We start from the raw sequence: 142,039 nt of genomic DNA on the forward strand, positions 1-142,039 counted from the left end.
ACGCTGTATATAGTAATCCATCCCCAAATTTGGGTGTGTGATAGACTAGAGGTTTGCGACATTGACAATGACTTACGAGTCAGGAAGAGCAAGGCGCCAAGGTCACTACCGAATGAAAGTGAATATGAAGTTTGCCAAGAAAAATGCGTCTTCCAATTATGTCTTGATCTGTGGCATAATATTCACTTTTTACAATAGCATAAATCTTCTCTCTGTCTCTGTCTCTCTCTCTCTCTCTCTCTCTCTCTCTCTCTCTCTCTCTCTCTCTCTCTCTCTCTCTCTCTCTCTCTCTCTCTCTCTCTCTCTCTCTCTCTCTCTCTCTCTCTCTCTCTCTCTCTCTCTCTCTCTCTCTCTCTCTCTCTCTCTCTCTCTCTCTCTCTCTCTCTCTCCTCTCTCTCTCTCTCTCTCTCTCTCTCTCTCTCTCTCTCTCTCTCTCTCTCTCTCTCTCTCTCTCTCTCTCTCTCTCTCTCTCTCTCTCTCTCTCTCTCTCCTCTCTCTCTCTCTCTCTCTCTCTCTCTCTCTCTCTCTCTCTCTCTCTCTCTCTCTCTCTCTCTCTCTCTCTCTCTCTCTCTCTCTCTCTCTCTCTCTCCCTCTCTCTCTCTCTCTCTCTCTCTCTCTCTCTCTCTCTCTCTCTCTCTCTCTCTCTCTGTCTCTCTCTGTCTCTCTCTGTCTCTCTCTCTCTCTCTCTCTCTCTCTGTCTCTCTCTGTCTCTCTCTGTCTCTCCCTCTCTCTCTCTCTCTCTGTCTCTCTCTCTCTCTCTCTCTCTCTCTCTCTCTCTCTCTCTCTCTCTCTCTCTCTCTCTCTCTCTCTCTCTCTCTCTCTCTCTCTCTCTCTCTCTCTCTCTCTCTCTCTCTCTCTCTCCTCTCTCTCTCTCTCTCTCTCTCTCTCTCTCTCTCTCTCTCTCTCTCTCTCTCTCTCTCTCTCTCTCTCTCTCTCTCTCTCTCTCTCTCTCTCTCTCTCTCTCCCTCTCTCTCTCTCTCTCTCTCTCTCTGTCTCTCTCTGTCTCTCTCTGTCTCTCTCTCTCTCTCTCTCTCTCTCTCTCTCTGTCTCTCTCTGTCTCTCTCTGTCTCTCCCTCTCTCTCTCTCTCTCTGTCTCTCTCTCTCTCTCTCTCTCTCTCTCTCTCTCTCTCTCTCTCTCTCTCTCTCTCTCTCTCTCTCTCTCTCTCTCTCTCTCTCTCTCTCTCTCTCTCTCTCTCTGTCTCTCTCTGTCTCTCTCTGTCTCTCTCTGTCTCTCTCTCTCTCTCTGTCTCTCTCTCTCTCTCTCTCTCTCTCTCTCTCTCTCTCTCTCTCTCTCTCTCTCTCTCTCTCTCTCTCTCTCTCTCTCTCTCTCTCTCTCTCTCTCTCTCTCTCTCTCTCTCTCTCTCTCTCTCTCTCTCTCTCTCTCTCTCTCTCTCTCTCTCTCTCTCTCTCTCTCTCTCTCTCTCTCTCTCTCTCTCTCTCTCTCTCTCTCTCTCTCTCTCTCTCTCTCTCTCTCTCTCTCTCTCTCTCTCTCTCTCTCTCTCTCTCTCTCTCTCTCTCTCTCTTCTCTCTCTCTCTCTCTCTCTCTCTCTCTCTCTCTCTCTCTCTCTCTCTCTCTCTCTCTCTCTCTCTCTCTCTCCATCTCTCCCTCTATCCATCTCTCTCTCTCTCTCCATTTCTCTCTCTCTCTCTCTCTCTCTCTCTCTCTCTCTCTCTCTCTCTCTCTCTCTCTCTCTCTCTCTCTCTCTCTCTCTCTCTCTCTCTCTCTCTCTCTCTCTCTCTCTCTCTCTCTCTTTCTTTTTTTTTTTTTTTTTTTTTAAACTAAGACTAGGATTTATAAGGGATGCCTAATAACATACCTAGTGAAACTGCAAGCAAGAGCTGTTATCCTACCTCAGCTCATCTGAAGCCTACACCTAGAAACTCATTTATTTCATAAGAGTATACTTTGAAACTAACACATTGGGAACTATCATATATTTATCTTATGTAAGCTAAGTTGAAACCTACTCCTAGATGCCCATTTATTTCATGAGCCTGGTATTATTTGCTTTAGAAGGAATAGCCTTTATTCATTAAAAAATATTAAGTAACAATCATATAAGGAACAGGATGAGCTTGTAGCCAGCTGTGTGCCAGAGTCTTCATGTGAACAGTTGACCTGATCTCCCGTGTATCAATCTGTTGAGCGAACAAGTTCCAGATGCGAGTAAGTCTCGGAAGGAATGAACGCTGATGGAGTGATGTTCTTGAGAATGGCACTTCCAGCATGAGACTGTTGAAGGTTGAGAGCCTAGTGTTACGAGTGGGAACTACTGATACTCCACGGAGTTGGGCCAAGTGCGGAACTTTGAGGATGTTGGCCTTGTACATAACAGTAAGACCAACAACGTCCCGACAGTGTTGCAGGCTCTGATGTTCAGACCGTTTCCACCAGACTTGGTCAAGACTAGAGATAAGCCTTCTAGCCTGTCTCTCCACTTTGTCCAACAGTCTGACGAAAGATGGGGGGCAGGCAATCCAGGAAAGGAGTGCATACTCAAGATGGGAGCGAACTTGAGCTTCATATAAGGTTTTGCATCCCTTGCTGTCAAGAAGATATGAGATGCGCCGTAGTGCTGTAAGTTTCCTGGCTGCCTTTTTAGCTAGGTTTATCACATGGCTCTTCATTGTCACTGAAGAGTCGAACTTCATTCCCAAGATGTCAAATTCTTCTGTGAACTCTAGGGATTTGCCACCCATTTGCAGTTCTGTCCGATTCGCCATGTGCAGTCTAGTTATCATCATCGCTTGAGTCTTCTCAGCCGCAAATGTGACCTGCCATCTCCTACCCCAGGTAGAAATTGCTGAAAGTTTGTGATTAATGATTCTTGCAGCAGTTAGCATTTCCTCCTTTCTGTATGTAAAGGTTAGAGTACAGTCATCAGCATAGGCTTGAGCTTCAGGAATGAGACGAAGAAGATCGTTGAAATAAACATTCCACAGCAGAGGGCCAAGCACACTACCCTGTGGAACGCTGGCACCAATTGAGTGGCTATCGGATTCTGCTCCATTGAGGACCACCCTTAGAGTCCGTTCTTGAAGGTAGTCTTTTAATAACACTAAGATGGAGCCTGCAATGCCTAAAGCTTGAAGCTTCACTGCTAGTTCAGAGTGCCAGACCCGGTCAAAGGCTCCTGCTATATCTAGAGCAACAACACAGCTTATCTTGGACTCATCCAGTGACTGATGCCACTTAGAGGAGAGATTTAGCAAAAGATCAGCTGCAGATCGGCCTTTTCTAAAACCATACTGTCGATCACAAATTAGCCGATGACGGTCAAAAAATGATGTCATTTGCTGAGCAATTAATGATTCTAGGATCTTGCCAGTAATGGAAAGCAGTGACACAGGTCTGTAGTTACCAACTACTGAGCGGCTCTTCTTTTTGTGCACTGGAACAACGTCTGCCTTCTTCCATAAGGAGGGCCAAATTCCTTGAACTAGGCTCAGTTGGAAGAGGCGCGTGAGAGGTGGAGCCAACAGGTCAGCGCAGCAGCGTAGTAGTCTTGGACTGACCTTATCTGGCCCCACAGCTTTGCTTGTGTCTAGCGTGTTAAGTAGATGGAGAACTTCAGCCTGATTTATAACCACTTCAGTCAACCTAGACACAGTGCATGGGGCAAGATGTGGAGGCTGACGTTCAGGATCAGGGACCTACATCTTGGAAGCAAAGTGGTTTGCCAGTAAATCAGCCTTCTCCTGATTGCTGGTTGCCACAGTACCATCTTCTCTGTTTAGAGGTGGGATTGTGTCCTCAGATGAGTACCCCTGCCGATCCTTCACCAGGGACCACCAGACCTTGGATCCAACCCTTCCAGATGTAAGTTTTCTTCGAGTTTCGGATTCCCATCTGGATATAGCCCACTTTTGAACTTCTTTCATTATTCGACAAGATTGTCTATGAATGTTTCTGTTATGAGCCGAGGGATGCCGTTTAAATCTCCTCCAGGCCTTGTTTTTGGCTTCAGCTGCCATCCGGCACCGATATCCAAACCAAGGCTGATCAGTGGGCTTGGTCACATACTGCCGGTGAGGGATATGCCTATACTGGAGGTCCAGTATATGACTGGTGAAAGCGTTTACTTGGCTGTTCACGTCCCCCTGGAGCAAGGCATGCCAATCAGTTACTTCAAGCTCTGAACGTAGGGCTGGCCAGTCCCCTCTGTCCCATAGCCAGGTAGTACGAACAGATTCTTCACCTCGATCTGTCGGGATAGCCAGTGTAGTAAAGACAGCCTGGTGGTCTGAAGAACCAACATATCCCAGAGGTCTGCAATTAACAATATTTGCAGGAAGGTCAGTTACGACAGGATCAAGGGACAAGCCTGATATGTGGGTAGGAAAGATCACAAAATTTTCAAGGTTAAAAACTGCTAAGAGTTCATCAAAATCCCTCTGTATAAGATACTGGTTGAGGTCACTTACAATTATAATGTGCTGACAGTTGTGCTGCATTAGCAGGGAAGGAGTGATACTCTTTCCCTCCCATTCTCTGTCTCACCCTTCTCCATCCTCCTCTCACAATATCCACATTGTTTAACTCTGAATTAATATTACTGTTGCGTGTTGTGCCGACTGGGTACTGCGCACAGGGCACTGGGTACATATGGCACTGGGCACTGGGTACATATGGCACTGGGCACTGGGCATTGGGCACTGAGACGTGTCCACTGGGCTCTGGTCAAAGCGCACTGAACACCCGGCAAAACATATTGAAATGAAGATTCAATCAACGTTATCAACCTTGATTCATCGACGTTATAGGCGCTGAATCACCGTAATCCACCTTGAATCAACGTTATCTACATTGCCTCAATGTTATCGACATTGTATCCACGTAATCCACGTCAAATCCATGTCGAATCTACGTTAACGACGTTGAATCAACGTAATCCACCTTGAATCAACGTTAATGACATTGAAAAAAAACATTATCGACGTTGAAGCAACATTATCCACGTTGAATCAATGTAATCGACTTTGAATCAACGTTATCCACATTGAATCAAGGTAATCAACTGATTCAAACTCGGTAACAGTCGAATTAATTAGTAAAAGGCCGAGATATCAGTTGAAATACTCTATGGTCAATCAAACCCGCATTTCATTTCCATTGGAGTCAGTGTTTGATGTAATATGATCCAAACCTACCTACAGGGAAGCATGGGCTGCGATCCCTCCTGTGACACTCGCCATAGTCACAATTCACCATAGAAAGTTACATGAGGCTTACTGCAACCGTCTGGCCTACAACTTTGGGACAGGTAGAGAGAGCACGTCAGACGGACAGACAGAGATATAGATAGATAGATGCTGGTTAAGGGAAATACTCGTGCAGTGTCCTCAATAGTCGTGTGAACGAGGAAGCAACGAAAGAGGCACTTGGCTGGTGACGAAGGGCGAGCTATTTTGGTCAGCCTCGAGACGCACCCCCCAGGTGTCCACACCACACTTTCCTCTCTCTCTCTCACTCTCAACCTCTCTCACTCCCTCCCTCCTTCCCTCCCACCAATCAAAGACCTCCCTCCTCTCTCCCTCCAACTTTTACTTTCACTTTTCTCTCCATCATCTTTTTTTTTCCTTTATTTGTGTATGTTTATTTTAGAGGATAGAGGAGCACAACCTTCTTGTATGCAGGCCAAGAGCTCTCCTCCACAGGTCAGTGTATGCAGGCCAAGAGCTCTCCTCCACAGGTCAGTGTATGCAGGCCAAGAGCTCTCCTCCACAGGTCAGTGTATGCAGGCCAAGATCTCTCCTACACAGGTCAGTGTATGCAGGCCAAGATCTCTCCTACATAGGTCAGTGTATGCAGGCCAAGATCTCTCCTCCACAGGTCAGTGTATGCAGGCCAAGATCTCTCCTCCACAGGTCAGTGTATGCAGGCCAAGATCTCTCCTACATAGGTCAGTGTATGCAGGCCAAGATCTCTCCTCCACAGGTCAGTGTATGCAGGCCAAGATCTCTCCTCCACAGGTCAGTGTATGCAGGCCAAGAGCTCTCCTACACAGGTCAGTGTATGCAGGCCAAGATCTCTCCTCCACAGGTCAGTGTATGCAGGCCAAGATCTCTCCTCCACAGGTCAGTGTATGCAGGCCAAGAGCTCTCCTACACAGGTCAGTGTATGCAGGCCAAGATCTCTCCTCCACAGGTCAGTGTATGCAGGCCAAGAGCTCTCCTCCACAGGTCAGTGTATGCAGGCCAAGATCTCTCCTCCATAGGTCAGTGTATGCAGGCCAAGATCTCTCCTCCACAGGTCAGTGTATGCAGGCCAAGATCTCTCCTCCACAGGTCAGTGTATGCAGGCCAAGAGCTCTCCTACACAGGTCAGTGTATGCAGGCCAAGATCTCTCCTCCACAGGTCAGTGTATGCAGGCCAAGATCTCTCCTCCACAGGTCAGTGTATGCAGGCCAAGATCTCTCCTACATAGGTCAGTGTATGCAGGCCAAGATCTCTCCTCCACAGGTCAGTGTATGCAGGCCAAGATCTCTCCTCCACAGGTCAGTGTATGCAGGCCAAGAGCTCTCCTACACAGGTCAGTGTATGCAGGCCAAGATCTCTCCTCCACAGGTCAGTGTATGCAGGCCAAGATCTCTCCTCCACAGGTCAGTGTATGCAGGCCAAGAGCTCTCCTACACAGGTCAGTGTATGCAGGCCAAGATCTCTCCTCCACAGGTCAGTGTATGCAGGCCAAGAGCTCTCCTCCACAGGTCAGTGTATGCAGGCCAAGATCTCTCCTCCATAGGTCAGTGTATGCAGGCCAAGATCTCTCCTCCACAGGTCAGTGTATGCAGGCCAAGATCTCTCCTCCACAGGTCAGTGTATGCAGGCCAAGAGCTCTCCTACACAGGTCAGTGTATGCAGGCCAAGATCTCTCCTTCACAGGTCAGTGTATGCAGGCCAAGAGCTCTCCTCCACAGGTCAGTGTATGCAGGCCAAGAGTTCTCCTCCACAGGTCAGTGTATGCAGGCCAAGAGCTCTCCTACACAGGTCAGTGTATGCAGGCCAAGATCTCTCCTCCATAGGTCAGTGTATGCAGGCCAAGAGCTCTCCTCCACAGGTCAGTGTATGCAGGCCAAGAGCTCTCCTCCACAGGTCAGTGTATGCAGGCCAAGAGTTCTCCTCCACAGGTCAGTGTATGCAGGCCAAGAGTTCTCCTCCACAGGTCAGTGTATGCAGGCCAAGATCTCTCCTCCACAGGTCAGTGTATGCAGGCCAAGAGCTCTCCTCCACAGGTCAGTGTATGCAGGCCAAGAGTTCTCCTCCACAGGTCAGTGTATGCAGGCCAAGAGTTCTCCTCCACAGGTCAGTGTATGCAGGCCAAGAGTTCTCCTCCACAGGTCAGTGTATGCAGGCCAAGAGCTCTCCTCCACAGGTCAGTGTATGCAGGCCAAGAGCTCTCCTCCATAGGTCAGTGTATGCAGGCCAAGAGCTCTCCTCCATAGGTCAGTGTATGCAGGCCAAGAGCTCTCTTCCACAGGTCAGTGTATGCAGGCCAAGAGCTCTCCTCCACAGGTCAGTGTATGCAGGCCAAGAGTTCTCCTCCACAGGTCAGTGTATGCAGGCCAAGAGCTCTCCTCCACAGGTCAGTGTATGCAGGCGAAGAGCTTTTCTCCATAGGTCAGTGTATGCAGGCCAAGAGCTCTCCTACACAGGCCAGTGTATGCAGGCCAAGAGCTCTCCTACACAGGCCAGTGTATGCAGGCCAAGAGCTCTCCTACACAGGCCAGTGTATGCAGGCCAAGAGCTCTCCTACACAGGCCAGTGTATGCAGGCCAAGAGCTCTCCTACACAGGCCAGTGTATGCAGGCCAAGAGCTCTCCTACACAGGCCAGTGTATGCAGGCTAAGAACTCTGTCTAACACATCTCAGAGTCTAAAGACTAAGAAATCTCCTCTTCCCCTTAGTATTTGTAGGCTGAGCTGTGCTTCCCCTCAGCTTAATGTCTGCAGGCCCTGGGCTCTGCTTGCCCCCACTGATCTGTGTATTGCAGACTAATATGTCTGCTTCCCATAGATTAAAGGCTCTCCACCCCACAGCTCAGTGTTTGCTAGGAAAGACGTTTTCCTTCCACAGTTTTCAAAACCATCTTTTATTTGTTGCATCTAGATTCTAGAAGACAATCCCGTTACCGCCTGTGGACGAGGTCAAGTTTTGTGGATTTGTACTCACTGGATTTGTGCGCCCTCTTGAGGGACTTGAAGTAGAGGAGGGTAGAAATAGCTAAGCTGCTGAATCCCTTTGAGATGTGTTTTATTGTCTCAATAAACGTGCTCGAACTTGAAGTTGACGAGGTGGACTGTACCCTGCTGAGCGGCGGTACAGTGGCCGCCTGAGAGGTGTCAACTGTCACCTGGCAGATGACACAGATATCTAGTTGCCTGTCATGCCGGAGGGAGCTGTTCAGTTGCTCGTCCGGGCGTTAGTGTGCGCTTCTTCTTTGGCAGGATGCCCACCTGCTCCCGGCCGGGAAGTGTCAGAATTCCATATTTGGCCACCTTTCTGTACCGTCGTACGACACTCCCTCTCTACTGATGCGGCTCATTTTATACGTTCTAGTCTCCAACGTACTAACTACAAGGTACTATGAAACGTCGATGCTCACAAAAATCCACATTTTCTATGTAGCTGCACCATAAGTTAAGTGGGCTGCTTAACCTACATCTCCCGTTAGGTTATCACATCATATTTTGCACGTTGTGACGAATAAAGAAAACGGGCTGTATTTCAATGTATTGAGGGCATCGGAGGTCGACTTCATATCATATATTCGCTCTTATAATTCTTGTTTCGATTCTCGATTTACATTTGAGTCGTATATTGTGGTATTTTGTTGTTGTTTGTGGCCGTCACCGCCAGGGTGTGGTGTGGCACTGTGTACCTCTCCCGCCTGTGTTGGTACCAGCCGCCCCCCCGGGTGGTGGTGGTGGTGGTGGTGGTGGTGGTGGTGGTCACCAGCCCCCGGGTGGTGGTGGTGGTGGTGGTGGTGGTGGTGGTCACCAGCCCCCGGGTGGTGGTGGTGGTGGTGGTGGTGGTGGTGGTGGTGGTCACCAGCCCCCGGGTGGTGGTGGTGGTGGTGGTGGTGGTCACCAGCCCCCCCCCGGGTGGTGGTGGTGGTGGTGGTCACCAGCCCCCGGGTGGTGGTGGTGGTGGTGGTGGTCACCAGCCCCCGGGTGGTGGTGGTGGTGGTCACCAGCCCCCGGGTGGTGGTGGTGGTGGTCACCAGCCCCCGGGTGGTGGTGGTGGTGGTCACCAGCCCCCCCCCCCGGGTGGTGGTGGTGGTGGTCACTAGCCCCCCCCCCCCCCCGGGTGGTGGTGGTGGTGGTGGTGGTGGTCACCAGCCCACCACCCGGGGGATGGTGGCAACCGGCCACCTGATATATATATATACATATATATATATATACATTTATATATATATATATATATATATATATATATATATATATATATATATATATAGAGAGAGAGAGAGAGAGAGAGAGAGAGAGAGAGAGAGAGAGAGAGAGAGAGAGAGAGAGAGAGAGAGAGAGAGAGAGAGAGAGAGAGAGAGAGAGAGAGAGAGAGAGAGAGAGAGAGAGAGAGAGAGAGAGAGAGAGAGAGAGAGAGAGAGAGAGAGAGAGAGAGAGAGAGAGAGAGAGAGAGAGAGAGAGAGAGAGAGAGAGAGAGAGAGAGAGAGAGAGAGAGAGAGAGAGAGAGAGAGAGAGAGAGAGAGAGAGAGAGAGAGAGAGAGAGAGAGAGAGAGAGAGAGAGAGAGAGAGAGAGAGAGAGAGAGAGAGAGAGAGAGAGAGAGAGAGAGAGAGAGAGAGAGAGAGAGAGAGAGAGAGAGAGAGAGAGAGAGAGAGAGAGAGAGAGAGAGAGAGAGAGAGAGAGAGAGAGAGAGAGAGAGAGAGAGAGAGAGAGAGAGAGAGAGAGAGAGAGAGAGAGAGAGAGAGAGAGAGAGAGAGAGAGAGAGAGAGAGAGAGAGAGAGAGAGAGAGAGAGAGAGAGAGAGAGAGAGAGAGAGAGAGAGAGAGAGAGAGAGAGAGAGAGAGAGAGAGAGAGAGAGAGAGAGAGAGAGAGAGAGAGAGAGAGAGAGAGAGAGAGAGAGAGAGAGAGAGAGAGAGAGAGAGAGAGAGAGAGAGAGAGAGAGAGAGAGAGAGAGAGAGAGAGAGAGAGAGAGAGAGAGAGAGAGAGAGAGAGAGAGAGAGAGAGAGAGAGAGAGAGAGAGAGAGAGAGAGAGAGAGAGAGAGAGAGAGAGAGAGAGAGAGAGAGAGAGAGAGAGAGAGAGAGAGAGAGAGAGAGAGAGAGAGAGAGAGAGAGAGAGAGAGAGAGAGAGAGAGAGAGAGAGAGAGAGAGAGAGAGAGAGAGAGAGAGAGAGAGAGAGAGAGAGAGAGAGAGAGAGAGAGAGAGAGAGAGAGAGAGAGAGAGAGAGAGAGAGAGAGAGAGAGAGAGAGAGAGAGAGAGAGAGAGAGAGAGAGAGAGAGAGAGAGAGAGAGAGAGAGAGAGAGAGAGAGAGAGAGAGAGAGAGAGAGAGAGAGAGAGAGAGAGAGAGAGAGAGAGAGAGAGAGAGAGAGAGAGAGAGAGAGAGAGAGAGAGAGAGAGAGAGAGAGAGAGAGAGAGAGAGAGAGAGAGAGAGAGAGAGAGAGAGAGAGAGAGAGAGAGAGAGAGAGAGAGAGAGAGAGAGAGAGAGAGAGAGAGAGAGAGAGAGAGAGAGAGAGAGAGAGAGAGAGAGGAGAGAGAGAGAGAGAGAGAGAGAGAGAGAGAGAGAGAGAGAGAGAGAGAGAGAGAGAGAGAGAGAGAGAGAGAGAGAGAGAGAGAGAGAGAGAGAGAGAGAGAGAGAGAGAGAGAGAGAGAGAGAGAGAGAGAGAGAGAGAGAGAGAGAGAGAGAGAGAGAGAGAGAGAGAGAGAGAGAGAGAGAGAGAGAGAGAGAGAGAGAGAGAGAGAGAGAGAGAGAGAGAGAGAGAGAGAGAGAGAGAGAGAGAGAGAGAGAGAGAGAGAGAGAGAGAGAGAGAGAGAGAGAGAGAGAGAGAGAGAGAGAGAGAGAGAGAGAGAGAGAGAGAGAGAGAGAGAGAGAGAGAGAGAGAGAGAGAGAGAGAGAGAGAGAGAGAGAGAGAGAGAGAGAGAGAGAGAGAGAGAGAGAGAGAGAGAGAGAGAGAGAGAGAGAGAGAGAGAGAGAGAGAGAGAGAGAGAGAGAGAGAGAGAGAGAGAGAGAGAGAGAGAGAGAGAGAGAGAGAGAGAGAGAGAGAGAGAGAGAGAGAGAGAGAGAGAGAGAGAGAGAGAGAGAGAGAGAGAGAGAGAGAGAGAGAGAGAGAGAGAGAGAGAGAGAGAGAGAGAGAGAGAGAGAGAGAGAGAGAGAGAGAGAGAGAGAGAGAGGAGAGAGAGAGAGAGAGAGAGAGAGAGAGAGAGAGAGAGAGAGAGAGAGAGAGATATGACATATATAAGCATAAATATGACATAAAATGTGGGTGGAGCCATTGCAATAGAAAGGAGCCCGTGAGCTGAAGTTCACAAGTTCACAAAAGTTAAGCATATATTTAGTTTAGTTCATTTATTATGCACCCCATACCCATCTTGTGGGCGGTAGTAGAAAGGGTTACAGAGGCACATAATGGGCTCAGGGAAGGGAACTATCAGGAGAGAGCGCCAAGCCATTACGACTATATAGCACTTGGAAGGGGGTCAGGATAAGGATTTTAGATGGGACGGGGGAAAGGAATAGTTCCCAACCATTTGGACGGTCTGGGATTGAACGCCGACTTGCATGAAGCGAGACCGTCGCTCTACCGTCCAACCTAAGTGGTTGGCATGGGCTCAGGGACTGAACCCCTCTATTCATTTAGGTAAGCAAGTTACATTCTTGATGAGCTAGATACAAAATTCAATACACATCGTCACAACATCAATGGGCTCGAGACCGACCACAAATACAGGTTCTAAATTAAGCAACTGACATATGTGGAGAGCTAGTGTCACAATTGATAAGTTTGTCCTGCACACCGCCCCCCCCCCATCCAGTGGGCAGAAGTGGATAGGTTACAATCACTCAGTACTACCTACAATTATCAAAATCACATAGCGACGGAGGGTGTGCGAATTATTTAGTTGACACAGTTTACATTTGGTCAGGTCTACATCAGCAGATAATGAGAATTCCCAGAGATACTTGTAACCGAGTCTAAGTCGAGCAGTAGCAACATCTAGAAGTCTGCTGATTTTATTGGATGAACCATAGATGTGTGGCTCCTCTTGCATGATAGTATGACGATAGATGGAATTAATGGTGTCGATTTCACTTTGCCTCATATCTGCAAGATTTTGTTGAAGTTCTTGGTGTACTGCTGCTCTCAGACTGCATATTGACAATCCAAAGTTATACTCAATTTCTCCTTTAAAGGCAGATTCTTTGGCTAACTCATCAGCTCTATCATGCATTCGGAGGCCAACATGAGATGGAGTCCACGTGAAATGGGCTCTGATACCATCATTAATAATTTTGTTGTATTTGTGTCTAGCGTCAGATAAGAATGTTACAGTTATGTCTTAAAAGAGTTGGGAGCAATTAAGGGTGATAAAGAATCACTTACAATTAATAGCGTTACAATAGTGTTACAATAGTTACAATTAACTAATGTTTTACTAAAAAACAGGCTGCAACAAATATCGCAGTTTCCCCTGACACGTGCTCTCTGGTGAACACTAAAGAGAGAGAGTGCAGACACAGAGGCATAACTTAGTGTTTATGCGTACTTGAGGGAGCAGAGCTGTGTTTTGGCAAGGAATCCTCTGAGAGTGACAGTACGCGTAGCGTTAATGGCTCACGCTTAATTTACTCACCTAGTCGCGCTTGCGGGTGTTGAGCTTCGGCTCTTTGGTCCCGCCTCTCAACTGTCAATTAACGCTTAATGAGGAGCAAAGGTCGTGACACTGCTCTGCCGAGGACCGCTGTGCTTACCACATACTCCTTCGTTTGGCATTCCTCTCCATTGGCACAGATGAAAACGACGCCTGGCCTATCTATCCCCTGGGGTCACAGGGAAGCTGATAATTTTCTGTTAACTTTCCGGTTGGATTTTCGGCGGAGTGAGGCTGCCAGGCACCAGTTTGGCCCAGAGTTGGCGCGTTCTTGTTGGCTCCTGTTATACTCTCGAGGCACTGTGGCAGTCTGGCTCCTGTGCCAGGAATAATAAAGCATTTAAGTGTCCTCTTACGAAACCCGTACATCTTCCCACTATCAAGGCAGCTTAGTTTACATTTATTAAATGCTTTATGAGCACCAAAGCGCCATGAGGTTGTTTACAACAATAATTACCTTTGGGTGGCGTAATTTAGAAGCTTATTAACTGTTTAATAAATGAAGACTAAACCGTCATGATCGAACATCCAGGTGTCTAAACATCCCGTTATCTCAACATCCAGGTGTCTAAACATCCCGTTATCTCAACATCCAGGTGTCTAAACATCCCTCCGTCTCAACATCCAGGTGTCTAAACATCCCGTTATCTCAACATCCAGATGTCTAAACATCCCTCCGTCTCAACATCCAGGTGTCTAAACATCCCGTTATCTCAACATCCAGGTGTCTAAACATCCCGCCGTCTCAACATCCAGGTGTCTAAACATCCCGTTATCTCAACATCCAGGTGTCTAAACATCCCTCCGTCTCAACATCCAGGTGTCTAAACATCCCGTTATCTCAGCATCCAGGGGTCTAAACATCCCGCCGTCTCAACATCCAGGGGTCTAAACATCCCGTTATCTCAACATCCAGGTGTCTAAACATCCCGTTCTCTCAACATCCAGGTGTCTAAACATCCCTCCGTCTCAACATCCAGGTGTCTAAACATCCCGCCGTCTCAACATCCAGGTGTCTAAACATCCCTCCGTCTCAACATCCAGGTGTCTAAACATCCCGCCGTCTCAACATCCAGGTGTCTAAACATCCCGTTCTCTCAACATCCAGGGGTGTCTAAACATCCCGCCGGCTCAACATCCAGGTGTCTAAACATCCCTCCGTCTCAACATCCAGGTGTCTAAACATCCCGCCGTCTCAACATCCAGGTGTGTAAACATCCCGTTATCTCAACATCCAGGTGTCTAAACATCCCGTTATCTCAACATCCAGGTGTCTAAACATCCCTCCGTCTCAACATCCAGGTGTCTAAACATCCCTCCGTCTCAACATCCAGGTGTGTAAACATCCCGCCGTCTCAACATCCAGGTGTCTAAACATCCCGTTCTCTCAACATCCAGGTGTCTAAACATCCCACCGTCTCAACATCCAGGTGTCTAAACATCCCTCCGTCTCAACATCCAGGTGTCTAAACATCCCGCCGTCTCAACATCCAGGTGTCTAAACATCCCGTTCTCTCAACATCCAGGTGTCTAAACATCCCACCGTCTCAACATCCAGGTGTCTAAACATCCCGTTCTCTCAACATCCAGGTGTCTAAACATCCCACCGTCTCAACATCCAGGTGTCTAAACATCCCTCCGTCTCAACATCCAGGTGTCTAAACATCCCTCCGTCTCAACATCCAGGTGTCTAATCATCCCGCCGGCTCAACATCCAGGTGTCTAATCATCCCGCCGGCTCAACATCCAGGTGTCTAAACATCCCGCCGTCTCAACATCCAGGTGTCTAAACATCCCGCCGTCTCAACATCCAGGTGTGTAAACATCCCGTTATCTCAACATCCAGGTGTCTAAACATCCCGTTATCTCAACATCCAGGTGTCTAAACATCCCTCCGTCTCAACATCCAGGTGTCTAAACATCCCGCCGTCTCAACATCCAGGTGTCTAATCATCCCGCCGGCTCAACATCCAGGTGTCTAAACATCCCGCCGGCTCAACATCCAGGTGTCTAAACATCCCTCCGTCTCAACATCCAGGTGTCTAATCATCCCGCCGGCTCAACATCCAGGTGTCTAAACATCCCTCCGTCTCAACATCCAGGTGTCTAAACATCCTGCCGGTTCAACATCCAGGCGTCTAAACATCCCTCCGTCTCAACATCCAGGTGTCTAATCATCCCGCCGGCTCAACATCCAGGTGTCTAAACATCCCTCCGTCTCAACATCCAGGTGTCTAAACATCCTGCCGGTTCAACATCCAGGCGTCTAAGCATCCAGGTGTCTAAACATCCAGGTGTCTCAACATCCAGGTGTCTAAACATCCCTCCGTCTCAACATCCAGGTGTCTAAACATCCCGCCGTCTCAACATCCAGGTATCTAAACATCCCGCCGTCTCAACATCCAGGTGTCTAAACATCCCGCCGTCTCAACATCCAGGTGTCTAAAGATCCCAGCGACTCAACATCTTTGCATTTCAACATTGCCGTGTTTAAACATCCCAGCATCTAAACATCTCGATGTCTCACCATCTTGGAATCTCATCATGTCAAAGTCTCAACATCTTGGAATCTCATCATGTCAAAGTCTCAACATACCTTTGTCTCAACATCCAGTATCCCAATATTACTGTCCAGTACAGTAATAAGTACAATATTACATCCTGGCGTTTCAACATCCCGCCATCTAAACATCCGAGCGTCCCAACCATAACATCACAATTACACGATCGTGACTAAGCTGCTTAGCACGGGCTACGGTGAGCCCGTAGTGGACTTACCTGGCACAGGCGCAGCGCTGTAACTGAGGATAAAAACGATGAATATCAGCCCAATGTATATCTAAGATGTATGTCAGTAATCTGCATCATCTTATAGCGCGAAATGTGTCAGGTGAAGGTTCATTAGAAGGGCTTAAAGCCCTTGAGACAGTGAGGAGAGCTGGGATGTGGGGAGGGTGTTGGGGTTGGCAGCTGGTGGACGAGTCATTGGAGGGGGAATAAACATGTGTGAGACCACATGCCTGGCGAAGGTGCCAGGTTGAGTCATCCGGAATGGCAGCCTCGTGCAGTCACATAACCCACCCACACCGTCACTCTCTGCACCATTCCCCCCTTAGAACCCACCCACCTGGCAGCCTTCCACCTGGCAGCCTCCCATCCAACACACTCCCACCCAACATATTTCCACCTAACACCCTCCCACCCAACATTCTCCCACTCAACACCCTCCCACCCAACATTCTCCCAATCAACACCCTCCCAGATATGTTTGTCTTCCATGTCTACCATGGAAGACAAACATACTCTCTATTATTATCATACTATTATTATTATTATTATTATTATTATCATACTATTATACTCTCCTTGTGTCATCACCTCACATGATCCTTACTTATCTAGTCCTTATCTATTATCATACTATTATACTCTCCTTGTGTCATCACCTCACATGATCCTTACTTATCTAGTCTTTTTCCCTGTGGTTGAAGTCCCCCAATATTAGGATTTTAGCCTTCGTTCCTCTTTTTCCATTACTCTTAGGCAATTCTCACTGCATCTGCGATATTCTTCCTAAGCTTTTTATTGTTAGGTTGAGGGTTATAAATCACTGTTGCCACTATCTCCAAGCCTTCCACTGTTGCTATTACTGGTATATACTCCTGCTGGTCAGCTCCCTCTGTTAAGTTGGTTGTTCTTCACAGTTCCAGTGTAGCTGTACCAACAGAGCTACACCATCTGCCCCTCTGTGTATCGTATCACTCCTTATTACTTGATACCCTTGTGGAAAGATTGTATTTTTATGACACTTGTTAGTTTCGTTTCTGATATTGCAATCATGTGAGGTTGCACTTCTGCCACTTTTTCCCTGTAATTATCTTCCATTATTGTGATTCCATCTGCATTTGTGTACATTACTTTTATGCTGCTCACGGTAATTGGCCTGCTTATGTGTATGTATGCTGTGTATTTACTATTTGTATCTGAAGAATTGAGCTAGTAGCTCTTAGCCTTTCTTACCAATTAATTTTTTTCTTTATTATGTCTACTACATATATTTCTGTCTACCACACACACACCCACGAAGCAGCTGTCTAACTCCCAGGTACCTATTTACTACTAGGTGAACAAACGCACCAGGGTGAAAGAAACTCTGCCCATTTGTTTCTGCCTCTGCCGGGAATCGGACCTGGGTCTTTAGGACTACGACCCCAGAGCGCTATCCACCCAGCCGCGACGTCCCTGTAATGTTTGTGTGTGTGTGTGTGTGTGTGTGTGTGTGTGTGTGTGTGTGTGTGTGTGTGTGTGTGTGTGTGTGTGTGTGTGTGTTTGTGTGTGTGTGTGTGTGTGTGTGTGTGTGTGTGTGTGTGTGTGTGTGTGTGTTTATGTACTCATCTAGATGTACTCACCTGGATGTGCCTGCATGTTGAAGAATTATCTCCTGGCTCTGCCTTTAGAATGTTATTAAGTTCCATGTTTTTCTTAACGTATTTGCATTTCAAGTTTTAAATTGAATTGGCTACAACAATTATTTTGTATAGCTCATTCCCCTTATTTACACCTAACTTACAGCTCTGTTGCTCATTTGTGTTTCAAAGTTTATATCTAAGTCTCAACGTTTTGCTGTTCCTATCTTCAAGCTTTATTTATGTATAATCTTTATAACTTAGAATCTTGTACGTTGTTATCATGTTCCCTAAATACCTCATCTCCTCCAGTGTCGTGAGGTCCAGTTCGTTCTGTATTTCTTTTCTGGTTTTTATCTTGTACTTTTCAGGGAAATGAGGAGAGGGAATTTCCTTCCAGTTTGACAGATGTTGTAGGCAATATCGTGCTATTGTGGGATTCTGGTATTAGATTAGAGTTATGAACCATCATAACATCATATTAACATCCTCTCCTGATGTGAGAGTTATTCCTCCTTCAAGTGTACTCTTAATTGATGCTAGAGGTGCAGCAAAGTTTACATGGTAAAGGAGAGTGTGTCTGAAGAAGTGGTCACATGGTTTGAGGCTTTATTTGATGGACGGGAACTATCAGAGGGGAAGCGCCAAGCCATTACGACTATATAGCACTTGGAAGAGGTCAGGATAAGGATTTGGGATGGGACGGGGGAAAGGAATTGTCGGAAATTCCGACACCATTTAATAATCATACAGATAATAACTGTATTACCAACAAGTTACCCATAGAAAACGTAACTTGTAGTGGAATTACCGTCTATAGAAAACGGGATATCATCACCACATACTATTATAATTCACCAGCTATTCTGCTGGGAATTGTTCTTAAATACATTAGTCTTTGGACTTTACCATCATAAAAACATCTTATATAAATTAACTTAATTATCAATATTAAAGTAGAGTAAATGTGACCCTTCTATCACGTTCTGAAATCTGGACAAAGTAGGCCAGGCGTCAGAGGGAGGAAGGAGGGCAGCCATTGTTGTGTCACCTCCGAGACGTGTGGAGTAAATTTGGCTCCTATCATATCTGGACAATGTCGGCCAGACGTCAATAGAATGGAGTGTTAGATGCAGCCATTGTTGTTTATATTGAGACCAGAGGCTCACACGGGAACAAATTCGGCTCCTGTTAAATTTACTTGGACGTAGTGTTATGGAAGCCAAAGGTGTACCATTGTCAACACGCTGTCTACAAATTCAAGTTAAGTCTATCCGAAACCCGTTTATCATTCATTTATGGCCATTAATGTCAGGATATAGGGTGATCCGGTTAGATCGCGAAATCGCCTCAAACTAAAGGTAATTAAGCCAGGTCTTATGTTCCATGTACAGTTTCTCTGAAATACTTGTCATATATAGGATTCTGGCTTCACAGCTAGCGCACTTTTGACAGGTCAAGACGAGGATGCAAGATTTGTGCACCAGTTACTGGGTGATATGGAAGCTACCTCAAAGAGGATAATTTGGTGTCTACACCCTAGTTATACCTGGTGGACTAACCTGCTGTACTATAAGATAAGGAACCTTTTCAATGTATGTAGTTACTGTAGTTTGATTGGCTGCATATATATAATCTCAATAACCCCCCCTAATGTGTAGAGGATCGATTTGTGAGATTGAGATTATTGCAGAAATACAGTCCACTTATCATTATACAAATTGCTATCGAAGTATACAAATTAACGTAAATATAAATTCATATAAATTAAATAAATATAAATCTCACAGGTCGGTTCCCACATTATTTGGTCCTTCGAACCGGATTCGAACCAGTGACCTATGGATTCATTAAATATACTAGTGCAGTGTTATTTAAACAAAGGCCAGCCAGTCAAAGACGGAAGCGTAGCCTCGAGGGAGCACAGGAGCCTCCCTCAGCCCAGTTCAGCTTCGTCAGCGGTTTCATGCACACCCACAGATATTTGGTGGCGTGTTATTTCGTGAAATGACAGCGCTAATATAGAAGCCAGCCTAATTAGTGACTGTGTCTTCGCGAGATTGTTCACGGATTTCGTGGTGTTACATTTCGCGAGAGATTATCTACGAATTTTGTGGACTTTATTTCGCGAGGTCACTAATAATATTTAATACTTCTTGATAATATTAGAAGTTTCATAGAGGCTAATTAAGAGGCTATTATCAATAATTGTGTATATTATTTCTCCAAAATAGAGAATTATTTAATATATACTGCACTAGTGTTCACAGTATAATATTTACTAATTGCCAACCCACAACAGGGTAGGATATTAACCATTGACTAGTTGAACTATTTTCGTTCATCCTAGTCCCATTATTACCATAGTCAGTTGTACTATATTCAACAACCTAACACCATTAATGAATGGTCCAGACCCTATTTTGGGTGTAATTTTTATCAACTCGAATTGAGTTGTATATATAATAATTTACTTATGATCATTACACCTTTGAGTGATTAATTAGTGTCTCTACCATCCTAGGGTGATATAGAAGAGCTAACCTAAAGGTACTTCCAGTGACACTGGTTTATCACTCAAATCATTAGTGTGGATGATTGTATATATATATAATGTGTATTAATTTTAAGTGCTAACCTCTAGTAGAGGTAGGATTATTGCCTAGTGAGTTCAGAATTTACCCTAGGCTACCATTAGAGCTTGTTCAGTATTATGAGCAGCCCAAGTACAAGCCCCACAAGGCTTCACCAACGAGCCAGTATGGATAATGCAGGGAGAATGAAAAGAACCCTTGCAGGTCTTAAAGGCCACTTAACAAGACAGATCAAGAAATGTGAAGATTTGTCACAACAATCTCAAGTTGATTATGCTGACCTGGAAAGCTATTATCAAGCAGCTGCAGGTAAATTTGAGCAAATCAAATGCCAAATGGCTGTCCTTGTGGGGGCAGACTACTACCATCGATTCATCGGTAGCCCTACTAAATATCAGGGCATAACCATGTTAAACTCTGCAGGAGGTAAATTACTCTCAGGCCCAGTATCAAGCCTGAGGAGACCTATGCCTGCAGATAAACAATACTAGTAGAAACCTAAATTTGTCAGCTGATTATATTTCTCCAGTAGCATTATACTAAGGAGATTACAGCTGACTATAGTAACAGAGGTTGATGTTAGTATCATCATTTAAAGCTGGAGATGAGTTCATGAGGCTTCAGTGGCAAATCAGTGAACAGTAGCCTAAAACAGCTACAAGTCACTGCGACCAATGTCACTGAACCCACTGCAGTCTCAGAACCATACTTTACTCTAATGATGAGCTATTCAATCCTCTGAATCAATTAACTAAATTAAACCCCAATAAATCTGATGACTGATTTGATACATTTATTATTTAATCAAGATGTATTCCATGGGCCTCAGTGTTTATATATCAGTGACCAGTTACCTGAAGAAACTTCAAGTTATATCCAATGTCACTGATCTCACTGCAGTCCCTGAATCATAATTGACTGTAGTACTTGATCACATTCAGTCTTCTGGGTTAAATAATATGTATTAAGGCTTGAATATTAGCCTTTCAAGAGTTGACAGGGAAATGAAATCGCATTAGACTTCTAACCCCTGCAACTCTAGTACGGGACATCCGTCCTGTACGAACAGACGCACAAATGTGTGATTACTAACTACTAACATCAAATTAATCTAATAATTCGAAGGAGGAGTATCGGTGTTCGTCTGTTCTAAAGAGGACTTCGACCCGTGAGCAGCCCCCTGGGGAATTATGTCGGAAATTCCGACACCATTTAATAATCATACAGATAATAACTGTATTACCAACAAGTTACCCATAGAAAACGTAACTTGTAGTGGAATTACCGTCTATAGAAAACGGGATATCATCACCACATACTATTATAATTCACCAGCTATTCTGCTGGGAATTGTTCTTAAATACATTAGTCTTTGGACTTTACCATCATAAAAACATCTTATATAAATTAACTTAATTATCAATATTAAAGTAGAGTAAATGTGACCCTTCTATCACGTTCTGAAATCTGGACAAAGTAGGCCAGGCGTCAGAGGGAGGAAGGAGGGCAGCCATTGTTGTGTCACCTCCGAGACGTGTGGAGTAAATTTGGCTCCTATCATATCTGGACAATGTCGGCCAGACGTCAATAGAATGGAGTGTTAGATGCAGCCATTGTTGTTTATATTGAGACCAGAGGCTCACACGGGAACAAATTCGGCTCCTGTTAAATTTACTTGGACGTAGTGTTATGGAAGCCAAAGGTGTACCATTGTCAACACGCTGTCTACAAATTCAAGTTAAGTCTATCCGAAACCCGTTTATCATTCATTTATGGCCATTAATGTCAGGATATAGGGTGATCCGGTTAGATCGCGAAATCGCCTCAAACTAAAGGTAATTAAGCCAGGTCTTATGTTCCATGTACAGTTTCTCTGAAATACTTGTCATATATAGGATTCTGGCTTCACAGCTAGCACACTTTTGACAGGTCAAGACGAGGATGCAAGATTTGTGCACCAGTTACTGGGTGATATGGAAGCTACCTCAAAGAGGATAATTTGGTGTCTACACCCTAGTTATACCTGGTGGACTAACCTGCTGTACTATAAGATAAGGAACCTTTTCAATGTATGTAGTTACTGTAGTTTGATTGGCTGCATATATATAATCTCAATAACCCCCCCTAATGTGTAGAGGATCGATTTGTGAGATTGAGATTATTGCAGAAATACAGTCCACTTATCATTATACAAATTGCTATCGAAGTATACAAATTAACGTAAATATAAATTCATATAAATTAAATAAATATAAATCTCACAGGTCGGTTCCCACAGGAATGGTGTCCAACCATTTGGACGGTCTGGGATTGAACACGGACTTGCATGAAGCGAGACCGTCGCTCTACCGTCCAGCCCAAGTGATTGGCTATTTTATTTGATGGAGTAACATCTGGATTTAAGAAAAGATGGCGATATCGGACGGCAGGTCTGAAGGAGTAGATAGATGATGTCATCATTGGCCAATAGGAGCGAGGCAAGGCTGTGACGTGGCCAGAGTCGGGAGTTAAAGATTGGCCAGAGCTCACTTGTCTGTAGAGGGTCAAGGAGGAAGCACACTTTTCGGCACCCAGTAGTTGTACGATGGATTTTCTACTAGTGTCGGCCATGAACTAGTGTTAAGGGACAGCCGTAGAAGAAAAGGGGACAAGTGTAGTGCCTACCTCCCGTTAGTGTACCTAGGAGCGAGGTTCTGAAGCCAAAAATGATAAGAGTGCCTAGAGTTATTATAGCCTACAAGAGGTTTTGCTGTTCGTCCAACGAGTGGACAGAGGTCAGGTGCACTAAGAAGACTGGGTGCCTGTGTTTGACCCCACATGCAAGTTGCAAGTCAGAGAGAAGATCGACATTAGCAGCCAACAAGAGGTTGACGCCAACCTTCTGGAGAGGGCAGACTCCCTGGGCGCCATTTTGATTCTGCTGACGGTCGTCGATACATAGGAAAGGCACTTTACTTTGCTGTAATTTGAAGCGGAGTATTCAGTGATTTGCATTGATACACAGTGACCTTTATCATCAATATAAATGGCGAGGAAAAGTTGCTATAGAATAGACACATTAAAATGTCATCGCTAGAGAGGGCAGCTGCAGATCCACCTCGTTGGGCAGTCGTGGACCAACTGAAGTTTGAAATAGCTCAAGAGTTAGCTGGGTGAGGGGTTGCCAAACGCCACCAGAGGCGGTGTAGAGAGTCAAGTATTTGAGGCGCGATATAATTATTTATTTCGTTTCATTGTTTCTGGCGGATTATTATTTGACGTATGGACAATTACAAGATTGTGAGTAGTTACTGGGAACGTTTGGGAGCCTCCAACGACGACCCAAATGAGGTACAACACTCTTATATGGTCCTCACCAATGAGTAAATTGCACTCCAACGACGGATGAATCCACCTATATCAGACCAATTAGTTTCATTTGGTTGCTTGAGCTACACGTACATTCTTGTATGACGCAGTGTATGGAGAGATTAGTTTTTTTCTATTATTCGCTAGTGGTGATTACCTTATCTGAATCCATCCAGATTTACAGGGCTGTGGAAGTGATAGCTTAAGGTTCTGAGGAGAGATTTTTTTTTTTTTTTTGAGATATATACAAGAGTTGTTTCATTCTTGTACAGCCACTAGTACGCGTAGCGTTTCGGGCAAGTCCTTAATCCTATGGTCCCTGGAATACGATCCCCTGCCGCGAAGAATCGTTTTTTCATGCAAGTACACATTTTACTGTTGCTTTAAACAGAGGCTACAGTTAAGGAATTGCGCCCAGTAAATCCTCCCCGGCCAGGATACGAACCCATGACATAGCGCTCGCGGAACGCCAGGCGAGTCGTCTACACATAAGATCAAGAGTGAACATAGTTAATCATATCATATCAGTGTCCATATCATATTGTTTTCTATGCACATATTCAAACAATAAAATATAAAATATACATGTCCATTCATATACATTATAGTACCAAGGACATAATTTATTGTATAAACTTAACATATATTTGGAGAAATGGAGTGTACAAGTTGTTGAAAATGTTATAAGAGAGATATTAGAATGTGTAACTATCCAATAGGATATAAATGTACACAGATTTGCATGTATGCTTATACTGTTAGGTGATTGTAATTAACAAGTACATATATTTATTGAGCAGAAGTCTACCGTGAAGTTTGAAGTGGAACTGTGTGTGTGTGTGTGTGTGTGTGTGTGTGTGTGTGTGTGTGTGTGTGTGTGTGTGTGTGTGTGTGTGTGTGTGTGTGTGTGTGTGTGTGTGTGTGTGTGTGTGTGTGTAGTGTACGATGTTAGTCATGTGTTACAGAGAGGAGCCTGTAGTAAATCGTCAAAAGATTGATTAGAGGAATTCTCCTGGTGTTTCATTTCTGTGTATTTCTTTAATTTATTAAATAGTTTGTTTATATGCTTTTCCTCTTGCCTCTGTGTGAGTTATAGAAGAGGAAAATACTCTCCTGCTTACTGATAACAAGAGTCAAGAAGAGTAGAATTGGAGCTGACAATGGAGTAAGCATTGAGAGGACACCAGAGCACCTTGGGTGAGGGGAAATAGTCACCTATATTATATGCTCAGCGGTGGGTGTGAATTCATAACGGCAGGTGTAACCGGGCTAAAGTTCCCGTTTGTGTGCCATGACTTACTGTTTCCTAGAACTACAGCAGTTCTAGAAGTGACAATTTCTGCAAAGGTTGATGATCCGAGAGAGGTGTCTGTGAAGGCAGCAACACGGGGTGTCTGCCTGCCTTTATTTTTGTTTAATTACCACACCACCCAATAGGGTAGTTTGAGAGCAACGTTGTAGGTACGCCCATGTTAGCACTCTTCCTGATACACAAGCTGTTGATTGACGGTTGAGAGGCGGGACCAAAGAGCCAGAGCTCAACCCCCGCAAGCACAACTAGGTGAGTACAAGCTTGTTTTTTATGCCTACAATAGGAGTTTCTTGGGAGACACTCAAGAATTTTGCCAGTCGTTGAAGATGCAATCTGCTCAACTTTGTTGCTTGACTTTCTTCATCTTTATATACAACTACGTTAATTTTTCAAGCAGGATTTTCCTTTCGATGAATTCATGACGGCATTTTATGGTAAAATTCAGCTGTTTTAAGTGATCTACCAGCCTGTGTTGGATCATTCTTTCTAGTAAATCGCAGGTAGTACTTGTTAGTAATATTGCTCTGTAGTTCAGTAGTTACTACCTTATCCCTTTTTCCCGCCTTGACATCACATGTAATATTTTCCAACAGTCTGGAAGCTCTCCTTTATCAGTGAGGAACTGAAAACTGCTCCAAGTGATCTACACTGAGCATTCACTGCCTGTTTTGTATCCACGGGGACATTTTATCTGTGCCTGAGCCTTTTATCACATCCAGTTCTTTTATTTTATTTTGTTGGTGTCATATCCATTTCGGCGAACCTTTATTGCTATGACCTGGTAGATGACTTTCCAGTCTAAAAATGCCCTGGAAACTTTAAATGCGACATTTACACTGTTATCGTTCTCTGGGGGCGCCCTCCCTCCTGTATAATCTTATCAACTTGTTTTTGCGAATTTGTGTCTTTGTGCAATTGTTTTTATATATATGTTTTTGTGCAAATATACTTGCTTTAGATCCTACATACATATCAGATCATTATCTCGACTTTTTCGAGATCTTCAGCAGCTCCAAAACAGATCATTTTAATATTCGTTTCTCCGGGTATAGACATCACAGTGGGCGGCCAGGACCTGAAGAAGTCCTTCGAGTCAGCTGTACAGTCTTACATCGTCTTGGTGATTCTTACACCATAATCCTCCTCCATCAGGGCGCTGCTCTTGCTGATGCTGCTTTTCTTCCTCGTGTAGTGGATATGTTTTAGATTTCTTTCGGAGAATTCTAATGTTAATACAGGTCACTGAGTCATGTCAACCCACACTGCCACAGCACGTGGCAACACCATAATGAGTCATGTCAACCCACAATGCCACAGCACGTGGCAACACCATAATGAGTCATGTCAACCCACACTGCCACAGCACGTGACAACACCATAATGAGTCATGTCAACCCACACTGCCACAGCACGTGGCAACACCATAATGAGTCATGTCAACCCACAATGCCACAGCACGTGGCAACACCATAATGAGTCATGTCAACCCACACTGCCACAGCACGTGGCAACACCATAATGAGTCATGTCAACCCACAATGCCACAGCACGTGGCAACACCATAATGAGTCATGTCAACCTACACTGGCCAGGCACGTGGCAACACCATAATGAGTCATGTCAACCACACTGTCACAGCACGTGGCAACACTACACTGAGTCATGTCAACCCACACTGGCACAGCACGTGGCAACTCCACACTGACTCATGTCAACCTACACTGGCACAGCACGTGGCAACACTACACTGAGTCATGTCAACCCACACTGTCACAACACGTGGCATCACCACACTGAGTCATGTCAACCCACACTGGCCCAGCACGTGGCAACAAGGAATGACAGTAATTACAACACTGTATTGTTGTACTTTTATTTATATTTTAAAATATACAATTAGTTAACAAGAGCAATAATCTCAGACTTGATGGCTTTGTCATAAGAAAATTTCAGATTACCAAGTGATTATGTTTTGTTTACAGTCACACGGAGTGACCAATCACCCTAAGGGGAATACGGAGACATAATGACAAAAAAAACTAAACAGAAGAAGTACAAGCCATAAATAATAACATGTTGTTAGTCCAATTAGATAGTCGATGACATCATAGCAAAGTTAGATATACTTGGAGAGTTTCAGTAATTTCGCGGATCTATGGTCCAATATCTTTGCGTCACTGATGACGTCACCGGAAGCTGCCTAAGCGCGTCAAGACGGCCAAACAAAATTATTGAAGTAAAAGATAAAGGAAACCCAGCCCTAAAGGAGCTACAGTGTGTAATGACCGCGTGACACTGACCTCGTGACCTTACCACTGTTGGCTCACTTCCCCACGTCAGGATCAACTATTAACTCATCAGACAATGTTGCACATGTGGAACGCCTCTCACACATGTGTGTTCAACATGAGCGTTGCTGCGTGCTGTGCGGACACTCGTCAAGCGATGCCTGCAACACACTTCAGCAACCTTCTGATGAATTGTTAATATTTAAACATATGTCTAGATTTGTTTACATTGGAGGCCTAATAGTGAAAAAAATAAAAGAAGTATAAGTGTTGATGCCCTCCGCGTTATAACAAGGAGTTGATCCAAGAAGGAGGGTAAAAGGACAAGTGATTGTCATGAAAAGGAAGTCAGATCGTCACATTACTTGGAGTAACCGTACGTGAACTGGTGGGATCGTGCCTGGGTACGAGCCTTCACTCTCGAGTCGTTCTCGAACGGGTCAAGGGACGAGGAACGGAAGGTTCTGGTGTACTTGTAAGAGTCGCCGTCTCCGATGCTGTGTTTCCGCATCTTACCGATCATTTTGTTAATATTATCGGACAGCTCTTCGGACTCCTGAGCCTTACGATGGTCAAACATCTTCCTAGCTGAGCGGAACTTTTTGTCATCATCGTCAAAGCTGCTCTTGATAGAGCGTGACGTGGTGAACTTGAAGTCGTCGTCACTCAGACTAATGTTGCGACGTCTCGGCAGCCTTGGTGGCTTGAAGTCGTAATCGTCCTCTATGCTTAGGAGACGAGAAGGCTTCGGGGGAGCTCTTGGGGGTTTGGAAGACTCGAACTTGCTGCTCTCTTGGTAGGAACTCTTGCGGACGGTAGTTCCTGTGCCAGGGATGTTGTATGTTACTTCGTTCTTCTTGACAGTCTTTTTACCTGGGGCGTCCAGTGCCTCATTGTAGACGACCTCTTCCCACCTCTTAGCATTCGTCCCACTGCCTCGTTCAACAGCATCAGCCTTCTTGAACTTTTTCTCAAGATTCTTAATGTCATCCATGATGCTCTTTTTTGTAGCAGGATTTAACCCAAAATCATCTACTTTACCAAGATCCTTTCCGACATTAGTTTTGAACCCGTAGTCCGGATCGATGTACTTCTTTACCGGTATTTTGAAATCTAGATCGTCAAGGAGTGAAAATCTCCTGCGAGGCTCAGGTTCTGGGCTGTCGAGGTTGAACGACAGCTTCCTCTCTCGGCCGCGGCCTGTCCTCGACGACCGAGGGCCATCATCGGGCTCTGGTTCTTTAGATCGGCCGACGCTCGAGGAGCGTCGCCTCACCAAGGGTTGCGACAGGGCCGCCTCCTCCTCGCCGTACGGAAGACCTCGGGCGCTCCCGTAGAATGGCTTATTGGCGAAGCGTTCAGCATAGCTGGCAGCTTCTGGAGGCTGGACTTTGGATCGCAGCAGTTCACGGTTCTCGATGTAATCAGTCTGGGGGTTGTAGTAGCTCTCGCCTACTTTATAGTTGTAGTCATAGATGCGGCAAGGCAGCTTCCTTTTCCACTTCTTCTCATCCATGCTGGCGGCTGCAATAAAGGAAAGGGTGAACTGCCACCAGGCGGTCTAAACTCTTTTCATAATATGTGTAATTAAACATTTAACTAATTTTATGGTTATTTATTAACATGAATGCATATGGTTTTCTGTAACCAAGATAATTTGTAATAATTTAATTACTCCATATAGTTAAGCTAATTTTTGCATTTCAAATTTATGTAATAATTATAAACAAATAATCGAAATGGTATTCAAACAGTGATGTAAAAATAATATTAACCTGGAAGATGAACACATTTGTCTTATGATACATAATTACTCCAGAAGGGGAAGGACTGAGCACTCAGAGCAGCCAGCAGGAAAGACAAGAAAATGCACAATATGAAGGAGTAATACGAGACGCCTTCAAGTATTGGCGTGGAATGTTAATGAAAATAGTCGAGTGGGACTTGTACAACTACTGGTCGAGTGGGACTTGGTGTACAGCTACTAGTCGTGTGGGACTTTGTGTACAACTGGTCAAGTAAGATTTTGTGTACAATTGGTAGAGTGGGACGTTATGTACAACTGGTCGAGTGGTACCTTGTGTTTAACTGGTCGAGTGGGACTTGATGTACAACTTAGAGTATAACTACCCAAATGAAAAGCATAACTTTTCAACTGACGAGTGAAACTGTCCAACTGATGAATATAATTATCCAACTGTCCAGTATAACTCTCCAACTATTGAATATAATTGTCCAACTATTAAATATAATTATCCAGCTATCTAGTATAACTGTATAACTGCTGAGTGAAAGTGTCCAACTTCTCAATATAATTAATTGCCCAACTGTCAGTATAAAATGATCGACTGTCGACTAGATATATAATAAAATCGTTCCTAGTGATTGATATACATGTTGTGATATTTCACTGATTTTCATGGTGATTGGTAGATACGTGATAACTGAGTATCCTCTATGTTGATTGGTAGATACGTGATAACTGAGTATCCTCTATGTTGATTGGTAGATATATGACGCTGCAAGGATGTCCACGAGGCTGAGTTCTGGTTGTAGTTGGAGGTAGTTCTGTGTTCCTAAGAATGGTTTTGGATGATCTCTGCGCCTGGCTAATTAGATGTCCGTAATTGGAGCTAAGATAATTTTGAATATATGATTGCATGGTATGACGTTATGTACATACATACATACATACGCGCACTCTCGCCCCCACAAACACACATATATATATGTATTACACCTCAAAATCTGGCTTCGAGAACGAAGTACGAGGAGCTTTATTTACAATATGTCCGGAGAAGGGTCTCGCTTAGCGGTTATGTCACCAGAGGGTGGTAGGGGGAGGTGGTGCTGGAGGGGTGTGGGGGAAGGGGATCCTGGGGGTAAGGGGGAAGGGGCGCTGGGGGTTAAGGGGGAGGAGAATATTAGAATGAGGGTGGAGGGGTGTCACCAGGAGGTGCCAGGTGGGTTAGCGACTGCCAGAGGAGAGTGCCAGGACGTATATACTGTAGCTGGCTAGCAGGGCAGAGGGGAGTCATGTGAGGGTACAGCCGGGCATCAGGCCAGCGGAGGGGCCTATGGGGCCATCAGCCGGGCATCAGGCCAGCGGAGGGGTCTATGGGGGCATCAGCCGGGCATCAGGCCAGCGGAGGGGTCTATGAGGGAATCAGCCGGGCATCAGGCCAGCGGAGGGGTCTATGGGGGCATCAGCCGGGCATCAGGCCAGCGGAGGGGTCTATGAGGGAATCAGCCGGGCATCAGGCCAGCGGAGGGGTCTATGGGGGCATCAGCCGGGCATCAGGACAGCGGAGGGGTCTATGAGGGAATCAGCCGGGCATCAGGCCAGCGGAGGGGTCTATGGGGGCATCAGCCGGGCATCAGGCCAGCGGAGGGGTCTATTAGGGAATCAGCCGGGCATCAGGCCAGCGGAGGGGTCTATAAGGGAATCAGCCGGGCATCAGGCCAGCGGAGGGGTCTATGAGGGAATCAGCCGGGCATCAGGCCAGCGGAGGGGTCTATGGGGGCATCAGCCGGGCATGAAAGAGAGAGAGAGAGTGAGGCCGTACAGGACAAGATCTAATGCAACTGTGAATAACGTGGACATCAAGTAAATGTATCCATGAATTTATGAGTGATGAACAGTGGTGGTGAAGTATTAACACATGCAGGCTATCACGTAAGAACAGTCTTGGAGAACGTGGTCGACCAGGCAACACAGTGGTGGAGGTGTGGACGAGGTCGCTGGTGTTACAGAGAGCTGGGAGTGGAGGCAGGAGGGTGAAGGCATAGTCACATTGAATATGGCTGCCGGACGAAGAAAGGAAGAGACCATAGAGCAAGTGATGGGAGGACATGGATCATAAAGCAACAGTAATTGGCAATGAGAGGCGTGAAGAACACATTTTGAAAAGAACCTTCGGAATTATGGACACAGAGGACACACTGGGGGACATATTAAGGGTGGATACACGGGTGAGGCATATACTGACAAGAGTAGCAGTATCCTCGAACGTTTCTCCTAACTTTCATGAAAAGAATATATGTATATATACGCAAAGAATTACAAAAGACTGAAAAGAATATATCTATAAACTTTGGTGAGTTTCAACCCGTCATCAGTAAGTCTGTGGTGCCGTATGAACTATCCATCTATCTGTTCATCTATTTCTCCATCTGTTCATCCATCTATCCACCTATTTATCCATTCATCCACCTATCTATCCGTCTATTCATACCTCGATCTGTCTTTCTGTCTATCCATTCACTTACTCATCTTTTTATGCCATCCCAATGCAGTTACCTCTTACTCTGGTAAAGGTCCGTGGCTTCAGAAACCTTTGATGGTGTGTGAGAATAGTCTGTTTTATGCGAGTACGGACAAATTATTACAACCAGCAAATGTCAGAAATTTTTTTCCGAGAACAGTGAATTATGGTGCATATTCCTATGGGGAAAAGATATTGTTTTGAAAACATTAGCTGTATAGCTGACGGGCAGAGGCAAAAATCGTCGTGGGGGTCTGAATGTGACACTGACACACTGTTTCTTGTGCATTATGGCGACTCTGATCATCCTATGTTCATCCCATACCCCTGACCACTCCCTCTTCCAATTTGGGTGAGGCTGGCCCCAAACGTGAGTCTCCAAGTTTGGACAGTCAGGCATTCTCTCTTATAGTATTGACCAGGGGGGAACTGAGCATTGTCCGGGTGCCATATCTTGCGACGATTTCGGGGCTCAACGTTCCCGCGGCCCGGTTCCTGACTAGGCCTTCTGGTTGCTGGACTGTTCAACCAGGTTGTTGGCAGCCTGACGTATGAATCATAGCCTGGTTGATCAGGGGTATGTCCTTCTATCCATCTATTTTTCTCCTGATAATTACTTTACCTACCATACCTATCCATCTATTCATTATCTATCCATCTATTCATTATCTATCCATCTATTCACTATCTATTCATTATCTATCCATCTAATCATTATCTATCCAGCTGTCTCTATTAATCCATCTATTCATCTAGCTATCCATCAATCTATCCATCAATCTATCCATCCGTCTATATATCCCTCTATCAATCTCTCTCTCTCTCTCTCTCTCTCTCTCTCTCTCTCTCTCTCTCTCTCTCTCTCTCTCTCTCTCTCTCTCTCTCTCTCTCTCTCTCTCTCTCTCTCTCTCTCTATATATATATATATGTATATCGATCTGTCCATCTATTCATTTAAACATCCAACTTTCCATTAATCTATTTATCCACATATCTATCCGTCTAGCTATCCATCCATCCATCAATTTATCCATCTATCTATTCTTCTATCTATCCGTCCATCTACTCATCTATCAATTTATCCATCCATCTACCCAACCATCTATCTATCCATCAGTCTATCCATCTATCTACCTATCTATCAATCCATCTATTCATCCATCTGTCCATCCAACAATGTATCCACCCATATATCTACTGTCTCCCTCTGTTTCTGTCTCTGTTTTTGTCTCTATGTGTCTCTGCCACAGAAAAGTTTCTGCCAAAAGAAAATTTAAAATTTAGTTTTCAAATTCAATAGTTACCCGATATTGTAGTGAAGTGTATGTATTTATGGTAGTACGGCCGACGTCTGAATAGCTGACAAATTCGTTTTATTTTTCCAAATCAGTGAATAATGTTATATATATATATATATATATATATATATATATATATATATATATATATATATATATATATATATATATATATATATATATATATATATATATATATATATATATATATATATATATATTCCTATAAGAAAAAAGTTATGAATTTTTGTATATGTGTGTAGGTCAGATATACTAGGGATGAGGTCAGATATACTAAGGGTGTTGGTTGATATACTAGGGATGAGGGTTGATATACTAGGGATGAGGGCTGATATACTAGGGATGAGGGCTGATATACTAGGGATGAGGGCTGATGTACTAGGGATGAGGGCTGATGTACTAGGGATGAGGGCTGATGTACTAGGGATGAGGGCTGATGTACTAGGGATGAGGGCTGATGTACTAGGGATGAGGGCTGATATACTAGGGATGAGGGCTGATATACTAGGGATGAGGGCTGATATACTAGGGATGAGGGCTGATATACTAGGGATGAGGGCTGATATACTAGGGATTAGGGCTGATATACTAGGGATGAGGGCTGATATACTAGGGATTAGGGATGATGTTACAAGCTCTATAATGAAGCACGAGTCGACATACCAGACTGTGTGGTAGGGCTGTACACCTGTGTGGTAGGGCTGTACACCTGTGTGGTAGGGCTGTACACCTGTGTGGTAGGGCTGTACACCTGTGTGGTAGGGCTGTATGTCTTTGCGGATTGACGGTACATTTACGTTGTATTGTTGTACACAGTCATGGACACACTGTACACAGTCATGGACACACTGTACACAGTCATGGTCACACTGTACAAAGTCATAGGCACACTGTACACAGTCAAGTACACTGTACACAGTCATGGACACTGTACACAGTCATGGACACACTGTACACAGTCATGGACACACTGTACACAGTCATGGTCACACTGTACAAAGTCATAGGCACACTGTACACAGTCAAGTACACTGTACACAGTCATGGACACTGTACACAGTCATGGACACACTGTACACAGTCATGGACACACTGTACACAGTCATGGACACACTGTACACAGTCATGGACACACTGTACACAGTCATGGACACACTGTACACAGTCATGGACACACTGTACACAGTCATAGGCACACTGTACACAGTCATGGATACACTGTACACTGTCATGGACACACTGTACACAGTCATGGACACACTGTACACAGTCATGGACACACTGTACACAGTCATGGACACACTGTGTACAGTCATGGACATATTATACACAGTCACCGTACACAGTCATGGCCACACTGTACACAGTCACAGACTCTGTACATTGTCATGGACACACTGTACACAGTCATAGACACACTGTACACAGTCATGGACACACTGTACACTGTCATGGACACTGTACACAATCATGGATACACTGTACACAATCATGGACATATTATACACATTCACCGTACACAGTCATGGATACACTGTACACTGTCATGGACACACTGTACACAGTCATGGACACATTGTACACAGTCAGGGACACACTGTACACAGTCATGGACACACTGCACACAGTCATGGACACACTGTACACAGTCATGGACATATTATACACAGTCACTGTACACAGTCATGGACATATTATACACAGTCACCGTACACAGTCATGGACACTGTTCAGTCATGGACACTGTACACAGTCATGGACGCACTTTATTCAGTCATGTACATTGTACATAGTCATGTACACTGTACACAGTCAAGTACAATGTACACAGCCACGTACACTGTACACAGTGATGGTCACACTGTGCAAAGTCATGGACATATTATACACAGTCACCGTGCACAGACATGGACGCACTGTACACAGTCATGGACGCACTTTATTCAGTCATGTACACTGTACACAGTCATGTACACTGTATACAGTCATGTACACAGTCAAGTACAATGTACACAGTCACGTACACAGTACACAGTCATGGTCACACTGTGTACAGTCATGGACACACTGTACACAGTCATGGACACATTGTACACAGTCATGGACACACTGTACACAGTCATGGACACATTGTACACAGTCATGGACACACTGTACACTGTCATTGACACACTGTACACAGTCATGGACACACTGTACACAGTCATGGACACACTGTACATAGTCATGGACACACTGTACACAGTCATGGACACACTGTACACAGTCATGGACACACTGTACATTGTCATTGACACACTGTACACAATCATGGACACACTGTACACAGTCATGGACACACTGTACACAGTCATGGACACACTGTACACAGTCATGGATACACTGTACACTGTCATGGACATATTATACACAGTCACGGTACACAGTCATGGACACACTGTACACAGTCATGGTCACACTGTACACAGTCATGGACACTCTGTACACAGCCATAGACACACTGTACACAGTCGAGGACACTGTACACAGTCATGGACACACTGTACACAGCCATGGACACTGTACACAGTCATGGACACACTGTACACAGTCAAGGACACTGTACACAGTCATGGGCACACTGTACACAGTCATGGACACACTATACACAGTCATGGAAACACTGTACACAGTCATGGACACACTGTACACAGTCAAGGACACTGTACACAGTCATGGACACACTGTGCACAATCAAGGATACTGTACACAGTCATGGACACACTGTACACAGTCATGGACACCCTGTACACAGTCATGGACACACTGTACACTGTCATGGACACACTGTACACAGTCATGGACACACTGTTCACAGTCATAGACACACTGTACACTATCATGGACACACTGTACAGTCATGGACACACGGTACACTGTCATGGACACACGGTACACAGTCATGGACACACTGTACACAGTCAAGGACACACTGTACACAGTCAAAGACACTGTACACAGTCATGGACACACTGTACACAGTCATTGACACACTGTACACAGTCATGGTCACACTGTACACAGCCATGGACACACTGTACACAGTCATGGACACACTGTACACAGTCAAGGACACACTGTACACAGTCATGGACACACTGTTCACAGTCATAGACACACTGTACACTGTCATGGACACACTGTACACAGTCATAGACACACTGTACACTGTCATGGACACACTGTACACAGTCAAGGACACACTGTACACAGTCATGGACACACTGTACACAGTCATGGACACACATCACACAGTCATGGACACACTGTACACAGTCTTGGACACACAGTACACAGTCATGGTCACACACTGTACACAGTCATGGGCACACTGTTCACAGTCATGGATACACTGCATACAGTCATGGACACACTGTACACAGTCATGGACACACTGTACACAGTCATGGACACACTGTACAGTCATGGGCACACAGTACACAGTCATGGACACACTGTACGCAGTCATGGATACACTGTACACAGTCATGGACACTGTACACAGTCATGGACACACTGCACACAGTCATGGACATATATACAGTCACCGTACACAGTCATGGACACTGTTCAGTCATGTACACTTTACACAGTCATGGACGTACTTTATTCAGTCATGTACACTGTAAATAGTCATGTACACTGTACAACGTTAAGTACAATCTACACAGACACGTACACTGTACGCAGTCATGGTCATACTGTGCACAGTCATGGACATATTATACACAGTTACCGTGCACAGTCATGGACGCACTTTATTCAGTCATGTGCACTGTACACAGTCATGTACACTGTACACAGCCATGTACACAGTCAAGTACAATGTACACAGTCACGTACACTGTACACAGTCATGGTCACACTGTGTACAGTCATGGACACACTGTACACACTCATGGACACACTGTACACAGTCATGAACACACTGTACACTGTCATGGACATTCTGTACACAGTCATGGACACACTGTACACAGTCATGGACATACTGTACACAGTTATGGACACACTATACACAGGCATAGACATTATACACAGTCACAGTACACAGTCATGGACACAATGCACACAGTCATGGACACACTGTACACAGTCGTGGACACACTGTACACAGTCATCGACACACAGTACACAGTCATAGACACACTATACACAGTCGTGGACACACTGTACACAGTCATCGACACACAGTACACAGTCATAGACACACTGTACACAGTCGTGGACACACTGTACACAGCCATGGACACACTGTACACAGTCATGGACACACTGTACACAGTCATGGACACACTGTACACAGTCATGGACATATTATGCACAGTCACAGTACTCAGTCATGGACACACTGCACACAGTCATGGATACACTGTACACAGTCATGGACACACTGTACACAGTCATGGACATATTATACACAGTCACAGTACACAGTCATGGACACACTGCACACAGTAAAAGACACACTGCACACAGTCATGGACACACTGTACACAGTCATGGACACACTGTACACAGTCATGGACACACTGTACACAATCATGGACACACTGCACACAGTCATGGACACACTGTACACAGTCATGGACACACTGCACACAGTCATGGACACACTGCACACAGTCATGGACACACTGTACACAGTCATGGACACACTGCACACAGTCACGGACACACTGCACACAGTCATGGACACACTGTACACAGTCATGGACACACTGCACACAGTCATGGACACACTGCACACAGTCATGGACACACTGTACACAGTCATGGACACACTGTACACAATCATGGACACACTGCACACAGTCATGGACACACTGTACACAGTCATGGACACACTGCACACAGTCATGGACACACTGCACACAGTCATGGACACACTGTACACAGTCATGGACACACTGCACACAGTCACGGACACTGCACACAGTCATGGACACACTGCACACAGTCATGGACACACTGTACACAGTCATGGACACACAGTTCAAAGTCATGGTCACACTGTACACAGTCATGGATACACTGTACACAGCCATGGACACTGTACACAGTCATGGATGCACTGTACACAGTCATGGACACACTGTTCACAGTCATGGACACTGTACACAGTCATGGACACTGTACACAGTCATGGACACACTGTACAGTCATGGTCACACTGTACACAGTCATTGACACACTGTACACAGTCATGGACACATTGTACAGTCAAGGACACACTGTACACAGTCATCGTCACACTGTACACAGTCATGGACACACTGTACACAGTCATGGGACACACTGTACACAGTCATGGACACACTGTACACAGTCATGGACACTGTACACAGTTATGGACACACTGTACACAGTCATGGACACACTGTACACGTTCATGGACACTGTACACAGTCATGGACACTGTACACAGTCATGGACACACTGTACAGTCATGGTCACACTGTACACAGTCATTGACACACTGTACACAGTCATGGACACATTGTACAGTCAAGGTCACACTGTTCACATTCATCGTCACACTGTACACAGTCATGGACACACTGTACACAGTCATGGACACACTGTACACAGTCATGGACTCACTGTACACAGTCATGGACACATTGTACAGTCAAGGTCACACTGTTCACATTCATCGTCACACTGTACACATTCATCGTCACACTGTACACAGTCATGGACACACTGTACACAGCCATGGATCCACTGTACACAGTCATGGACACACTGTACACAGTCATGGACACTGTACACAGTCATGGACTCACTGTACACAGTCATGGACACACTGTACACAGTCATGGACACTGTACACAGTCATGGACTCACTGTACACAGTCATGGACACACTGTACACAGTCATGGACACTGTACTAAGCGCGGGCAGAAGAGGGCAGGGAGGGGAGGTGTAAGGAGGGCGCTAAGGAACCATATTGGGCCATGTTTGACAAATACTAAAATAGAAGGAACCATCTCGCCGGCAGTTATGGCGCCTGCCAGGTCCGAGGTGCACCTGTGGGCCTTCCCTCCCTCCCTCCCTCTCTCACTCTCTCACTCGCTCTCCCACTCTCTTTGATCTCTCTTTGGATAGTTTAGTTCATTTATTATATAGCCCCATATCTTTCTTGACCATTCTTGGCTTATCTCTCACGCACGCGCGCGCACACACACACATACACACAATCGCACAGCCACATACACACACCCACATACACACACACACTCTCAAGGACACATAACATTTGATGCATATGACATGATACAAGAGAGGGGTGATGTGAACTAAATATATCGAAGTACTTTTCTGCAAATTTCTGTGAAGGTTCATTAACATGCAAACTGGTGCTCGGGAAACATGTGATGGTGGGCGTGCAGCAGAAGGTAGAGACGATGAAACAGGACATATAGAAAGGGTGAGAGATGAACCTACTGGACGTGTGTCACCGACGTACTGGCGGGCGGGGAGGGACGGGGGCGCGGACGTTGCCATTTTAGATAATTCGTCGGACTTTGGAGATGTGGAGGGAGGAGAGTCCCGCCAGGCGCTCTCGCAGTGGCTTCTCGGGGATGTACTTGACTTCGACTTCGCCGAGGGAGCTCGTCTTTGTGGTGGAGATGCTGCTGTACCTTTCCTTTCTGGCCAGCTCATACTCGGACCAGACGCTTGTGTTGCGAGAGTACACCCTGGGGGCCCCTGGGCGCTCGAAGTGCATACCCACCAAACACACGTTGCGAGAAGCCATTGTTACAAGATGCTGCAAGAGATACACACACACGTCTGCGATCAGCTTGGAGCTGCAGTACTGAAACAGCAGCAGCAGCAGCAGCAGCAGCGCCACCTCCACCACCCGAAGGAAAGGAACAGGAGGCGGGAGTGTGGGAGAGGACATAGTCACGCCGCCAGCATAAACATTGGAGTCCATGGTTCCACAAGCTTTTCTTAATATGTACAGTTCGTGTATACAAAAATGTGCAAATACTAAATATGTTTCTTAATGATTAGATGAGCCATTGTAACAAATTTATTTTCCAATTACTAACTGGAAAAGTCACAATTACGTTTTCGGAATAGACAAATGGTATTGTTTGGTATAAAGAGTGTGGAGCAAGGAAGCTGGGCGGAGTATAGGCAGGGAAGGGTTACACACTTTACAGTTTTTCTGATTATTTCCTGCTTATCATAATTGACAACAAACTTTGGTGAAGACTGGCCTCAGTTCCTGTCTGATTCCTCACTGACAGCTGAGTAAATCATGGCTGTACCTGCGATCTTCACAATACTCTTCATATGTTTCACCCTTATCACTGTCACAACTACAGTAGCAGGTCTTCACAAGAAAATCACAATAATTGGTCTTCACAGGCACAATCGCGGTAGCTGGTCTTCACAGGCACAATAGCTGTAGCTGGTCTTCACAGGCACAATAGCTGTAGCTGGTCTTCACAGGCACTATCCGAGTAGTTGGTCTTCACAGGCACACTCCGAGTAGCTGGTCATCACAGACAATTATAGTGGCTGGTCTGGTGTGCTCATGGTAGATATTCTCCACAGGGGAAACATTTACTGTAGCAATCGTTGATACCCTTCATCAATGTTTCCCTCCTTATGGAGTCCTGAAACGACGGGTTGTGTTCCTTATAGGAGGGAGAACATATTGCCATATAAGGAAAACACTATAACGTTACTTCATGGCAGAATTCCCTCACGTCATGTTCATTATTCCACACACTTTATTATCAGCTACAATCATCAAAGTTTGGCGTCAATTATGTCCTCCAGTCAGTCATCCAAGTCCATTTTACTGATGCGTTCAAGAATGTCTTGAGACGAAGGGAGCTTCTTCATCATATCAACCACACTGGTGTCGTCGTCATCGATCTCCAGGTCAGCGGCCACTCTGCGACTACTGCGACCGCCGGAGACGCTCGTCGATGTACCAGCAGATGATAAGCTAGAAAACCGGTCTGCTTTCTTTTCCGCAGAGGAGGCAAATGAGTAATCCTTCTTCCTCTCTAGTTTAGGCGATAAATTCAATGGTTTCCGTTCAACCTTGGGTAGCTCGAATTCCACCAACCTTGTCGGCAACTTGTAATCGTTATTGCTCTCTGACTTATATTTGTAATCGTCAGTTCCGCGTTCGGACTTGATTCTGTAACCGTCAGTGTTGCGTTCTGATTTTAGCTTATAATCTTCGCCCAAACCACCGGTACCATTCATCCGGGAGGACTTTTCGGACTTGAAACTATATGATGACGTTTCCTCTGGACCTCCACCAGCGGCAGATCGCGAAGTTCGCTCTGATTTGTAAGAAGTCTCAAAGTCGCCGAGACCACTGCCAGTGGTTCGAGTGGCGGAACCACTTCTGGCGGAGAGAGAAGAGGAAGCATAACCCGTCTTAGTGTCGGCAGGCAGGCCGAGCTCCTCCCGCAGTCTTTTAAGACGCTCTAGTCGCTCCTCTAGACTTGAACTGTCATGGGCAGAGTCATAGGATGGAAGTCCTTCAACGCGGCTTGTGAAGCTAGTCTCGGCAGACGAGCGGTCGGAGTCGAGACGGGACTTGAACCCTTCTGGCTGGGAAGGAGGAATGGGAGGAAAATCGCTGCGAGTTGAGGAAGATCTGGATGAAGGATCACGCCTGATGGGGCCAGCTCTCAGGTGAGGGTAGAACTCGATCTTGTCAGAGTCTATAGATCGTGACCTCGCGGCCTTGGCTGCAGCTTCCTCCTTTTCTGATAGGTATCGTTTGTAATTCTCCTGGTAGAAGCGCTCCGCATCCCTGACGTTACAGTCATACACCTTGGGCTTGGGGCGCTTCCAGTAGCGGTTGACCTTGGGAGCTCGGTAAGTCTCCATGAAGACGGTAGGGAAGATACGAGAGAGAGCTGGAAGAGAGACGCGGGGTTCAGAGCCGGCTGGCACCCGCACTGTGCCTCCCAGATGCTGCTACCACCACAGCAGCCGCGGCACCGAACCAGCACCGCCCACCAGCCCACAACGAGACTAGCGCCACGCGTCAAGTGGGGCGGGCAGGAGGGGCGGCAGACACCACCAAAGCCGATCTGGCCCCCCTTGCTCAGTCTCGTCTACACCAAAACTGCTCAGGACGCTGCTGCCAGCCGCGCTGACTCATTGGGGGGCAATGAACAATGTATAGGGCATGAGCACAGCCGCCCCCGCCGCCCACCCGCTCCACAAGCCCTACAGTATGACCATTAACCAACACTCGGAACTACATCAACGAGCAGCACCAGATCAGCATCATGGTGCCGTATTCACCTTCTGACAGTAATATAAGTCCAAGTCAAGCCTCACACTGCTTATTTAACTCACTAAGTTTATTTGACAAACTTTAACTTTGCGACGGTCCAAGTGGCGGAGAATGTGTTCTCAACAACAAAAGATTATATTTTAAACTCCGCCAGGAGGAAGTGAGACACGCGACTTCCTCACAAGAATTTAGGCACGTGGGCGCCAGTCACCCAAAATAAGCCAACCCCAATAGGCAGTTGGGGCAAATGACCGTGGTTACTTGGCCAAAGTTGTATGTGAGGGGGTTGTGTGTGTGAGGGGTTGTGATGGGTCATTACTGGAGTGGAGTTGCTGTGGATGTCGTGTTGTGGTTGTGTTGTTGTTGGTGTGGGTTGGTGTTGGGGAGAGCTGGTGTTGGTGAGGGTTGGTGTTAGTGTGGGTGTCGTGGTGTTGGTGTGGGTGTGGTTGTGTTGGTGAGGGTGGTTGTAGTGTAAGGGTGGTTGTAGTGTGAGGATGGTTCTAGTGTGAGGGTGGTTGTAGTGTGAGGGTGGTTGTAGTGTGAGGGTAGTTATAGTGTAAGGGTGGTTGTAGTGTGAGGATGGTTCTAGTGTGAGGGGTGGTTGTAGTATGTAGGTGGTTGTAGTGTGAGGAGTAGTTATAGTGTAAGGGTGGTTGTAGTGTGAGGATGGTTCTAGTATGAGGGTTGTAGTAGTGGGAGGTTAGTTGTAATATAAGGCTGGTGGTTGTCGTGGTAACGATGATAGTGGAGTATTAATATGATCGTAGTAGTGTAGAGAAAAGATGTGACAGAAAAGATCAAAGTTTTGGTATACTGATGACTGATATTATTGAGGCGGTGGCAGTAGTGGTGACAGTTTAAATGGGTGTGTAGGTAGTAATATCCCCGTGAAGGTGGTCGTTGTGGGAATGTATATAAAACAACTGGCGTGAGAAGTGGCTGTAAACGTGTTTACGACAGTGAAGTAGTTGTGGTAAAGGGTTTGACGGCAGTATTACATGTAGTGGAAGTGGGGCCGGTGAGACACCCCGTGGGGTGACCTGGCCGGCCGGCTAAACTTAGAGACACCCGCCTGCCGTGAGTGTGTGTGTGTGTCGACTTCCTCGCTCACTCCGGCCGGCTCCACGCGGCTTCCAAACTAAACCCTCTACTGGTTTAGTGCGGCTGTGCACCTAAACACAAATTTCATTAACCATTTATTATGTTCGAACATGTTATATGTATGACTGTCATAAGAAGAAAATATAACAGTACTCAATCAGAAACCGATTCTGAAATACAGTATTCATTGCATTTAATGAAAACTCACAGACTGTAAAATACAGTAGTGAATAATTACGGCCTGTAATACATTTCGAAGAAAGGACTACAGTAGAAAATAACGTAGATTAAAATATTTAAAGTTATAAGCAAAATACAAAATTCACTTGTAATATCCTGATTTTACTGCCTTCTGTAGTATCGCTTTAGGTTACCTAGGGACCCTGAAGGAGCATAACAGCCAAGGATATTTTGGCTAGAATAACAAGCGTGGTCAGGAAGCAGCTTGCCAAGTGCCACACTCCGTTTTCTTCAGCTCCATTTTCTCTCCAGCTGCGCGTTCATAGCTCAGCTTCCCAAACTCGATTTTCCTTGAATCGTCACGTTTTCTTTATATACTTTGCTAGTCGCGTTTTCTTTGATCGCATCAGGTCGCTTATATCACGTTTTTTTTTATCTGGTTTTCTCTCAGTGAAGGGATACATTTGTCAGACTTCCGTTCTCTCTCAAAATAAAATAACAAATTACTTGTATTGATGGTATTTTATGTGTATTATTGACTCATTTACTGTGTGTGTATTATAATGTGTGTATTATTGATTTATTGATATGAGTATTAACTCATTTACTAAGAGATTTTAGTATAAGTGTCACGTTTGTCTTAATACGGGACAAATACATACATACATACACACACACACACACACACACACATATATATATATATATATATATGTCGTACCTAGTAGCCAGAACACACTTGTCAGCCTACTATGCAAGGCCCGATTTGCCTAATAAGCCAAGTTTTCCTGAATTAATATATTTTCTCAAAATTTTTTCTTATGAAATGATAAAGCTACCCATTTCATTATGTATGAGGTCAATTTTTTTTATTTGAGTTAAAATTAACGTAGATATATGACCGAACCTAACCAACCCTACCCAACCTAACCTAAAATATCCTTATAGTTTAGGTTAGGTTAGGTAGCCGAAAAAGTTAGGTTAGGTTAGGTTAGGTAGGTTAGGTAGTCGAAAAAACATTAATTCATGAAAACTTGGCTTTTTAGGCAAATCGGGCCTTGCATAGTAGGCTGAGAAGTGCGTTCTGGCTATTAGGTACGACATATATATATATATATATATATATATATATATATATATATATATATATATATATATATATATATATATATATATATATATATATATATATATATATATATATATATATATATATATATATATAATGGGAAATCTGAAATTGGGAAACTATTAAAGAAGGAACAATTATTTTTGTAATTAACTTTGTTGGGGGACAAGCAGCCTTTGTATCTTTTTTTTTATATATACATTTGGCTTATATCGAGATCCCCCCCCCCCCCCCCAAGATCAAACTATTCTGACCCCCGTCCAGGATGCAACCCTATAACAGGCTGACTAACACCTGGGTACCTATTTACTGCTAGGTGAACAGAGGCATAGGGTGATAGGAAAAATACCTAACTATTTCTGTCCCACCCGGGCTTCGAACCCGGGATTCCCGACTGAAAGTCGAGAACGCACCCGGCTGTATTACCAAACCTTAACATCACCTAACTACCACCTAGTTTAAAGTCTCTCGTACGTAGATTACTATCTATAGATACTGTGTTTTTTTTACACAAGATCATTTATTTACTCAATTGTTTCGTCGCAAAATAAACTTGTCAGTACGGTCATATGAATGTATATATACGTAAGACATATATGCATGTATGTATATATATACATGTAAGACAAACATGAGGATGGATTGCAGAGTGCATAAGACCTCTCTGCACGACTCAGATAAGGCGCATTTCACCAAGAGGAAACAAAAAGCCCACTGCGACACGGCTTATCTCATCCTTATCAACGGAGGCCGCAGAGGTTTATATGAAGACCAACTTAGGGCTCTCACCTTCAGTATTCACTCCATTGTGTGTAGGTCAGTGATCAGCGCAGCCGCCTCACTACTGAAATGTTCCGCGTTCGATTCCCGTGCAGGACAGAAGCGTTTGAACATCATTTCCTTTCCTCTAATGCTTTTTTCACCTGACAGTAAACAGGTCCTCTGGGAGTTGTTGTTGTGGATAACAACCTCGGGAAGGTCGGTAGTTGGCCTAGGAAGGACGTCTGTTAGGTTAAACAATCACCCTCTCTCTCCAATTGTGGGAAACAATACTAGTTTACTGCTTTAGTTTGTTAAGACTGCGCAGACAGCGCAGTCTTGGCTGTCTGCGCCACCTCCTTCCTCCCATGTTTGGAGAAGGTAGCAAGGAACGTGACTCACCTTACGCCAGTATCCCCCATGTTTGGACTTGTTAGTTCAGTAATCTTCCGCCAGGGTGGCGTCGGAGGCGTTATTTTTATACAAAAGGTCGACGTTCTCACGCCCCCAAATTGTTGTTGAGGGAGTGAACATGGCGGTCAACTTGCGAACTTCGTTGCCCACCTTAATGAACAACCAGAAGACGGTTGTTACAACACAAGACGTTCAGCCACAAGACGCGCCACCCTACTCGTAATATCACAGAGTTACAGTCCCGCTCCTGTGCTGGGTAAGTAAGTCCACTACGGGCTCACCATAGCCCGTGCTACTTGCAACTTTTGGTTCAGAGTAGCTGAATCTAAAACAACAACAACAGCAAGAAAATATACTCAAGAAAGTTACTTCAGCGAGTGTTCCGACCTCACCGGGCTCCCATATACAGTCTCAAGTATGGAGTCAAGAAATCAAGCCAACTGACCTTATGGAAACTTTCTCCAACGGAACACTGTTAGTTTATTTGTCCTTAACGTGAATGTTGTCTAACATGAAGCTATTACCAGACTGTAATAACAGCCTTACAAGACAAGGCTTCATAATGAGCTGCTGTAAGATAACACCTCCTGGCTGCATGTGTATATATGCCAATGTTAATGATCTTATGGAACAGTGTCTTAGTGAAATGAACTAAAAGAAAACGGGAGAAGAGAGGCACAGAGGCGCGAGAGGCTGTAAACTTCACTAAAAATACACAGTCGGGGAAAAAAGGCAGCATGGCTTATTTTGTCGCCTCACCACGCCCATTACCTCCCCCCCCTCACCCCTCACCTGCGCCGTGGGTGAGGGGTAACCGTCAAAAGTGAGGGAGTGCATAGGAAACGGAGTGGGAGGAAAGTGGGGGGGGGGGGGGGTAGGGAAAAATGGGAAGATGTAGCAGTCTCCTCAAATGTTTAATGGAAGAGTAGGGGCAGCTGCTTTATAGTGAGTGTGAATGTCCTTACTCTTGGTAAAGTCTAAAGCTCATAACTATGAGCACTTGCTCATATACAAAAAACACGACAGAATGGATTAAAGGATGAAATAGGGACTCAAATGTATTCTTAACTATTTAGCTAATAACAGAAGCCGGCGCTCTGCTAAGGCTGACATATAAAGATACTTGATTATGCCTGGAGGAGCATACTCCTAGATGAGGTTGGTGTACGAGGTTAAGAGGCACCTACTGATTGATTGATGAAGATTAAGCCACCCAAGAAGTGGCACGGGCATGAATAACCCGTAAAGACACCTGCTGGATTGATATGAACAATACCTCATCCGGAAGTACGCCACACTTTGCCTTCAGTGATCAGTATTCCGAACAAACCTCCATGAAATTTGTATCAAGGGAACTGTATTTAACCAGGGAGCCGGTCGGCCGAGCGGACAGCACGCTGGACTTGTGATCCTGTGGTCCCGGGTTCGATCCCGGGCGCCGGCGAGAAACAATGGGTAGAGTTTCTTTCACCCTATGCCACTGTTACCTAGCAGTAAAATAGGTACCTGGGTGTTAGTCAGCTGTCACGCGCTGCTTCCTGTGGGTGGAGGCCTGGTCGAGGACCGGGCCGCGGGGACACTAAAGCCCAGAAATCCTCTCAAGATAACCTCATGCTCTTCCAATATCCTCATGAACAATGGTGTTAATATGGTATACCGTGAAGCCATACAAGTTACCGAGCACCCGGATGTGTTGATACAAACCCGCGCTTAACACGACACTTGCCAGCGAACTTATTGGAGAAAAACTTATTAAACTTTACGTTACTTTCCAGACAAAATACAGAAGCAGACTCTTGTCACAAGAGAGAAAATGAGAATCTGATGATTAGTGATGACTGAGGATTAATGATGATTGAGGATTAATGATGACTGAGGATTAATGATGACTGAAGATTAATGATGACTGAAGATTAATGATGACTGAGAATTAATGATGACTGAGGATTAATGATGACTGAGGATTAATGATGACTGAGGATTAATGATGACTGAAGATTAATGATGACTGAAGATTAATGATGACTGAGAATTAATGATGACTGAGGATTAATGATGACTGAGGATTAATGATGACTGAGGATTAATGATGACTGAGGATTAATGATGACTGAGAATTAATGATGACTGAGAATTAATGATGACTGAGGATTAATGATGATTGAGGATTAATGATGACTGAGGATTAATGATGACTGAGGATTAATGACTGAGAATTAATGATGACTGAGGATTAATGATGATTGAGGATTAATGATGACTGAGGATGAATGATGAATTTGAGGATTTGATGAATTTGAGAAAAGGTGAACTTTTCTCTCCGCCTTGAAGTCACTCGTGGCGGTAATGGACAAAGCAGAGCAGAACCTCCTCAATTAACATGAACATGAAACCGTAAAAGGCGGGACCCCAGAGCTAAGTCCTAGGTGGGTCATGTGTGGTCAGTCTCAGTACTAAGCGTCGCATGCAACAGACGTAAACTCAACCGTAGAGTAAGGTAGACACGACTACACAATGATTGGGAACAATGCCTTTTAAAGATAAAATGTGGTTATGTACAAGATGAGAACACTATGGCAATACCATTTATTGTGCCACTCAGATTGCTAGCGGGACGTTCACATGCAACTATTCAAGACGTGAGCTTCAGAACTTTGCAAAATGTCACAGTGAACAGGAGATTGAATCATAAGCGTCGTGAAAACCTAAACCAACCCAAGAAAAGTGATCAGGATCCTGTGGATTTACTGTGATTCGAAAGTTTATTGGATTGAGAGAACTAACTTGCTGGCATTTACAGGACAGGACACGACCATATTGAATATTACAGCCTCAACACCCTTCAGCACACCAGAGTGGGTATTGTTTCATCCCCCGTGTAGCAGTGGAGGCTGACCTGAGTTGACTCCTGGAGGGTGACCTGAGTTGACTCCTGGAGGGTGACCTGAGTTGACTCCTGGAGGGTGACCTGAGTTGACTCCTGGAGGGTGACCTGAGTTGACTCCTGGAGGGTGACCTGAGTTGACTCCTGGAGGGTGACCTGAGTTGACTCCTGGAGGGTGACCTGAGTTGACTCCATGAGAGTCACACTCCAGGCAGGTGGGGGCGGCCCTCCACCCACCCTAACCTCTTACAGTACTCCAAAAGGTTGATGTGATAATTGCATCCCGACAAGGCACCAGCTTCATGCTTCAACTCCCAAGGAAACTGGAGAGTTCCTTTGTGACGAAGCCGGACAAGACGATTTCACGGGCAGTATGAGCCGAGTCCTCACATTGGAGAGGTTTGTGGGGCTTTAGGAAGGCATTACATGGGAAGGAGACTGACATCTGATCTGCCCGACGGATTGTATCACATTATCATATTTAATAAGTAATTGTTCCTTATGTATTAACATCACAAACGTTGATATTTATATTTGCATTGTTAGCGAAAAAGGTTCCATAGGATTTCAATGCAAAAGAAAGAAAGAAATGTTTAATTATAAGCCATATCCATCCTGTGCATCAATTCACTCCTGTCTATCGCTATAGGGATGTCTAATAGGCTCATATATTCTTTGGGGACTTCTATAGCTTCATCGCCAATATTAACTACGTGTTGAATTACCTTCATCAAAATCATTAAGAAGTCATTACCAGAAGTACCAAATTAGGAAGAGAGGTGAGAATTCTATAAATAAAAGTGAGGTGTGGCTGTACTCGCCCCTTCACCGTGCTGGTGTAATGTTTGGGAGCAGTTGCTTAAGGCAGGTGAGGGAGTGGGCGCCCCGCCCGCTGCGGCATGGGGACCAAACTACGTGTCACAAGAGGAAGAAACGACGACATTTCGGTCCGTCCTGGACCATTATCACTCGTGTGTGGTAATGGTCCAGGATGGACCGAGACGTCGTCGTTTCTGTATCTTCTGGTGTGTGGTTTGGTCATTATGTCTTCAGCCTCGTTATTGTGACTCCTCGTCTCCACCATCTGGGGTAGTTGACACAACCAACTCAGCCGTGACTGGTGACCTTTGTACTCAGTCCCCCGTGACTGGTGATCTTTGTCCTCAGTCTCCCGTGACTGGTGACCTTTGTCATCAGTCTCCCGTGACTGGTGACCTTTGTCATCAGTCCCCCGCGACTGGTGACCTTTGTCATCAGTCCCCCGTGACTGGTGACCTTTGTCATCAGTCTCCCGTGACTGGTGACCTTTGTCATCAGTCCCCCATAATTATCGACAGTAATTTCATGGTCAGGCGAGGGTAATTGTGCTTGCAGGGGTTGAGCTCCGGCTCTCTGGTCCCGCCTCTCAAACCATCAATCTGATGATTGATTTCTGAGCCTACTGGGCTCTATCATATCTACATTTGAAACTGTGTGTGTGGAGTCAGCCTCCACCACATCACTACCTAATGCATTCTATTTGTTAACTATGCTGACACTAAACAAATGTTCTTTCTAACGTCTCTATGGCTCATTTGGGTGCCAAGTTTCCACCTGTGTCCCCTTGTGCGAGTGCCCCCTGTGCTAAATAAACTATCTTTATCCTCCCTAACAATTCCTCTCAGAATCTTGTATAGGGTGATCATGTCTCCTCTAATTCTTCTGTCTTCTAGCGACGTGAGTCTTAGTTCCCGTAGTCTGTCATCGTAGCTCATACCCCTCAGCTCGGGTACCAGCCTGGTGGCATACCTTTGAACCTTCTCCAATTTAGTCTTCTGGTGTGTGGTTTGGTCAATGAGATTAGAGTACACACAGAGCCCAGTAGGCTCAGGAATCTGTACACCAGTTGATTGACAGTTGAGAGGCGGGACCAAAGAGCAAAAGCTCAACCCCCACAAGCACAATTAGGTGAGTACAATTAGGTGAGTACAGAAATCACAACAGCGTGATATATCAAATGAACAAATCCACAAGGCGCATCTGGGAACGTCCCGTGCGTGAGGTTCGAACCCTCATCACGGCCCTTGTGGATTTGTTCATTTAGAGATTAGAGCTGGGTGTGGCGAAGCAGCTGGTGGTATATATTCTTTATATTACTGCATATTCTGTATAATTACTGTAGCAGTACTGCATATAGTATATAAATTATCATTACTGCATATAGTATATAATGTATCATTACTGCATATAGTGTATAATTACTGCATACACTGTATCATTACTGCATATACTGTATAATTACTACATATACTGTATAATTACTGCATATACTGTATAATTACTACATATACTGTATCATTACTGCATTTACAGCATGACGCACACAAGGTGTGGTACCCTTGGCTGAGGCCGCCTGTGCCTGTCATCAGCCGTGTTGAAGCTCCTCCACACTGAACACTACACAGTGTTGAAGCTCCTCCACACTGAACACTACACAGTGTTCGGGTCAAGGTCGTGGAGGCCCTTTGGCTCGTCAACCTTCTCCACCAAATAGGAGGAATATTGCAGTAACACAAGGGGAGGTTTTCAAGGGGCAACGAAGGCCAACCACACCACAGTGGCTCTTAGCATCTCCACAGTGGCTCCGAACACCTCCACAGTGGCACCGAACACCTCCACAGTGGCTGCGAACACCTTCACAGTGGCTCCGAACACCTCCACAGTGGCTCCGAACACCTCCACAGTGGCTCGGGCCACAGGAGCAACATTCTACACTGAAGCTCTCGTAATCTGCCAGGATTACTTCCCATATCCTTCAACTTCAGCTGACCTTGGGCCAAGGTAAAATTAGACTAGCTCGGTTTCACGGTCCATTTCCACTGAGGTGTTTATCATGAATATGTTTAATGATACTGTTGAAGGATGTGAAAAAAAAGTTCATTTTAAAGTGTTGCCAATATTCGTAAACACCTGAAACAACAAATACAATAATAGTGGTCTCGTTTTAAACACATGTAAACTAATTAATCAGTCCAAATTATTTACTGGCAAGAAGTTTTTTTTTGTATTATTCTTGGATGTGTGTGTGTGTGAGTCTGGTGTTGCGTTGAGTCTCCTCTTAGGAGTTGTGACCGTCCTGTGTGAGCTGTGAGCGCCCTATGTGAGCTGTGAGCGCCCAATATGAGCTGTGAGCGCCCTATGTGAGCTGTGAGCGCCCTATATGAGCTATGAGCGCCCTATATGAGCTGTGAGCGCCCTATATGAGCTATGAGCGCCCTATATGAGCTGTGAGCGCCCTATGTGAGCTGTGAGCGCCCTATATGAGCTGTGAGCGCCCTATTTGAGCTGTGAGCGTCCCATATGAGCTATGAGCGCCCTATATGAGTTGTGAGCACCCTGTATGAGTCGTGAACGTCCTATATGAGCTGTGAGAGCCCTATATGAGTTATGAACGCTCCATAGATCCTGTCCGAGCTGTGAGCGACTCTATCCGAGAGGCGAGTAAGTAATTATCAAAAGAAAACGGAAAGTCAACACGGACTCCGGGTATGGGGCGGCGCGGCCAGCCTGGCGCGGGGCAACACGACCCGAGCCCCGCTTAGGGCCCAGCGAGGGACGCCTGCCATCACCCAGTACCCGCTGAAGGTCACGCCAGCTTTAGTGTCCCCCGGGAGGACCGAGCCACAGTTACTGGTGCTCCTCTGGCACTGTGTCCGGACTCTATCGGGCTGGGACGCTAGCACCTGCTGGTCCGACCCCCTTCTCTCTCAGGGCTATTTTTGTAGGTGAATTTTTCTTGGGTGAGAAGGCAGGAGAGTGGCCAGCGAGGGAGGGGTCAGGTGTCCGCGGGTGTCTGACCACACTCACCTCCGCCGCTGCCGTCAAGGTGCACTAGATCACACACAGTGTAACCCCCTCTCGCACAAGACAGTACATATATGACTTATTGCTTGTAGTCACTATTTGGCAGATTAATAAGTACATATGTTGTATATGCCAAGTTATATTTTGTTTTTAAGGTACAAACTCTTCCTATAGATTTGCTAAAGACCAGTTTTAATATTTAGAATGTCTTTTTCAGTTTTATTAAACAATAGAGATTTTAGACAATATTTGACAATATCCTGAGTTAATTTACAATATATTTAAATATCTTGGTTTTGTTTTATTATTTTTATAAAACTGTAATATCAGTATAGGAATAGGTTAAGTACTAATTGTAATTAAGAAGCAATAAGATACTTATCTTAACATACTAAGAAGGTTAGGTTAGGTCGGTGTTTTCTATTCAGCGTTTCAAGGTAAACTCAAATATTCACAATAAATTAGTATGTCACATATGCACTTATTAATAAGCCAATATTGACTATAAGAATGTGCGAGAACAGGTTGCACAGGGTGTATGACCAGGTGTAGGCCTGTGGTGTATGTTATGCATAACTGAACTGACACCGGACAGCCAACTGAATTAGTGAATTTGTCGCACTCGCTCGTTTTCTGCTGTTAGTGAATGTTACAAGTGTCTGGTGTATAATATATATATATATATATATATATATATATATATATATATATATATATATATACATATATATATATACATATATATATACATATATATATATACATATATATATATATATATACATATATATATATATATATATATATATATATATATATATATATATATATATATATATATATATATATATATATATATATATATATAAAACTGAAAACTCACACCCCCAGAAGTGACTCGAACCCATACTGCTAGGAGCACTGGTGTACAGGACACCTAAACCACTCAACCATTACGACCGGACAAAAGATGATGGTAGCCGGGGCTAATTCCCCCATCATCCCGCCGGCACTCTGATTGTAATCTTGGGCATGGTATTTTATCAAATCACCACATTCTTTGGGGAACACGCGAGGAACACAAATGCGAACACGCCTGAATGGTCCCCAGGCAACTATGCAACTGAAAACTCACACCCCAGAAGTGACTCGAACCCATACTGCCAGGAGAACTCTACAATTGGTGTACAGGACACCTTAACCACCACGACCATCACGATTCAGGCTTGTTCGCATTTGTGTTCTTCACGTGTGCCCCAAAGAATGAGGTGAATTGATAAAATACCATGCCCAAGATTACCATCAGAATGCCAACGGGATGATTGGGAATTAGCCTCGGCTACCATCATCTTTTGTCCGGTCGTGATGGTCGAGTGGTTAAGGGTTACTACTCGGCTTACTATGTAAAGTCCGATTTGCTTAATAAGCCAAGTTTTCCTGAATTTATATATTTTTATAATTTTATGAAATGATAAAGCTATTCATTTCATTATGTATAAGGTATGAGATCATTTTGTTTAATTTGAGTTAAAATTAACGTAGATATATGACCGAACCTAATCTACCCTACGTTACCTAACCTGACCTATCTTAACATAGCCTAAAATAATATAACTAAGTCAATAATTTATGTTCATAGTATATTTTAATAATAATAATTCAAATAAACCAATTGGAAACAATTTATGGAAAATAAAGAAAATCACTCGGCCTATTAGGCAAATCTGGCCTTGCATAGCAGGCCGAGAAGTGCGTTCTGGCTACTAGGTACGACATATGTTTATATATATATATATATATATATATATATATATATATATATATATACATATATATATATATATATATATATATATATATATATATATATATATATATATATATATATATATATATATATATGTCGTACCTAGTAGCCAGAACGCACTTTTTAGCCTACTATGCAAGGCCCGATTTGCCTAATAAGCCAAGTTTTCCTGAATTAATATATTTTCTCTAATTTTTTCTTATGAAATGATAAAGCTACCAATATCATCATGTATGAGGTCAATTTTTTTTTATTGGAGTTAAAATTAACTTAGATATATGACCGAACCTAACCAACCCTACCTAACCTAACCTAACCTATCTTAATAGGTTAGGTTAGGTTAGGTAGCAGAAAAAGTTAGGTTAGGTCAGGTTAGGTAGGTTAGGTAGTCGAAAAACAATTAATTCATGAAAACTTGGCTTATTAGGCAAATCGGGCCTTGCATAGTAGGCTGAGAAGTGCGTTCTGGCTACTAGGTACGATATATATATATATATATATATATATATATATATATATATATATATATATATATATATATATATATATATATATATAGTAGTGACTGACATGACCCCAGCAGTGACTGACATGACCCCAGCAGTGACTGACATGACCCCAGCAGTGACTGACATGACCTCCAACAGTGACTGACATGACCCCCAGCAGTGACTAACATGACCCCAGCAATGACTAAGATGACCCCCAGCAGTGACTAACATGACCCCAGCAGTGACTGACATGACCCAGCAGTGACTAACATGACCCCAGCAGTGACTGACATGACCCCAGCAGTGACTGACATGACCCTCAGCAGTAACTGTCATGACCCCAGCAGTGACTGACATGACCCCAGCAGTGACTGACATGACCCCAGTAGTGACTGACATGACCCCAGCAGTGACTAACATGACCCCAACAGTGACTGACATGACCCCATCAGTGACTGACATGACCCCAACAGTGACTAACATGACCCCAGCAGTGACTGACATGACCTCCAACAGTGACTGACATGACCCTAGCAGTGACTAACATGACCCCCAGCAGTGACTGACATGACCCCAGCAGTGACTAACATGACCCTAGCAGTGACTGACATGACCCCCAGCAGTGACTAACATGACCCTAGCAGTGACTGACATGACCCCCAGCAGTGAATAACATGACCCACAGCAGTGACTAACATGACCCCCAGCAGTGAATAACATGACCCACAGCAGTGACTAACATGACCCCCAGCAGTGACTGACATGACCCCCAGCAGTGACTAACATGACCCCCAGCAGTGACTGACATGACCTCCCAGCAGTGACTGACATGACCCCCAGCAGTGACTGACATGACCTCCCAGCAGTGACTAACATGACCCCCAGCAGTGACTAACATGACCTCCCAGCAGTGACTGACATGACCCCCAGCAGTGACTAACATGACCCCAGCAGATTTCTGACAGAAAGGCCTAGAAAATCTTTGTAAGCCTAATACACGATATCTGAGGCCTAACATAGTACATATGTGTGCTATACTAGGCCTAGCAATATTTCAGTTTGTGTTTTTTATTTCATGATTTTTTTAAAGAATTCCTTATTATTCAGTATTCTACTATCTAAAAACTAAGTATGTACGATTTCGTGACTATTGACGATCGTCACAATAGATGGGGGGTCCCTGGTCGACGACCGGGCCGCGGGGACGCTAAGCCCCGGAAGCACCTCAAGGTTAGGAAGATAGTATCTAACCAGGAGGATGGGTTGTCACCTAGCAGTAAACAGGTACCCAGGAGTTAGGCTACTGTTGTGGGGGCTGCATCCTGAGGTGGGTCAGTAGTTCGACCTTGGGGCGACCTCGATACAAGCTTGAAGTCTATATATACACAGGCTTCCTGTCCCCGACAAAACGAATTATTTAATAATGTTGAGCTGGCTCTAGTAACTGAACTGTGGAGTGTGATCTCCGTAGACTAAACTCAACTATTATTTCTTCCATCTTCTGCCTATAATGTTCCTAACACTCAGGTCATTAAATTATTAGCGGTTTATGGCTTGAGGATATAATATAATTGTGTATATTATATATAATATATATAATAACGCTGATACAGATTGATACTGATGTGTGGATGTGTGTGTACTCACCTATTGGTGCTTGCGCGGGTTGAGCTTTGGCGCTTTGGTCCCGCCTCTCAACTGTCAATCAACTGGTGTACAGGTTCCTGAGCCTACTGGACTCTGTCATATCTACATTTGAAACTGTGTATGGAGTCAGCCTCCACCACATCACTGCCTAATGCATCCCATCTGTTAACTACTCTGACACTGAAAAAGTTTTTTTAAACGTCTCTGTGGCTCATGTGGGTACTCAGTTTCCACCTGTGTCACCTTGTTTGCGTACCACCAGTGTTGAATAGTTTATCCTTGTTTACCCGGTCGATTCCCCTGAGGATTTTGTAGGTAGTGATCATGCCTCCCCTTACTCTTCTGTCTTCCAATGTCGTAAGGTGCATTTCCCGCAGCCTTTCCTCGTAACTCATGCCTCTTATTTCTGGGACTAGTCTAGTGGCATACCCTTGGACTTTTTCCAGCTTCGTCTTGTGTTTGACAAGGTACGGGCTCCATGTTGGGGCCGCATACTCCAGGATTGGTCTTACATATGTAGTATACAAGATTCTGAATGATTCCTTACACATGTTCCTGAAGGCTGTTCTGATGTTAGCCAGCCTCGCATATGCTGCAGACGTTATTCTTTTTGTGTGGGCTTCAGGAGACAGGTTCAGTGTGATATAGATCTGCTAGATCTTTCTCTCTGTCCGTTTCATTAAGTACTTCATCTCCTATTCTGTATCCTGTGTCTGACCTCCTGTTTCCACCGCCTAGTTTCATTACTTTGCATTTACTCGGGTTGAACTTTAACAGCCATTTGTTGGCCCATTCACTCAGTCTGTCTAGGTCATCTTGTAGCCTCCTACTATCATCCTCTGTTTCAATCCTCCTCATAATTTTTGCATCATCAGCAAACATTGAGAGAAACGAGTCTATTTCCTCTGGGAGATCATTTACATATATCAAAAACAGTATAGGTCCAAGGACTGACCCCTGCGGGACTCTATTGGTAACGTCTCGCCAATCTGAGACCTCACCCCTCACACTGACTCGTTGTCTCTTGTTGCTTTGGTACTCCCTTATCCAATGGAGTACCTTCCCTTTCAATCCAGCCTGCATCTCCAGCTTTTTCACCAGTCTCTTGTATGGCACTGTGTGTGGTGTGTGTGTGTGTGTGTGTGTGTGTGCGTGTGTGTGTGTGTGTGTGTGTGTGTGTGTGTGTGTGTGCGTGTGTGTGCGTGTGTGTGTGTGTGTGCGTGTGTGTGTGTGTGTGTGTGTGTGTGTGTGTGTGTGTGTGTGTGTGTGCGTGTGTGTGTGTGTGTGTGTGCGTGCGTGTGTGTGTGTGTGTGTGTGTGTGTGTGTGTGTGTGTGTGTGTGTGCGTGTGTGTGCGTGCGTGTGTGTGTGTGTGTGTGTGCGTGTGTGTGTGTGTGTGTGTGTGTGTGTGTGTGTGTGTGTGTGTGTGTGTGTGTGTGTGTGTGTGTGTGTGTGTGTGTGTGTGTGTGTGTGTGTGTACCACAAAACACCAGCGGGCAATGTGGTACTGAAGAATGTACATAATCAAGAATAATTATAATCCAATTACAGCTCGGAAATTTAAATGCCGAATTAAGAAGGAAAGTCCAACGAAGGTCTTTCTAATTTGCTTTTAATGGAACAAATTAGGGATGCATAAAGAGAATTTTAATATAAGATGGATTGAAGTGTTAAAAATACTATTATGTGATTGTTTTCGCAATGTTCACTGGTACACCGCAGGCAGTCCAAGGGATTGTGAGAGACGTGTTCGCATTAGTCCAGAGCCTTCTACCTCTACCAGACCTGCGGCAACCCCTATACCTCAGAGCCTTCTACCTCTATCAGACCTGCGGCAACCCCTATACCTCAGAGCCTTCTACCTCTACCAGACCTGCGGCAACCCCTATACCTCAGAGCCTTCTACCTCTACCAGACCTGCGGCAACCCCTATACCTCAGAGCCTTCTACCTCTACCAGACCTGCGGCAACCCCCATACCTCAGAGCCTTCTACCTCTACCAGACCTGCTGCAACCCCTATACCTCAGAGCCTTCTACCTCTACCAGACCTGCAGCAACCCCTATACCTCAGAGCCTTCTACCTCTACCAGCCCCGCTACAATCTTCCATACCTCAGAGACCTCTACCTCTACCAGCCAGGTTACAATCCCCTTGCCCCAAATTCCTCTACATCTGCCAAAGTATGATGCGTTATTCTCTTCAATATAACATCAACGTGTGTAGTTTTCCATTTCTCTCTCATAAGTATCAATGTGTACATCCCAAACCCTTGAGCAGCAGCTGCCGTGCGTCACGACGCATCTCTGGCCCTAAACGGTACACTTCCCCCAGCCGTGGAGGCCGGAGCGTCCCGTGAGCGTGCCCAACTGTCGTCGTCTGTAACAATTTGCGTCACCGAGTACCGCACTTTGCTCCTCCGAGCTGGGTTTACTAGCTAATATTTCGAGGATTTTATTGACAAAATATCCGTGTGGTTACTGTCATTGTTGTTTACGGACTTGTACTGCATTTGCAGGTGTTGTCCGCCGGTCCACCGAGCCGCAATGGTCTGTATAACGATTAAAGTTCTTCAGTAAGATTTCAAACGTTGTTTTGGAGTGTGGCACTTGGTGGAGCAGCGCTGGTCACCGGCGGCCAGACCTACTCAACCTCTGCTCATTCCCGAGCCTGACTGAGCGGTCTCGCTTCCTGTTACAGCTGAAGCGTTCACACAAACGGTCGTATTAATATGAACAATGAAACCCGAGTCGTGGTCATATCCCTTCCACTGCTTTCATCTAATTCATTTTCCAATTGCACTAATATTTCCCAAAATGAACAAATAAGGTCGTTAATATCCTCAGTGGCTATTTAGAGAAAGCAATTGTTACGTTCGCTAACTGGCGAAGGATCGTGGATCGACCTGGGGCCAGATTCACGAAGCAGTTATGCAAGTACTTATGAACGTGTACATCTTTCCTCAATCTTTGACGGCTTTGGTTACATTTATTACACAGTTTACAAGCATGAAAACTTCCCAATCAACTGTTATTATTGTTATAAACAGCCTCCTGGTGCTTCCGAGCTCATTAACTGTTTAATAATTGTAAAAAGAGCCGCCAAAGATTGAGAAATGATAGACAGGTTCGTAAGTGTTTGCGTAACTTCTTCGTGAATCTGGTCCCTGGAATTGGAGAGAATGCTGTGGATGGGAGGAGGGGGTGCTGTCGAGACGCTGCTCCCGCTGCTATGGTGGCCAACACTGGCTTACTAACCGTAACACATAATTATAACGTCAATTTTGTTCACATATGTATACAAGATGAAGCACTAAGTATATCACTACTGCTCACTAAAGTGAGTATATCATCACACTAGCGACTAGGAGGCGGGCTTGCCTGATGTGTCCGGGGAGTAGAGAGAGGGCTGAGAGCAGTCACACCAGCACGGCACCGGGGGACGTTCTACCAGGATCCACCAGTGGATGCTGGCTTAATACTCCTCACGGCCGTGACTCACCTCCCCAACATTCCCCCGGGGGTATGCAAGTTGGTACGTGTGTGCGTTTCCCCGGGTGTGTGTGTGTGAGTGTGTGTGTGTGTGTGTGTGTGTGTGCGTGTGAGTGTGCGCGCAGCCCGCCAGGTGACACTAGGAGACCATGGGCAGGTTGCCGGGGCTGCTACCCGTAATGGGCCGGACCGGATGGCGGTGCTGGCCGGCTGCTGGCCCGCTCATCCGACAGGTAATGCGGCCGCTGAGACCCGCCACCGCCTCTTGCACAACCTCAGCAAGATAAAACAACCCGTCCTTCAGGGGCCCCGCCACCATCATCACCGCAAAGAATGTTAACCCTGGCTAACTTTCCCCCCTTGACGCACATGTTTATGTTAACAGGGGTAGAACACAGGAAAGTTATAGCATGAGGGGCATGGAGCACTGTGAACCTCATTCCAACGGTACTCTGGCACTCTAGGACACTAGGTGAGAAAGCACCAGTTATACCTTGGGGCCCTCTGGTCCATACTAGTAAATGGGGAAGATAGCAACGTTGTTGTACACGGTAGTTAAGATCCGCGCTTGTTGGAGGGTAGAGCTACTACAGAGCATCACACAAGTCTTCCATCACTGGCGCCTTTCTCAGTTTTCCATCTACATCAAACATCTTTTAAATTAATAAATGTTCATTTGTAACGATTATTTGGCCACAATGTGGTGCCTTTTTTATTTTTATATAATCAACTGCTTATAGCCCCGGGTCATGGACAACCAGCAGCAGTAGCAGGTTGGGCTGTACATATATACACACCTGTCAACCTCGCCAGAAGTACACACCTGTCAACAACACCTGTAGCACACACACCTGGGTGGTGCTTTGGTTGAGATAAAACTCAACCCTGTCAACCTTGCCAGAAGTACACACCTGTCAACAACACTTGTAGCACACACACCTAAGTGGTGCTTTAGTTGAGCCAAAGCTCAACCCCCGCAAGCACAACTAGGCGAGTACAACTAAGTGAGTACACCTCTCAACCTCACCAGAAGTAACACTTATCAACAACACCTGTAGCACACATCTGTCAACCTCACCAGAAGTACACACCTGTCAACGACACCTGAAGCCTGACACCTGTCAATCTCACTGAGGGCGTCAACCACAGGTACTCGAGATATCGGCGCCCTTCGTCAATGTAAAGAGATTGTTGTTATTTTTCTCCCCAGACACCAAACAACGCCTTGAAGGAAACCAACGTCGTCTATGCCTTCACATGCCCGCTTGGGGGACTGTCAGTCCCCCAAGAACTCAGTATATAGGCAAGACAACAACGTCTCTTTCTAGGCGATTAACAATACACAAACTATAGGGCTCCATCAAGGAACATAATCTCTTCTCACAACCAGACCATCGCCAGAGAAATCTTAATAAGAAACACAGAAATCATCGATAGATATAGCATAGCAGGAGACTCGACATCTGCGAGGCACTACACATCAAAAAGTCAACACCAGCAATCAACAGCCAATTAATGCACAACTATATTCTACCTACTTGAAGATCCCGAACTAACATAACAGCAAGAGAAAGTATGAGCCAATAGGCCTTATGTAGTTACTTTCATTCTTATGTGCCCACCTCACCCAGAACATTTGTGTCATATCACCTCACCCAAAACGCGTATAAGCATGATATTTGTTATGTGTATGTCTTGGAGAATGTAAGAAACCCTTACGAAGCGCTTTTAGGCGTCAGACCAAAAATCTAAATGTAAAAATGAATTTTGGAGAGTTAATTTTTCAGCTACCGTCGACAGTGAAGAAAAACGTAAGAAATTTTGAGAAGATTCTTGTTAGAATTATTAATCTTACCCTTTCAGTGATATTCAACACTATATATATGTATATATATATATATATATATATATATATATATATATATATATATATATATATATATATATATATATATATATATATATATATATATATATATATATATATATGTCAGGGTGAGGTGTTATCGTCTAATTCCCAATAAATTTTATCTATTAATGGCAGTTTATTTGTAGTGGCGCGGCAAGCAAGGTGGTGACGTCCTGCGCCCGCCAGCGCCACCCCGCGTTATGCCAACGACTACACCTGCGTTATTACCATTTTTATTTAGCTCCTCCCCACCCGACGACACTGACTGGCTCCTGCGTCAACCCCTGGCACCATTAACCCCTCGTCACGCCATGACAGGGACGTATGGCCGCTCCTCGCAACACCACAGGAATAACAACTATATATAACCCCGCCTCATGACACCAAGGAAATGGCGGCGATATATCCACGTCTTTCGTTGGTTGGGTGTGTGTAATATTAGTGATATATTCAGTATATCAACTCATCGCCTGCAGGACCATATATTCAGTATATCAACTCATCGCCAACAGCTCGCGCACACGATGGAGGAACAAATGTGGTTACTGCGCCCTCACTGATCGCCTCGTTCTCAATACAGTGTTGGAGTGCACTTCAGCTGACAATAACATCTTTATGTTCTAAAGATCACATACAAAAATTGATGTGTATAAGCAGATGGTGAGCGTCAGTGATGGTGTGAAGAGAGAACGTCTTAAGACATTCTGGAGAAGTTCTCACTACTCTTGATCATCTTGAAGACCACTTTCCTCTCCTGCAGTCCGGGTCATACTTGCTGAGCGGTCCCCAACCACTTAGGTTGAACGGTAGAGCGATAGTCTCGTTTCATGCAGGTCGACGTTCAATCCCCCGTCCGTTCAAGTGGTTGGGCACCATTCCATCCCCCCGTCCCATCCGAAATACTTATCCTGACCCGTTCCAAGTTCTATATAGTCGTAATGGCTTTGCCTTGATAATTCCCTTCCTCTTGCTGAGCGGACCTCTCGCTCACCGAGAGCGGCTCCTTTACACACCTCATTTTATCTTCTCCTTCAAACACCTTGCTATCTTTATGTCGAGTTTCGTCTTGTAGTTGAAGCATCAGTTGAATAACTGGATATCTGAGACTCTGTTGTTTACTCAGTCAAAGTTATAGTCATTACTTGGTGTTTGGTGATCGTTTCCATAACAATTATCTGATTTGCAAATATGTTTATTTATGTTATATATTTGGTAAGATATTTAATTTAAATATTTTAATTTGTATTTCATTTTAGAAGAGTTCATTTGTAATAGGCTAATAACTTGGATGTTATTGTTCTTATAACTAATGACAAAGGTTCAGGAATGCTGGAAATTAGTTATATTGATATCCTTCATTGGGGACCACTCAAACTTTGCTCGTGTGTGTGTGTGTGTGTGTGTGTGTGTGTGTGTGTGTGTGTGTGTGTGTGTGTGTGTGTGTGTGTGTGTGTGTGTGCCTGTGTATGTGTGTGTGTGTGTGTGTGTGTGAGTGTGTGTGTGTGTGTGTGTGTGTGTGTGTGTGTGTGTGTGTGTGTGTGTGTGTGTGTGTGTGTGTGTGTGTGTATGTGTGTGTGTGTGTGTGTGTGTGTGTGTGTGTGTGTGTGTGAGTGTGTGTGTGTGTGTGTGTGTGTGTGTGTGTGTGTGTGTGTGTGTGTGTGTGTGTGTGTGTGTGTGTGTGTGTGTGTGTGTGTGTGTGTGTGTGTGTGTGTGTATGTGTGTGTGTGTGTGTACGCATCTTTTTGTGCATGCAGGATCGAGCTCTATCTCTTGGACCCCGCTTTTCTAGCCACTGGCTGTCTAATGCAATAACTCCTAACCTATCTCCCTATCATACCTGCTTTTAAAGTTACGAATGAAGTTATCCTCTACAACCTGCTCCTTTAGGTCATGCCATGTACCCACTAACCTGACGCTACAAGAAAACTTTCTCACATCTCCATGACACATCTGAGTCTCAAGCTTCCATCCGTGCCCCCGCCCCCCCCTTTGTTCAATTAATTATTCACTGTAAACATTTCCTCTCTTTCCACTTTGTCAGTCACGATAAGTCAACACTTTGCACGTTTTTTTTTTTTCTGGCGCGCGACGCCCAGGTCTCACCTTAAATAATAATGAAATAAATAAATATTCATATTCTTCACTGAGTTGTATTTGTTATATATATATATATATATGCAAACAAGCCTGAATGGTCCCCAGGACTATATACAACTGAAAACTCACACCCCAGAAGTGACTCGAACCCATACTCCCACAACTGGTATGTACAGGGACGCCTTAATCCGCTTGACCATCACGACCGGACATAAGGAAGTGATAGCCGAGGCTATATGAACCACTTCCCCGCCGGCACTCGGATGGTTATCTTGGGCATAGCATTTTATCAAATCACCTCATTCTTTGGGGCACACGTGAGGAACACAAATGCAAACAAGCCTGAATGGTCACTTCTGGGGTGTGAGTTTTCAGTTGTATATAGTCCTGGGGACCATTCAGGCTTGTTTGCATTTGTGTTCCTCACGTGTGCCCCAAAGAATGAGGTGATTTGATAAAATGCTATGCCCAAGATAACCATCCGAGTGCCGGCGGGGAATTGGTTCATATAGCCTCGGCTATCACTTCCTTATGTCCGGTCGTGATGGTCAAGCGGATTAAGGCGTCCCTGTACATACCAGTTGTGGGAGTATGGGTTCGAGTCACTTCTGGGGTGTGAGTTTTCAGTTGTATATAGTCCTGGGGACCATTCAGGCTTGTTTGCATTTGTGTTCCTCACGTGTGCCCCAAAGAATGAGGTGATTTGATAAAATGCTATGCCCAAGATAACCATCCGAGTGCCGGCGGGGAAGTGGTTCATATAGCCTCGGCTATCACTTCCTTATGTCCGGTCGTGATGGTCAAGCGGATTAAGGCGTCCCTGTACATACCAGTTGTGGGAGTATGGGTTCGAGTCACTTCTGGGGTGTGAGTTTTCAGTTGTATATAGTCCTGGGGACCATTCAGGCTTGTTTGCATTTGTGTTCCTCACGTGTGCCCCAAAGAATGAGGTGATTTGATAAAATGCTATGCCCAAGATAACCATCCGAGTGCCGGCGGGGAAGTGGTTCATATAGCCTCGGCTATCACTTCCTTATGTCCGGTCGTGATGGTCAAGCGGATTAAGGCGTCCCTGTACATACCAGTTGTGGGAGTATGGGTTCGAGTCACTTCTGGGGTGTGAGTTTTCAGTTATATATATATATATATATATATATATATATATATATATATATATATATATAAAAACTGAAAACTCACACCCCAGAAGTGACTCGAACCCATACTCCCAGGAGCAACGCAACTGGTATGTACAAGACGCCTTAATCCACTTGACCATCACGACCGGACATAATGAGGTGATAGCCGAGGCTATTTGAACCACCCCACCGCCGGCACTCGGATAGTAATCTTGGGCATAGCATTTTACCAAATCACCTCATTCTTTGGGGCACACGTGAGGAACACAAATGCGAACAAGCCTGAATGGTCCCCAGGACAATATGCAACTGAAAACTCACACCCCAGAAGTGACTCGAACCCATACTCCCAGGAGCAACGCAACTGGTATGTACAAGACGCCTTAATCCACTTGACCATCCGGCGGTGGGGTGGTTCAAATAACCTCGGCTATCACCTCATTATGTCCGGTCGTGATGGTCAAGTGGATTAAGGCGTCTTGTACATACCAGTTGCGTTGCTCCTGGGAGTATGGGTTCGAGTCACTTCTGGGGTGTGAGTTTTCAGTTGCATATTGTCCTGGGGACCATTCAGGCTTGTTCGCATATATATATATATATATATATATATATATATATATATATATATATATATATATATATATATATATATATATATATATATATATATATATATATATATATATATATATATATATATGACCTGTTATCCACAAGCCGTCTCGCTCCCTTGTACCTGTTATCCACAAGCCGTCTCGCTCCCTTGTACTTGTTATCCACAAGTCGTCTCTCACCGTTGTACCTGCCACATGCAGGTCGTCTCTCATCGGCTACCACCCATGACATTATCTCTCACCACCACCACCACCATCCATCACCACCACTTCTTATTTCTCCTCAGCTCTCACCAGTTGCTCTGAGTGGCTAAGTGCTTGTTGGGATAGCGGCTGATACTGTACGACCACCAGTTAAGACGGAACACTGCACGACCACCAGTTAAGACGGAACACTGCACGACCACCAGTTAAGACGGAACACGGACGGATACAACACTATGAAGATCATGTGTGACGGAAGACGGCTGGACTAAGCACAAAACAGAACACGGCCCGGCTCAACAGTCTACAAACGCGTCTCAAGATCTTAATGTTACTGTAAGCTATGGTTTGTTGAGTCTCCCCTGCAAACTGGGCGATCTCTATGGAGAAAGTATGAGAACCTTTCAGAATGTCCGTGACTGGACACGCCCCAGAGACCGGTATATAAGGTCTGAACTGAAGACCGATATACTACCGTGTTTTCTTCAGTTCATAGTTTTCTGTAAATACATGATTTAGTTTTGGTGTTATTATTTTCCTGTCCTGTTTTCCTCCACGGTGGTTATTCTTGTCCTCTTGGCTGGTTACAAATAGAAATGCCCGAAAACGCATTGCGTAATAGTGGCGTTAGGCATTGTATGTTCTAGCTCTATCTATATATTGATCCATTAATGTAACATCACTTGTATGTATGTACCTTACCTGAATAAACATATTTTATTTTTATTTATTTTAAATGAAGAGATGATTAATAAGGGCCGGTAACGTCATACTTATGGGCAATATAAACAGGACAATGCTTAGATTTCTATGCCGGCAACCATTTTGGATCATTGAATATTAAGATCCTGATACCCTGGAGAGACTTAATGCCTCCCAGAGACATCATGCTGTACAGACATGATGCAATGATGCCCTACTGAATTGGTAGAATTGAAGCGTATGTGTGTGTTTGTGTGTGTACACTCACGCGGGCATACTTCCTGCAATATTGTTCTCTCTACTGAAAAAATGTATTCTCTCAGAGATTTATACACCTCTAATTAATAAACGCTCTTTCTTCCAAATTCCCCGCGTCAACATCATTCTTCGTTCCCCTTCTCCTTATTCCTTTTACTTTCCTTTTCCTTCTCGCCTCCTTCCTCCATTCCGCTTGCCGGGGACAGGATCTCGAGAGACCGTTGTATACAAATTCCTAGAGAGAGCGGGTGTTGTGGCCAGAGATTTCTGGAGGTGTTGAGAGTGCAGTCACCACCGCCAGGCTGCCCGCACCAATGTCATCAACAAGTTTGGTTTCAGGAATTGCTCTAGCAAATTCAGTACCAACTGCCTGTCTCTGCCGTTCAGAGGCAGGAACTCTGAATGACCAAAGAACCAAAGTTCTTTGCTTCTTGTTCAAAGAACTCTGAACACACCATAGAACTCTTCCTCATGAAGGATTCGAACCTTAGATAGCCTGGTGTATCAAACCCAGCCCGTCCTCCAAACAAAGATCCAAAAGTGATTCCACCCACCCGCCAAACCCCCTGTTTATGAATGAAAAGCGGTTTACACACGACTCACAAAGGCTTTCGTTCGAACACTTCCGGAACAAGTGCTTCACTGACGAATTTTGTTCGAACCACAACGCTGCAAATGCTTCACCACGTACTACAAATACAAATAATCGCCAACAGAACCTAAACACCTAACCTAACCTATGCCTATATATGCACAATATGGTAATAAATTATAATTTTAATTTATATTAGAGAAAAGTCCCGTTTTGAATGAACGGCATGAAAATAATTATGAATGCGTCTGTGGGGTCGACCGCTGTATGTAATGGACTTGAGTCGAGGACGGGTTGTATCAAACTCATTAGCATATCCAGTACGGGAACCACTTGACCATGACGGAGTGTACAAAAATATTGGAAGCCATGAGGCTTTTACCCCAACATCCGACAGCACACATTTTAGCAAGATATCACCATTCGTTTTAATCAAATCAGTCACAATTTAGGTAATAGTGGTCCGCCCTACTATTGACAGTTTACACACTGTCAATATTGTGTAAACTGTGTCTGTGTCCGCTGTGACCCAGGTGTCCGTCCCTCGCCTCTGAGGGGGGCGGAGACCTCGCCTCTGCGGGGGGCGGAGACCTCGCCTCTGCGGGGGGCGGAGACCTCGCCTCTGCGGGGGGCGGAGACCTCGCCTCTGCGGGGGGCGGAGACCTCGCCTCTGCGGGGGGGGGGGGGGGGGGGCGGACACCTCGCCTCTGCGGGGGGCGGACACCTCGCCTCTGCGGGGGGCCGACTCCCCGCCTCTGAGGGGGCGGAGACCTCGCCTCTGAGGGGGCGGAGACTTCGCCTCTGAGGGGGGCGGAGACCTCGCCTCTGAGGGGGGCGGAGACCTCGCCTCTGCGGGGGGCGGAGACCTCGCCTCTGCGGGGGGGGGGGGGGGCGGACACCTCGCCTCTGCGGGGGGCGGACACCTCGCCTCTGCGGGGGGCCGACTCCCCGCCTCTGAGGGGGCGGAGACCTCGCCTCTGAGGGGGCGGAGACCTCGCCTCTGAGGGGGGCGGAGACCTCGCCTCTGAGGGGGGCGGAGACCTCGCCTCTGAGGTGGGCGGAGACCTCGCCTCTGAGGGGGGCGGAGACCTCGCCTCTGAGGGGGGCGGAGACCTCGCCTCTGAGGGGGGCGGAGACCTCGCCTCTGAGGGGGGCGGAGACCTCGCCTCTGAGGGGGGCGGAGACCTCGCCTCGCGAGACTCAACGCAACAAATGGAGCTTGTGTTAAATCTGGCACCAGTCCTGGCCTGTCAACGTTGTATGATTCTCTTGGTGTCGTCTTGGAGGGAGAGTGTGGCTACACCCTCATGGAGGGAGAGTGTAGCTACACCCTCATGGAGGGAGAGTGTAGCTACACCCTCATGGAGGGAGAGTGTGGCTACACCCTCATGGAGGGAGAGTGTAGCTACACCCTCATGGAGGGAGAGTGTGGCTACACCCTCATGGAGGGAGAGTGTAGCTACACCCTCATGGAGGGAGAGTGTAGCTACACCCTCATGGAGGGAGAGTGTAGCTACACCCTCATGGAGGGAGAGTGTAGCTACACCCTCATGGAGGGAGAGTGTAGCTACACCCTCATGGAGGGAGAGTGCGGCTACACCCTCATGGAGGGAGAGTGTAGCTACACCCTCATGGAGGGAGAGTGTAGCTACACCCTCATGGAGGGAGAGTGTAGCTACACCCTCATGGAGGGAGAGTGTGGCTACACCCTCATGGAGGGAGAGTGTAGCTACACCCTCATGGAGGGAGAGTGTGGCTACACCCTCATGGAGGGAGAGTGTAGCTACACCCTCATGGAGGGAGAGTGTAGCTACACCCTCATGGAGGGAGAGTGTAGCTACACCCTCATGGAGGGAGAGTGTGGCTACACCCTCATGGAGGGAGAGTGTAGCTACACCCTCATGGAGGGAGAGTGTGGCTACACCCTCATGGAGGGAGAGTGTAGCTACACCCTCATGGAGGGAGAGTGTGGCTACACCCTCATGGAGGGAGAGTGTAGCTACACCCTCATGGAGGGAGAGTGTGGCTACACCCTCATGGAGGGAGAGTGTGGCTACACTCTCATGGAGGGAGAGTGTGGCTACACCCTCATGGAGGGAGAGTGTGGCTACACCCTCATGGAGGGAGAGTGTGGCTACACCCTCATGGAGGGAGAGTGTGGCTACACCCTCATGGAGGGAGAGTGTGGCTACACCCTCATGGAGGGAGAGTGTGGCTATACCCTCATGGAGGGAGAGTGTGGCTACACCCTCATGGAGGGAGAGTGTGGCTACACCCTCATGGAGGGAGAGTGTGGCTACACCCTCATGGAGGGAGAGTGTGGCTACACCCTCATGGAGGGAGAGTGTAGCTACACCCTCATGGAGGGAGAGTGTAGCTACACCCTCATGGAGGGAGAGTGTAGCTACACCCTCATGGAGGGAGAGTGTAGCTTCACCCTCATGGAGGGAGAGTGTAGCTTCACCCTCATGGAGGGAGAGTGTAGCTACACCCTCATGGAGGGAGAGTGTAGCTACCTCTCGAGTCTGTCAAGACTTGCACTTTTGTCAACAACGTCGCCACCGCTGCCTCCTTTGGCCTCGCCTTCCTTGCAACACAAGTTTCGCCCTCCATGCAAGTCATCGCTCTCCACACAACACCTCGTCCTACAAGCAACACCTCGTCCTACAAGCAACACCTCGTCCTACAAGCAACACCTCGTCCTACAAGCAACACCTCGTCCTACAAGCAACACCTCGTCCTACAAGCAACACCTCGTCCTACAAGCAACACCTCGTCCTACAAGCAACACCTCGTCCTTCAAGCAACACCTCGTCCTACAAGCAACACCTCGTCCTCCACATCCTCCTCGTCCTCGACGAGGCTGTGGCTCCCAGGATGTTATGTCTGATATTCAGTGCATGTTGCCCCCGTCGAGCACCCTGGCAGCAAAGCGCGCCAGTGACGTCAGCAGGCAGCACCTGCAGGAGGAACAAATGAGCATCGGCTTGCGCGTTATTGTGTCAGTTCTGGTTTTAGAAGCGGTTGTTACGAGCTGTTCTCTAAAGTGTCATGGTTTATGTTTTTGTGAATTATTTTGTCAATGTTTCTGTAGTTTTGGTCTTTATGTTTCTTTTTCCTTGGCCTTTTCCACTCTACGTTGAAGTTATCTTTGGTTCTCGAGTAAATTTTATAATATGATTTTCAGAGTGAAATGGAAGACATATTTCAGGTTGTGTTAGTCACTGCTTCTCCTCTCCTGACTCTTCGTTTTCCCAGGAAAAGTTAAGTTTTATAATCACAAACTCAAGGCCAAGCGGGACTTTCAAAACTCCTTTTTGTTGTCCTATTCTGAAGGGCTTGCCAAACTTTCCCGGGCTTTTAGAACCATTAATGTCAATTTAGTTTAAAAAAAAAAACTATTATACAGTAAAATCCATTTTAAATAAGAATTCGTCCAGCACTTCAGCTTGTGTGCAATTGATCCTCTTGCAAAGACTGTGATTTTAAATGCATTGGACAGATGGGCAAAACACTCAACACAATTGTCTCGCAACACTATTATTCGACAAGGAGTGCACAACACTCTCCTGCAATGTTCCCCCCGTGTTAGCTTTGTCGATCTTGCCATCGACTGGAAAGGTTCGACAAGCAAGAAAGGCTTCATGTCGGTGTAATGGAAATTATGAAAGTCGACACTTCCTGGACGACACTGTCAACACCTCCTGGACGACACTGTCAACACCACCTGGACGACACTGTCAACACCTCCTGGACGACACTGTCAACACCTCCTGGACGACACTGTCAACACCTCCTGGACGACACTGTCAACACCTCCTGGACGACACTGTCAACACCTCCTGGACGACACTGTCAACACTTCCTGGACGACACTGTCAACACTTCCTGGACGACACTATCAACACCTCCTGGACGACACTGTCAACACCTCCTGGACAACACTGTCAACACCTCCTGGACGACACTGTCAATACCTCCTGGACGACACTGTCAACACCTCCTGGACGACACTGTCAACACTTCCTGGACGACACTGTCAACACCTCCTGGACAACACTGTCAACACCTCCTTGACGATACCGTCAACACCTGGACGACACTGTCAACACCTGGACGATACCGTCAACACCTCCTGGACGACACTGTCAACACCTCCTGGACAACACTGTCAACACCTCCTGGACAACACTGTCAACACTTAATGGACGACACTGTCAACACCTCCTGGACGACACTGTCAACACCTGGACGATACCGTCAACACCTCCTGGACGACAAGTCAACACCTCCTGGACAACACTGTCAACACCTCCTGGACGATACCGTCAACACCTCCTGGACGACACTGTCAACACCTGGACGATACCGTCAACACCTCCTGGACGACACTGTCAACACCTGGACGATACCGTCAACACCTCCTGGACGACAAGTCAACACCTCCTGGACGATACCGTCAACACCTCCTGGACGACACTGTCAACACCTCCTGGACGACACTGTCAACACCTGGACGATACCGTCAACACCTCCTGGACGACCCTGTCAACACCTGGACGATACCGTCAACACCTCCTGGACGACAAGTCAACGCCTCCTGGACGACAAGTCAACACCTCCTGGACGATACCGTCAACACCTCCTGGACGACACTGTCAACACCTCCTGGACGACACTGTCAACACCTGGACGATACCGTCAACACCTCCTGGACGACACTGTCAACACCTGGACGACACTGTCAACACCTCCTGGACGACACTGTCAACACCTGGACGATACCGTCAACACCTCCTGGACGACACTGTCAACACCTGGACGACACCACCAACACCTGGACGACACTGTCAACACCTGGATGACACTGTCAACACCTCCTGGACGACACTGTCAACAACTGGACGATACCGTCAACACTTCCTGGACGACACTGTCAACACCTGGACGACACTGTCAACACCTCCTGGACGACACTGTCAACACCTGGACGATACCGTCAACACCTCCTGGACAACACTGTCAACACCTCCTGGACGATACCGTCAACACCTCCTGGACGACACTGTCAACACCTGGACGATACCGTCAACACCTCCTGGACGACACTGTCAACACCTGGACGATACCGTCAACACCTCCTGGACGACACTGTCAACACCTGGACGATACCGTCAACACCTCCTGGACGACACTGTCAACACCTGGACGACACTTTCAACACCTGGACGACACTGTCAACACCTCCTGGACGACACTGTCAACACCTCCTGGACGACACTGTCAACACCTGGACGATACCGTCAACACCTCCTGGACGCCACTGTCAACACCTGGACGATACCGTCAACACCTCCTGGACGACAAGTCAACACCTGGACGATACCGTCAACACCTCCTGGACGACAAGTCAACACCTGGACGACACTGTCAACACCTGGACGATACCGTCAACACCTCCTGGACGACACTGTCAACACCTCCTGGACGACACTGTCAACACCTGGACGATACCGTCAACACCTCCTGGACGACAAGTCAACACCTCCTGGACGACAAGTCAACACCTCTGGAGACGACATCACAACACTCAAATACACTGCTGAAAAGTCGTGCGGATTCCTCCTAAATTATCAAGATCAGCGTCTTGTTGTGGCGGGCGTCAGCACAGCTGGCCACGGAGCTCGCAACTCTGCTGGGATTGGAGGAGACGAGTCGTCTTTTCTTGGGACGCCGGTGATTGGACGAGACGTGACCATCTGAAGTGCCAAGACCGAATTGTGTTTGCGGCAGCTTGAGTTTGCCAGAGACTGTTTAACCAGCGTCGAAATAAATGGTTAATTCGGACAAGGCTGGTTCGTTACTGGCAACAAACGACCTTTACTTATTGTCTTGTGCGGTAAAACAATATTATTTTACGATTATTTAAGTTTCCCCTGATTTATATGATGATCCAGACGTAGAAAACGCTTGCAATGTTAGGGCATACACGTATATAATTTTGTCTTGTCTTTGCAATGTAGGGAAAACACCGGTGTTCACCCTAGGGCTGGTCTTCAGGGTGTTCACCCTAGGGCTGGTCCTCAGGGTGTTCACCCTAGGGTTGGTCCTCAGGGTGTTCACCCTAGGGCTGGTCCTCAGGGTGTTCACCCTAGGGCTGGTCCTCAGGGTGTTCACCCTAGGGCTGGTCCTCAGGGTGTTCACCCTAGGGCTGGTTCTCAGGGTGTTCACCCTAGGGCTGGTCCTCAGGGTGTTCACCCTAGGGCTGGTCTTCAGGGTGTTCACCCTAGGGCTGGTCCTCAGGGTGTTCACCCTAGGGCTGGTCCTCAGGGTGTTCACCCTAGGGCTGGTCCTCAGGGTGTTCACCCTAGGGCTGGTTCTCAGGGTGTTCACCCTAGGGCTGGTTCTCAGGGTGTTCACCCTAGGGATGGTCTTCAGGGTGTTGGCAGCACAGGGTGGGGCCATGAAAGGTGGAGAAAACACCCGATTACATTATCTTAATTACATAAGTTATTGAATGAACGAAACTTCACTTAACAAGGAGAAGTTTATTTTAATATTATTTTCAGCTGAAGGTTTGTCCTCTACTCTTAAATTCTTGCCGACAGTTGTCTATGGCACCCACTGTCACCTGTTAGTGGGTGAACTGTCACCTGTTAGTGGGTGAACTGTCACCTGTTAGTGGGTGAACTGTCAGTGTGTAAACTGTCTCCTGTTAGTGGGTGAACAGTCAGTATGTAAACTGTCTCCTGTTAGTGGGTGAACTGTCAGTGTGTAAACTGTGACCTGATAGTGGGTGAACAGTCAGTATGTAAACTGTGACCTGTCAGTGGGTGAACTGTCAGTGTGTAAACTATGACCTGATAGTGGGTGAACAGTCAGTGTGTAAACTGTCTCCTGTTAGTGGGTGAACTGTCAGTGTGTAGACTGTCTCCTGTTAGTGGGTGAACTGTCAGTATGTAAACTGTTTCCTGTTAGTGGGTGAACTGTCAGTGTGTAGACTGTCTCCTGTTAGTGGGTAAACTGTCAGTATGTAAACTGTTTCCTGTTAGTGGGTGAACTGTCAGTGTGTAAACTGTCTCCTGTTAGTGGGTGAACTGTCAGTGTGTAAACTGTCTCCTGTTAGTGGGTGAACTGTCAGTGTGTAAACTGTCACCTGTTTGTGGGTGAACTGTCAGTGTGTAAACTGTCACCTGTTAGTGGGTGAACTGTCAGTGTGTAAACTGTCACCTGTTTGTGGGTGAACTGTCAGTGTGTAAACTGTCACCTGTTAGTGGGTGAACTGTCAGTGTGTAAACTGTCAGTGTGTAAACTGTCTGAGGTGTAAACTGTGAGTGTTTTGGCCAATGAATCAAAGTCATTCTCAAATTAACATTAAAAGTCCACTTAATTAGAAAAGGAACACTTGCTGTCCAACGTGTGATAAGAACAGGTGAGTGTTATCAACTGTGATATTTACTCTTCATTATTGTGTTCTCGCAACACAGTTGACCTATTGTGTTGGTCTCCTGTTAGTGGCACACCTTCCTTTAGCTACCTCAACAGTTGGTACACCTGATAACTGGTAACATGTTAAGTTGGTACACCTAGTAAACACAGGGACCTTGCCCGAGGCCAAATACCTTCTCGTACTTCCTCTCACACACGAACCTCGAGAAATTGTCTCACTCGCTTTCGACTTCCTCCTCGTCCTCCCTAAGCACTCTTTCGTCTGTCCTTTTCTCCTGGCCTGACGCCAGCTCCCTTCCCCATTCGATGCCACAGCAGACAGGCAGAGTGAATGTTCCGAGCGCTGCTGTGGTGCAGACGTAAAGGAATACACGGCGCTTCATAAAATAAATGCAAAAACACAGGCTAAATATATAAACGAATACATGGAAGAAGGAAACTTAAAATTGGAACACGAAGAAGTAGCTCGAGTCCATCAATTTTAAACTTTTCAATCTTGCGTGTGAAATTAAACCTGAATATTTATATATGAGGTCTGAAACAAGGAGCCCTATTTTTGAAACCTTATATCTGATACTCAGTATCTGAAGTCTTAAACACACCCAGTAAACTGCTGGGTGTGTAGTGTTCTTCAAAGTTATGACTCGATGTATCTAAGGAAAGGACTGTGATTCCTCCAGACTTTAACCCAATATCTCGTATAACTGTCACTATCCTTCTGATACACTAAGGATTGAACTCTCTGAATGACAGAACAAACCTGACTCATAACACCCTGGAACACTAACACCAGCACATTGAACCTGGCGCAGAACCTGAGACTTGAATTTCAACTTTCCCTTCACCATGTACCACTTCACTCATAACTCACCCTTCTAAAACGTCTGTCACTCCACTCACAACTCTCCATTCAGCATCACTCACCCCAGTCACAACTCCCCCTTCAATCTTCTCTATCAATCAATCATATCAATCTATCAATCTTCAATCTTCAATCTATCGAATCAAAGCTCAACCTTCAAACATCTATCAATCCAACCTCAACTATCCCTTTAACATCCCCCCAATCACAACTCATCCTTTAACGTCTATCAACCGACGTTAATACTTACAAAAAATTAACTATTGCCACATTTTCTCAAACGTAAAAACAGTGTTTTTCTCCAATGAAATTATTATCAAATTTCATCCCATCCTTCAAAAATTAAAGAACCTCTAGAAACTATGGCTTGAACTTACAAAGTGTCGACTGTTTTACCTAGAATATAGTTCCCATTTTATGCTAACTGAATTCTAAAGTGCTGAGAAAAAAGTGAAAAACAGAAACCGTAAACCTACCGTGCCAGGTATGGTACAGGTGCCAGGCAGGTGTAGGGGTATAAGTGCCAGGCAGGAGTAGGGGTATAGGTGCCAGGCAGGAGTAGTGGTGTAAGTGCCAGGCAGGTGTAGGGGTATAAGTGCCAGGCAGGTGTAGGGGTATAAGTGCCAGGCAGGTGTAGGGGTATAGGTGCCAGGCAGGTGTAGGGGTATAGGTGCCAAGCAGGTGTATGGGTACAGGTGCCAGGCAGGTGTAGGGGTATAGGTGCCAGGCAGGTGTAGGGGTACAGGTGCCAGGCAGGTGTAGGGGTACAGGTGCCAGGCCGGTGTAGGGGTATAAGTGCCAGGCAGGTGTAGGGGTATAAGTGCCAGGCAGGTGTAGGGGTATAGGTGCCAGACAGGTGTAGGGGTATAGGTGCCTGGCAGGTGTAGGGGTATAGGTGCCAGGCAGGTGTAGGGGTATAAGTGCCAGGCAGGTGTAGGGGTATAGGTGCCAGGCAGGTGTAGGGGTATAGGTGCCAGACAGGTGTAGGGGTATAGGTGCCAGGCAGGTGTAGGGGTATAGGTGCCAAGCAGGTGTATGGGTACAGGTGCCAGGCAGGTGTAGGGGTATAGGTGCCAGGCAGGTGTAGGGGTACAGGTGCCAGGCAGGTGTAGGGGTACAGGTGCCAGGCAGGTGTAGGGGTATAAGTGCCAGGCAGGTGTAGGGGTATAGGTGCCAGGCAGGTGTAGGGGTATAGGTGCCAGGCAGGTGTAGGGGTATAAGTGCCAATTAAGCCTGAGCATCACAAGAGGCCATCAAGGGTGATGAGAGTGTGAATGACAGGTGACAAGTGTTATCCCAGTGATGTGACAGATGGTGACACGCTTGAGAGGACGACGGTCAGTGTGAGGGGACGTGAGTGTGAGGGGACGTGAGTGTGAGGGGACGTGAGTGTGAGGGGACGTGAGTGTGAGGGGACGTGAGTGTGAGGGGACGTGAGTGTGAGGGGACGTGAGTGTGAGGGGACGTGAGTGTGAGGGGACGTGAGTGTGAGGGGACGTGAGTGTGAGGGGACGTGAGTGTGAGGGGACGTGAGTGTGAGGGGACGTGCGTGTGAGGGGACGTAAGTGTGAGGGGACGTGAGTGTGAGGGGACGTGAGTGTGAGGGGACGTGAGTGTGAGGGGACGTGAGTGTGAGGGGACGTGAGTGTGAGGGGACGTGAGTGTGAGGGGACGTGAGTGTGAGGGGACGTGAGTGTGAGGGGACGTGAGTGTGAGGGGACGTGAGTGTGAGGGGACGTGAGTGTGAGGGGACGTGAGTGTGAGGGGACGTGAGTGTGAGGGGACGTGAGTGTGAGGGGACATCAGTGTGAGGGGACGCCAGTGTGAGGGGGAGCAAGGGGTCGTGAGGGAAGAGGAGGAGGAGGTGAGACATAAAGAATAGGAACGACAGAATAATAATGATCCAGCATGATCGCTAATATTTGTTTCATATATCTGTAAAAAATAAATTTGTTTCAGTTTACCCTGCAATACCTAATTTCCTTATCTTTTCATATTTTTAGCTTCTCTATCCTGGCAAGTTATTCATCTGTTCACCAGGTAAAAGTTTGTCTAACCTCTTAGACAAAAGTTTCATTCCCATTTAACTGTCCATTCCCGGGATGCCCGGGGCAACCTCTGTCGCTTGTCCGCCTTCCACCACATGTATATGTCAGGTGTTGAGGCCGTGAACACAAAGGCTAAGTCAGGTGTTGAGGCCGTGAACACAAAGGCTAAGTCAGGTGTTGAGGCCGTGAACACAAAGGCTAAGTCAGGTGTTGAGGCCGTGAACACAAAGGCTAAGTCAGGTGTTGAGGCCGTGAACACAAAGGCTAAGTCAGGTGTTGAGGCCGTGAACACAAAGGCTAAGTCAGGTGTTGAGGCCGTGAACACAAAGGCTAAGTCAGATGTTGAGGCCGTGAACACAAAGGCTAAGTCAGGTGTTGAGGCCGTGAACACAAAGGCTAAGTCAGGTGTTGAGGCCGTGAACACAAAGACTAAGTCAGGTGTTGAGACCGTGAACACAAATACTAAGTCAGGTGTTGAGGCCGTGAACACAAAGACTAAGTCAGGTGTTGAGACCGTGAACACAAAGACTAAGTCAGGTATTGAGGCCGCGAACACAAAGACTAAGTCAGGTGTTGAGGAGGTGAACACAAAGACTAAGTCAGGTGTTGAGACCGTGAACACAAAGACTAAGTCAGGTATTGAGGCCGCGAACACAAAGACTAAGTCAGGTGTTGAGGCCGTGAACACAAAGACTAAGTCAGGTGTTGAGGCCGAGTCTTGTCCGCAGGCTTAACGGTCAAGGCTTTCCCTCCTGACTTCTGTCTCCTCTCCTGAGACTGGTGGAGGTGAAGGCCCCCCTAGTGCCACCCTTCCTGTCCTTCCTTGGCACCCTCCTTCCTACTAGTGTCACCCTACTGCACTTTCTTGGCACTCTTCCTCCCCCCCCACCCACCCACCCACCCCAGAGGCTAAGGCAGCGCTTGTCTCCACCTGGCAAACTTATGGTGACACGTGAAGGGCATCTTTCTACACACACCTCTCACTCCTCACCTCTCACTCCTCACCTCTCACTCCTCACCTCTCACTCCTCACCTCTCACTCCTCACCTCTCACTCTTAACTCTCCCCAGTCAACCCCTCATCATCCACCCCGCTTCTCCCGTCCCACCAACACATGGTTCTAATTTAAGTGTCTCACTAAGAATTATTGTGGTCATTTCGAGACCTCGATTACTGGGTCTCACTGCCCGCCCTTAGCGTCTCCGAGCCGCTGAGGGCGGGCAGTGGGGCACCCACCATACACGGCAACACAAGGCACCATACACGGCAACACATGGCACCATACACGGCAACACATGGCACCATACACAGCAACACAAGGCACCATACACAGCAACACAAGGCATCATACACAGCAACACAAGGCACCATACACAGCAACACAAGGCACCATACACAGCAACACAAGGCACCATACACGGCAACACAAGGCACCATACACAGCAACACAAGGCATCATACACGGCAACACAAGGCACCATACACAGCAACACAAGGCATCATACACAGCAACACAAGGCACCATACACAGCAACACAAGGCATCATACACGGCAACACAAGGCACCATACACAGCAACACAAGGCATCATACACAGCAACACATGGCACCATACACAGCAACACAAGGCATCATACACAGCAACACAAGGCATCATACACGGCAACACAAGGCACCATACACAGCAACACAAGGCACCATACACAGCAACACAAGGCATCATACACAGCAACACAAGGCACCATACACGGCAACACAAGGCATCATACACAGCAACACAAGCCACCATACACAGCAACACAAGGCACCATACACAGCAACACAAGGCACCATACACAGCAACACAAGCCACCATACACAGCAACACAAGGCACCATACACAGCAACACAAGGCACCATACACGGCAACACAAGGCATCATACACAGCAACACAAGGCACCATACACGGCAACACAAGGCACCATACACAGCAACACAAGGCACCATACACAGCAACACAAGGCACCATACACAGCAACACAAGGCACCATACACAGCAACACAAGGCATCATACACAGCAACACAAGGCACCATACACGGCAACACAAGGCATCATACACAGCAACACAAGGCACCATACACGGCAACACATGGCACCATACACGGCAACACAAGGCACCATACACAGCAACACAAGGCACCATACACAGCAACACAAGGCACCATACACAGCAACACAAGGCACCATAGACAGCAACACAAGGCATCATACACAGCAACACATGGCACCATACACGGCAACACATGGCACCATACACAGCAACACAAGGCATCATACACGGCAACACAAGCCACCATACACAGCAACACAAGGCATCATACACAGCAACACAAGGCATCATACACGGCAACACAAGCCACCATACACAGCAACACAAGGCACCATACACAGCAACACAAGCCACCATACACAGCAACACAAGGCACCATACACAGTAACACAAACCACCATACACAGCAACACAAGGCACCATACACAGCAACACAAGGCATCATACACAGCAACACAAGGCATCATACACAGCAACACAAGGCATCATACACGGCAACACAAGGCACCATACACAGCAACACAAGGCATCATACACAGCAACACATGGCACCATACACAGCAACACAAGGCATCATACACAGCAACACAAGGCATCATACACGGCAACACAAGGCACCATACACAGCAACACAAGGCACCATACACAGCAACACAAGGCATCATACACAGCAACACAAGCCACCATACACAGCAACACAAGGCATCATACACAGCAACACAAGGCATCATACACAGCAACACAAGGCATCATACACAGCAACACAAGGCATCATACACAGCAACACAAGGCATCATACACAGCAACACAAGCCACCATACACAGCAACACAAGGCACCATACACAGCAACACAAGCCACCATACACGGCAACACAAGGCACCATACACAGCAACACAAGGCACCATACACAGCAACACAAGGCATCATACACAGCAACACAAGCCACCATACACAGCAACACAAGGCATCATACACAGCAACACAAGGCATCATACACAGCAACACAAGGCATCATACACAGCAACACAAGCCACCATACACAGCAACACAAGGCACCATACACAGCAACACAAGGCATCATACACAGCAACACAAGGCATCATACACGGTAACTCAAAGTACGGAAACAAATCCTTCAATGATAACGAGACAAAGAGAACACTAACATATAAGACAACGAGACCACTAACATATAAGACAACGAGACCACTAACATATAAGACAACGAGACCACTAACATATAAGACAACGAGACCACTAACATATAAGACAACGAGACCACTAACATATAAGACAAAGAGAACACTAACATATAAGACAAAGAGAACACTAACATATAAGACAACGAGACCACTAACATATAAGACAACGAGACCACTAACATATAAGACAACGAGACCACTAACATATAAGACAACGAGACCACTAACATATAAGACAACGAGACCACTAACATATAAGACAACGAGACCACTAACATATAAGACAACGAGACCACTAACATATAAGACAACGAGACCACTAACATATAAGACAACGAGACCACTAACATATAAGACAACGAGACCACTAACATATAAGACAACGAGACCACTAACATATAAGACAACGAGACCACTAACATATAAGACAACGAGAACACTAACATATAAGAGAGAGAGTGAGACAGTGCAAGGAGACACGTCAAGACCAAAGAGACAAAATATTGCGGGAAAAAAACATTGATTCACCGGATTAGCAGACTTCTCTGTACTTATGAACGTGGGTTTGTGTTCAGTTATATGCCTAATCTGTGGCGTGCGTCTCACACCTTGATTCTTTCTGTGTATATGTTTGCTGGGTCATGTTGAGCTACACAGAAAGTACACCAACCGCTTTGTTAGTAATGGAGTAGTTATTTATTTGAGGTAGAAATTTGGCAGCATGCAGGATACATCTGGCAGACGTGCACTGTTTGCAGCACATATTCAATTGCTTTATTTCATGGTATTTATTCAGTTATTTATTAATTCACTGCTACCTATTTTGCGTCGATTATGTACGAGAATTGTCGGAGGAGGAAAATAAATTTAAATAGACATGGGAGGAAGAACTCCCCCCTCACACACACACACAAATAAATAGGTGAGTAAATAGGTGAGTACACACACTCAGAGTTGGGGCAGATGTGGAGGTGAGTACTGGGTGTACAAATGTGACAGCTGTGGAGGTGGCTGCTAGGTGAATAGCTGTGGCAACTGTGAATCACATAAATTAGGAACAGCAGTGGTCCCAGGACAGAGCCTTGTGGGACCCCATTTGTTACATTCCTGCAGCTTGAAACTTCCTCTCTGACTGTGACTCTTTGCTTTCTGTCCTTCAGACGCTCCCTTACCCAATCCAGTGTCTATCCAGCTATCACAGCCTGCCTCTCTATCTTATACAACAGTCTTTCACGGGGGAACAATGACAAAAGCTTTTTGACAGCCTAGAAAAATGCTGTCTACTCAGCCTTCCTTTTCCGGTCTTATTTTAGTAACCTTGTTAATTTCAAAATCAACACTGATATGTTGTCACAAAGTCGATCTTCTGCGGATGCTACACTATTCTCGACTTGATTTCTTTCTCCAGCACTTTACAAGGAATACTTGTCAATGACACTGATGAGTAGTTTAGTACCACCTTTCTGTCCCATTTGTTTAATATTGGGACTACATTTGCCTATTTCCAGACATCTGGGAGATTTCCTGTCTCAAGTATTTTATTAATAATTTTAGACAACGGGCGGCAGAGTACTTCTGCAGCCTTCTTGAGCAGCCACGGTGAGATGAGGTCTGGCGCCATTGATTTTGTCACATCTAGTTTCCCCAGGATTTTTTTCACCTCTTCCACAGTGTCTACAATGTCATCCAGTATTTCCTCCGACCTTTCATCTTGCTCTCTTGGTTCCCACTATGGTTCTCTGCGAGAGCTCTTCAGTCTGAGTACATGTTCTCACACACTCGTTTTTCTCCTTATACGCTATAGAACAACTGTTCTTGTTTCTTAGCTTTTGCAGCAATGCCATTTTCAAATTGCTTCTCGGTTTCTCTCCTAATTCAGGTGTATTCATTCCTTGTTCTCTTCAGTGCCTCTCTATTGTTCTTTGTTCCCAGTTCTCTGTACTTCTTTTCCAAGCTTTTTTTTCCTTTCTTTAGCTCCCTGCATCGTCTATTGAACTTGTGGTTTACTTTAATTTGTTCATCCAACTCCTTCTTGAGTAGTATAATCTGTTCCGTTGCATCGACACATTTCCCAGCAATGAATTCCATCATCTCATTTGCTCTCTTCCCTTCCATTTCTCTTTCCCACTGGATTTCCCCATAAAATCCCTCATCCTATTACAGTCCCCAGGTCGGTAATCTCTCTTCTTCAACGGAGTTCTTCGTGTAACCAATTTCTTCAGCTCCACTATGTACTCAAGCCTGACAATGGAGTGGGCTACCAAGAGGCATCTCATACTCTTTTATTTTTCAACACCTGCTGCATTTTATGAAAACATCAAGTCCAGTGATGCTGGTGTGTTGTCTCCTCTTACTCTTGTTGGTGCTGTGACGTGCTGCTTTAAGAAGTATATGTCTGCCATGACTACCAGTTTTACTCTCCAAAGTTCAATCCCACCTCCTCTCACTCCGCCCTCCCTTTATCTTTCACCGTTTCTATTGTTTTCTGTAACCTATTTACACTTGCATCCCTTTTGCAATTTATTTATTTCAGTTCTTCTGCTTGGTTCAAGGTTGCAATGTGGAGGTTGTCACTCCTGTTAGGATTTACCTTTAGTTCTTTAATAACCTCATCTGTTATGTCTACCATGTCTTGTAATACTTGTCGCTGCTTTCACAGAGAAGCTGCCTTCCCAGGGAAGCTGCCTTCACAGAGAAGCTGCCTTCACAGAGAAGCTGTCTTCTCCGAGAAGCTGCCTTCACAGAGAAGCTGCCTTCCCAGAGAAGCTGCCTTCCCAGAGAAGCTGCCTTCACAGGGAAGCTGCCTTCCCAGAGAAGCTGCCTTCACAGAGAAGCTGCCTTCCCAGAGAAGCTGCCTTCCCAGAGAAGCTGCCTTCACAGAGAAGCTGCCTTCACAGAGAAACTGCCTTCACAGAGAAGCTGCCGTCACAGGGAAGCTGCCTTCCCAGAGAAGCTGCCTTTACAGAGAAGCAGCCTTCACAGGGAAGCTGCCTTCCCAGAGAAGGCAGTGTCTGTGTCTTCTTTCAGTGTCAGAATTTCTTTTCCTTCTCTCCTCTTCAAGCTCTTCCTGCGTTTTTGCATCGCCTCTCACTCGTTCATGCATGGTTTCCCGAAGGTCTACTGTGGTAATGGCGTTCCCTAATTCCTCATTCATGAGTTCTTCTAATGCCATAAACCTTTCCCATACAGTTGGGTTTATATTCCTGTATTAGGACACGTGTGTGTATATCCTTGTATTAGGACACGTGTGAATACTCGAGATACTGAAGTATCATGACACAACCTTGGACCTGAAATACACGGAGGGACGGAGGTGGTGTGTCTCGGCCAGGCACCACGTAGGGTTCAGGTCCCAGGAAAGCAGGAGTCACCTAGCTAGGCTTAACCCTGGGTAAGGGACGCACTCAGCCCTAACATTACCCAGGCTTGCAAAAGCTGCCACATTGCAGTACATAAAAGCAGTTCTGGTTAATGTGTGTTCAGAAATAAGCCTCTTTCTCCGCTTTTAATTCCTTCTATAAATACTAATACCCAGTATGCGCCAGGCTTAACATAGTCACCTTTGGCTATGTTGAGCCTTCGGGCGGGATCAGTCCGTGCTGTTCTCTGACCAGGACAAAGTCCGGCATGGAGGAAAAATGGACAATTTCTTTGTTTACCGCCAACTAAACATGTATTCATTTCGACAAATATTTCCCGAGTCTGCAAGACTATTACTAACAATGGTAAACGTTTGATTTGAGGACTGGACGCAGCAGATGTGTATCAACACGTGTACTCACCTAGTTTTACTCATCTAGTTGAGCTCTGGTTCTTTGGTTCCGCCTCTCAACCGTCATTTTACTGGTGTACAGACTGCTGAGCTTCTCGAGTTCTATCATATCTACATTTGACTGTGTACGGAGTCAGCCTCCACCACATCACTTCCTAGTGTATTCTATTTACTAAGTACTCTGACACAAAAAAAAGTTCTTTCTAATGTCTCTGTGGCTCATTTGGGTACTCAGCTTCCACCTGTGTCCCCTTGTACGTGTACCACCCGTGTTAAATAATCCATCCTTGTCTACCCTGTCAATTCCCCTAAGATTTTTGTATGTGGTGATCATGTCTCCCTGAGCTCTTTTTGTCTTCCAATCACGTGAGGTGCAGTTCACGCAGCCTTTCCTCATAATTCATGCTGTATCATGAGCATGAGTTACGAGGAGATACGTGTATACGTGTATACAAGTGTTGTTGATACATGTGTGCCAGCGGACACAGGTAACCAGAGCAGTCGCAGCAGCAGCAGCAGTAGCAGCAGCAGGAGGCTGTGTTCCCTTGTCTATATTTACCTGAGAGTGGTTGAGGGCCAGGTGCCAGCATCATGGTGATGGATGCACCGGGGGGCATCACAACTCTGGCTGCTCGTGTTTACCCTGATGCCTGGACCCCTATCACCCTGCCCCCACCTTACCCAACACCAGGGACACGGCTCTTTATCACCCTGCCTCCTCCCTTACCCAACACCAGGGACACGACTCCCTATCACCCTGCCTCCTCCCTTACCCAACACCAGGGACACGGCTCTTTATCACCCTGCCTCCTCCCTTACCCAACACCAGGGACACGACTCCCTATCACCCTGCCTCCTCCCTTACCCAACACCAGGGACACGGCTCTTTATCACCCTGCCTCCTCCCTTACCCAACACCAGGGACACGACTCCCTATCACCCTGCCTCCTCCCTTACCCACCACCAGGGACACGGCTCCCTATCACCCTGCCTCCTTCCTTCCCCACCACCAGGGACACGACTCCCTATCACCCTGCCCCCACCTTACCCACCACCAGGGACACGACTCCCTATCCCCCTGCCTCCTTCCTTCCCCACCACCAGGGACACTGCTCTCGCAAGAGAACAAGAACAAGAATTAAGAAAGTGTTGGAAAATATATTCAGAATAAATCCTGAGTAAAATGTCAATTATTCACAATCGTGACAGAGCAATTGCAAGTTTGGTGAGCAACTGCTCTTACCCAGAGAGCAGTTGCAAGAGTTGCAACTTTACTTTGGACGTAGACAATAGACCTCTGCAATGAGTGCCACTAATGAACCGTCTAACCATCACAGAGACTCAGTAAACACTTAGAGGTTATAAGAGCAAGGCGCCGGCCATTAGCAAAACACAGTGGCATTGACAAGAGAAAAGAGTACCCAGAGCATAGGTTCGAATCCTTTTTACAGATCCTACTGATTTTCTCACTGATAAATCATGGTAAGGAGATTACTCTGTACATGGTGTTGACAAAGCTTCCCCGTGACGGTAATCCATCAATATACGAATATTAAACACACCTCTTCCATTCCGACTATTCCCCACCTTCCTAAAAAAATTCCACTCTCAGATTAATGATCATGAACTATGAATAGATTGAATAGTTCATGATCTATCAACATATAACCAGATGAACCATCAGTACACGAAGGAAATTACAGACTAATTTCTTTACATGAGATACCAGGTACAATGGTACAGTACAGGTTGTACAGTTTGGTTTGTTCTCGAATCACAATCGGGAATTCCTGCTTCGAATCCCGGGCGGGACAGAAATGAGTGAGCACGTTTTTTCACCTAATGTCCCTGTTCACCTATTATTAAAAAGGTAACCGGAAGCTAGTCAACTGTTATAGAGTTCCATCGTGGGGAGTTTGACTTTAGAGCGACCTCAATATATACCTAACGTATATACATACACAGGCTGCCTGTCCCCCAAAAAAACTAACAATAAAGGAATTAGTATCCGGAAAAATCATGAACCATGGACAGGTGAAGCACATGGAAGTGAAACAAAGCATAAAATGAGACATCATAGATTCAGAAACCACACAGGGGACCCGTATAACTATTGCCATGATCTAGGAACCTATAGCCAAAGGTATGACAAAAAAATGACGACAAGGTCTGACACACAGGCCTAAAATTCCTGATATTTGAACTAGGGTTTCCATAGAGATTTGCTGCCACACAATGCAGCTTCATACACAATAGAACAGCTAAACAACTGAGGCTACCGAAGCTAAACAGCTTCGGAACTATGAATAGATTACATCACCCATGTAGCTACCGAAGCTAAACAGCTTCGGTAGCTACATGGGTGACGTAATCAAACTGAAAAGTGGAGCACCACTTTTCAACACATATACAGCTGACCTGCCTTCTTCCCAACATCAGCTCCCCTTGCATCACTCACATGTGATAACAAATACAATTATAACCAACCTGAACAATGAAAGATGCTACTGGCCAACAATGGAAGGGGAAAGCGCCAAGCCATTACGACTATATAACACTTGGAAACGGTCAAGATAATGATTTGGGATGGGACGGGGGAAGGAATAGTGCCCAATCACTTTGACTGGACGGTAGTGCGACGGTCTCGCTTCATGCAGGTCGACGTTCAATCCCCGACCGTCCGTAAGTGGCTGAACACCATTCCTTCCCACCGTCCCATCCCAAATCCTTATCCTGACCCCTTCCTAGTGCTATATAATCGTAATGGCTTGGCGCTTTCCCCTGCTAAATTTTGGTATTATTCAGCATGAACTTTGTATTGTTCTAATCTCACACCAAAATTCATAAAACTTTTCCTCGAAAAGTTATCAGCCATTTTGGATCTCACTGTATTATCTTCCTGTTTCTAAATCCTCTTTATGACTCGATGATGGTGAGCACAAGTGTTACGTCAGATATATGGGTAGATCTCTGGGACTCCCAGAGATGGTTGGCTGCTGCTATACTTCTACTACTGCTGGTATACTTCTACTGCCGCTGCTATACTTCTACTTCTGCTACTCTACTACTACTGCTGCTATACTTCTACTGCTGCTGCTATACTTCTACTACCGCTGCTATACTTCTACTACCGCTGCTATACTTCTACTACCGCTGCTATACTTCTACTAATTCTATTACTATAATTCTACTACTACTAACGAAAAGTGCTTAATGTTTAGCAATTCTAAAGAAGAAGAGTCAGTATAAGAGGAGCTTCAAGGCTCTGGGGCTGAATTATTCTTCCGAATTCTCTCACTGAATGAAAGCAGCCTCAAAGCCGCCTCTTAGATAAACCAGTCTTCACTGATCTTCAGGAAACAACGTCTATTTTCAAGCACGTCTCCGATTGGTTAAGCTACTCCACAACAGCTCTCTTGATTGGTTTGGCTTCTTTTACAGTTATCCTGACCACGAAGGAAGTCTTTGATGAGCATCTCTGGTTCCTGATTGGTCACGGTGCAGTAGCCATCGGTATCTTTAGCTAGCCGGACGGACATTTGCGCGGTCCGCCTCCACCACAGTGAGTGGCTGGCGGACCTGCCGCGCTGATGGCCGGCCGGCCGCTCCAGAGACCCATACGTGTCATATTAGACTGTTCGCCAACGGATTTTTAGTTCTATTTAGACCCACCTAATGTAGCCTAACCTAACCCAAACCCACCTAACTTAGCCTAATTCAACCCAACGTAGCATTATCTAATCCAGGCAATTAGAAAATATATGCATGAGGGACGCGCCAGTGTACTATTTGACCGATCCCTCAGTCACCCTCCCCTCTCAATGTTTGCTATATTCTTACGGACTTTAAAACTACTTGGAAGGAACTGGTGAGGCGTAGTGATGATCCTGGCAGGCTGTGGACTGGTGAGTGTGGTAGTCTCACCCAGTTACAGGATGTTGGCTACCAGGCCTGGGTTCGTATCCTGGCCGGGGAGGATTTACTGGACGTCGATCCTTAACTGTAGCTTCTGTTTAATCCAACAGTAAAATGGGTTGTTAAACGATTTGGCGCGTCGTAATCCGGGGAACATAGGATTAAGGACTGGTCCGAAACGCTATGCGTGCTAGTGGCTTTACAAGAATATAGGAACTCATATATATATATATATATATATATATATATATATATATATATATATATATATATATATATATATATATATATATATATATGCAATTGACGATCACAAAACACTGATCATTTTATGCGGAAATCCACAGAGAAATATGAAATGAGGTGAACGTTTCACCTCATTTCATATTTCTCTGTGGATTTCCGCATATATATATATATATATATATATATATATATATATATATATATATATATATATATATATATATATATATATATATATATATATATATATATATATATATATATATATATATATATATATACCACCTGATGATGGCACTCTGGGTACTGTTTCTGGAGTTGTGTGAGTAGTCATCAGACTTGTATTTCTTCAACAAACTACTCTACATCAAGTGAACAATTCTACATCATCATCATGCTCTACATCATGTATACTCTACATCAAGTATACATATATTGATGTCACTCTATATCAATATATGTATACAATCTCTTGAGTGTTTTAGGAGGAGTGTGGGAGGGACCAAAACTGTTCCGCTTCATACATGTCCGTGGCCGGAAGCGACTATAAAATTAATGGCCTGAAAACACTGTAAAGCCTGAGGAGACTGAAGGGATCTCATCCCTCTGCTATATTCCGATATCGGGGAACCGGGGGGCATCGATCCCTCGCTCGTCGTCGCCCCCTCAACCACCACCAACAACAACATACTGCTCTATTGTTCTCTGGTCCCTGTGACAGACTTCCGTGAGCTCAACAGTTTGAAGTCAATACGAGGTCAATGAGATTTGAAGTCAAGACAAGTCAATACGAGGCGAGACAAAGTACATGAGTGTTACTGTTCTGTTGAGTCCATCTCTTCTGGTAAGACAATGAAGAGGGAAGTGAAGGGATACAGCTAAGATTGGGATACAAAAGAAGACAGGATAGATACAACAACAGCTAGGATTCGGACACAAAAACAGCTAGGATTGGGACACAACAAAAGACAGGATTGGTACATAAAATTTGACAGGGCAGGGGCACAAAAACAGCCAGGTGCCTGGAAAGGAAACACAATGGTGCCTGTAACACTAGAGGTTACACAAAGATGCCTGTAACACAAGCAGCGTAACATAACGATGACTATCAGAAGCAGGCAACAGAGTGATGTCTGTACCCCAAGCAGGTAACAACGATGCCTGGAGCACAAGCAGGTTACATAACGACTTACGTAATACAAGCAGACAACATAATACAATACAAGCAATTATAATAATACAAGCATACAGGGAGCCGGTCGGCCGAGCGGACAGCACGCTGGACTTGTGATCCTGTGGTCCTGGGTTCGATCCCAGGCGCCGGCGAGAAACAATGGGCAGAGTTTCTTTCACCCTATGCCCCTGTTACCTAGCAGTAAAATAGGTACCTGGGTGTTAGTCAGCTATCATGGGCTGCTTCCTGGGGGTGGAGGCCTGGTCGAGGACCGGGCCGCGGGGACACTAAAGCCCCGAAATCATCTCAAGATAACCTCAAGATAACATAACAATGCCTGTAACACAATTAGTCAACAACAATGCCAGTAACGCAGGTAGGTAATACCTCCTGCTATATAATGACCCACGACGGAGTTGCCATTCTAACGATAGAACTATAAAGATACAGTGATACAGGCGGTTAAGATTGAAAGAGTACATAAAGAAACAGAAATGTACAACATCTCTGCTGTGATAATACTACCACCACTCGACAAAGAGAGGAGCACAGAGACACAGCAGTGGACAATAAGGATCCTAAATGTAGGAAAACAATAACAAAACCACAATGCGTGCTATTGGCTTTGCAAGAATATAAAAATGCCAATATTATGTAATCTCACAATCCCATTGTACCTTCTTGTAAATAAACAAAAATAAATAAGGTTGATGATGCTTGGTTAGAGTCGATAGGGTCTGATATTAGTCTGATAATCCTCTTATCAGTTCCATCACGCTGATAAGAGGATTGTTTATATCAATACCCTGTAGAGTCGAGGACGTAACTTGGCAGAGAATGGGAATGTAATTAGATATTTCTTTTTGCCACCCATTGTGAGAGTATGGCCATTTAGTAAGAGGAAGAATAACATTGTCGAGGCGCAAAATGAAGGTTATAGAGACATATTAAGCATCGCAACACCATGACGACACGGCTGAAATAATCAAACTATTGTAAATCTGGCCACCTGTGGCCGCTTTCTTTTGCCTGATTAAACGATATTTCAAGCTCAAAAAGCGTGCAATCGGCTGACTAATCCTCCAGTAAATACTTCCTTGTGCCAAGACGTTTAATGAGCTCCAAGGAATGCTACAGGAATGCCTAAGTGACAGAGACACCGAGGAAGGCGGTATCCCGTGCTAAGCAACTACGGTAAACTCGCTGCTCTTAAGATATTCAAACCTTGATAAAAGTGGACGGCCAGGGTACACAAGGACGTGTATTCCCGTCCCCCCAAAGGGTGGGGAGACCCACTTTGGGATGGACGGCCAGGGTACAAAGGGACGTGTATGCCTGTCCCCCCCTCCCCCCCTCCCCCCCCAACACGGGAATGCAGAGGCTGGAAACACAAGTGTAACAGAAGCGACGTCGAATTGTTCTTGACAGATGAAAAAGACTGGTGGCGGTGGTGATACTGCTCCGGGGAGGTGTTCCGGGGGAAGGCGACGCCTTGGTACAGTCGGCTTCGTTTTCTAAACACACCACGGGGGATCCCGGGTTCGTTTCCCATTCCGGACAAAAATTGTTGGGTACGTTTTCTTTCTCCTAATGCCCAGTTCACCTTGCATACAATAGGTACCCGGGAATTTGGCTACTGTTGTGGTGTTGCATCCTGGGGGAGAGCCAGTAGCTCGACAAAATGAATTGTAATTATTAACATTATTATACTATAGTGACAAAGCACAAACTCGGAAGTGTTGCAACAAGCAACGGATGATTAAAAGCGAATATTTGCAGCATAATCGGCTTGCAACAGATGCCAGCAGTAGTCACAAACGATTAGACCAAGCTATGTTAACACTATAGTCGCTCGATTTCATCTACCTTAGTTAGGCTTTATGTTTCCATGGCTTGTATCCATTTTCTTTAACCGAACAAAAGGTTCGTTTTCTCTTTCCCAGACACGTTTAAAATTAATAACGTTTTCTGTTGCGCTCATATTGTAAAAATATTTGTATGTTAAAAACTAAGAAGAATTATATTTCAATTGCTTATGATCAGCGGACGTTGATGATGCAATCGCTCAAAAATTGGAACAATAAATGAAACACATATGTTGATGTAACTTTATCTGCAATGTTCTTTCAAGAATATAATGTTCAATTATAGCTTCAATACAATTAAAAGTAATTATAATAACATTTTCGGTAGGTTTAATCTATATTTTTTCTTGTAAACTTTATTTATATTTTTTCCTGTAAACTAGTACAATGTTATATTTTTTTACGTTTTCTTTTACAACATTATTGAGAGAAAACGGAACTGACCCAAATTAGATGATGGGGTAACTACTAAAAGGCCATCATAAATATTTCATTCACTTGCATGCATTGTTAGATATCCTCGTACTCTACACAAAGTTTACTACTCCAGCCTGGTACACTAGAGTATACAGTATAATTATAGTGATTACATGTTATGCGTTTAATATGTATTTCTCTTAGGTAAACAACTGACTATACATTTATGTAAATTTACTCATGAATATACATACGAATGATTACGAACAAATTCCATTTACATGGGTTGTATGGGTCTCGAACCGGGGACCCAACGCGGTCCCCCAAATTATGACGCTCTATCGGAATTTTGTTATTACGAAAAATGTTTTTGAATATGACTTGACCTGTACTCTGCAATCCTTCAAATATAAGAATAATAATAAAGGTGAAGAATTGACAAAATACATATGTAAGTGTATTATTAAACCAAAGTTTCTGTTGAAACTTAGATCGTTTATCAAGGTGATGTAAACAATGTTATAAACAAACCTGGAGCTCCGATTGTGCTGTAACGATTCTATTGTTACGTAAAGTATGGTGACAATAAACACAGACACTAAGATACTATATATATATTTGGTCGAATATACAGAAGTACACAGGTGATACTTTGGTGTGAGTTGAGCGCACTGAGCGTCGGTACAGTATCTCGCAAGTGTCTGCTCTAGACCACACTTGAAAGTAGACTAGTTAATGTTTGCTATTCTGCTGCTTATATGCTCGGGCAACTCCTCACCGTGTTGCCCGGGCAACGCCTCACCTCATTCATCTCCAAAGGTTGACAGGAATATTAACAAAGCATTTGGAGCGAGTATATTATTGGGATAATCTACTCGCTACAGAACTCCCCCTCCCAGGGGATGAAAGGAAAAATACTTGATCAAGGAACTTAGCTGGTCGGTGAATTGTACGCCCTGCTCGCGTTACATAACCATCAAAGTTAACTTCCTCCTCTTCGCTGATGTCATCTAACTGGGGTCGTAGGGTGGGAGGTCGCACAGGATCGCCGTCGTCGCAGGATCAGGTTGTGGTGCGGCTGGTAACTGGGGTTGTAGGGTGGGTGGTCGTACAGGATCGTCCGTTGTCGTAGGTGGCGGTGCTGCTGGTAACTGTGGTCGAAAAGTGAACTGCGTAGTCGGCGGATGTGTCTCTGGATTTAGCAGTGTCGCAGACGTTGAGACGAAGCCTGGAGCAGAGCAGAGAGCTGAGTGAGGCCGGAGTCGTGGAGCTCTATGTGGGAGAGCGTGGCGGCTCGATTGAGAATTGTGAGTGTCTGAACTCGGGGAGCGAGAGCGTGGCGGCTCGATGAGGTCGTAGTCTGCTGTCTGCTCTGTGTCGAAGCTGTAGCGTCTTGGGTTGATTAGGACTGTACACGCCGAGTACTACATTGTTGACAAAAAATTAGTCTGGTACCAAAAGATGTAGGCAGTGTGTGGACAATCTCGGTGTAGCAGGAGAGAAGAATGTGCATAATTGTTGCGTCCTTGGGTCGCTGGTGGAGCATTTAGATCCGGGGCGGATGGGCTTCGGGCACCAGGACATTAGGAGGTAATGTAGGCACGTAGTTAGGACAACGAGGTAATCACATCTAGAGCTGAATTGTCCTGAAGGCGACGAAGTGTCGGAAACGCAAGCTGTAAGTCCTGTACTGCGCAAAGGGCTTGAGTCGGCCGAGTATCAAACTGCAGTGAACGTGTAGATGAATCTGATGACAGAGCAGCTGTCGTGGGCGTAGGACAAGCAGTGCCCTGGCAGCGACGGAGAGTCGGCAGGACAAGCTGTAGATCCAACATGATGTAATCATTGATGAGGCTGTCAGATGAGTGAGTAACGATCGTGGAGCAGCAAGCCGTAGTAGATGAAAATGCAGAGATGGACGCGATGAAAATCATAGCTGTGGCGAGGGTGTTGGCAGCGTTCCATCACAGCAAACAGTAGCAGTAGAGGTCCAGTGAGAGTCCATGTTGTAGTCCATCGTGGCTGGGTATCGTCGAAACTTCGTGAAGGTCGAAAATAGCCTCCATCTGCATGAATCAAAATTCTGGCTCATCTGCGTTGTATGCTGGAAACCTGGTAGATAAATCCATGACGAAGATCTAGTTTGTGACTAGGTGTTCTTTTTCACTCACTGGGTCACCAATGTAACGATTCTATTGTTACGTAAAGTATGGTGACAATAAACACAGACACTAAGATACTATATATATATTTGGTCAAATATACAGAAGTACACAGGTGATACTTTGGTGTGAGTTGAGCGCACTGAGCGTCGGTACAGTATCTCGCAAGTGTCTGCTCTAGACCACACTTGAAAGTAGACTCTGGTTAATGTTTGCTATTCTGCTGCTTATATGCTCGGGCAACTCCTCACCGTGTTGCCCGGGCAACGCCTCACCTCATTCATCTCCAAAGGTTGACAGGAATATTAACAATGCATTTGGAGCGAGTATATTATTGGGATAATCTACTCGCTACAGTGCCATCACAGTAATAATGGAAGATGTAGTGACGGAACTGATGGATCTATGTGGAGCTCTGAGGACAGAGTTGAATACGCGGCGGGAGGAGCTAAGGCAGATGAAACAACGTGTCCACCCTCAAGAGGAAGCAAAGAAGGAGAGCAGCATCAGGAAGTCTTCGTCTTGAAGTGTCGCTAAGGACAGAGGACTTAAGAAGACTGACAAGGCCGCCTACAGCTGTCCTAAAGACCTCAAATTCATTCACCGTGCTGGAAGACGGTGCTGTAGGGAGATTGCTGTTCACCCGAGAGACAAGACAACGAAGGAAGCTCTGGTAAAGGAAGTAGCTAAACGAATTTTGGTTGTTAGTGATTCCCAGGTGAGGTTTTTAGATAGCGCTTTTTGTGCCAGAGACAAGGGGGGGAACAGGTTAAGGGTTTGCTATACGGGAGCAGGAATTGAAGATATTGTAAACAACTTGAATGATATTATGGCTGGAAATGGAAACAAACCCAATATTTGTATCAGTGGTAACAGCAACAACTCCAGACCTAGATATATGAACGCCATCTCGAGAATACCTGTCATTCCTTCCACAGAATTGGTCCTACAATATCAGTGAATGATATTGCATTTGATTTACAATATTTGTCCAGTCGGCAATTGACACCAAGTGTCCTCGACAACCTTTCATTTCCAACTCACTTTCTTGGAAGAATGCCACATATGATCAGGATTCCTCTCTTCCTATAATTCTATAGCTATCTTAAACCTTGTATCAGCGCCTCACTCCTAGCTCGTCCTACATCATTTCCACCGGTACTGACACAAATATTGGGTTTGTTTCCATTTCCAGCCATAATATCATTCAAGTTGTTTACAATATCTTCAATTCCTGCTCCCGTATAGCAAACCCTTAACCTGTTCCCCCCCTTGTCTCTGGCACAAAAAGCGCTATCTAAAAACCTCACCTGGGAATCACTAACAACCAAAATTCGTTTAGCTACTTCCTTTACCAGCGCTTCCTTCGTTGTCTTGTCTCTCGGGTGAACAGCAATCTCCCTACAGCACCGTCTTCCAGCACGGTGAATGAATTTGAGGTCTTTAGGACAGCTGTAGGCGGCCTTGTCAGTCTTCTTAAGTCCTCTGTCCTTAGCGACACTCCAAGACGAAGACTTCCTGATGCTGCTCTCTTTCTTTGCTTCCTCTTGAGGGTGGACACGTTGTTTCATCTGCCTTAGCTCCTCCCGCCGCGTATTCAACACTGTCCTCAGAGCTCCACATAGATCCATCAGTTCCGTCACTACATCTTCCATTATTACTATGATGGCACAATCGGAGCTCCAGGTTTGTTTATAACATTGTTTACATCACCTTGATAAACGATCTAAGTTTCAACAGAAACTTTGGTTTAATAATACACTTACACATGTATTTTGTCACTCCTTCACCTTTATTATTATTCTTATATTTGAAGGATTGCAGAGTACAGGTCAAGTCATATTCAAAAACATCATAATAACAAAATTACGATAGAGCGTCGTAATTTGGGGGACCGCTTCGGCCGAGCGGACAGCACGCTGGACTGGTGATCCTGTGGTCCTGGGTTCGATCCCAGGCGCCGGCGAGAAACAATGGGCAGAATTTCTTTAACCCTATGCCCCTGTTACCTATCAGTAAAATAGGTACCTGGGTGTTAGTCAGCTGTCACGGGCTGCTTCCTGGGGGGTGGAGGCCTGGTCGAGGACCGGGCCGGGGGGACACTAAAGCCTCGAAATCATCTCAAGATAACCTCAAGATCTCAGGATAACCGCGTTGGGTCCCCGGTTCGAGACCCATAAAACCCATGTGAATGAAATTTGTTCATAATCATTCGTATGTTTATACTTTGGTATATTTACACGAATTTATAGTTAGTTGTTTGTTTAAGAGAAATGCATATTAAAAGCATAACATGTAATCACTATAATTATACTGTATACTCTGGTGTACTAGCATGTAGAAGTAAACTTTGTGTATAGTACGAGGATATCTTCCAATGCTTGTAAGTGAATGAAATTCATATGCTGTCAAGGGGGCCGGACGGCTGAGTGGACAGCGCTCGGGGTTCATAGTCCTGAGGGTCCGCGTTCAATCCCCGGCGGAAGGCGAAAATAAATGGGCAGAGTTTCTTTCACCCTGAGGCCCCTGTTACCTAGCAGTAAATAAGTACCTGGGAGTTAGACAGCTGCTACGGGCTGCTTCCTGTGGACATGTGGGAAAATTAGGATTAAGGAATTGCCCGAAACGCTATGCGTTCTAGTGGCTGTACAAGAATGTAAGAACTCTTGTATATAAAACAAATTATAAAAGTATTTTAGTAGTTACCCCATCGTCTAATTTGGGTTAGTTTCGTTCTCTCTCAATAATGTTGTAAAAGAAAATGTAAAAAATATAGCGTTGTACTTGTTTACAAGAAAATAATATAGATTAAACCGACCGAAAGGATGTTGTTATAATTACTTTTAAATGTATTGATGTTGTGATTGAACATTTATACTTGAAATAACATTGCAGATAAGAATGTTGACCAGACCACACACTAGAAATTGAAGGGACGACAACGTTTCGTTCTCACAATCAACAATCGACACAATCGACTTGAGAATGGTCCAGGACGGACCGAAACGTCGTCGTCCCTTCAATTTCTAGTGTGTGGTCTGGTCAACATACTTCAGCCACGTTATTGTGACTCATCGCCTGCATTGCAGATAAGATTACATCAAGATGTTTGTTTCATTTGTTGTTCCATTTTTTGAGCCGTTGGATCATTAACGTTCGCTGATCAAAAATATAATCCTCAAAATCAAAATATATCCTTCTTTGTTTTTAACATATAAATAAAATTACAATGTGAACGCAACAGAAAACGTTATTAATTTTAAACGTGTCTGAGAAAGAGAAAACGAACCTTGTGTTCGGTTAAAGAAAATGGATTCATGCAAATGGTATTATAAAGCCTAACTAAGGTAGATGAAATCGAGCGTCTGAAGTGTTAACGTTGTTTGGTTTAATCGTTTGTGACCACTGCTGGCATCTGTTGCGAGCCAAGTGTGCTGCAAATATTCGCTTTTAACCATAAGTTGCTTCTTGCAACACTTCCGAATTTGTGCTTTGTCACCATCATATAATAATGTTAATAATAATAGTTTTATCGAGCTACTGGCTCTCTCCAGGATGCAACACAACATCAGAAGCCAAACTTTCAGGTATCTATTTTATGCAAGGTGAACTGGGCATTAGGAGAAAGAAAACATGCCCAAACATTTATTGTCCCGAACGGGAAACGAACCCTTGATCCCCCGTGGTGTGTAGAAAATTAAGCCGACTGTACCAAGGCGTCGCTGTCAAAAACAATTCGACGTCGCTTCTGTTACACTTGTGTTTCCAGCCTCTGCATTCCTGTGTGTGTGTGGGGGGGGGGGGGGCAGGAATACACGTCCCTGGGTACCCTGGTCGTCCATCCCAGAGTGGGTCTCCCTACCCCATGGGGGGGGACAGGCATACACGTCCCTGGGTACCCTGGTCGTCCATCCCAGAGTGGGTCTCCCCACCCCATGGGGGGGGACAGGCATACACGTCCCTGGGTACCCTGGTCGTCCATCCCAGAGTGGGCCTCCCCACCCCATGGGGGGGGGGACAGGCATACACGTCCCTGGGTACCCTGGTCGTCCATCCCAGAGTGGGTCTCCCCACCCCATGGGGGGATGACAGGCATACACGTCCCTGGGTACCCTGGTCGTCCATCCCAGAGTGGGTCTCCCCACCCCATGGGGGGGGACAGGCATACACGTCCCTGGGTACCCTGGTCGTCCATCCCAGAGTGGGTCTCCCCACCCCATGGGGGGGGGGGACAGGCATACACGTCCCTGGGTACCCTGGTCGTCCATCCCAGAGTGGGTCTCCCCACCCCATGGGGGGGGGGGACAGGCATACACGTCCCTGGGTACCCTGGTCGTCCACGAGGCCTGGGCGATGACCAGGCTGTAGGGACGCTAAGCCCAGAAACCAACACAAGGTAACCACGAGGTAACTAGGGTATGTGTGGGTGTGTGGGCAGGGAGGCGGGAGATGGGGATGAACGGATGGAGAAAACAGAGCAAGTGTGTGGGCGTGTAGGTCCGGAGAAGGGTGAAGGTTGTATGTGTGTGCAAGGATAGTGGAAATAATTTAAGTGTGTGTGTGTGTGTGTGTGCTCAGGGAGATACGAGACAAGTTAAGAGTGTTTGTGTGGGCAGGAAGGAGGAGATGGCTTAAGGGGTGTTTGTGGGAATGGATGGAAGAGATGGGGAATGGGCATATGTGGACAGGGAGGGAAGAAAGGGGTTAAGGTCGTGGGTGGGCAGGAAGAGAGGAGATGGAGGAAGGCATGTGTCAGCATAAGGGAAATATGGCAGATGTGAATAGGCAGGTAGGGAGGAGACAACGGGAAGGATATGTGATGGAAAAGAGGGAGAAGACAGGGGAAAGGCATATGTGGGCAGGGAGCGAGGAGATCAGGGAATGGTGTGTTTGTGCACAGAAATTGTGTACAATTTCCCGCGTATTATTTACGTGTATGACATGACTGAGTTTGTTTAATATACTAAAGTCATAAACTGGATTGCGCTTGGTGGTATCAACTCCATCCTAGTCTTCAACTGCCTTGTTGAGCCTTTTCTGACCCACCGTTTTCTTCATATTTGCTTACTTTTGTACAGTGCGACGAGTTGGAAGGCAGTCTGAATGCTGCTGTCTCCATGTCAAGAAGGAGACCAGCGCTGGTGTCTATCGACATGCCACATTACCATCGATAGAAGACACCAATAACTATCTATAGTGAACATCAAGACTCGTCTTCACTCACATGGTTATTACATTCTTCAACTCGTGAGGTAATATTTTTGGACCATGACGGATTCCTGACTGCACAAGAATGTTGTTTCTCATGACAAACGTATATATGCAGGCGATGAGTCACAATAACGTGGCTGAAGTATGTTGACCAGACCACACACTAGAAGGTGAAGGGACGACGACGTTTCGGTCCGTCCTGGACCATTCTCAAGTCGACTTGAGAATGGTCCAGGACGGACCGAAACGTCGTCGTCCCTTCACCTTCTAGTGTGTGGTCTGGTCAACAAACGTATATGTGTCTTATTAACACTTCATGGAGAGGTAGGAACCACGTGTATAATAGGGTACTTACACTGAAGAACTAACTGTAGACGGGTGTCATTGGATCTTAAAGTAAAAGTCCTTCCGTTCTTATCATGTGTATTTTTGTTAATAAGTTAAATATGGTTAGAGACACTATTACATTTGAAGCCTGTTGCGTCATGTGTGTGTCCCTCTTAACAGCCATTGTGGGGTTATTTGCCTGGCGAGGATTGTTAATTGTATACAGTAGGTAAGAACTCGGTTATTGTTAAAGGAAAGAATAAAATTGGACTTAGCGTAGCATGATTGGTGTAAATTGTACAATTTGTCTCCTGTGTGTTTCAGGTGATGTTTTTTTAACGGCTGGAAATAGGGGATATATTGCATATTTCTATACCCCAGATTATTTCCTGTTGACAAAGGAAAATATAATTTGTCTCTAATCGTTATTATTTCCATATTGGAATAATATTACATAATGGGACCTGAAAAAGTAATTACAAGTATTTATAAGGATTTTTCTTTACTCATAAGGCAGTCAAGCTGATCTACAGCACAACTTGACCTGATCACTCCCCGGCCGCCAAACACGTGACGAAAATACGACGTCACTGCAACGTTCGAACTCGTTTTAGCATTTAATAATTGTAACCACCAATATAACACGTTGTGAAAACGTTCTAATACGTCATAAAAACGTTATAACAAGATGTAACCACTTTGTTACAAGTTGGAACAAGGGAATCATAAGGACCGTTTGTGTCTGCAGGGTGCGGAGTCCGTATTTCCTTTATTGATCTTAGGTTAATAAAATAAGGTATCAACTAGTTTTATGTTCTTGTTCATGTTGATAAAGTGGTCTAGTTGATGCAGTGAGCTCCAGTGTGACCTGTAGTCTATCAGCTTGTGGCCAGTATGACATCAAATTTTTTTTTTAGGCTCAGTGTAGGAAGGAAGAGTGGGTATCAGGTAGGGACATCTGGGCAGGAAGGGAGGAGACGGGGAATGGGCATGTGTGGGCAGGGAGGGAGGGAGGGAGGGAGGGAGGAGATGGGGGATAGGCATCACCACCATCACTGTCATCACCATCAATATCATCACCTGTCTCCATCATCGTCACTGTCACCGCTATTGTCATCGTCACCATCATCACCATTGTCACCGTCATCACCATCGTCCAGCCTATCCTCCTGGTGTGATAGTACTTACAGTAACGATGAAGACCAATAGTATATATACCGACGTACAACGCAATTAGAAAGTACAAATCGGCACTATTGAGTTGGACAAACCGGAAAGCTGTTATCTACTTGTATTGCAAAACTAAGCCAACCTAACCTCCCTAGGCCTAATACACGATATCTGAGGCCTAATATAGTACATATGTGTGCTATACTAGACCTAGGAATATTAAATCTATCTTTTAGCTTCATATATTTTAAGAATTCCTTACTTGTCAGTATACTATTATCTGAAAGCTAAGTAGGTACGAATTGGTGAGTAATGACGATTGTCACAATAAGTGCTATCTAAACAGGATGGTTCACCACCACAGTAGGCCTCTAAGATGTGGCCTAAAAGATAAGCAGGCCTCTAAGGTACAAGGCAAATAGTTGGGGAGGGGGGGGGGGGGGAGGGGAGAGACATTCGACAAGCCGCCAGCTTCCTGCCCGTCGAGGTCACTAGTGTTATTGGCTCTCAGGTAAATTCAGGTAAAGAAGGACTCCCAGGTACTGACCCAGCCACACCCACCGTCCGCCTCTCCACACTTCCTACACAGCACCAGCCCTTAACCTAACCTAACCTAACCTAACCTAACCTAACCTAACCTAACCTAACCTAACCTAACCTAACTTAACCTAACCTAACCTAACTTAACCTAACGTAACATAAGCAGACACGTACCATCCTAATCAACCCACTTCACCCAACCTACCCATGCATAGAAAACGTAGAAATTTTGGTAGCTACTACATAAGGGGCCTCGTAGCCTGGTGGATAGCGCGCAGGACTCGTAATTCTGTGGCGCGGGTTCGATTCCCGCACGAGGCAGAAACAAATGGGCAAAGTTTCTTTCACCCTGAATGCCCCTGTTACCTAGCAGTAAATAGGTACCTGGGTGTTAGTCAGCTGTCACGGGCTGCTTCCTGGGGGTGGAGGCCTGGTCGAGGACCGGGCCGCGGGGACACTAAAGCCCCGAAATCATCTCAAGATAACCTCAAGATAACATATCATTGTACATTGTATTCTTTACGTTTTGGAACAACGAACAAAATGAGAAGAAGAGAAGGTTTAGCACTGTAGGAGAAGTGGTAAACCCCGGTGAGTATTATTTTGTATTTATCCGTCACCGATGATGAGTGATATTACTCATCAGTTAGTCCGGGTGAGTTAGTGAGTCATAGACTGACTCGTTCCTAAAGGAGAAAACTAGGTCATTCTCCCACAGCAGCGCCACACCTGCACAGCACTGATGTTTACACTCTACAGCAGTGCCAGACCTGCACATCACAGATGTCAACGCCCTGCAACAGCGCCACACCTGCCCAACACAGATGCACACGCCCCACAACAGCTCCACACCTGCCCAACACAGATGCACACGCCCCACAACTGCTCCACACCTGCCCAACACAGATGCACACACCCCACAACAGCGACACACCAGCACAACACACCTGCATACGCCCCACAACAGCTCCACACCAGCACAACACACCTGCACACGCCCCACAACTGCTCCACACCTGCCCAACACAGATGCACACGCCCCACAACTGCTCCACACCTGCCCAACACTCGCGCGCCAGGAGCCTTGACTCTGCCACCTGCTATTTTGGCCACAGAGACACACTTTCACTCGCACCAGCAGCTACTCTTCACTAAAATAATCTTGTAGCATTCAGCTTATTTATGTCATATTTGAATTATTTTATTCCCTTCCCCCCCCCCTCCAGGTGTCTTTAAATTCTAGTGTGAATGCAATTGCTAAGTGTTTGGACTTGAGTGTGTGTTGCACGCTCAAGGGGCACTTTCTGCAAGACTTTACCAAGGCCTTGTTTGTGTTCATTTGGGCCCACCAGATGGCTGGTCACAGATTACCGTCACTGGAGGGTGGTGTGAGCAGTGTACATACACTGTGATGTGAGCAGTGTACATACACTGTGGTGTGAGCAGTGTACATACACTGTGGTGTGAGCAGTGTACATACACTGTGGTGTGAGCAGTGTACATACACTGTGGTGTGAGCAGTGTACATACACTGTGGTGTGAGCAGTGTACGTACACTGTGGTGTGAGCAGTGTACGTACACTGTGATGTGAGCAGTGTACATACACTGTGGTGTGAGCAGTGTACATACACTGTGGTGTGAGCAGTGTACATACACTGTGATGTGAGCAGTGTACATACACTGTGGTGTGAGCAGTGTACATACACTGTGGTGTGAGCAGTGTACATACACTGTGGTGTGAGCAGTGTACATACACTGTGGTGTGAGCAGTGTACATACACTGTGGTGTGAGCAGTGTACATACACTGTGGTGTGAGCAGTGTACATACACTGTGATGTGAGCAGTGTACATACACTGTGGTGTGAGCAGTGTACATACACTGTGGTGTGAGCAGTGTACATACACTGTGGTGTGAGCAGTGTACATACACTGTGGTGTGAGCAGTGTATATACACTGTGGTGTGAGCAGTGTACATACACTGTGGTGTGAGCAGTGTACATACACTGTGGTATGAGCAGTGTACATACACTGTGGTGTGAGCAGTGTACATACACTGTGGTGTGAGCAGTGTACATACACTGTGGTGTGAGCAGTGTACATACACTGTGGTGTGAGCAGTGTACGTACACTGTGGTGTGAGCAGTGTACGTACACTGTGGTGTGAGCAGTGTACATACACTGTGGTGTGAGCAGTGTACATACACTGTGGTGTGAGCAGTATACATACACTGTGGTGTGAGCAGTATACATACACTGTGGTGTGAGCAGTATACATACACTGTGGTGTGAGCAGTATACATACACTGTGGTGTGAGCAGTGTACATACACTGTGGTGTGGGCAGTGTACATACACTGTGGTGTGAGCAGTGTACATACACTGTGGTGTGAGCAGTATAAATATGGCTCAGCATCTCTTAATATGTCCTCTAAGTGACACTGTTAACAAGGCTGCTTGACAAAATACTGAAGCTTGTATAGCCCTGCAGGAGTGAGGCAGCGGTTCGTGATTCTGTCCATATTTGCACTATCTACTTCACAGAGGTGACGAAAGTATTCATACAGTTAAAAAAACGACGAGGTCATTTATTTGGCTGGATGTAAGTTGGTTTGAAGAGAGTTGTGTGTAGCGGGAGAGTAAACGGGAAGTGTTATATATAAATACATAGCGAGGGGGGGGCGACCCGCGCTCCCACCTCAGGACTCAGGACGCCCACTACCATTTCTTCCTCAACATCTGTCAATTTCCGCTCACTGAGAAATTTGGAAACATTGTGCGTCGCAAATATTTCATTTTTGCAGCTAATTCAATTTGTTCAGCAAAGGGAAATACATTGAAGGTATGAGTAACGCAGGTGGAGAAATTTCTATAGCAAAAGACCTGTGTTGGGTGACCCAGGAAGAACTGGGATTCCACTGGTTGGGATATACAGAGCGCGATGGTCCTACACGACGGGTGATAAACAGCGAGCAGAGGCGTGAGCTCTGCCGTGCAGTTGATTCCTGCATGTGGGAGGTGGGGAGGTTGCCAGCTTGGTACCTGCATAGGGGGAGTGGGGGTGCCAGCATGGTACCTGCGTAGGGGAGTGGGGGTGCCAGCATGGTACCTGCATAGGGGGGTGGGGGTGCCAGCATGGTACCTGTGTAGGGGAGTGGGGATGCCAGCATGGTACCTGCATAGGGGGGTGGGGGTGCCAGCATGGTACCTGCATGTGGGAGGTGGGGAGGTTGCCAGCATGGTACCTGCATAGGGGGTGGGGGTGCCAGCATGGTACCTGCATAGGGGGACGATGTGCATCAGTTCGTGTCTATAAGTCTCGCCCGTCATGTGGCATTTGCAAGCAATGTCCTGTAACCGAGTCTTGGTATACATTCTTTTTATATTTTGCTTTATAAGGGCATTCGTGGGAATATAGGCCAGTACCTCTTCCTTCCCTGAAGCGTCTTATAGTTCCATGTACGGCATCCACCATAAACACGTTGATTCATCTTGATAAACATGAGATTTTTGGAACACAGCAAATGCATTTTGCCGTTATTTTAATAAATTATGTTTGTGTAATGATGTTATTAGACGCTGGCGTTGCTAAATGTCCGGAGGAACATAATATAGTGAGTGAAGATGGTTTGTGTAAAGTTGGTGGTGAGGGAGCCCTTGTCTCACACACACACAGGAGAGCAGGGCAGCTGTGCTGCGTCACCCCTTGATGCTAATCTAGTACCAACCGACGCTGTCAACATAGTTATTAGAAGTGGGGAGCAGGCGGCGTCGAGCTGCAGCTCCCGGGCACGCCTCTCCTCCGCACACACCTCACGCACTCCACTCCATATGACACTCCAGTCATATGGGAGACCTGTCTTCCTTGTGACTGTCTGCTGAAAGAATCTAAAGCACACACCTTGTTCACTTTAAAGGATATTTCATATAATTTACAGCACTCAAGTTATTTTCTGATAAGGAATGCATATTCAACCGTTCAATGATCTTGAAGTAATCCTTCACCCGTCGTCACTGCACTCGGGGTAATCACTTCTAGTGCTGATGACGCGTCCTGAAGCACTTCTGGCTAGCTCCGACGGAGAGAAGAAAGCATAGTTCTTCACCAGCTTGTAAGTGGCCTAGAGAACTTGTAGGGGGGCCTGGCCAGGTGGGTTAGGCTAGGCTACTTACCTCTCAGAAGACGAGAAACAGGCGACGGGTCGGCACTGTGGCTCTTAGCGGCTGGGGGTGAAGGTGGCACCTGGCCGACAGTGCCTTGCCACCTCCTGCCTCAGTGCCTCCGCCCCCACCACCCAACCTCACGCACACAAATAGCCCCCACCTCACTCCCTGGACTATGGCCAGCCCCCATCTCCCCCACCCGTCAACGCTTTTCCCTCTCCCATGCTGCAATCCTACGTCCATTTTCCCATCTCACTAGGAAAGTTTAAGTCCATTTCTCTCTCCCAGGCGGCAGTCGTAAGTCCACTTCCCTCTCCCCAAGCGGCAGTCGTAAGTCCACTTCCATCTCCCAGGCGGCAGTCGTAAGTCCACCTCCCTCTCCCAGGCGGCAGTCGTAAGTCCACCTCCCTCTCCCATGCAGCAGTCGTAAGTCCACCTCCCTCTCCCAGGCGGCAGTCGTAAGTCCACCTCCCTCTCCCAGGCGGCAGTCGTAAGTCCACCTCCCTCTCCCAGGCGGCAGTCGTAAGTCCACCTCCCTCTCTCAGGCGGCAGTCGTAAGTCCACCTCCCTCTCCCAGGCGGCAGTCGTAAGTCCACCTCCCTCTCCCAGGCGGCAGTCGTAAGTCCACCTCCCTCTCCCATGCAGCAGTCGTAAGTCCACCTCCCTCTCCCAGGCGGCAGTCGTAAGTCCACCTCCCTCTCCCAGGCGGCAGTCGTAAGTCCACCTCCCTCTCTCAGGAGGCAGTCGTAAGTCCACCTCCCTCTCCCAGGCGGCAGTCGTAAGTCCACCTCCCTCTCCCAGGCGGCAGTCGTAAGTCCACCTCCCTCTCCCAGGCGGCAGTCGGAAGTCCACCTCCCTCTCCCAGGCGGCAGTCGTAAGTCCACCTCCCTCTCCCAGGCGGCAGTCGTAAGTCCACCTCCCTCTCCCAGGCGGCAGTCGTAAGTCCACCTCCCTCTCCCAGGCGGCAGTCGTAAGTCCACCTCCCTCTCCCAGGCGGCAGTCGTAAGTCCACCTCCCTCTCCCATGCAGCAGTCGTAAGTCCACCTCCCTCTCCCAGGCGGCAGTCGTAAGTCCACCTCCCTCTCCCAGGCGGCAGTCGTAAGTCCACCTCCCTCTCCCAGGCGGCAGTCGTAAGTCCACCTCCCTCTCCCAGGCGGCAGTCGTAAGTCCACCTCCTCACCAGACATCGTACCACCCAACTGATCACGTCTTGCTTCGTGAGGGAAGTTATTATTTATATTCGTTGAGTTTGTCTACGTCTTGATGTTGACACGACCCTGGTGTTGACACGACCCTGGTGTTGACACGACCCTGGTGTTGACACGACCCTGGTGTTGACACGACCCTCGTGTTGACACGACCCTGGTGTTGACACGACCCTCGTGTTGACACGACCCTGGTGTTGACACGACCCTGGTGTTGACACGACCCTGGTGTTGACACGACCCTGGTGTTGACACGACCCTGGTGTTGACACGACCCTGGTGTTGACACGACCCTGGTGTTGACACGACCCTGGTGTCGTGTTGACACGACCCTGGTGTTGACACGACCCTGGTGTTGACACGACCCTGGTGTTTACACGACCCTGGTGTTGACACGACCCTGGTGTTGACACGACCCTGGTGTTGACACGACCCTCGTGTTGACACGACCCTCGGTGTTGACACGACCCTCGTGTTGACACGACCCTGGTGTTGACAACGACCCTGGTGTTGACACGACCCTCGTGTTGTGACACGACCCTCGTGTTGACACGACCCTCGGTGTTGACACGACCCTCGTGTTGACACGACCCTAGGTGTTGACACGACCTCGTGTTGACACGACCCTGCGTGTTGACACGACCCTGGTGTTGACACGACCCTGGTGTTGACACGACCCTCGGTGTTGACACGACCCTCGTGTTGACACGACCCTGGTGTTGACACGACCCTGGTGTTGACACGACCCTGGTGTTGACACGACCCTCGGTGGTTGACACGACCCTGGTGTTGACACGACCCTGGTGTTGACACGACCCTCGGTGTTGACACGACCCTGGTGTTGACACGACCCTGGTGTTGACACGACCCTGGTGTTGACACGACCCTGGTGTTGACACGACCCTGGTGTTGACACGACCCTCGGTGTTGACACGACCCTCGGTGTTGACACGAACCCTGGTGTTGACACGACCCTGGTGTTGACACGACCCTGGTGTTGACACGACCCTCGTGTTGACACGACCCTGGTGTTGACACGACCCTCGTGTTGACACGACCCTGGTGTTGACACGACCCTGGTGTTGACACGACCCTCGTGTTGACACGACCCTCGTGTTGACACGACCCTGGTGTTGACACGACCCTGGTGTTGACACGACCCTGGTGTTGACACGACCCTCGTGTTGACACGACCCTCGTGTTGACACGACCCTCGTGTTGACACGACCCTGGTGTTGACACGACCCTGGTGTTGACACGACCCTCGTGTTGACACGACCCTGGTGTTGACACGACCCCCCTCGTGTTGACACGACCCTGGTGTTGACACTACCGGTTACACCCTCGTGTTGACACGACCCTGGTGTTGACACGACCCTGGTGTTGACACGACCCCTGGTGTTGACACGACCCCTGGTGTTGACACGACCCTGGTGTTGACACGACCCTGGTGTTGACACGACCCTGTGTTGACACGACCCTGGTGTTGACACGACCCTCGTGTTGACACGACCCTGGTGTTGACACGACCCTGGTGTTGACACGACCCTCGTGTTGACACGACCCTGGTGTTGACACGACCCTGGTGTTGACACGACCCTGGTGTTGACACGACCCTCGTGTTGACACGACCCTGGTGTTGACACGACCCTGGTGTTGACACGACCCTGGTGTTGACACGACCCTCGTGTTGACACGACCCTCGTGTTGACACGACCCTCGTGTTGACACGACCCTGGTGTTGACACGACCCTGGTGTTGACACGACCCTCGTGTTGACACGACCCTGGTGTTGACACGACCCTGGTGTTGACACGACCCTGGTGTTGACACGACCCTGGTGTTGACACGACCCTGGTGTTGACACGACCCTGGTGTTGACACGACCCTCGTGTTGACACGACCCTGGTGTTGACACGACCCTGGTGTTGACACGACCCTGGTGTTGACACGACCCTCGTGTTGACACGACCCTCGTGTTGACACGACCCTGGTGTTGACACGACCCTGGTGTTGACACGACCCTGGTGTTGACACGACCCTGGTGTTGACACGACCCTCGGTGTTGACACGACCCTCGGTGTTGACACGACCCTGGTGTTGACACGACCCTGGTGTTGACACGACCCTGGTGTTGACACGACCCTGGTGTTGACACGACCCTCGTGTTGACACGACCCTCGTGTTGACACGACCCTCGTGTTGACACGACCCTGGTGTTGACACGACCCTGGTGTTGACACGACCCTGGTGTTGACACGACCCTGGTGTTGACACGACCCTGGTGTTGACACGACCCTGGTGTTGACACGACCCTGGTGTTGACACGACCCTCGTGTTGACACGACCCTGGTGTTGACACGACCCTGGTGTTGACACGACCCTGGTGTTGACACGACCCTGGTGTTGACACGACCCTGGTGTTGACACGACCCTGGTGTTGACACGACCCTGGTGTTGACACGACCCTGGTGTTGACACGACCCTCGTGTTGACACGACCCTCGTGTTGACACGACCCTGGTGTTGACACGACCCTCGTGTTGACACGACCCTGGTGTTGACACGACCCTGGTGTTGACACGACCCTGGTGTTGACACGACCCTGGTGTTGACACGACCCTGGTGTTGACACGACCCTGGTGTTGACACGACCCTCGTGTTGACAGGACCCTGGTGTTGACACGACCCTGGTGTTGACACGACCCTGGTGTTGACACGACCCTCGTGTTGACACGACCCTCGTGTTGACACGACCCTCGTGTTGACACGACCCTGGTGTTGACACGACCCTGGTGTTGACACGACCCTGGTGTTGACACGACCCTGGTGTTGACACGACCCTGGTGTTGACACGACCCTGGTGTTGACACGACCCTGGTGTTGACACGACCCTGGTGTTGACACGACCCTCGTGTTGACACGACCCTCGTGTTGACACGACCCTCGTGTTGACACGACCCTCGGTGTTGACACGACCCTGGTGTTGACACGACCCTGGTGTTGACACGACCCTGGTGTTGACACGACCCTGGTGTTGACACGACCCTGGTGTTGACACGACCCTGGTGTTGACACGACCCTCGTGTTGACACGACCCTCGTGTTGACACGACCCTGGTGTTGACACGACCCTGGTGTTGACACGACCCTGGTGTTGACACGACCCTGGTGTTGACACGACCCTGGTGTTGACACGACCCTGGTGTTGACACGACCCTGGTGTTGACACGACCCTCGTGTTGACACGACCCTCGTGTTGACACGACCCTGGTGTTGACACGACCCTGGTGTTGACACGACCCTCGTGTTGACACGACCCTGGTGTTGACACGACCCTGGTGTTGACACGACCCTGGTGTTGACACGACCCTGGTGTTGACACGACCCTCGTGTTGACACGACCCTGGTGTTGACACGATCCTGGTGTTGACACGACCCTCGTGTTGACACGACCCTCGTGTTGACACGACCCTCGTGTTGACACGACCCTCGTGTTGACACGACCCTGGTGTTGACACGACCCTGGTGTTGACACGACCCTGGTGTTGACACGACCCTGGTGTTGACACGACCCTGGTGTTGACACGACCCTGGTGTTGACACGACCCTCGTGTTGACACGACCCTGGTGTTGACACGACCCTGGTGTTGACACGACCCTGGTGTTGACACGACCCTGGTGTTGACACGACCCTGGTGTTGACACGACCCTGGTGTTGACACGACCCTGGTGTTGACACGACCCTGGTGTTGACACGACCCTGGTGTTGACACGACCCTGGTGTTGACACGACCCTCGTGTTGACACGACCCTCGTGTTGACACGACCCTGGTGTTGACACGACCCTCGTGTTGACACGACCCTCGTGTTGACACGACCCTCGTGTTGACACGACCCTGGTGTTGACACGACCCTCGTGTTGACACGACCCTGGTGTTGACACGGCCCTCGTGTTGACACGTCCCTGGTGTTGACACGACCCTCGTGTTGACACGACCCTCGTGTTGACACGACCCTGGTGTTGACACGACCCTGGTGTTGACACGACCCTCGTGTTGACACGACCCTGGTGTTGACACGACCCTGGTGTTGACACGACCCTGGTGTTGACACGACCCTGGTGTTGACACGACCCTGGTGTTGACACGACCCTGGTGTTGACACGACCCTGGTGTTGACACGACCCTCGTGTTGACACGACCCTGGTGTTGACACGACCCTGGTGTTGACACGACCCTGGTGTTGACACGACCCTCGTGTTGACACGACCCTGGTGTTGACACGACCCTGGTGTTGACACGACCCTCGTGTTGACACGACCCTCGTGTTGACACGACCCTGGTGTTGACACGACCCTGGTGTTGACACGACCCTGGTGTTGACACGACCCTGGTGTTGACAGAGCATTCCACTTGCTGCACAGCCGCACAGAGTAAGAGAATTTCTTTACATTTCTTCAGCTCATTCGCGTTTCCAGCTTCTACCTACCTCCACGTGTCCTACTTTCTCTCAGTTCGAAGAGGCTATCCTTGTCCACCTTATTAATTCCCCTCAGTATCATGCATGTTGGGATCATATCCCCCTCTGTTCCTTCTAGAGTTGAGATTTAGTTCCATTAACCTATGCCGACGATGAGTCCCAATAACGTTACTGAAGATATGATCACCAAACCAGACATTTGAAAATGGAGAAAAGACGACGTTTCGGTCCATTCTGGACCATTAACAAGTCGTCCTGGACCATTGACAAGTCAGCTCCATTAGCCTATGGTCATAGCTTAACCCGCTTAGCTCTGGCATCAATCATGAAGCAAACCTCTGTTCTTTATCAATTCTGACTATGCTTCACAAGGTGCGGATTGCATGCCAGTGCTGCATATTTCAGTAATGGTCTAACAAACGTTGCATTGTTGTCTTCAAGGAGTCTTGGTTTAAGTTTCTAAACGGTGTTTTTATACCAGTTTCCCATATGCTGCCGATGTTATCCTGTTTGTGTGTGCCCGGGTGGGCGTGCTGGGCCTATATCCACGCTCAAGTCTTTCTCTCTCTTTCTAATTCTTGTTGGTGCCTTTTCCATATGGAGTATATGCCTTCTGGTCCCCTCTCTCCTTTTCCCTTCTTCATTACCTTACATTTGTTGGGATTAAATCCCAGCAACCATTTCTTTGAAAACTCCTGGAGTTTGTCAAGTCCTCTTGTATCTTCTTACAGCCCTTCGCTGTTTTTAAATTGTACGAAACCTTTAGTCTTTTTGGAAACTCAGTAACCAGAGTTCATATGGCTCATCTGCTTACCTGTCTCCCTCGGTGTGTGCTGCAGGTGAGAGATGGATGCTGTCCTATCTCCAGTAAGTAGTTGTGAGGTGGGAAGCGCCCGGAAATAGGGAGGGGGGGGGGTGAGAGGCTAAGGGGATCTGGGAGCCAGGGGGCTGGGGAACAGATGGGGTCTGGGCAATTAGGGAGATCTGGGGGGCGAATGAGGTCTGGGGCAGCTAGGAGTGTCTGAATAGGGGGTCTGAGAGGCATGGGGGGAGGGGCTGAGAGGAGGAGTAAGGTTGGGAGTCAGAAAGAGGGTGTGCTAGGGGCAGGGGAGAAGCAGGGGCAGGTATGGGGTTTGGGGTAGATGGGGGTGGTGGAAGGGGAGTAAGTTGCAGGCAGGGACTCAGGATGGGAGTGGGGCCTGAGAATGGGTGTGGATTTTGTCCAAAAAACCTTTGTGGGTTTGTTTTGTTCAAGAGAAAGGGTGTTAGAAGGCAGTGGAGAGGTGAGAGGAAGAGAGGCCGGAGGTTCGCGAGATGAGGGTGGTCATACTGGAGACGAGGTGCAAGAAAGGGGAGGTGGTAATAGGATTGTCGGGTGATTGGGGGATGGAGGTGAGGAGAGGGGCTTTGGAGAGTGGGATGGAGCGGATGGGATTGGTTGCAGAGGGGGGTGGAAGGGGCAAGTTGGTGGGGGGGGGGGGTTAGAAAAATGGTGGGATGTGAGTTGAAAGTTGGGGAGAGTGAGAGTTGGGAAGGGGGCATTGGAGGGTGGGATGGAGCACATGAGATTGGTTACAGAGGGGGTGAAGGGGGCTGGGGAGTTGTTGGTGGTAGAAGGGATGGGGAAGGATGGGAGAGCTGAAATTGGGGGGGGGAGGTGTGAGTTAGGAAGGGGAGCCGAGGCGAGGGTGATGACTGGGTCAGTTTTCTCATCTTCATTTCTTGTTGTTCGTCTTTGGTCATATATCTGTCTATAAACACGTTATAATAGCCTTCGCTGACCCTTAATAAATGCTTGTGCTTGAATATGTAGTCGACCGCCTCTTCATTATAAAGTTACCCCAGCACAGGTCTGTGTTTGTAGTCATTATAAGGCCCAATTCCGTGTGTGAGTTCAATCTCATTTCTTGTCATCTCAGCATTTAAACACCTCAATATTTCTTCTAGTTCAAACTTTTCCATCTGTATCCTTTCATGTTTTGATGTTGCCTTTGCTTCACATAATTCAAGTAAGAAGTAAGTGTCAGCAAGTAAGAGGAGGACAAGTAAGTGTCCGGCTCCTCTGCGCTCCACTTTCATGCTGGTTCTTACCCCACAGTGTTGCAGCCTTTACTGAGACCGTGTTGTTTCCCTGCTGGTTTTTGCATTGTCCCGCATTAGAAAAAAATGATAAAGTTGCTCCTCCAAAATCCGTAGTCTACCCTCATTGTCTTGTACCCATTTGTTGCCTGCCCCTCCCATACACGCTAATCCATCCCCCAACTAATCTGATCCTCCCATTCGTGTTAATGCTTCCTGCGTCTAACACCTTGGCAAGCATTGTACACGTGTGTGTGTGTGTGTGAGTGCGTGTGTGTGTGTGTGTCAGTGTCGCGGGCCTTGCATCACCCCCTGGTAGTATTGCATAACTGGGACGGACGCCACGGAATAACTGAAGCTGGTTCAAGTGCATAGCTGGCACGGCGTTGAGATTGACGTGTGTGCATAGCACAGTGCGGGGGCGGAAGTTCAATTTGGCTCCGACGTGTCTCCTCCCATCACAGGAACTGCTAGGATGACACCCTGACCACTGGCGCTTACAGCATCAATTGCTCGCACGCACGCACGCACGCACACTCGCAGGCAAGCGTGCACACACACACACGCACCAACGAACGCACAAATATGTGGGATTCTTTCCCGTGAGTGCATTTCAACTTTATCGGCTCAAGAATTTAACAGTTAATCTTCATATTTTAAGCTGATGTTACTTGGAAAGTGTTTTGACTGTGTTCTTCAGGGACGCATCAGCTCCTGAACATAACTTATGACCTCAGACTTATTGTCTGAAGTTATTTGGAAATTTATGAAATTAACTTTGACAAATGCACGAAGTTGTACACACAGAGAACGTAGCACACATACGATGCTCTCGGACGTAGGTTCGAATCCAAGCTTGGACAAGCACAGGCTGATGTGTTGTTAATTGTGAGAACTATCGGTCCAGTGATCCACAACCGTCACATATAATACGTAGCTTGGAAGGAAACATTGTATTTACGTTTTTATAGAATTAGTGAATCCGGATTTGTATTTTTCAATATAAACAACCTGAGGTTTGATTTCCCTGGCCTCGAGAGGGTAAATAAGAACGGAACGTCATCCTGAAAAGTCTCCACCGAGGGTATTTTTGGAGCATATCACTGGCGGGTACAGGGCACCGCTTCCTGAAATACCCGCAGCGGAAGGCTGAAGCAAGCCTAAATATGTCAGTGCTGAGGTAGTGACTGTTTGTTGATGTGTGGGAGTGTTTGGTGATGTGTGGGTGTGTTTGTTGATGTGTGGGTGTGTTTGGTGATGTGTGGGTGTGTTTGTTGATGTGTGGGTGTGTTTGTTGATGTGTGGGTGTGATTGGTGATGTGTAGGTGTGTTTGTTGATGTGTGGGTGTGTTTGTTGATGTGTGGGTGTGTTTGGTGATGTGTGGGTGTGTTTGTTGATGTGTGGGTGTGTTTGGTGATGTGTGGGTGTGATTGGTGATGTGTAGGTGTGTTTGTTGATGTGTGGGTGTGTTTGTTGATGTGTGGGAGTGTTTGTTGATGTGTGGGGTGTGTTTGTTGATGTGTGGGTGTGTTTGTTGATGTGTGGGTGTCTTTGGTGATGTGTGGGTGTGATTGTTGATGTGTGGGTGTGTTTGTTGATGTGTGGGTGTGTTTGTTGATGTGTGGGTGTGTTTGTTGATGTGTGGGTGTGTTTGTTGATGTGTGGGAGTGTTTGTTGATGTGTGGGGTGTGTTTGTTGATGTGTGGGTGTGTTTGTTGATGTGTGGGTGTCTTTGGTGATGTGTGGGTGTGATTGTTGATGTGTGGGGTGTGTTTGTTGATGTGTGGGTGTCTTTGGTGATGCGTGGGTGTGATTGTTGATGTGTGGGGTGTGTTTGTTGATGTGTGGGTGTCTTTGGTGATGCGTGGGTGTGTTTGGTGATGTATTGGAGTGTTTGGTGATGTGTGGGTGTGTTTGGTGATGTGTGGGTGTGTTTGTTGATGTGTGGGTGTGTTTGTTGATGTGTGGGTGTGTTTGGTGATGTGTGGGTGTGTTTGGTGATGTGTGGGTGTGTTTGTTGATGTGTGGGTGTGTTTGTTGATGTGTGGGTGTGTTTGGTGATGTGTGGGTGTGTTTGGTGATGTGTGGGTGTGTTTGGTGATGTGTGGGTGTGTTTGTTGATGTATTGGAGTATTTGGTAATGTGTGGGTGTGTTTGGTGATGTGTGGGTGTGTTTGTTGATGTGTGGGTGTGTTTGGTGATGTGTGGGTGTGTTTGGTGATGTGTGGGTGTGTTTGTTGATGTATTGGAGTGTTTGGTGATGTGTGGGCGTGTTTGGTGATGTGTGGGTGTGTTTGTTGATGTGTGGGTGTGTTTGGTGATGTGTGGGGTGTGTTTGGTAATGAGTGGGTGTGTTTGGTAATGTGTGGGTGTGTTTGGTGATGTGTGGGTGTGTTTGGTGATGTGTGGGTGTGTTTGGTGAGGTGTGGGTGTGTTTGGTGATGTGTGGGTGTGTTTGGTGATGTGTGGGTGTGTTTGGTGATGTGTGGGTGTGTTTGGTGAGGTGTGGGTGTGTTTGGTGAGGTGTGGGTGTGTTTGGTGATGTGTGGGTGTGTTTGGTGAGGTGTGGGTGTGTTTGGTGATGTGTGGGTGTGTTTGGTGATGTGTGGGTGTATTTGGTAATGTGTGGGTGTGTTTGGTAATGAGTGGGTGTGTTTGGTAATGAGTGGGTGTGTTTGGTAATGTGTGGGTGTGTTTGGTGATGTGTGGGTGTGTTTGGTAATGTGTGGGTGTGTTTGGTAATGAGTGGGTGTGTTTGGTAATGTGTGGGTGTGTTTGGTGATGTGTGGGTGTGTTTGGTGATGTGTGGGTGTGTTTGGTGAGGTGTGGGTGTGTTTGGTGATGTGTGGGTGTGTTTGGTGATGTGTGGGTGTGTTTGGTAATGTGTGGGTGTGTTTGGTAATGAGTGGGTGTGTTTGGTAATGTGTGGGTGTGTTTGGTGATGTGTGGGTGTGTTTGGTGATGTGTGGGTGTGTTTGGTAATGTGTGGGTGTGTTTGGTGAGGTGTGGGTGTGTTTGGTGATGTGTGGGTGTGTTTGGTGAGGTGTGGGTGTGTTTGGTGATGTGTGGGTGTGTTTGATGATGTGTGGGAGTCTTTGGTGATGTGTGGGTGTGTTTGGTGATGTGTGGGGTGTGTTTGATGATGCTTGGGTGTGTTTGGTGATAAGTGGGGTGTGTTTGGTGAGGAGTGGGTGTGTTTGGTGATGTGTGGGAGTGCTTGGTAATGTGTGGGTGTGTTTAGTGATGTGTGGGTGTGTTTGGTAATGTGTGGGTGTGTTTGATGATGTGTGGGAGTATTTAGTGATGTGTGGGTGTGTTTGGTGATGTGTGGGTGTGTTTGGTGATGTGTGGGTGTGTTTGATGATGTGTGGGTGTGTTTGGTGATGTGTGGGTGTGTTTGGTGATGTGTGGGTGTGTTTGATGATGTGTGGGAGTATTTAGTGATGTGTGGGTGTGTTTGGTGATGTGTGGGTGTGTTTGGTGATGTGTGGGTGTGTTTGATGATGTGTGGGTGTGTTTGGTGATGTGTGGGTGTGTTTGGTGATGTGTGGGAGTGTTTGGTGATGTGTGGGTGTGTTTGGTAATGTGTGGGTGTGTTTGGTGATGTGTAGGTATGTTTTGTGATGTGTGGGGTGTGTTTGTTGATGTGTGGGGTGTGTTTGTTGATGTGTGGGGTGTGTTTGGTGATGTGTAGGTGTGTTTGGTAATGTGTGGGTGTGTTTAGTGATGTGTGGGTGTAGTTGGTGATGTGTGGGTGTGTTTAGTGGTGTGTGGGTGTGTTTAGTGGTGTGTGTTTGTTGATGTGTGAGTGTGTTTGTTTATGTGTGAGTGTGTTTGTTTATGTGTGAGTGTGTTTGTTTATGTGTGAGTGTGTTTGTTTATGTGTGAGTGTGTTTGTTTATGTGTGAGTGTGTTTGTTTATGTGTGAGTGTGTTTGTTTATGTGTGAGTGTGTTTGTTTATGTGTGAGTGTGTTTGTTTATGTGTGAGTGTGTTTGTTTATGTGTGAGTGTGTTTGTTTATGTGTGAGTGTGTTTGTTTATGTGTGAGTGTGTTTGTTTATGTGTGAGTGTGTTTGTTTATGTGTGAGTGTGTTTGTTTATGTGTGAGTGTGTTTGTTTATGTGTGAGTGTGTTTGTTTATGTGTGAGTGTGTTTGTTTATGTGTGAGTGTGTTTGTTTATGTGTGAGTGTGTTTGTTTATGTGTGAGTGTGTTTGTTTATGTGTGAGTGGCATGTGTGGTCCTCGCTGGGTCTAGCACTACTCTGATGACATCATCCAAAGCCCAGGATGTGAGACCAATGTTTCTTGAAAACTCAAGAAACAAGAAATGAAAATTCAATTTATCAATGCAATCAGAAACATTGAAATGGAATTGTAACATATTTAGTATAGCATGTGTGTGTTGCTCTTACATGCAACATATGGCGTAGTTTTTCAAGAAGAGCATAGTTTTACCTGTCACAGGTGTGGTATCAATACTTATACTTACGAAATGAACGGTATGGTAAACAACACAGCTCAATTCCAACACAATGTCACACAAAATAATTAAATAAAAAATACAATTTTGTCGTGTGTTAATTGGCTGTTGATTGCTGGTGTTGACTTTTTGATGTGTAGTGCCTCGCTGATGTCGAGTCTCCTGCTATCGCTGTACCTATCGTTGATTTCTGTGTTGTTTGTTAAGATTTCTCTGGTGATGGTCTGGTTGTGAGAAGAGACTATATGTTCCTTGATGGAGCCCTGTTGTTTGTGCATTGTTAATCGCCTAGAAAGAGACGTTGTTGTCTCATTTAAATTTTAAAAAGCTGAACTTTAACCCAATATTTTTTTTCCCCCCTCACCCATGCGATTTTCATCAATTCAAGTCTGAAATATTTGTTGTATTTCCCATAAAGTTCTTCAGTTACAGTGTTCCGTAATAACTTTTTGAGGAGGAGGGAGAGAAGAGGGCGAAGAGGAGGAAGAGAGCATGAAAAGATGGGGAAGAGGAATTGAGGATAAGAGGAAGAGATCAGGCAGTGGGGGGGGGGGGGAGGGGGTACATAACAATGGAGGCACGTGAAGCCACAAGCCTGTGTCATATTCTATGCCATATTCCGTGTCATATTCTATGCCATATTCCGTGTCATAGAATATGACACGGAATATGGCATAGAATATAGTCATAGAATATAGTCATAGAATATGGCATAGAATATAGTCATAGAATGGCATAGAATATAGTCATAGAATGGCATAGAATATAGTCATAGAATATGCAGCCCATGTATGGAACCCAACCTGGTATAAGACAAATCAAACCTGAGAAAGTTTAAAGCTATTCCACTGACAAATGATAAGATATGAGCTATATATATATATAAGATAAGAGAAATGATTTATGAGAGCTGTGTCTCTCACGACACTCGAAGACCTATTTAGGCTGTGTCACAGCCTTTATACACAGCCGACTGGGGCGTCGGCTCGTATACAAGACCTCCACTCAGTAGCCTCAAGGTCAGGCTTTGCACCTTAATCTCACTCCCTGTAAACTAAGCATAAATTGGAATAATAACGCGGATTTAGAGGCGCATCTTCACTCTTGGCATTTCGTGACACCTGGCTTGACACCTGACGTGTCACCTGGTTTGACACCTGATGTTACATCTGGCTTGACACCTGGCTTGACACCTGACGTGACACCTGGCTTGACACCTGACGTGTCACCTGGTTTGACACCTGACGTGACATCTGGCTTGACACCTGGCTTGACACCTGACGTGACACCTGGCTTGACACCTGACGTGTCACCTGGTTTGACACCTGACGTGACACCTGGCTTGACACCTGGCTTGACACCTGACGTGACACCTGGCTTGACACCTGACGTGACGCCTGGCTTGACACCTGTCCAGTTTTATAATAATATTTAGTAGTATTATTTTCCTTTCCAGAACTCTGATCAGAAAAATTATGAAAATTATAATATATAATGTCATTATGATGAAAAGATAATAATGAGATGATAAAATGATGAGACATGATGAGATGATAAAATGATGAGACATGATGAGATGATAAAATGATGAGACATGATGAGATGAATTGATTAAACCATCAGTATGTAAAGTGTATCACGAGGAAGGTCTCCTGTTGTTATTTATATTCACTTCCCCTTATGTAGCTCTTGACTTCCCCTTGTGTAACTCTTGACTCCCCCTTGTGTAACTCTTGACTCCCCCTTGTGTAACTCTTGACTCCCCCTTGTGTAACTCTTGACTCCCCCTTGTGTAACTCTTGACTTCCCCTTGTGTAACTCTTGACTCCCCCTTGTGTAACTCTTGACTCCCCCTTGTGTAACTCTTGACTCCCCCTTGTGTAACTCTTGACTCCCCCTTGTGTAACTCTTGACTTCCCCTTGTGTAACTCTTGGCTCCCCCTTGTGTAACTCTTGACTTCCCCTTGTGTAACTCTTGACTCCCCCTTGTGTAACTCTTGACTCCCCCTTGTGTAGCTCTTGACTCCCCCTTGTGTAGCTCTTGACTCCCCCTTGTGTAGCTCTTGACTCCCCCTTGTGTAGCTCTTGACTTCCCCTTGTGTAGCTCTTGACTTCCCCTTGTGTAGCTCTTGACTTCACCTTGTGTAGCTCTTGACTTCCCCTTGTGTAGCTCTTGACTTCCCCTTGTGTAGCTCTTGACTTCCCCTTGCGTAGCTCTTGACTTCCCCTTGTGTAGCTCTTGACTTCACCTTGTGTAGCTCTTGACTTCCCCTTGTGTAGCTCTTGACTTCCCCTTGTGTAGCTCTTGACTTCCCCTTGTGTAGCTCTTGACTTCCCCTTGTGTAGCTCTTGACTTCCCCTTGTGTAGCTCTTGACTTCCCCTTGTGTAGCTCTTGACTTCCCCTTGTGTAGCTCTTGATTTCCCCTTGTGTAGCTCTTGCGTTCCCCTTGTGTAGCTCTTGACTTCCCCTTGTGTAGCTCTTGACGACCCCTTGTGTAGCTGTTGACTTCCCCCATGTGTAGCTCTTGACTTCCCCTTGTGTAGCTCTTGACTTCCCCTTGTGTAGCTCTTGACTTCCCCTTGTGTAGCTCTTGACTTCCCCTTGTGTAGCTCTTGACTTCCCCTTAAGTAGCTCTTGACTTCCTCTTGTGTAGCTCTTGACTTCCCCTTGTGTAGCTCTTCACTTCCCCTTGTCTAGCCCTTGACTTCCTCTTGTGTAGCTCTTGACTTCCCCTTGTGTAGCTCTTGACTTCCCCTTGTGTAGCTCTTGACTTCTCCTTGTGTAGCTCTTGACTTCCCCTTGTGTAGCTCTTCACTTCCCCTTGTCTAGCTCTTGACTTCCTCTTGTCTAGCTCTTCATTTCCTCTTGTCTAGCTCTTGACTTCCCCTTGTCTAGCTCTTGACTTCCTCTTGTCTAGCTCTTCATTTCCTCTTGTCTAGCTCGAGCATAATATTAGAGTGTGAGGTTTTTGTCAGAGAGGCACCTCTCACCCTGGTGCTGGGTCCTGCCAGCCTCTTGGTCACCCTCACATACCAGAGAGCATACTGAGAAAGTTACTCCAAGCCTCCACTAAAGAGGCACCCTTCTTGAGTCCCGATGGGCACATGTATAAGCAAGTAGATGGGGTCGCCATGGGTTCTCCCCCTAGGTGTCCTGTTTGCGAACTTCTATACATGGGTATCATAGAGCAGATGGTCTTAGTTGATATGGACTTGAAACCCGCAATATACTGCAGGTATGTTGACGACATTTTTATGCAGGCACCTGATGTCAGATGTCTGCAGCATCTGCAGGAGGCATTTGAGCAGAATTCGGTGTTAAGTTTCACTTACGAGATGGAGAGTGATGGGAAGCTGCCCTTTCTAGATGTAACAGTCACGGAAAGGAATGGTGGCTTCCCCACTGCAGTCTACACTAAGGAAACAAACATAGGAATGTGCCTTAATGCCAATAGTGACTTCCCAGACAGGTACAAGAGGAGTGTTGTCAACGCTTACGTCAACCGGGCTTTCACTCACAGCTCTGGTTGGAAGTAGGTCGATGAAGAACTCTGTAGGGTAAGGCAGGTCCTAGTCAACAATGGTTCCTTCAACGGTTATGTTGAAGACATCATAAAAATAAAGGTGAAACACCATACAACCTCTGAAGAGTCAACCAACACAACGCTTGTACCCCCTATAAGACTATGTTTTACAGGAACTTCTTTTCGACGGCTAATAAAACAGAGGAAAGTGTCCTGAAAGATATTACTAATAAGAACATTATCCCCAGATACAAATATCAGAAGATACAATTGACAATTTACTACAAAAACAAGAAAACAGCCAACCTACTCATGAAGAACTCTCCAGACACTAAACAGAACGTCTTGAAAGAAACCAACGTCGTCTATGCCCACTTGGGGACTATCAGCCCCAAAGATCTCAGTATATAGGCAAGACAACAACGTCTCTTTCTCTAGGCGATTAACAATGCACAAACAACAGGGCTCCATCAAGGAACATATAATCTCCTCACACAACCAGACCATCACCAAAGGAATCTTAACAAGCAACACAAATCATCGATAGATACAGCGACAGCAGGAGACTCGACATCAGCGAGGCCCTACACATCAAAAAGTCAACATCAGCAATCTACAGCCAATTAACACATAACTATATTCTACCCACTTCAAGACCCCAAACCAGCATAGAAGCAAGAAGAGAAAATATGCAATAATTCGTGTTCTGCCTATGTAAAGTTATCTTCACCCCATTATTACCCATTAGTTCGTATTTTATCACGTCACCCAAAAACATTTATGTCATATCACCGCACCCAAAAACAAATATAACCATGAAACGGAGTACATAAAAATCTGTCTTTGAAAATATGAGAAGTCTCTTACGAAATGCCAGATCATAAATAAAAATGCGAAAATGAACTTTGGAGAGTTAATTTTTCAATTACAGTGAATACTGTAATAAATTACAGTATTTTTCAATGACCGTGAAGAAAAACGTAAGAAATATTGAGAAGATTCGTGTTAGAATCATTAATCTTACCCTTCCGGTCACATTCAACAACACACACATATATATATATATATATATATATATATATATATATATATATATATATATATATATATATATATATATATAAGTGTTCTTTTAAAGGCACTAGCACGCATAGTGTTTCGGACAGGTCCTTAATCCTAATCGAACTCAGGCCATAGGCGCTCGCGAAGCGCCTGGCGAGAGCGTTACCACTACGCCACGGGGACTGCTCCACGGGGCTGTGACAATTGACGCAAGAGCTCAATATAACTTATGTCAATTTACGTTTTTCACTATAGAAACTAATGAGACTTCGGTTATAATCATAAATGCATATAGTTTTATATTTTTCTGTCTATTATCTACCCACTTTGTGTCTACCTTCTGTAGCTTCGGGGCCCGGTCTCCGACCAGGCCTCCCGGTTGATGGTCTGGTTAACCAGGCTGTTGGACGCGGCAGCTCACAGCCTTACATATCAATCACAGCCTGGTTGATCAGGTTTTCTTTGAGAGGTGTTTATCAAGTTCACTCTTGAACACTGTGAGGGGTCGGCCAGTTATGCCCCTTATGTGTAGTGGAAACGTGTTGAACAGTCTCGGGCCTCTGATGTTGATAGAGTTCTCTCTCAGAGTACCTGTTGCACCTCTGCTTTTCAACGGGGGTATTCTGCACATCCTGCCATGCCTCCTGGTCTCATGTGATGTTATTTGTGTGTTCAGATTTAGAACCAGACCCTCTAATATCTTCCACGTGTAAATTATTACGTATCTCTCTCGCTTGTGCTATAGAGAATTCAGATTTTGAATTTTTAATCGGCCCGGATAATTAATTAAGATGATTTATAGAGTGGATTCTAGCGGTAAAGGATCTTGGCACCCTCTCTAGGTCAGCAATTTCTCCGACTCTGAATGGGGCTACAACAATATTTCACTCTAGAGAGCACTATAGTGTCTTGAAAAGTATCATCATTGGTATGGCCTCCCTTGTTTGGAAGGTCCTTGTAAACCTGTCATTTTTCTTGCAGTCGTGACAGCTATACTTTATGGTGTTCTGTAAAGGTAAGATCTTCTGACATAATTACTACTAGATCCTTTACATTGTTTTTCCGTTGTATAGTGTGATTTGATTCCGTTTTATATATGGTTTCGGTTTTTAAATTAAAAAATTTTCCAGAGCGCAGGAGCTAGAACTTATTTTCATTAAACTTTGTATTATTATCTGTGGCCCATTGAAAGCCCATGTGACCATATTGCCATGTCCTCTATATTGTCTACTCGCATGAAAATCCTAATGTCATCCGCAAATGATGATACAATGCTGTAGTTTATATCTTTATCTATGTCTGATATTAGGATGAGAAAATGTACCAGTGGAAGCACAGTACCCTGGAGGACTGAGCTTTTCACGGTGGATGATCACAGTTTTACTGTGTCCACTATTACACTCTGGGTTCTGCTCGTTACGAAGTTGAAGATCCGTCCTGCTACTTTGCCAGTAATTCCTACTGCACGCATTTTGTGTGCAGTAACAACATGGTCTCATTTGTCGAATGTTTTTGCAAAGTCTGTGTATAATACATTTACGTTTTACTTGTCTTACATGGAGGCCATTTCATAGTGATGTATAGCAACTGTGAGAGGCAGGAGCGCCCTGTTCTTAACCCGTGTTGTACAAGGTGAAGTAGATGTTGCGATTCCATGTGATTTGTAATCTTACTTCTTAGCACTCTTTCAAATATTGTTATTGTGTGTAAGGTTAAAGCTATTGGTCTTTAATTTTTTGTATCTGCTTTACTACCTCCTTTGTGAAGTGGCGCGATCTCCGCTATGTTATCACAGTAAAGCAACTGAACATTAAAAAACTGATCAAAACTGATACATAAAAGTAAATAATTAGAATAAGTTTTCAGCAATTGGCATCAAAGCTCACATAAATATTTGTGAAATATTTACCTTTGAAAGTGTTAGATTTTTTTTGTTTTGGTTCACCATAAAATATTTGTGATTTTCCTTGAGTACTATAATAATAATTTTTAAATTATAGATAAACCCTTCAATAAATTCTATTTGTATTCAAAAGAATGTGTGTACAAAGAACATAAGAGTGTACAATTGTAGTAGAATTGTGGTGGCAGGAGTTACACAATATATGAAGCCATTATTACGCAAAGCGTTTCGAGCAAAGATATTTCAAGACCTGATATTACAAGATGAGAATTTAAAATGAAATTATCTCTCTCTCTCTCTCTCTCTCTCTCTCTCTCTCTCTCTCTCTCTCTCTCTCTCTCTCTCTCTCTCTCTCTCTCTATATATATATATATATATATATTTTGAAGGATAAATATAAATTTCAAATTTTAATTGCATACACAGTAGCTGCCTGGGACACGTGTTCTCTCTAGGGCTTAACTGTCCACAGAACACAGTCGAATTTAATGTCTACTACTCACCTGGGGAAGGGCTCAGGAAATTGCAGAATTAAAAGTGATCAAATATATATTAATTGGGTATTAAACGTACCAATGTATAAATGAATCAGGGTATTAATTGGTTTATTTATATACATTGATACGTTTAATACATTTATATATATATTTGTACATTTATACATTTAATACCCAATTAATACCCCTATGTTATGACATTCATCCATTTGTTCTTTACCACCCCACCCAACGAGAATATAATCCGATGCTAAACACTGTAAAACTGTCTTTGAAGATGTAAGATGTACCTTGCGAAACGCATTTCTAGGCGTCAGACTATAATAAAGTGTGAAAATTAACTTTGGGCAGTTAATTTTTCAACTTCCCTCGATAGTGAAGAAAAACATAAGAAATATTGACAAGATTTGTGTTAGAATAATTAATCTTACCCTTTCGGTCATATTCAAACACAGGTTTGCAAGAAAGACCGCTACCAAAATATACTAATTTTTATATATATATATATATATATATATATATATATATATATATATATATATATATATATATATATATATATATATATGTTGTACCTAGTAGCCATAACACAGTACTCGGCCTACTATGCAACGCCAGATTTGCCTAGTAAGCCAAGTTTTCCTGAATTTATATATTTTTTCGAAATTTTTTCTTATGAAATGTTAAAGCTGTCCATTTCATTATGTATGAGTTAAGTTTTCTTTAATTTGAGTTAAAACGAACGTAAATATACGACCGAACCTAACCAACCCTACCTAACCTAACCTAACCTATCTTTATAGGTTAGGTTAGGTTAGGTAGCCGAAAAAGTTAGGTTAGGTTTGGTTAGGTAGTCGAAAAACAATTAATTCATGAAAACTTGGCTTATTAGGCAAATCGGGCCTTGCATAGTAGGCCGAGAAGTGCGTTCTGGCTACTAGGTACGACATATATATATATATATATATATATATATATATATATATATATATATATATATATATATATATATATATATATATATATATATATACAGAAATCCCGATAACGTGATACATGAAATGAACAAATCCACAAGGGCCGTGATGAGGGTTCGAACCTACGCACGGAATGTTCCCAGATGTGCTTTAGTCAACTGTGCCAAGACATGGTAAAATAATGGCAAATTGTTTTACCGGAGGGCAGTAGCATTCCAGGTTGAAATTCTTTGACCATGTCGCGACACCGTTGACTAAGGCGCATCTGGGAACATTCCGTGCGTAGGTTCGAATCCTCATCACGGCCCCTTGTGGATTTGTTTATATATAACATATAATATAATATAATTTAACTCACTAATATAATGTTGTTTATGTGAGGATGTTGTCTTAGCTCAGGTAAATGGAAGACTTTCTAACTTAGGAAGTTTGTGGTGACTTTGGAACTGCTCTACCAAACCCGCCTACGACTGCATGTTCCGAGCTGTGCTCTCTAGCCTGGCCACACTGCGCACTCTCTAGCCTGGCCACACTGCGCACTCTCTAGCCTGGCCACACTGCGCACGGCCTAAACATACACAATACAATCATTTCCGGGTGTGGTACTCTCCTCTCCCCCCCAAGTACAATCATCAGCATCTTGTACAATCATCAGCATCTTGGCAGGTCCTCAAATACTGAAGGCTGACTCACTTACCCATCAGTGTTTGCCTGAAGGTTTCAAAAGTAAAGACGCTGTTCTATTACTGTTCTTGTGCTAAATATCGTGAGGAGTCCGTCCGTTTTCTTATCTATGGATATCTATGGACGATATGAAGAGGGATATCTATGGCGGACCAAATACGATAATTGTGTAGTTTGTCGTATTCCATTTTTCCATCACTAGATGTACTGTGTGTTGTGATCTTGGTGTAGAAACCTGTGTCACTGTCGAGAGGGACTTTACGCGGACACACACAGCACATCAGCTGACGAAGTAAACAAAAGACAGAAAACTGAATTTTCAGTGGGACGAGTATCTCCCGAGGGCTGCTCAGTACGCTCTCTTTCCAGGTAGACTCGATGCCCCCATACCTACATGCGTATGGGTACTACAGATGGCAATAAAGGGAGAAGGGACAGTATAGGAGACGCTGCACGGTGCCAGTTGCTGGCTATCGACCACCCAGCTGAAGGTTTTGGCAACCCCTTGCAAGGTTGCAAGGTACATCTACCGCGCGCGAATATTCACAGCTGCGAGCGTGTCACTTCCTTGCCAACTTGCATTGATTTAATGAAGCAAATGTTCTTAAATTTGTGCGCGTTGAGTTTTGTAATAGAAACCGTTTCAAAGGCTAGAAGAACTTTATACAGCCAGGAACTCTTGGATAAAATATATCCCAGGAACAATTTGACGTTGAAGCACAGATAAATGCAATATGAGGGGAAATATAAATGTATTGCAAATGAAAATTATGTTTCTTGTGCCAACTTTGCTTATTGAAATATTGACAGTAGTGAAAAGAAACACATACAATGTTCATCAGTAGTTGTTATATATATATATATATATATATATATATATAACATATATATGTTATATATATATATATATATATATATATATATATATATATATATATATATATATATATATATATATATATAAATATATAAATATATATATATATATATATATATATATATATATATATATATATATATATATATATATATATATATATATATATATGTCGTACCTAGTAGCCAGAACGCACTTCTCAGCCTACTATGCAAGGCCCAATTTGCCTAATAAGCCAAGTTTTCGTGAATTAATTGTTTTTCGACTACCTAACCTACCTAACCTAACCTAACCTAACTTTTTCGGCTACCTAACCTAACCTAACCTATAAAGATAGGTTAGGTTAGGTTAGGTAGGGTTGGTTAGGTTCGGTCATATATCTACGTCAATTTTAACTCCAATAACAAAAATTGACCTCATACATAATGAAATGGGTAGCTTTATCATTTCATAAGCAAAAAAATTAGAGAAAATATATTAATTCAGGAAAACTTGGCTTATTAGGCAAATCGGGCCTTGCATAGTAGGCTGAGAAGTGCGTTCTGGCTATTAGGTACGACATATATATATATATATATATATATATATATATATATATATATATATATATATATATATATATATATATATATATATATATATATATATATATATATATATATATGTCCGTCTGTGACATTCATCAATGTTTCCCATTGTTGTGTTTTTCAAGAGATCCATAACCTTTAAGCACCTTTTTGCATTATTATTTTTGTATCAACCCATGTATATCTTGTAACCATCAAATGCATAATAAAGCACAAAAAATAAAAAAGGAAGGGGGTGGTAGGAGAAAAGCACACAGAAACTGTATTGGAGGGGATCTAAACATTCCCTCTAATGCGTTATGCGTGGTTTCCTCCGAGGCTATGGGTCCCCCTTCTTCCAGCTAGAGGTGGTACTCCCTTCCATTTATATATATATATCGAGTTCCCTAAAGGTCCAACTAATGACCTTCCCCAAGATGCAACATTTCAACAGTTTCCTAACTGCCGGGTACCTATTTTACTGTTAGCTGAACACACACACGTTAGACGAAAGTAAACACGCCCTTCCATTTCTGTTCCGCCCTGGAATCGAACCGAGCATCACCAATTGAGAGTCGAGAACGATGCCTATCGTAGTATGAGACCCATTTCGATGACGTCGGCCAGATAAGGAAGTCAACGACGTGATCTGTCTCGTCTCCTGTTTATGGAACCGTAGTAATCAAACTAAGCCACAGAATCAAACACCTTTCCCCAGAGCCATACATTTCTTCAAAACCAAAACACCAAAGGAAGGAGCTGGGGAGGAAGAAGGCCGCAAGAAAGAGAATGAGAGTGGGAGGGAAAGAGGAGGAGCTCGCAAGGAAGGGAAGAAGAAAGGAGGGAAGGAGAGAATGAGAAAGAGGCCAGAAAGGAGGGAGAGAATGAGGAACAGGCCGCAAGGAAGAGCAGAAGGGAGGAAGGGCGGTAAAGGAGATATTTAAAGCAACGTGTAGTGTGGGGGCCAAGAGACACAGACAATAATACAGGTCTGAGCACTAATGTATATATCCCGTGTCGTGACGGCTGGCTCCTCCCCCCTTGGGCACAACTCCCGCTCACAGCCGCGCCTATTTAAGGTTCACATTTACACAACAAATCATCCATCTTGGAACATAAGAACATGTGCAGTCAGTTATCAAAACAGGAAGTGTCAATCAGTCGGTCATTGTTTATTTTTATTATTAGCGTTGATTTGTTAGAGCTGAAGTAATTTACAGTGTCAACAAAGATATATACTGAGGAATGGAGGAAATGTTGCTGTTGCAACTATAGGTAAACTTGGAGGTTGGTATGAGGAAGTGAAGCAACGGAAGAATACGCACACATACACGCGCACACACACAAACACACACACACACACACACACACACACACATACACGCGCACACACACAAACACACACACACACACACACACACACACACACACACACACACACACACACACACACACACACACACACACACACACACACACACACACTCTCTCACACACACACACACACACACACACACACACACACACACACACACACACTCACACACACACACACACACACACACACACACACACACACACACACACACACACACACACACACACACACACACACACGCACACACACACACGTGTGTGCGTCCTGGAAATATCGAATTACCTAAGTATTGGGAACAGGTTGAGGGCTACAGTGGTGTCCCAGGTTACATAAAGGTTCAGGGAAGAGTAAAAGCAAATAAAATACAATAAACAAGTAAAACTGAGTGAAAATAGCCGAGTGGAAAAGTTTGTTTTGGTCTAGAACAAAATCAAAGATGGCCGCCGCCACCACCCCCACTGAGAAGGTAGACACACCATCAGATGATGGTTTCAAAGGATTCTCAACACAAGATATAAGGAAAGGAGGTGTTCTTGGCAGGTTAGAGATAATTGAGGACATGCAAAAGAAGTATGAAGAAAAAGTGCTTAAATTAGAAGAGGACAATGGAGCTCTTTGGAGTGAGCTTTGCATTCTAAAAGGGAGTATGCTGCAACAAGGTAAGATTATTACTGCATTAACAGACAAGGTAACAAATCAGGAGGAGCAAATCAAGGAACTAGTGAAAGAAAATGAGGCATGGAAAGTGAAGTGTGGTGACTTTGAAGAAATAAACAAGAAGATAGACTCATATGGTGAACAACTCCAAGCAAGCCTAAGGGCTAACATAGAGTTAGGTAAGGATCTCCAACTGGAAACTTCACTGTCAACTCACATAGAGGAGGTGAATAAAGAACTAGAAAAGTATAAAGAAGAAATAAAAGCGACATATGCTGAAGTTGTAAAAGAGAAAGAGACTATCAAAGAAGTGTGTTCGGAAGTCAAAACCAGAAATGACCAACAAGAAGCAGAAATTAGGCAAGCAATTAGGAAAGAACTGGTTACCAACAGTAAACTGGTACAAAACACTGCAGATAGAACTAAGTCCATAATCATTTTTGGATGTTTAGAGAAGGAAATTTCATCTAGGGTGGACCGAGCGGCAGAAGAGATGAAAATCATAGAGAAAATAGTAGGTTTAGGAGAAGGCTCAAAGGAAAATGTCAGTGATTTTAGAAGAATAGGAAAATATGAGAAAGAAAAGAACCGCCCCTTAAGGGTGACGTTTAATGGTGTGAAAAACATGATGGAAGTGCTAAGAAATGCCAGGAAACTGCAGAGTGATGAGGTTGGCAAATTTTGGTCAATAAGACAAGACCTCTCCAAGGAAGACAGAGAAAAGCTGAAAATGAACTTAATTGAGGCAAAACGTCTAAATGGGGATAGAAATGAAGAAGACAGAAATTCTTTTTTTTACAAAGAGACAGGGACTGGAAAGCTTGTGAAATGGTACATAAAAACAAAGCAACAAGATCAGTAGTGGAAGGGGGAGTAAAGAGCAAAGGAAAAGGGAACATGTTCCTGAAAATTGTATATACCAACATAGATGGAGTGAGGTCAAAAACTTTGGAGTTGCAAGATATAATCCAGCTTAGGGTCCCAGATATTGTTGCATTATCAGAAACGAAACTTGAAGGAAACATAATAAATGAAGTCATATTCCCAAGAGGCTACTCAGTTTGGAGACGTGACAGGAAAACTAGGAAGGGAGGAGGAGTGGCTGTACTGGTGAAAAAACACCTGAAGGTAAAAGAGTTAATATTTGAAAACCCTCGAGATATTGACATAATGGCATTGCAGGTCTGGAATCAGGATGATAACCTGATAATTGTAAATACCTACAGCCCACCAGCAAGCAACACGTGGACAAAGGAAGAACTGGATGACAAACGAGAGGGCCTCATAATGGTCATGAGAGATATTATTGTACAAGCAGATAAAGATAAATCACGACTGTTGATACTGGGGGACTTCAACTTTAGAGCAATAGACTGGGAGGCCTATGAAGCAAGAACGGAGGACTTTTGGACATGCAGATTTGTGAACCTCATTCTGGAGACATTCTTGTATCAACACATAAAGCAAGCCACAAGAATGAGGGAAGGAGATGTACCGTCAGTACTGGATCTAGTATTCACCAGGAAAGAAGAAGAGATTTTTGACATCCAGTACCTTCCTCCCTTGGGAAAGAGTGATCACGTCCTGTTAGACATTAAATATGCTTTAAGATATCATCTAGAAGAAAATGGGGACATTGAAACAGTTGATAAACTCGATTTAAAGAGAGGCAACTATGGGGAACTTCGAAATTTTTTTAATGAGTGTAATTGGACAGAATTGTTGCTAGGCAGGGAAGTAAATGAAATGTATGCCAAATTTTTAAAACTATACGAGGAAGGCACACAAACATTCATACCAAAACAGAGATGCAGGACCAGAAAACAGGATTGGTTCGACAGAAATTGTGAGAGGGCAAGAGACCAAAAGACACAAAAATGGAATCAGTATAGGAAGAGGCCAAACCCCCAAACATATCAGCGATACAAAGATGCGAGAAACAATTATACAGCAGTAAGGAGAGAGGCAGAAAGAAATTTTGAAAAAGGGATAGCAGATAAATGTAAAACAGAACCGGGCCTATTCTACAAATTCATAAACAACAAATTGCAGGTAAAGGATAATATCCAGAGGTTGAAAATGGGAAACAGATTCACGGAAAATGAAAAGGAAATGTGTGAAACATTAAATGAAAAGTTCCAAAGTGTGTTTGTACAAAATGAAATATTCAGAGAACCAGACACAATAAGAATTCCAGAGAACAACATAGAGCGGATAGAGGTGTCTAGAGATGAAGTGGAAAATATGCTAAAGGAGCTCGGGAGGAACAAAGCAGCTGGCCCAGATGGCGTTTCACCATGGGTTCTGAGAGAATGTGCATCTGAGCTCAGCATTCCACTTCACCTGATCTTTCAGGCATCCCTGTGTACAGGAATCGTATCAGACGTGTGGAAACAGGCTAACATAGTTCCAATCTACAAAAGTGGCAGCAGGGAAGACCCCCTCAATTATAGACCTGTATCATTGTCAAGTGTAATAGTGAAAGTATTGGAAAAGCTAATCAAAACTAAATGGGTAGAACACCTGGAGAGAAATGATATAATATCAGACAGACAGTATGGTTTTCGATCAAGAAGATCCTGTGTATCGAATTTACTCAGTTTCTACGATCGGGCCACAGAGATATTACAGGAAAGAGATGGCTGGGTTGACTGCATCTATCTGGACCTAAAAAAGGCTTTCGACAGAGTTCCACATAAGAGGTTGTTCTGGAAACTGGAAAATATTGGAGGGGTGACAGGTAAGCTTCTATCATGGATGAAAAATTTTCTGACTGATAGAAAAATGAGGGCAGTAATCAGAGGCAATGTATCGGAATGGAGAAATGTCACAAGTGGAGTACCACAGGGTTCAGTTCTTGCACCAGTGATGTTTATTGTGTACATAAATGATCTACCAGTTGGTATACAGAATTATATGAACATGTTTGCTGATGATGCTAAGATAATAGGAAGGATAAGAAATTTAGATGACTGTCATGCCTTTCAAGAAGACCTGGACAAAATAAGTATATGGAGCACCACTTGGCAAATGGAATTTAATGTTAATAAATGTCATGTTATGGAATGTGGAATAGGAGAACATAGACCCCATACAACCTATATATTATGTGAGAAATCTTTAAAGAATTCTGATAAAGAAAGAGATCTAGGAGTGGTTCTAGATAGAAAACTATCACCTGAGGACCACATAAAGAATATTGTGCAAGGAGCCTATGCTATGCTTTCTAACTTCAGAATTGCATTTAAATACATGGATGGCGATATACTAAAGAAATTGTTCATGACTTTTGTTAGGCCAAAGCTAGAATATGCAGCTGTTGTGTGGTGCCCATATCTTAGGAAGCACATCAACAAACTGGAAAAGGTGCAAAGACATGCTACTAAGTGGCTCCCAGAACTGAAGGGCAAGAGCTACGAGGAGAGGTTAGAAGCATTAAATATGCCAAAACTAGAAGACAGAAGAAAAAGAGGTGATATGATCACTACGTACAAAATAGTAACAGGACTTGATAAAATCGACAGGGAAGACTTCCTGAGACCTGGAACTTCAAGAACAAGAGGTCATAGATTTAAACTAGCTAAACACAGATGCCGAAGAAATATAAGAAAATTCACCTTCGCAAATAGAGTGGTAGACGGTTGGAACAAGTTAAGTGAGAAGGTGGTGGAGGCCAAGACCGTCAGTAGTTTCAAAGCGTTATATGACAAAGAGTGCTGGGAAGACGGGACACCACGAGCGTAGCTCTCATCCTGTAACTACACTTAGGTAATTACACACACACACACACACACACACACACACACACACACACACACACACACACACACACACACGTGTGTGTAAGGAATCATTCAGAACTTTGTATACCACATATGTCAGACCAATCCTGGAGTATGCAGCCCCAGCATGGAGTCCATATCTAGTCAAGGATAAGACTAAATTGGAAAAGGTTTTCCAGGTTTAGACCAGGTACTAGGATTTTCCACCAGACTAGTACCCGAACTGAGGGGTATGAGCTATGAGGATTAAATTGCATCTGCCAATCTTTTGACCATTTCAAAATCCTATTTAGATCGTCTTGAAGTGATAAAGAGCCTTTTTTCCGTGTTTATTTCCCTCCTGATTTTTTTATCATCAGCAAATTTGCAAATATTGCTGCTCAAACCTAAATCTAAATCATTTAAGTGTTTATTATGAATAACAGAGGTCCCAGCACAGAGCCTTGAGGCATTCCACTTACAACATTTTCCCAGTCTGACTTAGCCCCATTTATACTAAGTTGTTACCTTTGGTATAGCCATGCCCTAATCCAACTTAATATAGCACCCCCAATGCCACGAGCCTCTGTCTTTTTAATCAATCTTTCATGTGGTACTGTATCAAAAGCTTTGCTAAAGTCAAGGTACACAGCACCACAAATCTTACCACTATCAACTGCTACAATAATGCTGGAATAAAATGATAGCAGCAAATTTGTTAAACACGAACTGCCAATATAAATCCATGTTGTGAATCATTTATTAATTTATGTTTTTAACATGAAGACGAATGGTATTTGCAGTTATCGATCCAAGAATCTTTTCCACAATAGACGTTAAGCTAATTGGCCGATAGTTTGACGCAAGTGACCTATTTTCAATTTTCTTGAAAACTGGAACCACATTAGCAACTTTCCACGACTCTGGTACTGTCTTACTCTAATGATTTATTAAATATGGTAGATAATGGCTCGCAAAGCACGTCTTTGCATTCCTTAAACACCCTGGCAAACACTTCATCCGGCCCTGGGGATTTGTTTGGTTTCAGTTTCACTATTTGTTTAATAACATCCTCCCTGGTAACTGCTAAACTCGTCAACCTGTCCTCGTTCCCACCCACATAGACTTGTTCGACTGAAGGCATAATGTTAAGTTCCTCTTTAGTAAATACAGAGATAAAATATTTATTAAAAATACCTCTCCTCTCTTCGTCGTTATCAGTTATCTGACCTGTTTCAGTTGTGACGATAATCTCCTTCAAGAGATTGAGCCTGCTCTTCCCTCCACAATTACGTCGTTGGAATTATATAAAACTACTAGGGAAGACTGTCCAACAACGACAACAACACCAGCAAGGCTTGCCAGAGCGCAAAACGTTGCAGCCAGAGTCACCTGTTCGGACTCAAACCGCCAAACTACTTGTTGATCGCTACCGGCCCCGCTGATTGGTCGCCGGTCTGGCTGCACCTGCACTCGCCCCCCCATACTACTTGATGTCTGGGGTCGCCACGACCTCAGACCTCAGAATGTTCAGTGCTTTCGTGGTTATCACTCCTCCCAGCTAGACGTTAGCGTGTACTGAGAGAGGTGATAGCTTAAAGCCAATATTCCAGCACCTCCCATTTAATTTTGTGTTGCACTTCTTGTTATTTTGCCTTAACGTAACTTTTCATTGTGTCATTTAATTATTCTTATTATTTTGATTGATTGATTTTATTATAAGAATTTGTTTGTCCATTTTTTCATGTTTTGATTTATTTAACGTAATTAAAATTTCATTGTTAAAATTTACTTGTGTTTTGTGTGTCTTCTCCTTACCTTACCACAGACGAAGTTCCAGTTTTTTCTATTTTTTTTTTATAACTATGTGACGAGGCCATACCCCTAGCCTTAAACAGCCGAACACCAACGCGTTACCGTCACAAGTTATATGGGGGCCTGTCCTAGGAGCTTCACTCAGGTACTGGTGCCAAGTGGTAATTTATGGTAAGCGTATTTAACTTTGTTAACGTAGCTTTACTATTTTTCATATTCACTTTCATTTTTTATAAGGTGCGGTGTATTGTGCATTACGAGAGTAACATATGGTGAAGGTGAGACAACTTTGGATTACGTGGTGACTGTAGGCCTCAGTCATACTCTTAATTGGTCATCTCTCCCTCCGTGTTATTACTCGTGTTTACCATCTATGTCCCTTGAACATTTCTCATTTTGACAGATCATCATATTGGTACCCTGGTACTGTGGTCTGCCCCGGGTCAAGAGTACCCAATCTTCTGCAATCTGACTGTAGGAGGACAAAGAGGGCCATAGTTCCTCTACCTCGAACTTTAGTTGCTGAATTGGGACCTCAGCAGCAGTTCTCGTCACCAGTTGACACCTCGCACCCCTACACGTCAGTCAGAGATGATGATACATACAACGGTAGGGAATTAGCTTATTTTTTCAGAGCACAAAAGTTCGCTAATTCTGTAAGTATCATATTAAATTCAGTAGGAAAAACTTGCTTTATGTCCTATAGAGACGTGGCAAGGTATGCCTACATCCTTGGACTACCAATTTTACTTTTGAAGCATTTAACTGTTTCATTTGTTTTAGAAACTCTGTTTCATTTGTTAGTAGGATTTTCTTGCCCTTATCCTCTTACATGAGTACCGGGTACAAGATTTCCTGCGCCCTTGATTTAATTTAATCACTTAACATCTTTTACTTAACTTTAATTGTTAAAGATCTCACAGGATAGGTACCAGTTGCCACGTTGTCCTGTTTCTGACATTCACTATTGAATATTCGTGTACCTTTATTTGCTAATTTCACAATGTTTCGTCTCCAAGCTTTCCGTGCAAATCCAGCAGGTGAAATAGGGACTTTGAGTCGTGCCAAGAAGACTGAATTACAAACTCTTGCACATGAGTATCAACTAGAAGTTCCCTACCAAGCCAACAAAAATGACCTACACAACCTGTTGCTGGATTACTATTTAGAGCAAGGTAAGATAGACTCTGAAACTCATGAAACTTACTATATTGCAGGAAAAACTGATTTGGCAACGATGAAACTCCAATTGGAACTGGCCAAGATTGAACGTGAGCAGCAAAGGGAAGCCCGCGAACAGCAAAGAGAAGCAGCTGCCATACGAAGGGAAGAACACGAACGTGAGGCTGCCTTAAGAAGGGAAGAACACGAACGTGAGGCTGCCTTAAGAAGGGAAGAAATCGCCCTCAGAGAACGTGAAACTACTTTGAGGAGAGAAGAACAAGAACGCGAAGCTGCCTTGAGGAGAGAAGAACACGAACGTGGACTCGCCCTCCACGAACGTGAGGTCGCCTTGCTCCATGAACGTGAGAGAGTACAGCTTGAAACAAAACAACGCGAGTTGGAAATACAACGCGAACATGACAAGCAACAAGCGACTCTAGCTCTAGTGTCGTCAACGCGAAATCGCCTTGGAAACTTCACACTTCACTCAACGCCAGCAAGCTACTGCCAATCTTCCCGTCAGTTTTAATATATCACATGCAAGTAAGTTAATGCCATCCTCTGTAGAAGCAGAAGTTGATGTGTTCTTTACCACCTTTGAAACTCTTGCTAATCAACTCAGTTGGCCTGTCGACCAATGGGCCACACTTCTCAGAGTCCATCTTACAGGTAGAGCTGCAGTCACACTCAGTACTTTGGCGTCTGAGAATGACTACTACACTCTGAAACAAGCAGTGTTGGACGCCTACCTCCTCTCTACTGAAAGTTATAGAAGGAAATTTCGTGACCACCTGAAGGCAAGTACCACTACCTTCCTCGAGTTTGCTAACACGAAACGGAGGTATTTCATGAAATGGCTGGAAGCAGCACATGTCTCTACTTTTACAGAACTCGTCAACCTGATGCTTGTTGAAGAATTCTTGAGACGTGTGCCGCCTCCTGTCCGCCTCTACTTAGCAGATAAAGAAGAAACCGACTACCTGAAGTGTGCTAAGTCGGCTGACACTTACAGCCTCATCCACCGGCTGACACCCGAACCATCCTCCAGTAAGAAGTCGTGGTACAGTTACGAGAAGGTGAGCCCCGATCAAGCTGGTTCACAACTGTACTGCAAGTATTGTAGACTCTATGGACATACCATAGACAAGTGTGGTAAGTCTCAATACAAGGGAACCACGGACCAACAAAGACCCAAACCAACTCCTCCTAAGTCCGGTAAGCCTGTGATGAATGTTGGTGTTGATGTTAATGATCTTTCTCTTTTCAGTAACCACCTGTATACTGGAACTGTCTCTGCCAACGGTTCAAATCCGGAGGGACGTTTCAAATTGAAGATCTTGAGGGACACAGCGGCTCTACAATCGATCATCTTGAAGTCGGCTGTGCCCAACATCGTCTACACCGGAGAAAGTCTTCATCACTGACCTCACTGCTACCACTCCATACCCTCTCGCCAGAGTCCACCTGGATTGTCCCTACGTGAACGGGGAAGTCCAAGTCGCCGTCAGGGAAAAGCCTTTTCCCATGCCTGGAGTGCAACTTCTCCTAGGCAACGACTTGGCAGAAGACCTGCAACCGACCAACCTGATCGTCATGGACAAACCCCAGGTGTGTAACTCTGTGCCAATAAACCCTATTCTTGAGTATGTTCCAGCAGAGGTTCAAGAGAGTGATGAAGTTTCTCCTCCGGTTCTCGTGACCACCCGTGCACAAGCCGCACGTCCACAGCCAGCTGACTCTACTGCTACCGCTGTCCCTCAAGACCCTCAGAAACTACCCCCGCATCTGACCAAGTTGGAGTTCCGTAAGTTGCAGAGGGAAGATCTTACTTTAACACCATTGTTTTTCCAGGCTGAGACTCAACCCGACAGTATTCCTGGGTTCTTCCTAGAGAACGACTTACTCTACCGCAGATATAGACCCAGTAAACTGAAGGAGGAGGACGATTGGGCCAACATCGAACAACTTGTGATTCCCACCAGCCTGCGGCCCACTATTCTACACCTGGCCCACGGAGCATTCTCCCACTACGGCTTCAACAAGACTTATCATGGGATTCGTCAAGACTACTACTGGCCAGGTATGGTAAATAACGTCAAACAGTACGTAAAACAGTGTCATACATGTCAGATGGCAGGCAAACCGAACGTCTCCATTCCCAGAGCACCACTGATTCCCATACAGGTGCCTGCGGAACCTTTCCACACTCATAATAGACTGTGTTGGTCCTTTACCTCGGACCAGTTCAGGTAACGCCTACATCCTAACCATCCTGTGTCCTACCACCAGATTTCCCATAGCAGTTCCAGTGAAGAACATCACGGCTGCTACGGTTATAAAACATCTATTGAAGATCTTCACTCAATACGGATTTCCCAGGGAGATTCAAAGTGACTGTGGTACCAACTTCACCAGTGATCTCTTCAAAAGGACACTGGAGGAGTTCAACATCAAACAGGTATTGTCCAGCCCCTATCATCCTGCTTCACAGGGTTCTCTTGAACGTAGTCATCAGACCATCAAAGCACTCTTGAAAAAGTTTTGTAGTGAAACCTCAAAGGATTGGGATAAGCAGATTGACCTAATAATGTGTATTTTCAGAAGTCTCCCCAATGAGTCCCTAGGAGTATCTCCTTATGAGATGCTCTACGGCCGTAAGTGCCGTACTCCCCTTAAGGCTTTCAAAGACTCTCTCAGAGATGCCACCTTCAGTGAGCATCAGAATGTGCCCCAGTTTCTTCAAAACCTTCAACACATTCTAGAGAGAGTCCACCGCTTTGCCCATGATAATCTATTGAAAGCCCAGGTAAGAATGAAGACTCATTACGACCAGACCAGCAAAGTAAGAAAATTCAAGCCGGGAGACTTCGTCCTTGCCTATTTCCCTATCCCAGGTTCACCTTTACAAAACAGATTTTCAGGACCCTACTGCGTCAAAGAGTGCAGGAATAATAACAACTACGTGATAGAGACTCCAGATAGGCGGCGGAAGACCCAGCTGTGCCACGTCAACCTCCTGAAGCAATATAATGGTACTCCTCCCACTGTCCTAACTATTCCACCTTCACAGAACCCTACATCCACAGCGAGACCTTCCCAGCTTCTCCTCCCGAAAGCACTGACAAGGAGTCGGCGCTTTCTAATTCCGAAATCCTTAATGATCTTCCCAAATACTTTCAGGATAATCATAGTGCACCTCTCGTCAAGATCTTCAGAGAACATCAAGAGTTGTTCCGGAATGATCCCCAAGAGTGTAATGTTACCCAGCACGACATCCAACTGCTCCCCGACACCCGGCCGATTCGTCAACCCTTCTACCGAATCAGCCCGAGCAAGAAGGAAGTCATGCGTGCTGAGGTGCAATACCTCTTGGATCATGGACTGGCTACACCTTGTGAGTCCCCCTGGGCCTCACCTTGTATCTTGGTGCCCAAACCCCAAGGTAAGGTGCGGTTGTGCACTGACTATCGTAAACTGAACTCTGTCACTGTCAAGGATGCTTACCCCTTGCCAAGGATAGATGACATCCTTGATGCCATTGGTAGTGTCCAGTACTTGTCCCAAGTGGACTTGCTTAAGGGGTACTATCAAGTGTGTCTAACGGAGCGCGCTAAAGAGATATCTGCCTTCATCACTCCTTTTGGACTTTTCAGATATGAACGCCTTCCTTTCGGACTATGTAATGCCCCGGCCACCTTTCAAAGAGCTGTCAACCGTGTCATCCAGGGCTTGGATAACACATACGCCTACCTGGACGATATCGTCGTAGCCTCCAACTCCTGGAGTGAACATCTGCTCCAGCTGCGACGTCTGTTCTCCAAGCTCCTGACAGCCGGCCTCACCATCAACCTGGGCAAGTCCACTTTCGCGAAAGGTAAAGTGCGTTATCTGGGTCATGTTATTGGGAGTGGCAGCATAGCTCCGTTAGACTCGCACACTCAAGCCATCCAACAGTATCCACAGCCTACCACCAGGAAGCAGCTCCTGCGCTTCCTTGGTCTTGCCTCTTACTACCGTAGGTTTGTGAGGAATTTCAGTACAGTCGCCACACCTCTAATTCTATTAACCAGTCCCAAGCAACGGTATAATTGGACCATACAGCAAACCGTTGCTTTCGAACAACTCAAATTCCTCCTCTGTTCTAACCCCATTCTCGCCTCTCCAGATATCACCAAGCCTTTCGTCCTTCATGTCGACGCCAGTGGTACCGGCGTTGGTGGTGTCCTGATGCAACAACGAGGCGAGGAGGTTCTACCTGTCAGCTACTACAGCTACAAACTGAAACCACACCAGAGGAACTACAGCACTATTGAAAAGGAGCTACTATCCATCGTCCTGAACCTCCAACACTTCGCTCTGTACCTACAAGGCGCCAGGTCTACCACCATCTTCTCAGACCACAACCCTCTCCGCTTCCTACATCAAGCCCAATTCACCAACCAGCGTCTTCTACGATGGGTTCTGTATTTACAAGACTTCAACCTGGAGATCCGCTATATCAAGGGTTCTGACAACACCATAGCCGATGCCCTCTCCAGAGTTTATGAAGTAGAAGCGACTCCATCCATTACTCCACCACATAACGACGTACTTCTTCCAGAACCGCAGGCTTCGGGGGAGAGTTGTGACGATAATCTCCTTCAAGAGATTGAGCCTGCTCTTCCCTCCACAATTACGTCGTTGGAATTATATAAAACTACTAGGGAAGACTGTCCAACAACACCAGCAAGGCTTGCCAGAGCGCAAAACGTTGCAGCCAGAGTCACCTGTTCGGACTCAAACCGCCAAACTACTTGTTGATCGCTACCGGCCCCGCTGATTGGTCGCCGGTCTGGCTGCACCTGCACTCGCCCCCCCCATACTACTTGATGTCTGGGGTCGCCACGACCTCAGACCTCAGAATGTTCAGTGCTTTCGTAGTTATCACTCCTCCCAGCTAGACGTTAGCGTGTACTGAGAGAGGTGATAGCTTAAAGCCAATATTCCAGCACCTCCCATTTAATTTTGTGTTGCACTTCTTGTTATTTTGCCTTAACGTAACTTTTCATTGTGTCATTTAATTATTCTTATTATTTTGATTGATTTTATTATAAGAATTTGTTTGTGCATTTTATTCATGTTTTGATTTATTTAACGTAATTAAAATTTCATTGTTAAAGTTTACTTGTGTTTTGTGTGTCTTCTCCTTACCTTACCACAGACGAAGTTCCAGTTTTTTCTATTTTTTTTTTATAACTATGTAACGAGGCCATACCCCTAGCCTTAAACAGCCGAACACCAACGCGTTACCGTCACACAGTTTTTAATGGACCTATCCTTTCCCTAAATTTTGTTCGATATAAATGAAAAACGCTTTATGA

General features: G+C 45.7%; 3 protein-coding genes across 7 annotated transcripts; 2 read left to right on the forward strand and 1 right to left on the reverse strand.

Annotated features, from left to right (window-relative positions):
* Positions 1 to 26,350: 26,350 nt before the first annotated feature.
* On the reverse strand, positions 26,351 to 105,703 carry LOC123759707 (uncharacterized). Of its 5 annotated transcripts, none has more exons than XM_069317709.1 (3): positions 59,324 to 59,482; positions 38,876 to 39,178; positions 26,351 to 28,303 (listed from the first exon to the last, which is right to left on the reverse strand). In XM_069317709.1, exon 3 carries the CDS (start codon positions 28,293 to 28,295, stop codon positions 27,141 to 27,143), a length of 1,155 nt encoding a protein of 384 aa, XP_069173810.1. In that variant the 5' UTR covers positions 28,296 to 28,303; positions 38,876 to 39,178; positions 59,324 to 59,482; the 3' UTR covers positions 26,351 to 27,140. The 5 variants fall into 5 exon arrangements, with proteins under 5 accessions (XP_069173810.1, XP_045600902.1, XP_069173803.1 ...); XM_045744946.2 differs by having other exon boundaries at positions 38,854 to 39,178; XM_069317702.1 differs by lacking the exon at positions 59,324 to 59,482 and adding an exon at positions 59,279 to 59,299 and having other exon boundaries at positions 38,854 to 39,178.
* Positions 77,404 to 78,042, forward strand: LOC138360648 (uncharacterized). The gene has a single exon (XM_069320327.1). The coding sequence runs from the start codon at positions 77,404 to 77,406 to the stop codon at positions 78,040 to 78,042; it is 639 nt and encodes a 212-aa protein (XP_069176428.1).
* On the forward strand, positions 78,582 to 80,567 carry LOC138360664 (uncharacterized). Its single transcript, XM_069320328.1, has one exon. The coding sequence runs from the start codon at positions 78,582 to 78,584 to the stop codon at positions 80,565 to 80,567; it is 1,986 nt and encodes a 661-aa protein (XP_069176429.1).
* Positions 105,704 to 142,039: the final 36,336 nt, after the last annotated feature.

Source organism: Procambarus clarkii, chromosome 8 (assembly GCF_040958095.1).
Source record: "Procambarus clarkii isolate CNS0578487 chromosome 8, FALCON_Pclarkii_2.0, whole genome shotgun sequence".
In the NCBI taxonomy this organism is placed as follows: domain Eukaryota; kingdom Metazoa; phylum Arthropoda; class Malacostraca; order Decapoda; family Cambaridae; genus Procambarus; species Procambarus clarkii.

What these genes read in the sequence shown, in the direction of transcription:
- LOC123759707 (XM_045744948.2), bottom strand. Translation starts at nt 28,295, where the DNA reads ATGGATGAGAAGAAGTGGAAAAGGAAGCTGCCTTGCCGCATCTATGAC.
- LOC138360648 (XM_069320327.1), top strand. Translation starts at nt 77,404, where the DNA reads ATGTATATGTCAGGTGTTGAGGCCGTGAACACAAAGGCTAAGTCAGGT.
- LOC138360664 (XM_069320328.1), top strand. Translation starts at nt 78,582, where the DNA reads ATGGCACCATACACGGCAACACATGGCACCATACACAGCAACACAAGG.